This window comes from Chaetodon auriga, chromosome 17 (genome assembly GCF_051107435.1).
Source record: "Chaetodon auriga isolate fChaAug3 chromosome 17, fChaAug3.hap1, whole genome shotgun sequence".
Lineage (NCBI taxonomy): Eukaryota > Metazoa > Chordata > Actinopteri > Chaetodontiformes > Chaetodontidae > Chaetodon > Chaetodon auriga.
In genome coordinates, this window is record NC_135090.1 from 11,497,188 (window position 1) to 11,638,455 (window position 141,268).

The 141,268-nt window shown below is 43.6% G+C and overlaps 10 protein-coding genes across 15 annotated transcripts; 7 read left to right on the forward strand and 3 right to left on the reverse strand.

Annotated features, from left to right (window-relative positions):
• The first annotated feature begins 1,687 nt into the window (after positions 1–1,687).
• Positions 1,688–9,858, forward strand: dync1li1 (dynein, cytoplasmic 1, light intermediate chain 1). Its single transcript, XM_076754506.1, has 13 exons — positions 1,688–2,090; positions 2,338–2,411; positions 3,976–4,092; positions 4,237–4,467; positions 4,742–4,896; positions 5,128–5,221; positions 5,797–5,932; positions 6,015–6,126; positions 6,377–6,436; positions 6,561–6,605; positions 6,705–6,792; positions 6,899–7,021; positions 8,499–9,858. The coding sequence occupies exons 1-13, from the start codon at positions 1,987–1,989 to the stop codon at positions 8,615–8,617; spliced, it is 1,458 nt and encodes a 485-aa protein (XP_076610621.1). The 5' UTR covers positions 1,688–1,986; the 3' UTR covers positions 8,618–9,858.
• A 2,495-nt stretch (positions 9,859–12,353) lies between these two features.
• On the forward strand, positions 12,354–21,676 carry LOC143335132 (catenin beta-1-like). Of its 2 annotated transcripts, none has more exons than XM_076754317.1 (17): positions 12,354–12,761; positions 13,762–13,811; positions 14,396–14,605; positions 14,710–14,960; positions 15,113–15,351; positions 17,330–17,531; positions 17,658–17,802; positions 18,011–18,114; positions 18,425–18,559; positions 18,718–18,921; positions 19,046–19,204; positions 19,308–19,427; positions 19,536–19,686; positions 19,776–19,897; positions 20,041–20,101; positions 20,443–20,638; positions 20,738–21,676. In XM_076754317.1, exons 2-16 carry the CDS (start codon positions 13,799–13,801, stop codon positions 20,631–20,633), a joined length of 2,307 nt encoding a protein of 768 aa, XP_076610432.1. In that variant the 5' UTR covers positions 12,354–12,761; positions 13,762–13,798; the 3' UTR covers positions 20,634–20,638; positions 20,738–21,676. The 2 variants fall into 2 exon arrangements, with proteins under 2 accessions (XP_076610432.1, XP_076610433.1); XM_076754318.1 differs by lacking the exon at positions 12,354–12,761 and adding an exon at positions 12,866–13,080.
• Positions 21,677–23,273: 1,597 nt separating this feature from the next.
• LOC143334900 (uncharacterized) lies at positions 23,274–24,336 on the forward strand. The gene is made up of 3 exons (XM_076753892.1): positions 23,274–23,417; positions 23,511–23,606; positions 23,710–24,336. Exons 1-3 carry the CDS (start codon positions 23,274–23,276, stop codon positions 24,334–24,336), a joined length of 867 nt encoding a protein of 288 aa, XP_076610007.1.
• A 1,224-nt stretch (positions 24,337–25,560) lies between these two features.
• LOC143334970 (uncharacterized) lies at positions 25,561–26,656 on the reverse strand. The gene is made up of 3 exons (XM_076754020.1): positions 26,480–26,656; positions 26,291–26,386; positions 25,561–26,187 (listed from the first exon to the last, which is right to left on the reverse strand). Exons 1-3 carry the CDS (start codon positions 26,633–26,635, stop codon positions 25,561–25,563), a joined length of 879 nt encoding a protein of 292 aa, XP_076610135.1. The 5' UTR covers positions 26,636–26,656.
• A 2,946-nt stretch (positions 26,657–29,602) lies between these two features.
• LOC143335273 (uncharacterized) lies at positions 29,603–30,684 on the forward strand. Its single transcript, XM_076754562.1, has 3 exons — positions 29,603–29,746; positions 29,841–29,936; positions 30,040–30,684. Exons 1-3 carry the CDS (start codon positions 29,603–29,605, stop codon positions 30,682–30,684), a joined length of 885 nt encoding a protein of 294 aa, XP_076610677.1.
• A 9,677-nt stretch (positions 30,685–40,361) lies between these two features.
• ndrg1a (N-myc downstream regulated 1a) lies at positions 40,362–53,387 on the forward strand. 3 transcript variants are annotated; one of them, XM_076754535.1, is made up of 16 exons: positions 40,362–40,602; positions 44,450–44,527; positions 45,085–45,120; positions 47,297–47,402; positions 47,613–47,733; positions 48,065–48,127; positions 48,228–48,288; positions 48,852–48,938; positions 49,113–49,169; positions 49,254–49,357; positions 49,527–49,583; positions 49,703–49,754; positions 50,187–50,234; positions 50,735–50,770; positions 51,131–51,182; positions 51,852–53,387. In XM_076754535.1, exons 2-16 carry the CDS (start codon positions 44,471–44,473, stop codon positions 52,109–52,111), a joined length of 1,197 nt encoding a protein of 398 aa, XP_076610650.1. In that variant the 5' UTR covers positions 40,362–40,602; positions 44,450–44,470; the 3' UTR covers positions 52,112–53,387. The 3 variants fall into 3 exon arrangements, with proteins under 3 accessions (XP_076610650.1, XP_076610649.1, XP_076610651.1); XM_076754534.1 differs by having other exon boundaries at positions 40,365–40,602; positions 44,453–44,527; XM_076754536.1 differs by lacking the exons at positions 40,362–40,602; positions 44,450–44,527; positions 45,085–45,120 and adding an exon at positions 46,701–46,868.
• ccn4a (cellular communication network factor 4a) lies at positions 53,328–60,005 on the reverse strand. The gene is made up of 5 exons (XM_076754537.1): positions 59,832–60,005; positions 56,802–57,090; positions 55,681–55,935; positions 54,297–54,490; positions 53,328–54,197 (listed from the first exon to the last, which is right to left on the reverse strand). The coding sequence occupies exons 1-5, from the start codon at positions 59,877–59,879 to the stop codon at positions 53,898–53,900; spliced, it is 1,086 nt and encodes a 361-aa protein (XP_076610652.1). The 5' UTR covers positions 59,880–60,005; the 3' UTR covers positions 53,328–53,897.
• Positions 60,006–76,325: 16,320 nt separating this feature from the next.
• On the forward strand, positions 76,326–81,576 carry sla1a (Src like adaptor 1a). The gene is made up of 8 exons (XM_076753790.1): positions 76,326–76,489; positions 76,988–77,068; positions 77,320–77,419; positions 77,630–77,716; positions 77,951–78,054; positions 78,887–79,018; positions 79,780–79,909; positions 80,400–81,576. The coding sequence occupies exons 2-8, from the start codon at positions 76,996–76,998 to the stop codon at positions 80,590–80,592; spliced, it is 819 nt and encodes a 272-aa protein (XP_076609905.1). The 5' UTR covers positions 76,326–76,489; positions 76,988–76,995; the 3' UTR covers positions 80,593–81,576.
• An 8,886-nt stretch (positions 81,577–90,462) lies between these two features.
• abitram (actin binding transcription modulator) lies at positions 90,463–92,602 on the forward strand. 2 transcript variants are annotated; one of them, XM_076755103.1, is made up of 6 exons: positions 90,463–90,637; positions 90,799–90,850; positions 91,313–91,442; positions 91,557–91,633; positions 91,722–91,791; positions 92,111–92,602. In XM_076755103.1, the coding sequence occupies exons 1-6, from the start codon at positions 90,556–90,558 to the stop codon at positions 92,246–92,248; spliced, it is 549 nt and encodes a 182-aa protein (XP_076611218.1). In that variant the 5' UTR covers positions 90,463–90,555; the 3' UTR covers positions 92,249–92,602. The 2 variants fall into 2 exon arrangements, with proteins under 2 accessions (XP_076611218.1, XP_076611219.1); XM_076755104.1 differs by having other exon boundaries at positions 90,492–90,626; positions 92,111–92,601.
• Positions 92,603–138,257, reverse strand: ctnnal1 (catenin (cadherin-associated protein), alpha-like 1). 2 transcript variants are annotated; one of them, XM_076755102.1, is made up of 19 exons: positions 137,900–138,257; positions 111,101–111,290; positions 107,321–107,508; positions 106,447–106,566; positions 104,927–105,016; positions 104,491–104,661; positions 103,416–103,616; positions 102,181–102,267; positions 101,727–101,885; positions 100,864–100,956; positions 99,548–99,698; positions 98,478–98,515; positions 98,336–98,389; positions 97,893–98,047; positions 97,504–97,552; positions 96,878–96,934; positions 95,326–95,445; positions 94,483–94,566; positions 92,603–94,259 (listed from the first exon to the last, which is right to left on the reverse strand). In XM_076755102.1, exons 1-19 carry the CDS (start codon positions 137,993–137,995, stop codon positions 94,089–94,091), a joined length of 2,274 nt encoding a protein of 757 aa, XP_076611217.1. In that variant the 5' UTR covers positions 137,996–138,257; the 3' UTR covers positions 92,603–94,088. The 2 variants fall into 2 exon arrangements, with proteins under 2 accessions (XP_076611217.1, XP_076611216.1); XM_076755101.1 differs by having other exon boundaries at positions 98,478–98,542.
• Positions 138,258–141,268: the final 3,011 nt, after the last annotated feature.

Consider the following 141,268-nt stretch of genomic DNA (forward strand, 5'->3'; position numbering starts at 1 on the left):
CGAATTTTTCCCAGAATGAAATTGTCCAAATCATGTGTCATCACTAACCCTTTGAATTTAGTGCAGTGTTGATTGTAAAATTGCCATTTTGACATTTCGGTGCAACATTCACTGCATAGCAGTCGTGTGATATATTTACACTGAGTAGCCTAGAATATGCATTCAAGCATTTAGTTCAACTAAACCACACACACACACACACACACACACACCACCACCACCACCACACCACACCAAATCCTAATCTCACCCGGGACACCAAAATGGCTGGAGCCAGCCCTGCATAACGTCCTTCAGTGACTTGCATGGGACATTAAATGGATGATTTTGCCTCACCGTTCCAGAGCTCATCATCATTGATAACCTTGTTCCTGTCATGATCTGTTTGCATAAATTCAGCACATTAAGTGTTCGACGGCCTGGCTGGCAAACAGCCTGTCTCGCTCTCATACCCATCACCATCACAATCACAGAGGACAGCATCTGTCTCGCTTTGAAGGATAACTGCAATGTTGTATATCTTGTCTGGGCCCAAATGCATCCCTCCTCTTCATCCCCTAGTAACAGAGATTTTTTTTTTTTAATTGAACATGTTCATGTAGTCGAGTCAGGTTTGACTCAATGATCCTTTGTGGTTTGTGTAAGTTACTGACCACGGCGCTGACCTATCAGTAGCCTCACTGTGCTGTGTATTCATAAATTCATGATGATGTCTGTGGTGCAGATGAAGTTATAATTGCACCTTTTTCATTCAGTTCTGCCTTCCTGTCAGGTTTGTCTTGGATCTATAATATTCTCTTACCTATATACTATAAATACTCAATTCTATACTATGTTTTAGCCTATATACCCTATGGAGTTGTGTCACCTTCATGATCAGAGTGAAAAGCAGCAACATGTTGTCAGGGAAGAGTAAGAAGATCTCTCACATACAGGATAGAGACACACTGCTGTCTGTAATTTTCCTATAATAATATCCCTATAATATTCCACAGACTCGTTCTATGGCAGCACTGAACAAAGTAATTGCAAATGCATATGCCAATACTTGGCACCTTAAAGATGACATGTGCCAGACATTTTTGTCCTGTCTTTAAGTTAACAAACTTTACTAAACTCTTGTTTAAGAGCTTTGTTCCAGCCACCCACTTCTCATGATGCAACCAGGAAGGAAACAGCTCTGGTCATGTGACAATTTACATTAAACATATGACACTAAGAATGCACTGATACATCATTCTGTAAAATTTTTGGAGATTTTTAAAAGGGCTGCATTACTTTTTGGATTGACTAACTTGTTTCACCTGTCCTAAAATCACTGGTGCTCTTTATCTAAACCTCTACTTTTCAGTAGTCTATGCATAACAGGCTAGTCAGGCAGTTTGAAGTGCATCCAATTCCTACATGGCATTACAGCTTTATCTCTATCCTGTGGGCTTAGGCCTGGTGCCCTATTAGCCACAAATCAAGGCATTGATTCAGCAGGCATACTCAAATTTAAGAGGATATTTTTTGTCTGAAACGGATTTGAATGCCTATTTTAAAAGCCTCTTTATCCTGGTATCTTATTCAGATAACTCCTGCAGGACGAGCTTACACTGTTGCAACATATTAATAATTGTCATTACAGTTTAGTCTTGGTACCACCCGACTATTTCATTATTTCTGTATCAGGTCCATTTCACACATACACGAGGCTTCCTGACGTGCCAGTAAATCAGTGCCCCATCTTTATGACAGGTATATTTTTGAATCGAACAGTAAACTCAGTTGTAGGCTCTCTTTCTGTTCATCACTTGGTGTGTATGCTCAGCCCAGATCTGTCACTTGCGGATGAGATCATTCCATGTCTGTAGCAGGGAGCCCAGCTTTGTGCGGGCGGACCACGCCCCGGCCCCGGCGTGCGGTGCGGTGCGGTGCACCAGGCTAGGTTAGCACACAACTGCTACATCCGGGCGCTCTGCTCGGTTTACAAACGTTGCGAAGATGGCGACTTCAGGGAGGAGTGCATTATTATCCTCCACCTCAACTGGACCTAAGAGTACACTGGAGAACTCCAACCCAGAGGAGGATGACGGACAGGATTTATGGTGGGAGATTTGTTATTTGAGCTGGGTTTCTCTGAGCGGTGTTTGTGGGCGCAGAGGCTCCATTGTGCTGGGAGGAGGATGGTTTGACAGCTAGTTTGCTAACGGGGCTAGCTAGCATCAGCACCAGGCTGACTGGGCACTGGTGACACAGCAGCACTAGCTCGCATTAGCCCTCGCTGTCAGCCGTTTGTTCATGAATGAACAAGCCTTGTTTGGCCGTGTTGTAACGGCGCTGTTCTGTCTGCAGGTCCACCATCCTGAGCGAAGTGTCAACCCATTCAAGATCAAAGCTACCGTCTGGGAAAAATGTCCTGGTCATGGGTGGGTATCTGTGTGACTGCAGTCTCCTGGCTAGCCAATGGGCATCGTTAGCTTGAATAGCCCTGGAGCTGCTGATCATATCATCCTGGCAGACTTAATACTGCTCGATAACTAAGCTAGCTTGCTCTGGACTGATGGTGCTTTTTGTGTTCACGTCTTGGAGCTGGTGCGTCGGCTAGCAGAGAGAGGCAGGTGTATTTTTCTGAGCACCAACACAGACGCACGGGCGCGCGCACACACTCACACACACACAAACGCACACACATAGAGTCTCATCACTTGAGGGAGAATCGGGCCTCTTTGAAACACTGCAAGTCATTCTAGCATCCAGTGATGCTAGCTAGGAGATGATGCTGAGGGGACAGGACAAACCATCAGCCTGTGTTTTTTGAACGGGGCCACGGGGCTTTATGTGGCCGAAGCAGACAGGGTGCCTCCCTGTCTCGCTCGGTCCTCGTGTGCCGCTGCTGGCCACACACACACACGGTCTACACATCCGCCTGAGATAATCCGCAGCTTGCTATCCATCCCAGCTAATCGGCGAGTTGGTTACCGATGGAAATTGTCTGTTGTGGTGTCGATGACAACATCAGCAAGCTCTGCTTTATGATGCGTTGAGTCCCCCTGTCGGTTAGATAATATGGCATGGTGCAAGGATGGGACCAGCCTTGACCTGATCACACACACACACATTAACAATAACAATAGCACGCTGTCAGCTCTGTGGTTAGTAATAATGGCAGGACAAATACAGTGTCAGTAGATGTATATATTGAGGCTGATGATCCTTCATGAAAACTGCCAACTCTATATGAAGCTATATGCTCTAGTCAGGGGGATCGGATTGTTTACAGTGTAGATGTTTACAGCTCTACACGACTAGCTGATTAATTTATGTGATGGACAGGAGCTATATCTGCAGCTATTTTGCTGATCAGTTAATCGTTCAAGTCATTTTTGGGTCAAAAATGTAAAATATTTCCTGGTTCCAGCTTACTAGTTTCTATCTGATGCTTTTCTTTGTCTTGTGTAACAGAAAATTGAATATATTTTGGGTCTGGACAGAACAAGATGTCACCTTGGGCTTAATGAAACCGTGATGGGCAACTGTCTCTATTTTCTGGTACTTTATAGACCAAATGATTAATAAATGAATCAAGGACATAATGTACATGTTAATCAATAATGAAATTAATCATCATATGCCGCCCTGTGTTTGTGTAGCTTTCTGCAATCCTGATTTTGATAGTGAGTGGTGCACGCCATATCCTAGCTATGAACCCCGCAGTGTACAACTAACACAGCTCATAGCATGTCAGAGGACAATAGGCTGCGTGCAGAAATAGTACACCTTCAGCAGTGGTGTGGTGTGTTGGCCGGCCTCAGTTAGTTACTTAACATCCTTTAGCCAAATTTAAATCCTTGCTCACTCTTATTTAAACTGAAAGCATTTATTGTTTAAGCACTAAATTACAATGTCGTTATCATTGTAGCACTGGATGCTGATATGGACGAGTGAACCACCCACAATTCTGTTCTTTACTCGTTATGTGTCTGTGTTTAGGTGAGGTGGGTTCGGGGAAGACCACCTTGGTTGCAAAGCTACAGGGGGTTGAAGAGTACATGAAAGGGCGTGGCCTGGAATACCTTTACTTCAGTGTCCATGATGACGACATCGACGGTAATCAGCAAATACGTGGAGTTGTTTTTTGTATTCACGAATGAGTTCCTCTTGAGTAAATGAGCTGTATGATTGTATGCATCCTAATCTGTGTGTGTGTGTGTGTGTGTGTGTGTGTGTGTGTATATATATGTGTGTGTAAAGACCATGCTAGGTGTAATGCCTGGGTGTTAGACGGAGACCTTTACCACAAAGGTCTGCAGGGAGTAGCAGTGCCAGTAGACTCGATCGGTGACACGTTGCTGCTGATAACGGTTGACATGTCGCGGCCTTGGAACGCTCTGGACTCTCTCCAGAAGTGGGCAGCCGTGGCTAGAGAACACATCGACAAACTCCGGGTCGCTCCGGAAACGCTGCGGGAGCTGGAGCACAGACGTGAGTCACACTGACAGCAGTCAGGCTGGCTTGTAGATAAAGTTGAAAACAAAAGTATTTGTAAGTGTGTCTTCATGGAAAGGCTGTTAGCTGTATGAAAACAGTTCTTAAACAAATAGCGTCTTCATCAAAGCCTTTGTAAAAAGCTTTACACACTCCAGGAGTTTTGTCTACGGAGGCCCAATTGTTAGAATAACGCCACATTTAACTTCTGCCTGTCTTACTATTGGTTTGCCATTGTTTGTGTGTGTTAATGTTGTTTGTGTGTGTGTAGTTGTGAAACAGTTCCAGGAGTACACAGAGCCAGGCAGTGGGGAGGATGGCACCCCGCAGAGGAGGAGTGAAGATGAGGAGAGCGTGCTGCTGCCGTTAGGAGATAACACACTCACACACAATCTGGGAATACCAATGGTTGTGGTCTGCACCAAGGTACACACACACACACACACACACACACACACACACACACACACACACACACACACACTCACTCACTGCTGGCTGATAAACTTATCTTACCTGAAAATCAAAGTCTGCATGGTCCTCTATGTGCTGTCAAAGTCATTATTCTAGGAAAAGTCATCGTTTCATAATTTTTCTTTTTTTTTTTTTGCATTACACACGTTAACACCTGTCTGACACCTACCTGTCTGACCTCAGTGTGACGCCATCAGCACGTTGGAGAAGGAGCACGACTACAGAGACGAACACCTGGACTTCATCCAGTCTCACATCAGACGTTTCTGTCTGCAGTGTATCCTTCACAAAACATTGCTGCTGCCCTTTGCTGCTGTGAGCGAAAATGTGCCCAAAGAACAAATTTACAGTGTCAGAAAACCATGAAACTATTGATCAGTACAGTATGCACAAGGGGTTTTAAAGGGGCTGTTGATCAGTACTATTACAAGGTGTTTAGTTCTCAGACCAAAGGCCACGTTGCCAGCAGTATTGTTATTTCAGTATTTTGGCCACTGTGAGCTGTATCTGAACTGTTGTTGAAGTTGATATTGCTTTGTTGCAAAGAGAGTTCGATAAAAGTCATAGATTACCCGCTACTGCTTGAAATTGTTTGTTTTTCAGAATCTCCAGTCAATGCCGAGTGGAAACAGTATTAAAGTTTCAAAGGTTATTGTGTTTCAAATGAGGCAAGACTGCACACTGCCATTGTTCTTGTCTGTGTACGGGGAGCAATTTGTCAAAGCTAGAAGTTTTTCTGTTGTGCCACCGTTATTGAGAGACAAGGTTTTTTTGCCACTGTGGTGTTAGTTTTATTTTTGCTCTTGTGTTTTGAAAAGGTGGTGTTGAAAATATCCTTAACAGCCGCTTCAGATGGAGCATCTCTGGTTTACACATCAGTGAAGGAGATGAAAAACTTGGACATTCTGTACAAATATCTGGTCCACAGACTCTACGGCTTTCCCTTCCACTGCCCGGCACAAGTGGTGGAAAGAGATGCCGTCTTCATGTAAGCCTGCCTTTGTGTGTGTACGTACCAGGACTATGAGGCCACATGTACCCGGTTTGTAACCCATCCTCTGCTCTATCAGTCCTTCAGGCTGGGACAATGAGAAGAAGATTGCCATTCTCCACGAGAACTTCCAGACAGTAAAAGGAGACGACAGCTTTGAGGACGTAGTAGTCAAACCGCCAGTCAGAAAGGTAGAAGCTCCCACTAAATAAAGTGCTAACATGGAAAGATACTCTTAGGCGAGCTAAGCTTACAGCGCAACAGATTGATTACTGCCATAATATTATGTATCATTACCGTCTAAATCATTTTTCACAGCCAGTGCGCTAAGCTTTACCCAATATCCCCTGCAGAGATCATCAGAGTTTTATCCAATCTAATGTATTAGCTTTTGTGGAGCTGTAATGAAAAAGTGATTTCTTTTCTCTCGCTTGTCACCAGATTGTACATGAAAAGGAGATTCAGGCAGAAGACGACCAAGTGTTTCTGGTAAAACTGCAGGTCAGAAAACATTCCTGTTGTGTTGATGCCAGTTGGTACTCCCAATTAAATCAGACTTGAGGGTCTTGATATGTTAATTAAAGTCTAATTGGAGTGAGTGTGCCTATTGTGCTCTAATTTGCAGTCGCTGCTCGCCAAACAGCCCGCTGTGACAGCAGGGCGGCCAGTGGTGAGTGCTCCTTTTCATTTTTTCTCATTTTGGCTCGTAAGATACAAAGAACCTCCCTCCAGTGTCTGTATGTGTGAAATATACTGCTGTCATTCATAGGACACCACCAGCAGAGCACCCACCGGTTCCCCCAGGACAAGTAATCGCTCCGCAGCGGCCAACGTAGCAAACGCCATGCCACAGTCGGGTACGCCATAGCGTCTCTTCAACACATGCCGCCACCCATGACCTCAGTCAGTGCATGGCTTTGTGTGTGTGTTTGCTTTTGTAACTCTTGTCGCTGTATGCTGCAGGTCAGACCAGTGAGGGTGTGTTGGCCAACTTCTTCAACAGTCTACTGACAAAGAAAGCGGGCACGGGCGGGCCCGGGACGCCAGGTGGCGGTAACAACACTCCAGGAACAGTTCGCAAGTCAGGTGAGAACGCACGTGTTAGAGGTTGTTACAATGCTCTGGGTTTGTCTGATAGTTTGATAATAATTCTTTATTCAGTGGTGTTTTGGGATTGAATGCCGTTTTCAGTCAGTCCTCACCACTCAGCTCCTCCTTTTGGTTTTCACCTCCCAACCTCCATCCTTCGTTTTCTCACCTCTTCACTCTCCTCTACTCCAGACATGAACATAACACATGGTAAAGTGCATGATGAAAGGGTCTGAGTGCATCTATCAACCACACAAACGATCACCCACCATCTTTATGATTATCTATGACATCTTTTCCGTCTTAACTGTGCTCATAGTCTGTTGTGCGGTCTCGCTCTTAACATCACTCACAATGTGTGTGTATGTGTGTATGCACTAGTCAGAGGATGCTGGCCACGTTAAGGTGTGTGTGAGAGAGATACTCCTAATTTATTATTGCTTGTGTATGTCACTGTTCATTCTCAGAAGCATCCTTTGATTTCCTTTGACACCCCCACCCCCTCCCCTGAGCCTCAAACTGTCTCCAGGATTCGATGAGGAGCAATGCCGGGATCAAGCTTCCTGTATCACCCGTTTACTTCTCACACAAACGCGCAAGGACTTAGCTTTGGAATATAAATTGTGCTAATTTGTTTATTTAGACTATTAGATTATGAAAATCAATCTGAGAACTGTAGCTGTGGTTCAGGAGATGATCCCATGGCTGTTGCGTTACTTTTGCTTGCACCTTTTATGTCTCAGGGGTCTCAATCGTGTGAGAAGGAGGTTCCATTGGATCTGTATCAGAATAGGTGTATTGATTTCATGATAGTGGCAACTGCACTGTAAAAATCACCAGCAGAGAGGCTAACATGTCCCAAGGCTTCACTCTTTTCTTATCACATATTTGGTTGGGGAAGAAAGTGTAAGCCATGACGGGATCATTTAATTTGACTCCCATATGATTAAATGATATCTGCTCCCTTAATGTTTCCCCTCCTAACGCCCCGTCTCTTTGCCACTCCTCAACATTTTTTTGGCATGTTGCATTGCATTTGTCATAATTACCATCTTCCACAAACGTTGCACATGATTGGAACTAAGGCTGGACAATATGGGAAAGAAATGCTGCTTTAAACTAGATCACTTAATAAAATGGGTTGCGTTTACTGCTCACGGCCCTGAGTGAAACCTCGTTCCATGCTGATTAAATTGCAGGCCTTTCATTCACTGGTTAACAAACACAACATTTGTCAATTTTACACTAAAGGCATGTTTGACACATTTAGTGCAATAATATGCAAAAAACTGCTTCACCCAGCTCTTGTTTTAACCATGTGTAATTGCCTTTGTGCTTAATGCATTGTGCCTTAGCCGCTCGACGCTGCGAAAATGCACTTATTTATTGCACTGACTGAAATGCTTCTTTGATTATTTGCTTGTTTTCGCTGTGATGTGGTCCTGAATTGTATGCTCGCGTGAATCTAATGCAGGTTCGAAGCTGGGCCTGGGCGATGTACAGGCGGAACTGGACCGCATATCCAGCCGGGAGACTGACTCGGACTTGCCCAATGCCAACGAGACGCCTGCCACTGACGGCCAGGACACATGAAGACCAACACACTTCGCCCTGCTCTCCTTCTCCCCACCCCCCTCCGCCGCTCAGTCATCTTCCACCTCCCTTGTCCTTCCTCCCTCCACTCTCACCCTCCACTCCATCACAGCGATGCAGGGAGAAAGAGGGATGCAGGGGGAAAAGGAGGGGTGGGCACACAGTTTTGCCTCCTGCTCGTCTTATACTCTCTCCTCAAGGAGAAGAACTCACCCTCTCTTCACCTACCCCCCTTTTCCCACACCTCGCTCGCCTCCCTCCCCTTCTCTTCCTGGCTGTTTCGCCAAGGGCGAGTATTTGTCACTGTTACATACAAGACTGTCTGTTACATGAGAGTAAATGGGGATGGGGGAACCACTGGGGGTGTGGAGGTTGGGAAGAGAAGAAGTGAAAGGTGGGTTGAAAAGGATTGATTCCAAGAATGAAAGCGAGGGTGTTTTATCCATCCAGTTGTTGTGATGGTACAGATCATGTTTTTACTGTAGGAACTGCTGAAGGGCGCATGTTGAAGAATCTGCACTTGTGTGTGTGTGTGTGTGTGTGTGTGTGTGTGTGTGTGTGTGTGTGCGAGAGAGAGAGAGAGTGTGTGTGTGTGTTTGTGTGTTTGTGTATGTGATGGAGAGAGAGAGAGAGAGAGTTCGGCAGATGAAGAAAGTTAAGGAAGCTACTTCAACCTTATGTTGAGAGATTTTTGGCTGTTTGCATTTCAACCAAAAGGCAAAAAAAAAAAAAAAATTACTATGCTCTTACACTACAAGCTCTTAAAACAGTGCACACAGCCCTGTCTGCGACACTACACAAACCAAACATGACAAAACATAAATATATATACACACTTCAGAGTCAAAGCTCACACTCGAGCATTAGTCTGGTCTCGAGGGCACCTAAGGTCCATCACAGCACCCAGTTCTACAATTGGCCAAACTGCCCCTCATGGTACGTTCTGCTCAGACCTGTAGATAACAGACGGTGCACTGGAAAGGGAGGGTGGTAGAAGGTAGTAAGGGGTGGGGTAGCTGAGCTTTACTTGTACAGAAAGAAGCACTAGTGATTCAGTTCCATAGTTACTGGGGGCGGGGTGGTGGGTGGGCAAGGGGGTCAGAACAAGGGAGGGTCACACCAAGAATGTACAGTCATTGTCTCGCTGATTGGTCCTGTTATTTCAGAGCTCTGTGTTGGCGTTTGTATAATCAGATCTGTTAATCGGTTAAATAAAAGTTGTATTTGTTCGGATTCATGCAGCTGGCTTCCCTTTGGTTTTTTTTCTTCTCTACACTTAACTGAACCTGCTCACAGTTGAGGTTCCTTCAATTAGCCGGGCTTGAGCCTGTGTTGGTAAGCATCCGCCTCAGGCAGAAACAAAGGGGTAATGGAAGACAAGACACTGAGTATCATTAGTGACACAAAGTAATAAAAATACCTTCTGAAGTTTTCATTTGGACATACTGATTCAATTAAATTGCCATTTTTGGATGCCATCATCTCTTTCAATCAGTGTTGGTGAGGCCCTACTTATTCATCTAAAAATAACTCAAATTTGTGAGCCTCATCACTCAGGTCTTTACTGTCTGGATAAGATAGAACTTCATTTATCTCAAGTGGATTGTGCAGCAGTTTCAGTGCACGGCAGGAAAGAGTGTGCATATACATTCATATACATTGCATGTGGTTTCAGTTATTTTGTCCACCCTGTGAAGGCACTGGGGCTGCTGCTGTCTAATCACTCAAAGGGAGACTGGGCTGATTTATGTACAGCACATTTATCCTCCACTGTCTTCTATCTGAATAGTTTCTCTGCATATCTTCATAAGAATGCCGTGACTTAGGTACTTTAGAGTATGATTCTGGATGCCTTTTCATGAGCTTTGAGCAGATCGATATATTTCAAATCATTATCTTTGAAAGATTGAAATGACATACTCTCAAACCTAGTGTGCACTTGCATGACTGCAAGGCATAAAACAACCAATTTTGCCAAATAAATGAATACACATGCAAGACAGGGTTTGCATTTCTATTCTTTAAATAAACCTGGGTATGCAATTTGCAGGATATCCTGATGGCTAGTATATTTCACTGATGATCCCTTGCAGACATATAGTAGTTGTTCTTTTCATTCTCTTTTCTATTTACCATGCAGTGTTTGTCATTACTCAGGTAAATGAAATACACTCGCTCTCCACTGCAGCTGGAAGCAGCAGATGAGCATCATAGTTTTATTTGAGAGGGTTTGATGTTAGTGCCACATACTGACAGAAAATAAAGCAGAAAATAATGAAAATCTATAAGCAGTCACTGGAGTAGGTGTCATCACCTTATGATAGATTCATTTTAAGCAGCTCATGAGAAAAATATACTGTCACACTTTTTGCTCTGGTAGCATGCGCTCTATCTTCACTCTGATTTTATACACTTTGCAGATATGTGATGAAATACTGTTTTATTAGCCTACTGCACATTTCTGTCACTCTTTGAGAGATGATATAGAAATGTTCCCATTGATAATTGTGGTGTAATAACCCATCATAAGTTCCCTTTGTCTTGCAGTAACACCAACATGCACCCCTGTGACACTTTGGACTTTGACCCTTTCTAGTCAATAGCATGTGTCAGACTCATGAACATGCACTGCTCTGTGTGTGACACTTTCTCTTTTGACAGAGGTTAACTGTTATTAGTGTGATGCTTGTGTGTATGTAATGCTAAGAGGCTGAAGTAGATGCACAAGAAGATCAGATGCATTTAAGTGGATGTCAGATATCAGACTGTTGTCCTGCAGGCATGTGTATTGCAATTTGATTGCAGCCATCCTGTAGTTGTTTGCCCAAAATAGAAAAGCATGTATCAGAATTTGTTGACACGGTGGCACGGTGGCAACACTGTCGCCTCACAGCAAGAAGGTCCCGGGTTCGATTCTCGCTGCGGGCACCGGGATGTGTCCTCCACCATGCCTTCGGTGCCTGCTGCTCGAGGTAAAAAAAAGGGCCTTTCTGTGTGGAGTTTGCATGTTCTCCCCGTGTTCACCTGGGGTATCCTCCGTAAAACATACCCCCACTAAAAACATGCAGAAGATCACCACCTGACCAATGGTGACAAAACTGGAATTGGGAGGATGGGAGAAATGCGGAAGACAAATTTCACCTTCGTGTGCAGTGTCCAGCATGTGCATGTTGTGTGATAATAAAGGGGAATGTCTCCCCCTGATTCTTCTTCTAAAAAAAAAAAAAAAAATTCTTCTTCAAGAATAAAACATTTTTATGCCTTTTAACGACAGAGTATTCTATATGTAACCTAGTGCGTCTGATTATTACTGCCAGCCTTCAATCAGTTACTGATGGATTCATTTCACAGTTGCCTCAAGTTGTGCAGTTCATGTCATGACAAAAATTGAGGTGACAAAAGACCATTTTCACCACAGCACAGTATGTCATTCTAGCCATTTCATGTTTTTTCAGTGTGTGATCAAGTTAGGAATTCTACAGAAATACTGCAGCTTCATATATTCTTTAATTTAATCCTTTCTTCACCTTTTGCTGCTGCAGTTTATCAATTGTAAAATGAGTGTTCAAGTGTGTGAAACATTGATGAGAGAGATGGTTGACAAGCAACCTTCATGTCTGTCACATTATGACTTCAGTGATTGAGACGAATGAATGATATGGCTAGAGCTGTTCAGGGAAATGTTTGTGTCTCTGAGTTAATTGCACGTTAATTAAACCCCTCCATCATAACACAACAGCTCATGAATCACATTCCATTCTAATGAATGCACCTCGCCCTCCCCACCACTACGACAAGTATCACACATCTTACATAGGTGACAAATCTCAGGACTATAAATGGCCGACTGCTCTTAACCTTAAAGGAGATCAATATCTTGCGATAACTGTGAAGTAATAGTTTCGATCCTAAAACTTTATTTAAAACGTCGCCCTATTTTTCCGAGTGCGGCAGAATACTGTATTTTCTCCTTCGCCATCTTGATGTTCGATCGCACAGGCGGAAGCAACATCTTCGGCGGAGCAACAGCGGGTGTGGTTCGGACTTCTACGGGTGGTTCACCTAGCAGCCCTTTTCCTATTTTCAGCCAAGAGAAAGGAGAAAATTTTCCTGGCAGGAACCACGGAGGAGCCGCTCGACTCTGGTAAAGATAGTATGTTTACTACATCTATCATACAACGGATTCGCAGCGCGTCAATGTTTGCTTCACCAAAGAAAATCATCTTTGGCCAGGGAGGGGGCTCCGGTGGGGTTTTCTGATTTGGCTGGCAGCACAGCAGGTTTTGTACGGTGGCGCTTGGATCTACTTTTCATACGTCCTGGTTAGCTAAGCTAATCAAACCAGAATTAAACATTTGGAGGCTTCGCTTGAAAGTCACGATTCCAACAATGAACTGATTTGTAACAATAATGACTTGTAATATTGGTTGCGTGTCAGCAGATGTCTTTATAATTTAGACTTTGTGAGTAAAGCCCTGAACAGTGTTTGTTTATGTTAGCTAGCTAGCTAACTAGCGGAGGGGTTAGCTAGGCACGTTAGCTTAGCGAGCTTTCAAGGTAAGCTAGCCAACCTGTTAGCTAGCAGTGGCGGCTAATACACGTTAGCGCTTCGGTCTTGAATTATATAGCTATAAATATGTTTGGTGGTTGATCCTAACGTATACAGTTATCTGGGGCTTTTGGTCTTGATTAGATAAGCTGTTACGCTCGTACTTAGACCCACCATGAGAGGAGGAGTCATGGAAGTAATTGCGGGGCGGAGGGGGTAGTTTCTCTCATTGGAAACCCAAGCTGCGAGGTCGGAACTTGGCCGTGGTAGGGGGAGGGGGAGAAATATGCCTTTGATGTTCTTTGCCGCTGAATGGTGAATTGTGTTCATGCTGGCCTGGAAATACCCACCGCTTTGCTCTCTCGGCTGGAGGTGGAGGCTCGGCATTTCCCCTCATAGCTGCGTTAGCAAGCCAAACAAGTATTTGAATCGGGGGAGCTGGCACAGGTAGTGCAAGAGACAGCGGTTTTATTATTGAGACCACGTAGGAGAAACGCATAAACATTACGATTAGGTTTAGCTTTGGCAAACAAGAGCTCCAGGCTGAGTGTGAGTTGTCTCATTTTCCCTTGTGTACTTTTTTCCTTTTATACAGACATATCTGCTGTGCGGGCTGAGGGCAGGCAAGAACAATGGCTACCCAGTGTAAGTATGAAAAACTTTAATAGAAAATAGTTTTTAAGTTGATATGAACATGACTGTTCATAATTTGACTTTCTCTTTATGTGTAAGAGTTTCTCTGTACATAAAAACACGATTTTCTGAAAGCCTTGAGGCACTGTGGAAAGGAAAAATGGGAGCTAGGTGAGCACATGTCACACTATCCCAAGTAATTATGGTTCCTCTTTTGTTACATCTGAGTTTCTTCTTCAGAAAAAAAGTGTCTGTGGATTTAACAACGAATTTGATGTTTACCTGACCCAATTATTGATCTGTTCTCGAGGGTATCAGGTACAAAAGAATACCAGTTTTTCTTTGCTTTTTGTTCAGTTTACCTCAGTTTGCTCAAACAGGATGGAATTTTTTGTCACTCTCATTTTACATGCCCCTTATTATTTTCCTGACAACTTTTTAATTTATACATCTTCTGTTTGCTTTGACTCAAGATTAAAGATGTCATAGTGAGAGTTATAAGTGGGCTAAAGCTAAGATAAAGTAAAGATTACTGTTGTCCTGTCTGAGAATCTTATCAATTCTTATGTTTCACCTTTTGTGCCTTTTTTGTGTAGCTGATTTGATGGAGTTGGACATGGCAATGGGAGACAGCAAGGCTGCAGTGAGCCAGTGGCAGCAGCAGTCCTACCTGGATTCAGGGATCCAGTCTGGAGTCACCACCACAGCACCATCTCTGAGTGGCAAGGGAAACCCTGATGCTGAGGAGGATGATCCAACCCTCTATGACTGGGAGTTCAACCAGCCCTTCACTCCTGAAGCTACAGGTATATGAGATCGTGATTGATATCATGTTACCACAGCATAAATGGTGTGCCAAATCTCCAAAGATTTGTTGAATCTCATGATCGTCATATTGCTTTACTTTCAGACATTGAGGGATATGCTATGACCCGGGCCCAGCGGGTGCGTGCTGCCATGTTCCCAGAGACCCTGGAGGAGGGCATCCAGATCCCACCTACCCAACTGGACGCTGCCCACCCAACAGCAGTGCAGCGCCTGGCAGAGCCCTCTCAGATGCTGAAGCATGCTGTGGTCAACCTCATTAACTATCAAGATGATGCTGAGCTGGCCACTCGTGCCATCCCTGAGCTTACCAAACTGCTCAATGATGAGGACCAAGTACGTGTACAATTGAGTGGATTATCACATGAACATACTCAAACACCAAAATTATGCCTGCTGTGTAACATGGTACAATGTAAGTTTTTAGCAGTGCAGTTTACATCCCTTCCTAAATGATGCACCCCTAATATACACCATCTCTGTCCCAGGTTGTTGTGAATAAAGCAGCTGTAATGGTGCATCAGTTGTCAAAGAAGGAGGCATCACGCCACGCCCTGATGCGCTCTCCACAAATGGTTTCGGCCGTTGTTCGTGCCATGCAGAACACTGGTGATGTGGAGACAGCTCGCTGCTCTGCTGGCACCTTGCACAACCTTTCCCACCATCGTGAGGGGCTCCTTGCAATCTTCAAATCTGGAGGCATCCCTGCCCTGGTCAAGATGTTGGGGTAGGAAACTAGAAGAATTGTTCTTTGCTGCCTATGTGATAGTGTACACACATCCAAATGGCTCCGAGCTAGCAACAAGAATGCAGACATCTTGGAGTGTTTTTGTTGAGGGTTGTGTTGTTTTGATGGCAGAGAGTGATTTTGACAAGTTTTTTAAGATTTCCTTGTAGCTCAAATTTGTGTCATTGAATGGCAGCTCAAAAGGCAGACCCTGTCCTATTTCACAGATTTGACTATTTATTACATTCCATTGGCCACTAATCGGCAAGGCATGTTCATGATGTTCTTTTAATCATAGAGGCTTCCCAGACAATGACTCAAATGAACTGAAATGTATTCACATTTGTGTGCTTCAAACAGTCCTGCTCTCCCCCATTTCTCTTTCTGTCAGTCTACACTACAGGTGAACACTGGACAGTTTAAAAAGCAGGACTTTATCATAGTGCTTTTCTCACATCAAAGCAAACTGTGGCTATATTCTCAAATAACCAACTTCAGATCTTCACCAACCAGCTACATTCGGAAAGTCGGGAATGCCCCTCAATTAGACAAATTTGAAACTATTAAAATGTCTTCCTTCCTCACTTTACTCTTTGTGTTCTCCATGAAAAGCCAAAGCACACAGCCAAAACAGTTACCTGGCTGGCAAGTTGTGACCTGTTGGATGTCACATGGTGTGTGTTTGAATTTGCACCTGGAATCATGTTACCACATTTTAAAGGCAGAATGGAATTGTAGCATGATCTAACCACCCTGAGTCAAAATGGTCATCTTTTTAAATGAAGTCACATTTTATATATTTATAAAGACACTTTAAAATTTCAGTGATTTGAGTGTTTTTGTTGTGCTCTTAAAAACTTGTGTTGACATCTGCCTTAATCCAAGATTCAAAGAGCCGTTAACACACTGACTAAGCATGGCAGACTGTGTTCTACTGGTACTGGTGCTCCAAGGTACTTGTAATTTGCAGATGTCTGGACAGTGGTTATGAGTAACGGATCAGATCAGGAAGCCATTCTTTGTGGACAACATACTTTTCTGCAGTGACGTGTTGCCAGGTGTCATTGTTGGTCTTGAACATCACTTCACAGTTTTTTCGATAATCCCTGATGGGATAATGGTCTCTGACTTGTGATTCTAAAAATATTTGTTTTGTTGTTGTTTTTCTTTTTTTTGGGGTTTGTTTTGTCCAGACTAGGAATGTCAGTTTCGGTTAACTTTGCTTTCAGTGGCCCAGCGGCCATTAACTGGTAACTAGTCAGTTAATTTTGTGCTGAGGAGCACGCTGGACTCATCTTGCCCTAGAAGAATTCATTATCCCTCACAAATGGACAAGTTTTGGTTCCCAAAATTTTGTGTCTGAGTGACTAATGGCACATCTTACTCTGATTATCATCTTCAGTGGACATCATGACTAGAGATTTGTCAGACTTCAGCTGATTTTCTCTGTAAAAAATGGTAATTATCAGATACTGGAAACCCTGCTCCCAGTCAGCATTGATGAAGTGACAGGTCGTTGAGATGTAGCTTTCGTTAGTCAGAGCTGTCAAGCAGTCAGTGGTCAGAGCTAGCTTGTCTGCCCAGGCTAGCAGTGCGTTTTAATCACAGTTGATGGCATAATGTTCTCTGGCTCGAAGTACCAAGCTAGTTCATTGAATCCCTCGTCATCTACCAGTCACACAGCACACCAAGTGGGTGGTGGCCTCAGACCAGAGTGCATCACAGTGTGTTTTTGTGTGCAATTTGACCTGTAAACTATATGTGTAACTGATCACTGTCAACTGCTGAATACTGATTGTGACTTGTCATTATACTTGATGAAGGAAAGACCTGTCACTGTGTGTGTGATTTTCTGAGATAATCATGTGTATTTATATCCAAAGTGCTAGCTTTAAATGGTGGTTTTGGCTGTTAAAAGTGGTCTGGTCATTTATTTGTTTGTTGTTTATTTATTGATTGATTTTATGTATTTTTCCAGCTCGCCAGTGGACAGTGTCTTGTTCTACGCAATCACCACTCTCCACAACCTGCTGTTGCATCAGGAAGGGGCAAAGATGGCGGTGCGCCTGGCTGGAGGACTGCAGAAGATGGTGGCCCTGTTGTCTAACACCAATGTCAAGTTCCTGGCAATCACTACTGACTGCCTGCAGATCCTGGCATATGGAAACCAGGAAAGCAAGGTATTGGAACGTCAACTTATTTATGCATGCATTTACCTTAATTTGTTCATAAAGCCCCTCTTGTGGTTCCTCACCACATGGCTGACAGCAGTTTGTACCGTGTCTAAACCTAAACCTTTGTTTCAGCTGATCATTCTGGCCAGCGGTGGTCCCCAGGCCCTGGTCAACATCATGAGGACCTTCACATATGAGAAACTGCTGTGGACCACAAGCAGAGTGCTCAAGGTGCTCTCTGTTTGCTCAAGCAACAAGCCTGCCATCGTAGAGGCTGGTACGTACATACTCCCTGTACTGAAATGGAATAGAAACACAGCACAGTGAAAAATACATAAATAGAAATGTTCTGTTTCACTCATTGCAGTACAGCTGTGGGCATTATTAGAGGTCTTGGATACATTTTGTAGTTGTGATTTGCTTCCAAGGTGAAAGCCTTTTGATATCATGAATTTGTTTTTTTGTACTTTGGCTTGTGTGTGTAGGAGGCATGCAGGCCTTGGGGCTTCATCTGACAGACCCCAGCCAGCGTCTGGTGCAGAACTGCCTCTGGACTCTGAGGAATCTTTCAGATGCTGCCACTAAACAGGTACAACACACACACACTCAATAATGTAATGTTTAGAATGGCTGCTCAAAGTCCGTGTGCTAAATATCCAAATATCCATATTGTGAAGCAAAAATACACATATTCTATAATATGAGGCGATTTATTTTTTTTTTTTAAACAATCTAACAACTACATACAGCCTCCAGTTATGTTTGGACAGTTAAACTTCTTGCCCATTCATTGAAACCCATTTAATTATTAGCTAAAACAAAATACTAAGTGTTTTTGAGCACATGCATTCCTCTCTGCTCATTTTTTTTTCTTCTGTCCCGTCCTCTGCTCTCTCCAGGAGGGAATGGAGGGTCTCCTGGGGACCCTGGTCCAGCTGCTGGGCAGTGATGACATTAATGTAGTGACATGTGCCGCTGGCATCCTCTCCAACCTGACCTGCAACAACTACAGTAACAAACTCATGGTCTGCCAGGTATGTATTCAACACACAGCTTTTTGGACATGTGTTTTTGTGTACCATAAACCAAGACACTTGACATTATCCACTTTTGAACATTGCTATGTATCTCTGTTGAATGTAGATTGTGGCGTATCATGCGGTGTACTGACTGAATGATCTCATCATGTTAGGTTGGAGGCATTGAGGCTCTGGTGCGAACAGTGCTCAGAGCTGGAGACAGAGAGGACATCACAGAGCCGGCAGTCTGTGCTCTGCGTCACCTGACCTCGCGCCACCAGGATGCTGAGATGGCCCAGAATGCTGTGCGCCTTCATTATGGCCTGCCTGTGGTGGTCAAACTACTGCACCCTCCGTCCCACTGGCCACTAATCAAGGTCATTAAGATTTCAATTTCTCTGTACCTGCACACTTTCCCAGACTACCATTTTGGATCGACCTTGCATATAGTGACATCACCGATTAACTAACTCAAATATTCTTAATTTGCGTCCTGTTTAGGCCACAGTTGGTCTGATCCGCAACCTGGCCCTTTGCCCAGCCAACCACAGTGCTCTGCGGGAGCAGGGAGCCATCCCCCGCCTGGTCCAGCTGCTCGTCAGGGCTCACCAGGACACCCAGAGGCGCACCAGCATGGGAGGCAACCAGCAGCAGTTTGTGGTGTGTAACCAAGCCAAGAACCCCTCAAACTTTCTTTACTTGAGCATTTAGATTTTTTTTTGTATTTGATTTCTTTTGTTTCCCTCCACTCAAACACATCCAGGAGGGTGTGCGCATGGAGGAAATAGTGGAAGGCTGCACAGGAGCTCTGCACATCCTGGCCCGGGACGTCCACAACAGAATTGTCATCAGAGGGCTCAACACCATTCCACTCTTTGTCCAGGTAAAACTAAACCCCCAAACTATGGAGACAAACTTCTACAGTCACAAATCAGCTACATGTGAATGTGTTTTTTAAAATCTTATCTTTCTCTCTGCTCACTGTCTCCAGTTGCTGTATTCTCCAGTGGAGAATATCCAGCGTGTGGCAGCAGGTGTGCTGTGTGAACTGGCTCAGGACAAGGAAGCCGCAGAGGCAATCGAAGCTGAAGGAGCCACTGCTCCCCTCACTGAGCTCCTGCATTCCCGTAATGAGGGCGTTGGTGAGTATATACATTTACAAATGGACGCTGCACACATTTCTGATTGTCAGTGTGTTTGACTACGTGTTCCCATGCATTGTGTCCTGTAGCAACCTACGCTGCAGCCGTCCTGTTCCGCATGTCTGAGGACAAACCCCAGGACTACAAGAAACGTCTGTCGGTGGAGCTGACCAGCTCTTTGTTCAGAACTGAGCCTATGGCCTGGAATGAGGTACATGCACATACACAATACGCACAGTTATTGCACTTCTGGACACAGTTAGTAATTTGTGACGGAATTAGGACACAGACATCCGCTCCTTCTCGTAGGCTGGCTTGTCAGGTTTTACTCATTGCTGTTGTGCCTTTTTGTAGACTGGAGACCTGGGACTGGATATGGGAGCTCAGGGAGACCCTCTGGCGTACAGGCAGGATGGTTCGTGTCTGCTTTTATCTCAAATGAAATCCCTTCTCCATTTCTCACCTCATTTCATCATCTTTTGGTTTATGGAATCTGATCTGATTTTTGTGGTTTCTATTGATATTGATGGAAAAATAAATTGTAACTGATTGAATGTTGTGCGACAAAATGTTTTTCTGCATAGAGGCTTTTGACTATTTTCAGTGAGAATTGAATATCATGAATTCATAAAAAATCTCAGATAGGATGATGCTAATGTCATCCTATATCTTTCTTCCTCTGTCATCCAGTGCTACTCAGCAGTGACAGCTGATGACTGTACATGTACATCTTTTTCCTTTTCTTTTGCCTCTCAGATGGAGCCTACCGGGCCTACCCAACAGCCTACGGCCAGGACTCCCTTTTGGACCCCATGATGGAAGGCGCAGACTACCATGCTGACACTCTGCCCGACCTGGGCCACCACACTGATCCATTGCCAGACCTTGGCCACACCCAGGACCTGATGGACAGCAACCAGCTGGCCTGGTTTGACACCGACCTGTAGGATTGGTAAGACAGACAGAAAAAGCGCAAGTTCACAGTGAAAGCAATATTTTTCTACATGGCATCACATCGATTGAAACTGTTCTCTTGTGCTCTTTTTTGCAGTTGTATTCTAGAACCTGCATTGTGATCGGCCTGTATTGTCTGAATCAGGATTATGATTGGCCTGTAGAGTTGTTGAAGGTAAAGAGAGGAATAAGGGGTCTTGGAAAGTGCCTGACACAAGAAAACAAAGATGGTTGCCACGGGAAAGTTTAAGCAAGTCGAAGCGGGGGGAGGGGGGGTTAAAGTATCAGAGAGACACAGTGGAGGTCTTGGAGCAGGTTATCTAAATGGATGAGTGCACATGAGGTGGATCTTAAAAGTTTGAAACACATAATGTTTTAGCCTTGCCTGTATTCTTATCAGTTTTTTGTTTCTATTTTTCTTATTCTATTTTTTTATTTCTTTTTGTATTACTCCTTCTCTGTTATGGTACTGACCCAGCTTGCCTTCGCACTAGCCATCTTCATTTTCTCTTCAATGCTAATCATTTGTAATTTTTTTTTTTTTTAAACGTATATTACATGTAGTGTTAAGTTATAGTGATATTATACAATGTTCCTTTGGTTTATGGCCGAATGTGTAGAACACTAATAATCAGTTGAATTGTACTCTGACTTAAAGTGTAACATTGTGTAGTTTTTTTTATAATCTCAAAAATGGAGAATTATGCATTCTTAATATGTGCTTGTTTAAGCATAAAATATGTCAGTGTCACAAATGTTCTAAAGAGGGGTATGGGTGAAATTGAGGGTGGGTCTGGGATAAATCTAGAGACAAGTGTTTTATATACAGTATCACTGGTAGGTTAACAACTATTTTGTATGCTATCATTGGATGTCTGATAGAAAAGTCTTTAACGCTATCATTGGTGGTCTAATAAAACCCAGTTTTATGTGCTATCAAAGGTAGCTAGGTTGATGAACCAGTTGTAGTCCTGCTGTGCTTATTTTGGAGACGAGGTTATGACACGGCTGAACAATAAAATGGCATTTTATTTCATTTAGTCTCTCCTGTGTCTTCTGTCCGCCCATGGGATGTGGTGGTTGTTTAATGCTTTGATAGACGGGCCTGTGTTTTCAAGCTTCACATTTCAAATGCAACATTCGTCATCACTGCGCCTCCAGTTGTTGCATTGACGGTTCTGCCTGTGAAGTGTGGACAACATTGTAAGCCAGGAGAAGAGCTCAGTATGATGGTGTCCGTGTGGTCAAAGTTCCTGTGGTTTTTGATGCTGTTGTGTACTTCAGAAACATTTAAGCACCACGTGATGGAGACAAGCAGTCTGAAGGTGTTTGACTTGTTCAGTGGATGGAATACATTCCTTTAAAAAAAAAAAAAAAAAAGCACTTATCAAAGGCAGACTCAAAGCTTTTCCATCCTCTAAAGGAGCTTTCACCTTTATTAACCTCCGACTTTCACTTTCAGCTGACTCTCTTGTGTAAGTTCAGATGAGTCCAATAGAGAAAAAAACACCCAGATTTGTAAATCCCCAAACAGGAGCAAGAGTCATGGCTACAGAGTTTCACTAATGTTTCAGTGCTTGCGTAAGAGTGATCTGTGACAGAGAGGTGCTCAAGAGAAAGTTTGAAGTGGTTTATGAGAGCCGGAAAGGATAGAAGTTCACGTTTCAATAAGATTTTCACAGCATGACTAGATATAAAAGCAAGTGACACAAGAAAATAAAGATATTAAATTTAACTAGGAGAAGAGCTTTCCTTGAAAATCTTATTAGATGTAAAGTAAGACTGAAACAATGCAGAATTCAGGATTGGAGAGGTCCACAGTTTTCTCAATAAACAAAATCTAACACGATAAACATTCCACAATTTATCTCCCTGCTTCAGAGGAACGTCTGTAGTTGTTGAAGAGTAAATCTCTGATGCATTTGTGCCTTCAGAGATGTGTGAAAAGGTGTAGACAGTGACAGTATCATTGGAACTGATCTATCATCACAGGCCTATAAGAGTGCAAGTGAGTGTAAATGAGGACCTTTTCATGAGAGAAGGAGGTCTGAATGCTCTGGAGGGCTCATGCATATGACAATAGATCTTGATCGTGTTCATGGTGTTGTGAATGTGTCTGATCCATAGATTTACAGAGTTAAATGATAAGCCTAAAACACTAATGTTTCTTTTATTTTGTTGTTGAAGTCTGATCTGCCACATAAACTCAAGTGTGAGTGTGAGTATGTAAACACTCACTTATGGTCAGGGGTTACGTAAACTATCAGCAGAAAGGAACATATCAGTTATCTGTTCTTTTGACACATATTTGTTTTAATGTGCTGAGATTAAATGAATTATTTTGTTAATAACAATAAAGGATCTGGAATTTATGCAGAAATGCATTTCTTTTTTTCTACAAAAAACTGTTAACTTAGATGCAAAAAAGGGAGTTATTCTTGTTGAAGGCCCCACCCCGCTATATCCACCTCATTAAGGGAACAAAAGGTCCTCATTAAGCTGCAGTGCACACCCTCTGATGTCCTATTGTCCCAGCAGGACTTATATCCACAGGTGACCCCTTCAGGTCCACATCACGCTGCTCTGTGTGTGGACTCCACTGATTCTCTCCAACGAACAAGATGAAGAACAAGATGGAGAAGCATGGAGCTCAGCTGCCTCTCTTTGCTCCAGCCAGCAGCTCTCAGCAGCGTCTGTTCAGGAAGAGCACCACCTACCTGGCTAAGATCGCTGTCGTCCTCCAAGACGCTCCACACAAGATGCTCACTTTCACTCAGGTAAGAAAGAGTCAATGGGCATCTGTAAGAAAGTGTCCCATGAAACACAGAGTGTCATTTTCAAACCTTTCTTTTTCAACTTGATGTTTTCAGCTGATGGACAAGCTGGCGCCACTCATTTGTGAGGACAGAAAATCTGTTGAGAACAACATCAGAGTGTGTTTATCAGCCAACAAATGTTTTGTCAAGGTAAGTCTTTATTCCAAAGCTTTTCATATTTCAAATGATTGTATCATTTCATCAAAGGAGAATCTGAGCCTCCGTCTCTAAAAGCCTGCATTGTGTTTTTCAGGTTCCAGTGGTTCCAGATTCACTGGACAGTAAGAAAAACTACTGGAAACTGGAGCCCAGTCAGATCACAGCAAAGATGGTGCGTCGTCACTTCAAAGGGATCCTGCAGCTCTTCCCTGAGTTGGCCTCCAAGGTGGAAACGGAGAACATGAGCAGAGCATCAGAGTGCCGCTCAGCTCTCCACTCCGCTGAGGCTGCAGCCTGCAGAGCTGTTCACATCAGGTGTGAGGTGAAGTTCAGCGGTCCTTTCTCCATCGAGTCCCTCCTGAAGAGAGACAGTCCCTCCGCTCGGGCCTCCGCAGCCTCTCCTCTGTCCGCTGTGCCGCTCGGAGCGGAGCTGCAGCCTCGGTCCACAAAGAGGAGCTTCAGCTGGGACCCTGAGGAGCCTCTCCTCCTTCAAGCTGCAGCTGGAAGTTCCTCCATCTGCTCAGCAGGGGGCAGCACACACCGTGGACTCACTGCTAATGGAGCCGCTCAGCCCGTCAAGAGGATGCTTGTGTGCACTGAGGCCTCATTCCCCGTCTACAGCAGAGCCAGCCCTGCTCCTTATTACAGCAGCCCACACAGCAGTTACATCACTTACTCTGAACCCACATTTACCCACAATGCTTTCCGTTTCTGGCTGTAATGTGTGTTGCACCTGACATACCAGCTTTCTGGAGCACTTTATATTTTCAATAAAATGGAAAAAAAAAAGAACTGTTGTGTTTTGTTTTCTGCAAGGAAGCTGCAAACAAAATCCACACTTCCCTGACAGACTGACAGAGGAAAGACACAGTAAAATGCAAACATCCATGAAATGTTTCATTGTCTTACCAAGTGTGAAAAATCACAACTACTACAACTAAATGAATAAAAACTAGTAAGTCTTATCTAACAACAGTGCAGACAGCTCTTTGGTAAATATTTCAGGGAAGTTTGATAAATAACACATTACCTTTCCTGTTATATAAAAAACATTTGATATTGTTCAAGTATATCATAAGATACTACAAGAGATTTAGATCTGTTGAAATTATTGTATTGATTTTATGTTAAAGAGAAAAAGAACACTAAGAATTATCATGCGGAGGCCTTATTTGTGTTCTTTTCAGGAAGCCAAAGCAAGTATTTCTGATTAATCACCAATTTCATTAAAATAGATCTAAGTGGAAATGTTTGCACTTCACTACATCCCAGTTTATTTTTGCTTCAGAGGAAACTTCATACATATTAAGCAGATGCAAAAGAACACTTTGTCCTTCCACAAAGAGATCACCCTCAGAGGCAGCAGCTGTAATACATGAGGTGGCAAACACTGGAATGTGGGTGATTAAACAAGAACAATGCTGTTAGTTGAAGTTTCTAAGTTGAAACCTTTTGGCAACATTCCAGTGATTTTCACCTCGTCCGAGCTCAGCGGGAGCATTTCGCTGACGTGCAGTGAACATGTATGGACGATGCTGTGCGGATTCTTAAATAATATTGTCTCATCTCAGTGTGCGCTGTGTCATTTGGGATGAAGTCCTGCAGACAGACACAGGGACGTCTCACACTGCTGGAGACTAAATATGAGTGCAGGGACAAATCTTCATCCTGGTATTGTGTATGCTGCCTCATTGTCATGATTTACAGGGAAAACTTGAATACAACAGAGCCATCATTAAAGTTATTATGGCACACAAGTTATATGCACATTATGGAAAATGTTTGACTATCAACATTTAATGATGTCAGTGACTTCTGGTGTGGAGAAAAAAATATATATACATATTTTGACCTCTTATTAAACAACTAAAAGCTTTGTTTGTTTTTCCATTTTATTGAAAATATAAAGTGCTCCAGAAAGCTGGTATGTCAGGTGCAACACACATTACAGCCAGAAACGGAAAGCATTATGGGTAAATGTGGGTTCAGAGTAAGTGATGTAACTGCTGTGTGGGCTGCTGTAATAAGGAGCAGGGCTGGCTCTGCTGTAGACGGGGAATGAGGCCTCAGTACACACAAGCATCCTCTTGATGGGCTGAGCAGCTCCATTAGCAGTGAGTCCACGGTGTGTGCTGCCCCCTGCTGAGCAGATGGAGGAACTTCCAGCTGCAGCTTGACGGAGGAGAGGCTCCTCAGGGTCCCAGCTGAAGCTCCTCTTTGTGGACCGAGGCTGCAGCTCCGCTCCCAGCGGCACACCGGACAGAGGAGAGGCTGCGGAGACCCGAGCGGAGGGACTGTCTCTCTTCAGGAGGGACTCGATGGAGAAAGGACCGCTGAACTTCACCTCACACCTGATGTGAACAGCTCTGCAGGCTGCAGCCTCAGCGGAGTGGAGAGCTGAGCGGCACTCCGATGCTCTGCTCATGTTCTCCGTTTCCACCTTGGAGGCCAACTCAGGGAAGAGCTGCAGGATCCCTTTGAAGTGACGACGCACCATCTTTGCTGTGATCTGACTGGGCTCCAGTTTCCAGTAGTTTTTCTTACTGTCCAGTGAATCTGGAACCACTGGAACCTGAAAAACACAACGCAGGCTTTTAGAGACGCAGGCTCAGATTCTCCTTTGATGAAATGATACAATCATTTGAAATATGAAAAGCTTTGGAATAAAGACTTACCTTGACAAAACATTTGTTGGCTGATAAACACACTCTGATGTTGTTCTCAACAGATTTTCTGTCCTCACAAATGAGTGGTGCCAGCTTGTCCATCAGCTGAAAACATCAAGTTGAAAAGAAAGGTTTGAAAATGACACTCTGTGTTTCATGGGACACTTTTCTTACAGATGCCCATTGACTCTTTCTTACCTGAGTGAAAGTGAGCATCTTGTGTGGAGCGTCTTGGAGGATGACAGCGATCTTAGCCAGGTAGGTGGTGCTCTTCCTGAACAGACGCTGCTGAGAGCTGCTGGCTGGAGCAAAGAGAGGCAGCTGAGCTCCACGCTTCTCCATCTTGTTCTGCATCTTGTTTGTTGGAGAGAATCAGTGGAGTCCACACACAGAGCAGCGTGATGTGGACCTGCAGGGGTCACCTGTGGATATAAGTCCTGCTGGGACAATAGGACATCAGAGGGTGTTCACTGCAGCTTAATGAGGACCTTTTGATAAGTAGATGAGCCATTCCTGCTGGAGGTGGAGCCAGCCATCAAAGTAATGGTGCAGTTCCAAAAGTTCATCAGCCCATGTGTCTATGTGGATGTTCAGAGACTGATCTGCCTGTTTATTCACATTAGCAGTCTAAGTTGTTCAGAATTAAAACTTTAAATAAGACAACAGATCAACAAACTACACAAATCTACAAAAATATACAAGGTTTTGTGAACATCTGAAGCTATAATTTGATTATAATTTAAACAAAGCCAATACATCTTTCAAAACAGTCATCAGTTTTAGAATAAATCATTCACTTTAAATGTTAACCTTAAAAGAAAACTGAAGTTTTTTGGTTGAAATGCATCCATCTCAGAGCAGTACTCACGTGAAGCTGTTCACAGCAGACAGACTTCAGCTCATTCTCAGCAATCTGCAGGTGTGTGTTGTTCCTGCTTCGGTCTGTGGGACTGTGAACATTTTAGTTTGAAGCATAAGTTTTCCATCGTACAGCCTGTACAACATTATTTCTTAAGTTGTTAAAAGACACAAAGTAAACAAGCTGTTTTCAGCCTCTCAAATGCTGCTCTGCTAATACACAAATGATATGTATGTATTATATATATTGTAAATTACCATAGGGTATATAACACTTGTGCAATATTTTTTTGTCTTCTTGTCCTCTGACTTCTTGCACTCTGTCTTGTTGCTGCTGTAACATGTGAATTTCCCCCATTGTGGGATAAATCAAAAAGACAGGAACTAGCTAACATTAGCTAGCCCTCTCAATAAATAGATAGAGATAAAAGATTGTGACGATAAAATCAATTATCCACCAATTTTGTAACTTACCAAGAAGACGAAATTCAAAATGTTGAGGGCGTACTTTGCGTGCCTCTCCCTCCTTCTCATCATGGCTGCTTTTTTTTTGTTGTTGTTGTTGTTTTTTTTTTACAGTTTTTCCCCATTGGTTTGGCTCATTTCTTGAAACAGAAATTACATTCTCAAAACTCTAAGATCATTTGGCAAAACAGTCTTACAGTTCAGCACAACACCATAGCTCACTTGCAAAAGCTCATATCTCCCCCAAAACTGTTCACTCATGCTTCAAAACTAAATTCCTTTCCCATATAAACAGTCAGTGCCACCAAAACTGCCTGTGTGTTAGTGAAATACCTAAGTTCTCAGAATATGAGTGAAGTTCTCATGTGTCTAAAGACTTTTCCAGTGACGTTCCAGTCAAAACCTTTGTGTCTGCTGTAATCACCCATTTCAACAGTTACATTCCAGCGATTATCACCTCTTTCGTTACAGCCTTTGTCTGTGAGGGTGATTTACCTGTTTGTGGTGGACCACACTTTAATCTGCTAAATATTCATTAGACGTTCTTTCAACCATCTCTGTCCAAAATATTAGAGAAAGTCAAAATAGTACTTGATAAATACAAGTACCCATAAATAATATCTTAAATGGATCTGAGTGTTCTGTTGTCGATTAAAAAGAACAATATTAGACTGTGTAAGTGGCCAATATTTGATGAAGAGAGACAAGCATCTTGCCAGTACCTTCGGTCATCTTAACTTGACAAATTGTACAATAAATGATTTCAGTGGAAATTTATATGTAAACCCTGTCAGTCTTTTTTTATAAGTGTTTGAAGCTTCCTTTTGCCCATTTCTTTTTAAAGTGACCCGTCCAGCAAAGGACAAACGCACCCTTCCACTGACATGTAAAATTACTTTTGCCTATTTAGTTCACCCAAAAATGTGCCTTCTGATTTTGCTTCCTTCTCTCATGTCTTTCGTTATTTTCTCCCTGAACTGTAAACTTCAAGTGTAAACTGTAACACTTCTTGCAACAGACCCCAGAGCAGCTGACTTGCACAGCTTCAATCAAAGACAAGTGAAATCAGCTGGCTTGGTCAACGTGGAAAGTTCTAAACTTGTTTTTGCACAGAGCACTCAGTCCAGGTAATGTGTTGATGCATCTGATGAGGATCACTGATGTAAATGACCTTTGTCATTATGTGGGACAAAAAGGCAATAAGTCTGACTTTGAAGGAGTGACGTGCAAACGGCTGGAATGTGATTGATTGCTCATTGGAATGTCAGTGTGTATTAGCAGAGCAGCCTTTGAGAGGCTGAAAACAGCTTGTTTACTTTGTGTCTTTTAACAACTAAAGAAATAATGTTGTACAGGCTGTACGATGGAAAACTTATGCTTCAAACTAAAATGTCCACAGTCCCACAGACCGAAGCAGGAACAACACACACCTACAGATTGCTGAGAATGAGCTGAAGTCTGTCTGCTGTGAACAGCTTCACGTGAGTACTGCTCTGAGATGGATGCATTTCAGCCAAAAAACCTTCAGTTTTCTTTTGAGGTTAACATTTAAAGTGAATGATTTATTCTAAAACTGATGACTGTTTTGAAAGATGTATTGGCTTTGTTTACATTATAATCAAATTATAGCTTCAGATGTTCACTAAACCTTGTATATTTGTGTAGTTTGTTGATCTGTTGCCTTATTTAAAGTTTTAATTCTGAACAACTTAGACTGCTAATGTGAATAAACAGGCAGATCAGTCTCTGAACATCCACATAGACACATGGGCTGATGAACTTTTGGAAGTGCACCATTACGTTGATGGCTCGCTCCACCTCCAGCAGGAATGGCTCATCTACTTATCAAAAGGTCCTCATTAAGCTGCAGTGCACACCCTCTGATGTCCTATTGTCCCAGCAGGACTTATATCCACAGGTGACCCCTGCAGGTCCACATCACGCTGCTCTGTGTGTGGACTCCACTGATTCTCTCCAACGAACAAGATGCAGAACAAGATGGAGAAGCGTGGAGCTCAGCTGCCTCTCTTTGCTCCAGCCAGCAGCTCTCAGCAGCGTCTGTTCAGGAAGAGCACCACCTACCTGGCTAAGATCGCTGTCATCCTCCAAGATGCTCCACACAAGATGCTCACTTTCACTCAGGTAAGAAAGAGTCAATGGGCATCTGTAAGAAAAGTGTCCCATGAAACACAGAGTGTCATTTTCAAACCTTTCTTTTTCAACTTGATGTTTTCAGCTGATGGACAAGCTGGCACCACTCATTTGTGAGGACAGAAAATCTGTTGAGAACAACATCAGAGTGTGTTTATCAGCCAACAAATGTTTTGTCAAGGTAAGTCTTTATTCCAAAGCTTTTCATATTTCAAATGATTGTATTATCTTATCAAAGGGGAAACTGAGCCTGCGTCTCTAAAAGCCAGCGTTGTGTTTTTCAGGTTCCAGTGGTTCCAGATTCACTGGACAGTAAGAAAAACTACTGGAAACTGGAGCCCAGTCAGATCACAGCAAAGATGGTGCGTCGTCACTTCAAAGGGATCCTGCAGCTCTTCCCTGAGTTGGCCTCCAAGGTGGAAACGGAGAACATGAGCAGAGCATCGGAGTGCCGCTCAGCTCTCCACTCCACTGAGGCTGCAGCCTGCAGAGCTGTTCACATCAGGTGTGAGGTGAAGTTCAGCGGTCCTTTCTCCATCGAGTCCCTCCTGAAGAGAGACAGTCCCTCCGCTCGGGCCTCCGCAGCCTCTCCTCTGTCCGGTGTGCCGCTGGGAGCGGAGCCGCAGCCTCGGTCCACAAAGAGGAGCTTCAGCTGGGACCCTGAGGAGCCTCTCCTCCTTCAAGCTGCAGCTGGAAGTTCCTCCATCTGCTCAGCAGGGGGCAGCACACACCGTGGACTCACTGCTAATGGAGCTGCTCAGCCCATCAAGAGGATGCTTGTGTGCACTGAGGCCTCATTCCCCATCTACAGCAGAGCCAGCCCTGCTCCTTATTACAGCAGCCCACACAGCAGTTACATCACTTACTCTGAACCCACATTTGCCCATAATGCTTTCCGTGTCTCCTATCTCCAAACTGCACTTATATGATTTTTTTTTATTATTATTTTTTTTAGTGGAGTGAACACCTCAGATTTTTTTCTTCAGAAACCACACAAGGCCCCTAACTGGTCTCATGTGTGTCTCAAATATTTCCTTTGTGTGGCTTTGTGTTGTCGGTGGATAACTCCAGGAAGATGCTTAAACTTTTTTTTTTTTCTTTGTGTGTGTGTGTGTGTGTGTGTGTGTGTGTGTGTGTGTGTGTGTTTGAGGTCAGCATCTGACCATAAGAGGGCAGCATCGTATTTCAAAGTTTACCATGAAATCAAATAATTGTCAACATGCTTCCTTGTCTCAAATGATTAAAGATGTTCCGTCTGCATCCTGGTACTTTTGTGCAGCATTTTATGTGACGTTGCTGTTGATCATTATCAATATTACATTGTCTATTCATAGTCACACCTGTCTTCCTAATCTCACCTGTAAATCTAGGTCATGTCATGTTTTAGGGTGTGAGGAGACTAACCACAACATCTGATGATGCCTGCAGTGATTTCATGCACCAGAAACTGCAAACCATTCGATAGCATTAACCAGACCACTTGGTTGAAATTTGACCCATCAAACCTTCAGTTTGAAGGCTGCAGTCCCCTTATTCAGTGGGTGACATAATGCTGAGTTGACTGACCATGGTGGCATGGTTTAGTTGAGCAAATAGTTAGTAGATGAAATCTGTTTGCGTTTGTATTTGCAGCACATCTGTGACACAAGGTACATTGCGTGAGCGATGACCCACTTAGTCCACCTGAACCTGGACGAGAGAATGGGAGGCCGAGCAGAAGAGTGTCGCTGTCCACTACATCTTGCTGTTAGGTCACAAGACGGTGCTGAATTATGATCACTCAACACAAGACATTTCCACCTCACAAACAGGCTTGGTAGCGAGTGGTAAATAGTGTACATGTAAACACCTGAGATGGACTGAAAAAGGACTGAAAATTGCATGTTTGCACAGTTTTTAGCCCTATATGCAGTTTTGTTTTTAAAGTTTTGTATGTATCTCAAGTTATGTTGTCCAGCAAGTAAAACCATGGGTTAACAGTAAAGTTTTACCAAATGTTTGTCTTCCAGCATTTCATTTAAAACAAGAGTTTGAGTCTCAACAACTCAACAGGTCAGAGGAGATTGAGTTTTGTTCAGCACTTTTGAGTTACGGAGCAAATAACTGAGTAGATCGTGTGGCTTAATGTCATGTTTAGATATTGATTCTCATTCATTTTATCCCCCAGCTTGACAGGCCTTATCAAGGTCAAGAATTTCTCATTGATAACGTCAGAGCATGTGAGTGTTTCAGTTGAAGGCACACCAGGGGAGGTCTGTCATGAGCCAAGAACTTGGCTTGGCTTGACTTGACGAGGGCAAGGAAGAGGAGTTGGGTGAGCTCAGCATTTGGCACTGTATGCCCACGGCATACTTCCACACTGCAGGATTAGTGGTGGACGACCTAGATTGCGGCGCAGCCCTCCTGCCCTCCATCTTTTTTTTCCCCCTCCCTCCCCGACTGGTCAACAGAGATTACACTCAGAGAGCAGAGCCTGGCAGTCAGACAGGACGACTGAGCATGTGACTGAGTGACACACTGAGGGACAAAAAACCACTTCTCTTCCCTTTCCTTCTCTGCTTCTCATTCTCCTCTCCTCTACTGTATTCCTTATACTTTTGTGTAATTTACACAGACCGCTTTATCTTCCTCCAGAGCAGCTTCTTTGGGGATATTACATTAAGTACTACCCTGGGATGAAGAAGGCCTTAGTCAAGCATAGGAAGTGCTTTGTTTTCAATGTTTGTGTGTGTCACAGTCAAGGATTTGACTGTGACACACAGAATTTCATGAAAGCGTTGGAAAAATGATACCAGGAGACTGAGCTGACAAGTTTTCCTTTAACTGCATGATCAAAGGAAACTGGAGCTTCTCTGTCTGTCTGTCTGTCTGTCTGTCTGTCTGTCTGTCTGTCTGTCTGCCGTTAAGGATTAACTTCACTTGCTGGTTTACAAACTGGTTCAAGCATTAATCCCTTGAATGCTGTATTGTACAGAGAAGACTGACTGTATCTCTGAATGCCATCATGCGGCTTCTCTGTATGTATGCATGTTTAGCTCTGATGTTAGTCTTTCTCCATCTGAACCAAACTATGCCCCTCCTCTCCCTTCAAATAAGACCAAACTGTGTCTGGGGTCAATGACACAAGCACAATGACAGTTAAATGCTCTGCAGCTGATATTGTGATGATTTGTTATAGGTAATATAGTTTTTGTTCCACCAGGAATGGCCTGATTGCCCTTGGCCCTGTGTGTGTGTGTGTGTGTGTGTGTGTGTGTGTGTGTGTGTGTGTGTGTGTGTGTGTGTGTGCATGTTGCAGGCTAATCTGAGACAGTTGCTCTGCAGCTTGTTTACATGAAGGCCACCATGGAAGCACTAATATTAGCCCTCAATCTACCATTTCCTCCCAGTTGACAGTGGCGTCTCTAGAGTGCTGAAAATATCTTACTGTCACTATGAGTTATTGTCTCATGCTCCACACTATTATAGCAAATACTTGAAGAATACTAAAATGTAAACATCTGTCTTACTGTAAAATGTAAGCAAGATTATACACATCTGTGAATACAGTAATGCCAAGTAGTGAACAAAGTATTCAAACCTTTAAGTAATATTAGCAATACCACAACATAAAGATAGACATGCAAAGTAACTGTAGTAACTATACCTATATAGAAGAAGAATATTTTACTTAGAATGTAGAATTTACTTAAATAAGTAAGTTACACATAGAAAAAACATTTACCACGAAGTACGTTTATATAAAACCAGGTAACCACAGGAGTAAACTACAGGTGTGTTGTGTTTCTTAAAGATAAGCTCCAGCAGATTACAAATTCCATCACATCATCTCACTGAACTCCCTGTTCTCATGTAATGTCCTGAGTAAATAACGGAGGTGTCCCGAACGTAACGGACGTAAGAGGATAAACAAGCACCACGTTGACATCCGCTCACAACAAACAACAATGAGGGCAGTCACGTCGCGCTCGTCTTCCTCGTCCCGGTCCCGCCCTGCACCGCCCACAGCTGCTGCTGTCATCCTGAGAGCAGTGTATCATCATTCCAGCCTGTCCATTCAGCCTGCTCGGCCGTGCTGCGTTCAAGGGCTGCACATAAACATAATCTGTTGTTGTTGTTGTTGTTGTGGCTGCTGTTGTTTTGTTTTGAAAGCCGCACGATGCAGGTTTGCGCTGCAGTAACTTCACAGTGACGAAATAGTTGCGGAAAGAAGTTAAGCAAAGTGAAAGCAATCTACATTCAGTGAATGAAAATATAAAATACGTATAAAAACTAAGTCCTGTGAGAGTATGTAATTCATGATGTTTAGTATTATAACATATGTCCCCTTCATTATGTCTGGCACATCAACATCACATCAGAAATGTCCTAATTTTTCAGTGGTGAAATGTAACTAAGTACTTCAACTCAACTCAGTTACATTTTCCTGACAGCTATAATTGTAATTATTAATTTTGCAAATTAAGATTTTACACACACACACACACACACACACACACACACGCACACACACACACACACACACACACACACACACACACACACACACACACAAAACAAAACAAAACAAAACACACATGATGTATTGTCATATCTTTAAATACCTGCTGACACTATAAGGTACTATTGATCTATCACAAGGGACATCCCAGTAGAAACCGGGCCTTGAGGGCCCCTTTAAATTGGCTAATAATGATTTACAGCATTTTCACTTTCAGCGCTTTTTTAAAATTACTTTTATTAACAGCACCAGTGTTTTTTCCTGTGTAGGAGTGACCTTTGATTTACAGGAGTGATACTGTGGGATTACAGCCTGCCTCTGAAGAGCGTGCTGTTTGTTTATCCTTGCCATAAGGTTAATAAGGAATAATTAACGGCCAGGATATCTGGGTCACAAACTAATTCTTCACTAACTATTAACAACACTGCAGACACTGAAGGAAGCTGTATCACAGTGCTCCAATTATGTGTCCAAAACAAACTGTCAATCATTGAATATATGGCACAGTATTCACTCCTCCCAGCAGTGCAGTGTGTTTTGTCCTGCACTGAGTTAATTAGCTGTGAGTTTTCCTTGGCTGTGACTGAATCTCTAACTTTGAGGACACGCGGTCTGTCAAACATCCTTCACGCGCTCACAGTCTTGCGACCGTCTCCTTCTGAAGCTCCACCTGCCCTCTGTTACACCTCTCAGATACTTTTTAATTCAATAGTTAAAGATTTGGGGAAATAAGAAGAACCTGGACAATACTCTCATAGTTGTGTGCTGGATCTCCTGAATGGGTAGAGGTTATCTTCACTTAAAGACTTGAAATAGGGGGGAACAGTTAGCTCTCTTCTTGGCTGTGCGGTAATAAAATCTGCCTACCAGCACCTTTCAAGTGCACGAATTAGCGGGTTATATCTCTAATTTCTTTAGTACAAAAGATGATGTAGTGTAAAAACAACTCAATTTTGCAGGGGTTTAGGTGCTGCTGCTGCTTGTCAAACCCACAGTGACAGCAAAACTAGATCAGTGAACACTGAAGGTGCTAATAGGTGGATTTTGTTCAGACAGAGCCAAACAAGCCATTTCCTGTTTCCAGTCTTTGTGCTAAGCTATGCTAACAGGGCTTCATAATCACCATACAACCGCAAGAGTGTTATCCATCTTCTCAGTTAAGTACCAGCAATGATGCACATTTCCCCAAATACTACACATCCCCATTTGTATTTCCACTGATGTCCTCTCTGCCCTCATCAACAACATACCACCATCACTCATATCTATTTCATTTTTCAGACACCCCACCCCCCCACCCCACTCCAATGATCCAAACAGCTGTATCCACTGTTTATATAAACCCTATTGTTCTGCTGTGCATCAACTAAATTTTCTGTGTGGAGGATGTTGTAAACAGTGTCCCACTTGTGACACAGCAGGGGCTGCAATCACAGTTTTCCCTCTGTATGTCACAGGACACGGACCTCCTCCCCTTTAATACATCCAGGAAGGAAGCCCGTGACGAGGATCGGGCTTTTAATTTCACTATTAGGCTCCAGTAATTCCAATCAACATGATAGGAACTCGCTGAAGCTGTGGGTTGAATATCTACTTGATATTCCACTGTAGTTAAGTCTGAATCTAGCACTGTGCAGCCTTACCCACCAGCTGAACTGCTGTCATCCTGACCTCAAATATTTTCCTCAGGAATCAAAACAGAGGATGGTTAGGTGCAGTTTCCACTGTAGCCACCGGTCCAACTCCAACAGCAGGCTGACCTGCTGCTGCTGGAATGTGTTGCTCCTGCCAGAAATAACTTCATGATTTGGTGGAATTTCCACGTGCATGAAAAACTAACATATGGAAGTGTATTCAACATCACAGGCCCAGCAAAACAACTGTTTTCCAGTGTAATCAAATTTTCATCTCATCAAAGCGATTCCTGGGGAACACCAGTGCGAGTACAGTAGCACAGATTTACACATGGCACAGTGTAAAAACCCTCTGAGAGTGCTACTCCAGCGTTGTTCCAGGGTGTCGTCAGTACCCACTGTGCCTTGGCATGTTTACTGTGTCTAAAATTGGTGCCGGTGATAAAGACATTAGCGCTACTGTGGATAATTTGACCAACAGTGACAGCGGCTCTAGTGGGATTAGCTAAAGTCCACTCGCTGTTTATCTTTTCTTATGCAACACAGAATGCGCTCAGTCAGATGCATGCTGTTCATTCATACAACCAACACCCCCTTTGTATTCAGCTGTGTAGCCTGATAACTCTTCCCTTTTGGCACAAAAGGGCAACTATCCATATCAGGTTGTCACTTGACTGCATATAATAATTTGTTCTCATTCAGTCACAGTGTGAATACATGCATGAACACACTTTAATGTGTTACTAGTCTTGTGCCTTTGCTTTTCCTAGAAAAGACAGAAGGTTGTTCATGCTTTTTTAAGACACGGCCCTTTAATAATTACACAGACCTATTTGTCTCACTGCTTTGAGAATGTTTCAGCTGACTGCCAGCATGGTTATGTGACTTTAAACAATCCAATAAATATTTTTGATAGCAATTAAGAAGATGTACTTATCATGTTGTCATATTTTATGGATTACGCCGTCTGCATTAGACAGGGAAGAAATTCAGTCAACGGTGAAGACTTCAGGAGTGTGTTCACATTTTGTATTTGCCCAGTTAGTTTAACCTTTGCCCCCAGGGGCCCACGGACCAAGCAAACACTGTTATTAAGGCTTTACTGTTTAATGATGACTGTTATACAGCAGGAACATTAACCCAGCCTGGTTAGTCACTCAGTAACAGCCTTATCAGCATCAAGAGAAGCGAGGACAGTCTTATCATAGCAGTTACTGTACCTTATTGAGATAATCATAACTGAATATAGGTCGGGCTGAGGAAAACGTCCCATCAGAACCACGCAGGCGCAGAAAGCACCACTGCTGGTTAAGTCCCTCTGTAAAAATCCACTGTTTGTTTGTCTGTTGACCTGCGGTAAGGTTCATACACGCACGCTGTAAAAGGGCTCTTTCTATGGTTAAAACCACAAAGTAAAATAACAAAGTGGTTTACAATAACAACGTGGGAAGGGAACAAGATATGTCTGTTAAACCAAGCAAGAAGAAATTAGACGTGATAGAAAACATGTGAAGTATTTTTCACATGGTACCTCACAAGAAACAGGAGAAACTAAAACTGGGCCACAGACTGCTTGTAATAATCGATCTGAACACCACAGCTAACCTCAGAGAGCAAGTGATCAACCTCTTTGTTAGTTTTACAAAAACATTTCCCAGTAACTGTCATGCAGCATTCATGCTGTTTTGCTTTTCACTGAAAGTACAATGCAGGCAAACCCACTCATTACTCCACATTACATGCCTTTTACTACGTGACTCGACACACATTTCGCCTCATGTGCGTCTGAATCACCCATTCTTCTTACAAGTATGTTGCATCACTGTGGGAGTCATAACTGCTTGAATCCACCTCAGGGGAGGGCCATACAAAGACTCTGGGATGGGCATGTATGGAGTAAAGGTGAGGAGCGAGCAGGTGTCAGGAAACATAATCATACTATATTTAATGTGAGTGCAGTTGCTGTACAGGACTGAGCAGTGGTGGAAGAATATTCAGATCCTTCACTACAGTAAAAGTACTAATACCATACTGTGAAAATACTCCGCTACAAGAAAAAAATCCTGCAATCAAACCTTACTTAATTAAAAGTATGCATTACCAGCAGAATATACTTAAAATACTCATTTTGGAGTAAAATTGTCCCTGTCAGCCTACTTTTAACCACTTTATATACTCTTGGCTGGTTTAATCTACAGCACTGCATCATATTCTATAAGATGATCATGTGTTTGTAGCGGCGTGTATACATTATCTGCCTCTGAGATTTAGAGACATTAAGTTGCACAAAATGGAAATAATCAAGTAGAGTAGTACAGTACATTCCCCCACTGGGATTCAGCATTAGTAAGTGGAATGGACGAGCTTTGACGGTCAGTGTTACATTTTCTGTCTCTTATTATCTGCTCTGTTTGCAGTGAACAGCAGTTCATTGTGGACATGAACTGAGAGATCAAACACACTTGGACTGGATGACCCCTGACTGCCATACAGCACAGAGAAGATCCAGAGGCCAGGACAAAGTTTCAGCCAGTGCTACTACTGCATGTGCACTCGTGGAAGAAAGAGAAGAAGGAAAGAGGAACAAGACCAATGAATTACACAAAAAAAACAACATCTAAGTCCAATGTTCCTTGAATGTTCAAATATTCAAAAGTTTTCCAGTGTATTCCCTTCCTGTCTGCATGCTGTGTCCTTACACCACCTCATCACATCATCGATTTATATGTCTTTACTTCACACTAAGCTCCCTGAAATCACTCTACAGAATGTTACCAAGAGTAATGATAGCTTTATTTGTATAGCACTGTAAAAAAAGAAAGAAAGAAAGAAAGAAAGAAAGAAAGAAAGAAAGAAAGAAAGAAAGTGTCTCACAGGCTGATTCTCTTTTTTTCACAGGTTGAAAATCACAGATTCACAGATGAAATCACAAAGACATTACAGTAGACATAAAGGGTGAAGGCCACACCTGAGGACTGGAGGAGCTCTGGCCTTGTTTTGCCTTGTAAAGTCTGCCAGCTGCTCGTATGAACACGGCAATCAGCAAGGTGAAAGTCCACTACCTTTATCAAGCATTGAGACACTGCGACCCACATATTCTGCACTAAACCTCTCACAATCTTTGTTTCACAATTGTGGCTGGACAGGACCTATGCAGTCAGATGCATGAACACACATGCTTGGGGATGCTCGCATTTTTATTAATGGCCAGATGTGTAAGATTTTGCCTGACATCCGTCCATTTTGCAATGTATGACTGACCTGAAATTAGCATAGTGGTTATATTTTCCCCTCCAATGCGCCTATTGTCCAGTGCGTTCCTATCGAGGGCCTCACATTACAAGCCCACAGTGCGGCTATTGTATCTTGACAAGGACCTTTCACACACTCATTGCCAATACTAGCACTTATTGGCAGATTCACAGTGTTAACAGCCAGATTCTTGCAGGTGTGGAAATTTCCATGGAGAACCCTGCACTGTAGTACATGCTTAGGACGTGGATGGATCTGGAATCACAAACCAAGAGGATGCTGAGCGATGCATTCATACACACAAACCTAAGCACTCAGATTATTTGTACTGTGTGCACGCTAAGAGGTGTCATGGCACAAAGAGGCCTTTCAACACAGGGCATTATTTCAGATTAGCTATCTGTTTGAAGCCACTTGTTGAGGGGATTGTTGCAGATAACACGTCTTGCATGTTTTCCCTCAGAGTAACATTTGTACAGCAGCTCACACGGGAGCAAACTGTCTCTGTTGTGGTATTGATTATTGCATGTGTGGGACAAGCTAACTTTGATTAGACAATAGCAGAGGCTATCAAGGAAAGATGGTATGATCCAAGGAGAGGGAAGGGCTTCCCTTCGTACACACTTATCTCCTCTTGGCCTCAAATCAAGGTTGCTGGCTGCCTTCCTCGTTCTTCAGCTTCGCTCAACCACAGCTGACAGCGGCTCAAACACTTCTTTATAAAATGTCAGCTGCTGGGATTGTGAGAGACTGTGAAACAAAAAGAGGCGTTCGGACCTTGACTGCTGCCGTTGGAGTGAGATGAATTATAGTTTGCAGCGGACTGGTGTCCAAAATGACAAGCAGCCGTGCCAAGATCCACACCCTGTCTGGAGAGGAGCAGCTCTTATGCCAAAGTGATTACCACCTGACCCAGGTGTGATGATGACACAGTGACAATACACACAAAGGGGTGTAACAGATTAATTTCACTTCCAGTTAAAGTGTGGCTGAAAAAACCACACCCCATAACAAACAGGCGTATTACTAGAAAACAGAGACGCAGAAGTGAGTTCTTAACAGGAGATAAAAAGAAATGGAAGAATCCACAACTAAGTATCACACCAGCCACTGCTGGTATTTCATATTTAGAGGAGGGGGCCTGACTTTCTTTGCCCCATGAGTCGCTGTCACCAGCTTCCTCGTCATGCAACCGCTGGAAACAGGCTGCGTTATCAGTCCCACAGCTGCTGTTGCCCAATGAAGAGCGCAGTGGGGAAAGTGGGCCGGCCTGCACGCCCCCAAGCCTTTATAAAATTCCCTCATACATCCGCCTTTCGCCGCACGTTATAAACAAAGCAACGCGTCTGTCACTGCAGCAATCTGCGCCGTTTCTTAGAGAGGAAGGGACAAAAAAGTTTTTGTGGACTTTTTGTGTGGGGGAGCGTTCGTCTCAGGACAATCAGAAGTTAAACCGACAGGTAGGTTTGCCGCTTCAGATGACTAACTTGCGTTCTTGTTTTTATGGTTTTGGAAGGTTTTGACTCGCAGCATGTCTGAGCGCGTTGATGTTCCTGTTTTGCGGCGCAACTCCGCTGAAATGCAACCTTCAAAAAAGGCGTTATTACATGCATACATACTTTCCTCGGGAGGGGGTTTTGCATACTACTGTCATGAGGTGCCTTTTAAAGTAGGGTAGGGCACTCCTGTGTGAAGCAAGGAAACAGGTAGAGGATCATATCAACATGCTTTTTACACGTGACACTTGAAGCACACACACGCGCATACACGCGCACAAGCTTTTCTGGAAAATGTTGTAAATATTATGGGAGCAATAACAAATCCTCTTTGCTTTCTAGCATTAAGAAAACAAATAAGCATGCATTAGGGTGAGGGTTGGGGGTGGTGCTTGTGTCTAGCTAAATCAAAATATGAAAAATATTGATATTTAACTTCAGGAATTAGTGGCAGTCTGCCAAAATATAAAGCACATCATCCATTGGCTGCAGCCAAAATGACACAGCATCCTCAAGCGTTCAGTCCTAAAAGATCATGCACCTGATCTCCTGACCTCAGCTGTGGTGACACAGGAGGCTCCATCTCCCAATAATGGTGTATTTCCTGAAACCACCCCTGACCCCTACTCACAAACTTCCTGCAGCAATGGAGACCCCCACGTTTTGCTATCTTTTACACTCTGAAAATGTAGGTCTTTGTCAGCTTAGTCCAGCAGGCCTGCTGCCGCTGCTGCGCTGATATTTCAGAACCAGGGATTTGACAGATTAAGCGAGTTCCCAAAGATTAGAGAAGCAATCATTGTTTCTGCAGATGGATGCCGCGGGCTTGTGGATTTAAAACTATATGGAGGCGATGGAGCAAGGATGGCCTGGCCTTGATTCTGCCTCCCAAAATTGAGGCTCTCTGTCCAAATCTAATCAGTACATATGCTCCTCTCCCTCAGCGAACAGAGGCAGAGTTTGAGCTCCTGCTGTTTTGTAACCGTGATGTTCTGGCTTAGAGTAGTGTTTCATATCTCTGGATTTACTGTGGAAAAACAAGCACTTATGTGTCACGTAGGCCTGCATCAGTGTTGTTGTTGTTGTTGTTTTCCCTCAAAGCTCATACCACCAGAAGTGAAAACACAGGCTTTTCAAAAAGTCAGCTTTTGAGGAATCAGCAATTGAAACCTAATCGTGAGAATTATGCTTATTGTCAAAGGTTAAAAGAGCGATGGATCATCAATTGGATGACGAGCAGAATAATATGGTCTTATAAAAGCTTTCAGTCAACGAACTCTGGTTGAAAAAGTGAAACTGTACATAGTGTGTATACTCTATGCAGCTGATTTGGGCTACACATCTCAGATCATCCAAACCCTATATCCTCCCCCTGCTTCCTGTTCATGATTGCATAACACACTCTCACTTCTGCCAGGCCAAAGCTGCTTCACTGAATAGTTTGTTTTCTTCTCCCACAGCCTGACACACACACACACACACACACACACACACACAAAAAGACAAAAAAACAAAACACACACACACATCTCAGTAGGGAATAAGCATGTAGGAACTGGTTCAACATGGTTAAAGACAGTGTACGACTGTTGCCTGTGACACCAAACCAGTTTGGAGTGAGGCCAGCTTAAAGAAAACCCCCTGCTGCTGCGGCAACAGAAAATCCCTGTGAGAAAAAGATGTGCCGCAAAAACATCACTTCCCCTTTAATATGTTCTTTCAGGCATTTGACAGCTTACTGAAACTCTACAGATTTCATTAATATGGAAATTTTTAATTTTTTCCATGCCAGTCATTTGACGTGCAACTCTCTATCTGTGAAATGAATTTGACTGATCGTTACATCAGAAATGTCAAGACAGCTGTGCTCATATCTCACGGCTTGGAATTAGGGTCCTGTGAGGCTAAACTAACACCCCCCCCCCCCCCGTCCCCTCCCTCTTGGCCAGGTGAAACATTAGCTCAGCAAGGCGAACAGTACAAAGCACACCGCTGGTGGAAACAGCAGGTGACCTAGTTGCCTCTCTCTCTCTCTGTCTCTGTCTCTCTCTCTCTCTCTCTCTCTCTGTCTCTCTCTCTGTCTCTCTCTCCCTCGCTGCTGCCAGATGCTAACAGGTGGTGATGGTGGCCAAGTAGAGGAAGTCTGCACTGTGTGTGTTTGTTAATGATCTCTCTGGATTGTTTTTATTTTATTTTGTTTGCAAATAGGCTCAAAAATAGTCTTAGAGGACCCCCCACACACACACACCCACACACACACACCCACACACACACACACACACACACACGTCCATACATGAACTGATGTTCCCCCTTTTTCTAATCTGAAACGCCCTGAGCTGTTTCACTCTCCAGCATCATGAATGTGCCCTCTCTCACATGGCTGTGGAATCTCAACGGGGGCTGATTTCTTGTCCACTCCAACAAAGCTCCTGCAGTGTGTTGGCGGCCATGTTTTTGAAGGCCTCGGCAGAAAAATGAACCTGTTGTTTGATACTCCTCTTCCTCTGTGCTATTGTGAGATCCGGCTGGCTCCGGTCTCTGTTCTCCCAGACAGAGGAGCATGTGTGTGTATGTGTGTGTGTTGTTGTCCAGGGCGTATTCTGCCGGACAGCCGTCATCTCCACATTTGAAATGTAATGAATCACTTCCTCGAAATAGACCGCGTCGCTCTGACGGCCACTCTGCTGTCCTGTAGATTGATTCATCTTCTGCTGATGGCTGTACACAAAGACACACAGAGAGCCGGAGGGCACAAAACAGATGGAAGGAGTCTGGAAAGCGCAAACACAGCGACTGTAACCAAGCTGAAACCAAGACAAACAGAGAAAAGTGGCAGAACTCGCAGGGCCTGAACGCCAGCAAAGGGATGAAAAGAGGCTGGGGGGTGCGTTGATGGGAACCATGGGTGCCCGCTGCTCCTTATGCATGTTTGTGTGTGCGGGTCAGTGAAGGCCTTCTTCAGCAGGGGGAGACATGGGGGCAGGGTCCTGGCTCTCAGGAGCCACCGGTGCCAGTGGACAAAGGGCCCTCTTAACTGGCTAATTTGATTTGCATGCAGAGCTGCAGCCTGCCCGCTCTCCATCATGATCCACAGCACAAGCTGACGCCTGGCTTCTCCTCACCCCCCCCCCGTTCCTCTCTTCTTTTTTTCTCCCAGTTTCCCGCACTCCCTCTCTCTGTCTATCCCTCTCTTGTTCCTCTTGAGTTTTTCTCGTCGAACAGGGCGTTAGTGTTCTTTCTTTGAATTATGTTCCCAATCGTGAAGCTATCATCAGGGAGGGAGCGCTTCAGTTTTCACTTCTGTGGGTAGTCAGCGCAGGCTGTCTATGAGACTTCAGTTCGCCTGTGAGTATCAAGGTGTGGCCCTTTATGTTGTCCACATGTTAGCGCAGATCACAGCGCCAGTCACTGCATGCTCCCGTCTCTGTACACCTCTCTGTGCGTGTGTGCGTCAGGTCTCCAGTTCACGTCTCTTTTTATTAGCTTTTCATGGATAAGAAACACTCCCACGCCAATGTTCAAACAATATATCATTTTATTGTCTGCAAGCCGGCCACCTATAGCCTGCCAACCTTTGCCACACCTGTTTTAAAAGAGGTTTGAGCTTCAGGGAGTAAAACAATACCAACTCAGTCATTTAAAAGGACGTGCTTAATTATTCTGAGGAACTCTGAGGAAAGCCTTGAACAAACTTTTTTCCCACATCTTATTCAAACTTCCTTTTGGATAACCGGAAGCATCTGAAAGGCTCAGAACCACTGCAACACAGGTTGAACAGGTCACTAACTCCTATGACTTCTCTTACCAGCAGGTTCTGCAGCTCTTTGAAATGGATGACATCCAGGTCGTTGAGTCCAAACCCCTGCTCGTTGACAGGGAACTGCCGGTATGTGTTCTGAACCGCGACAAGTCAAACAGTGTTTGAAAAGACTTGTCAGAAATGTGTTCTGACCTGCTCCAGTATTGTGATGCTCAGCATTACACGATTAATACCTGACATGTTGCTTGTGTGGTTTTTCAGTACATCTGTGGTTTAATCCAGTTGCTGCATGCAGTGTAAGAATGAATGAATGAAGAAATCCGACCCATCAAGGCCACATAAAACATATTTTAGGATCAATTATTTTGGTAATTCTTCAAAGGAAGAACATAACATATGGCCTATATGAGTCTCACAGTGGATATATGAATTTATGAGTCATACCTCTGTTGTTCTTCCATAATGTTAGGTCAAAAATGTCCTAATTCTACAAAGAACATAGTTCAATAATTTGTCCAAAACTACAAAGCGGTGCAGTTGAAGCGACACTCACATGACAGAGGTCATATAGCCATGAACATACAATCAGCAACAGGCTGACGCCCTCAGGATATTAGATTATAGCATGTTACACTGTAATTGCATTCGTTTTATGTTTTCATCACTCTATTCTTTCCTTGCAGGGCTTGAGAGAGGCTGTGCAGCAGCTTGTTATCAAGGTATGTTTGCACACACGCGAAATAACATCCAGCATTTATTGCTCCTGCCAGCTGTAAACCCACTTTTATAATTTGAAGCTCGTGTTGGCAAATGATGCCAGTTCCCGGTTTGTGCACACAGTCAGTTTTATTCTATATCTTCTTATTCTAGCTTGTCTGGTACCATCTAGTGGTTGATGAAAAGAAATACTCTAATCAACATAGCTGTCGACTCCTTTATCTTAGTGATGACCTTTCATCCGCTGTGATTTTATTAGAGCTGGAATCTAATTGGGCCTCCACTAATTCAGTCAGCTGCAGAAAGTGATGAAACACACTTTGGGCAGGATTTGTATGATAACACAGCCACAAAATATCAGCTTTTTCACTCTCCTCTCGAGCACTTTGACATGCACAGTTGTGGTCAGTGCATGGGTGCTGCTGAGGCTGGGGGCCTCTCAGCACCCTGGACAGCGCTCAGACTCTTGATCTTAAAGGTACAGTGTCAGTATGAAGTACACGTTCTCCCATCCTCAGAAATGTGTTGACCTTTACCTCAAACATAACGACTCTGGTCTGCGAGGTTTTTTTTTGCCCATAGTGCTCTCCTGACTGACTTTGATGTTACACTGAAGTATCCAGATAGTTAATGCATATGCACAAACATCGCTTTTCTAGGAGTTTCCTGCGTGCAAATACTTACATTCACAAATACAAGTGTGCACTTCCACACGGGCACGCTGCAGGATTATCTTGCCTGTGTAGCTTAGGCGCTGTAGAGGCGGAGGGTGGGTGGAGTGCGGTGAAACCTAAGATGTTTACGTGTGCATTGCATCCAGTAAATAGGCTATATGCCATCCTGGATGTTCCTCCAGAGAAGATCCCATGCAGTCAGAGCTGATTTGGAAACTACCCAATAGGACATGTTGAAGTGTGCCAGACCTGCAGGTCAGGTCACTATGGGGCAGATTTGTGTTGTTTTTTCAATCTACAGACAAACATTATTTTGGTGAGAGTATAAACATTTATGGCTGTATACAAGCATGTTTATTCTATGGCAACACTGTTCTGACATCTGCACCAGTATGTTTTCATAAGAGCAATATTTTCAGACAGGAAGTTGCACTCAAGAATGTCTGTCTTATTTTAGAATAAAAGTCCTCAAATACACACATCCACCTGTAAATGAACATTATTTGTGTAGTTTGGGGATAAAAGGATTTTCGGAAATTGTTTCTGATTTTCAAAAGTCTCTCTTTGCCTCTTTCTAGCCACGGGAGACAGTTTACTGGTGTGTTAAATAAAAAAAATATAGTTTCAGCCATTAATTTGAAAACATTTCCTTGAAACACTGCTGAATAATGACTGCTGCCCCCCCCCCCCCCCCCCTCATTCATTCAGATGTTTTCCCATTGATCACACACCCATACCTAGTCATCATCTCAGCTCAGTTGCCAATGCCCCCTCTGTCTGACATTGGCTGATCCAATTTAGGGATCTCTTCATCTAGAGTTAGCTTGTTTTGACCAGCCCGCAGGCACCATGGGAGGCCAGGAGCTTAGGCCAACTGGTAAGCAGCAGGGGTATAAAACGCAGCTCTCAGAGCAGAGCTAAACAACTTCAGAGGCTTACCAGCATTCGGATCTATAGCTCAGGGAGCCACTGCGACTGCACTTTTTCAGTAGCGAGCAGCATTGGACTCCTCTCCTGCAAACATGGTTCTGGAGGATTCTGATGTGGAAATGATTGTTGCTGAGATTGAAGTCAGCGTGAGTAGACTAATATTCCAATGTTCGTGAGTAGTTTCTAGTGGATTTGTTGGATTATGCCGCTGCTGTCGGAGCTCTGAATAGAGAATCGTTTTTCTATTTTTGTTTTGTGGCTTATTGGAAGGAATGGACTGGATTTAAATAAGTGGATGATCTTTTAAATGGTTTTACTGTTTTCTAGTTTGGTTGGAAAGTAGTTCATCATTGCAAAGTGAAATGCATGAATGAAGATCCTGTGTGGTTATTTGTAATGGCAGTGGTTGTAAATGTTCAGGTTTGACATATCACTCTGTTGCTGTAGTGCTGAGCTGCATCTTTTTGAGCTTTAAAAGTGAACTCCTTGTTATGTTTATTTTATTTTACTTTATTTTTTTCAATTTTTTATTTACCTGTTATATGCTAAGCCTGGCCCTTTTTTGCACCTGTAGGAGCATGATGTGGAGACTCCTTATGGAAGAATCCACTGTACGATGAAGGGGGTCCCCAAGGCTGACAGACCAGTCATCCTCACCTTCCATGACATTGGACTGAACCGTAAGCCTGTCTCCTTATTCAGCTCTGCCTCGGTGAAACATGTGTTGTTGTGCCCAAAGCCTGGGCTGTATTGCTAAATCTGTTACACTACGGTACTCACAGATTTTTATCACAGCGTCAGACCTTGCAAGGCCTGATGAGGCACGACATCTGAATGTCCCACTTATCAGCCAAGGATCACTTATCCACCTCCACCTCCTCTTTTTCTAGACAAAACCTGCTGGAGCACGCTCTTCAACCATGAGGACATGTCAGAGATCATGCAGCACTTTGCCGTGTGTCACGTTGATGCCCTCGGGCAGCATGAGGGAGCTAACACCTTTTCCACTGGGTGAGCCAGACACACAAACACACAAACAGGCAATGTATGTCAAGCAGTCTGTGACCTTTGACTCGGCCGGTAGATCACTGCGGATGTACTTAAGACGACCTAATTTGACAAGAGTGTTGTTGGGACAGGTGTTATCGGCCTAATCGCTGCTTTGATGGTGGGACTTTGCCTCATGTTAATGCTGCCTGAACTGAACATGATATGGAAACACATATAGCTGTTACAGGCTGATATGAACAATAGGGAACAATACAAAGCAGTGATTAGATGGTGTTTATTATTATTATTCTTATTCAGTTGTTAACTAAACAATATGTTTTTTGCTTCCCAGATATGAGTACCCTTCTATGGACCAGCTCTCAGAGACCCTCCCCCTGGTGCTGAAGCACTTTGGGTAAGTCGAGCTGCAGTTTTCACACTCACTCTTCACACTCAAATTCAAGATATTTTTCTAACCTGTTGTTCTAACAGTATCCGTGTATGTTTGACTGCAGGCTGAAGAGTATTATTGGAATGGGCATTGGAGCCGGGGCCTACATACTGACCAGATTCGCTGTAAGTTTCCCCTCTCAATCAGGCTTAATAGTTATGAGTTTTAATCATTTTCGGATTAGCAGAGCCAGCTAATGTGTTTCTTCTTTTTGCTGATTTTGGCAATATAATGCTGCTTGAGCCTGCTGAGCCAGAAAAGCCTCAGGAATGTTCCAGATCAGCTCAACACTAACACTGTGCTCAGTGGGAAGTCTCACTCTGTTGACACAAGGCTGACAGAGATACAACTATTAACTCCTTGCTGCAGCCTTCTCTGGAACTGAATTAATTGTGCATAGCTGCACAAAATTGTTTTCTTCTTTAAAATGTACTTAGCCAGGAAATCCTCTTTGACATTTAAATTTATATCCATCCTGGCTAAGATAAGCAGCAATACCAACGAGTTACAGCCACACAGAATATGCCACAAAATCAGAGCAGCATTAAGCAGAAAGTACCCTGAAACACTGCTGACCTGAATGCAGTTTTTGCACATATATTTAGATTAATGCAGCATTTTGTATTTCGCTCAGTTGAATTGAATTTTTCAGTAACAAGTAACGAATTTGATGTTGTGTGTGTTTTAGCTGGACTACCCGAACATGGTGGAGGGACTGATGCTCATCAACATCAACCCGTGTGCTGAGGGATGGATGGACTGGGCTGCACACAAGGTAACACACACACACACACACACACACACACACACACATAAATAGCTCAAACATACACTCGTACAGTAAAAAATTGTCTGAAAAACAGCACCAGAAGCTTGCTGGAAACAGAACTTTATCCTGCCAACAAAAATGCTGTTTGAAAGCTAAATGTAGATTTCTGTCTGATTTCAGATCAGCGGCTGGACTCATGCCATGCCGGACATGATCATCTCCCACCTCTTTGGAAAGGTACAGATTCTCTCTTTGGATGTTTACCTTAATCTCACTCCTCTGGTACAGCAGATTAACAGATTTTGTGTTTGGTCGCCACAGGAGGAGATCCACCACAACCAGGACCTGATCGGAACGTACCGCCACCATATCCTCAACGACATGAACCAGTTCAACCTGCAACTCTTTGTCAAGTCCTATGAAAGGTAAGGAAAACACATAAAAGTCAGCTCACTTGTCGCTTTCACGGATAGTAGAATGAATTTTTTACTTGGAAGTAAAACTGAAGATGCAACAAGTTGTATAATCTTCACTTTTAATTAGCAAAAATTGGAATTTGTTTGAGATTTACTATAACATGTTTCTCCTCTACAGTCGGAGGGATCTGGAAATTGAGAGGCCGGTCCCCGGCAGCAACGTCAGAACTCTCAAGTGAGTTGTCATCAAGCAACAATCAAGCATCACCTGCTTCGCCATTTATTTAAATCACAGTATCTTTTGTGATACATCACCGTGGCTGCTCTGTAACTGAATGTGTTTCCCTCGTCCAGGTGCCCTTCTCTGCTGGTGGTTGGCGACAGCTCCCCTGCTGTGGAGGCTGTGGTGAGTTGAGACACGATCTCTCGACGTTCACACAGCCATTAAAAACAAGGCTCTGATGCTAATGATTAGACTTCCCACCGCCGTTAACCCAGCTAACGTGTGCCGGACGTGTTTTCCGTTCACTTCAGTCACCTGTTTAAACCCAAGAGATATGCCAGATTAAAACACCTGAAGAGGGCAGTTTGACATGATTTAGCAGAGAAGAAAGTTGGGAACTGAAGGTGATTCAGAGTAGATTTAATCTGCTGTTACTATTTTCAGCTCAGGGAGGCCAAACAGCATTACCGATTTGTTAGCATTTATTAGCCACAGCCAGCGATAAGAAGTGGTACATTAAACAGTTATTTCATTTCAATTTATAGATTCAATCAGCTAAATATGATCACTAATCATTTAAGATATGTTACTGACTGGTTTTATTTGCACCCACAGGTTGAGTGCAACACCAAGCTGGACCCAACAAAGACTACCCTGCTGAAGGTAAAGGCCTGCTTTTCTCCCTCCATCCTGCCCTCCCTCCACCTCCTGTCTCATACCCTTGTTGAGATTATAATAGCCTTGATGGAAACACATCGGCTGATAAGATTCCACTGGCTCAGCATTTACTCGGTGACATATTAACCAAGGGTTAAGACAGCTGAATGAGTCCTCAGAGGCAACGTGCGTATGCATGTCGCCTCTGAGGACGCAATCTGCTGCAGTTGACCTACTTGTGCTGGCCTATGGCAACCTTTTATGATCCACAAGTGAAACCAAATGGCTGCTGGAGCTAAAATGGGTGACATTTATTGGGGTTAACTGTTCGGGGTCTGGAGGAACACTGAGTGGAGGCAGCAGGGGACAGGGTGTTCGGCATGTTCAGGTGGGACATGTGGAGCGTAATGGGGGTTAATGGCGTGTGTCCACTGCTGTGCAAATGTACATGCACCAAACATGCTAAATGCTAATGCCCTCTTTTGCGTTTTCCCTCCTCTCTCCAGATGGCAGACTGCGGAGGCATGCCCCAGGTGGACCAGGTGTGTACGTCTGTGTTTGTGTGACCGAAACAGAAAAACAGAAAGCTTTGCGAGACACCGTTAATGTTGTAGAGCCGGCTGCACAGGGCTGGATAATCGGCGCAGAGGGTCAGGTGGACGGGTGGATGGCATAAGAAGGTTACGCTTAAGAGCATTAACAAGTGGCAGACATGAACCACAGTTGTCAGGTTGTAATCCTCCACCCTGCGCAGCACCTGCTCATAGCAGCTGTCATATCGCAGACCCTGCGCCGTGAGCTGCTGGATGAGAGATTGAGTCTGCCAATGTTATGTAAACAAGTCTAATAATTAATGACAAGAGGACTAATCATCTCCCTCCTTGTGGTTTCCTTCTCTGCAGCCTGGCAAACTGACAGAAGCTTTCAAGTACTTCATTCAGGGCATGGGATACAGTAAGTATTTGAGACATGCTGTACTTTTGACTTTGGCAACATCTCAGGAGTGGTGAGGTTAAATTCGCCACTACAAATATATACTGTGCAATTATAACCAGCACTCTGCAAAAGATGAGTTTTCTGCCACCTTGTGGTGAGATGAAGATCTTTGGCCTCGCGGTCTGCACTCCCCTCCTCGCCACCTTAGTGTTGGTTAATAAATGACTCATGGACTCGCTGGGGTGTGACTTGATGTTGGACTGAAAGTCAACTGAAGATGTTTATTGCAGTACAGAGTCTACAGCAGTGGATTAATTACCACCACTCAAATACAATTCTTGCATTCAAAACTGTACTTAAAAAAAGCATCTCAGTATTATCAGTAAAGTTAACCTAAATTATGAAAGTAAAAATACCTTCTACTCAGGTAAAGTTATATATTATAACACTGGATATCCACTAATGATGCATAAGCATGTAAACAGCTCTTGAACAGCTATTTTATAATCTGTTAGATGGTTTTAATTGTATTCATGATGCGCTTTATAGGTTTTTTAAATCTTTATCTGCAAATGTTATGGAGTAGAGGTACAGAGTAACATGAAAAGTACCTTGAACAAGCACTTCAATAATCTTTATGTAAAACAGTGCATTCACAATATCCTCCTCCTCCTCCTCTCTCCTCAGTGCCCTCTGCCAGCATGACCCGCCTGGTCCGTTCCCGCACCGCCTCCGGCTCCAGCGTCACCTCTTTCGACGGCAACCGCTCCCGCTCCCACACCAGCGAGGGAAACCGCTCCCGCTCGCACACCAACGAGGGCAGCCGCAGCCGCAGCCACACGGCCGAGAACCAGCGCGGCCGCTCCCACACGGAAGGCTCCATGGACGGCACAGCCAACAGCAATGTGGACCAAGCTGTGCCCAAGTCCGCCGAAGTGTCCTGCTAAGTGAGCCTCCACCCTCGTAACACCGAAACCTTTCAAGGTGCTTTCGGTCTGTGCTGCGCTGCCTCTAACTGACACACGCATTCCTACGCACGTACACAGCGATGTGTAGAGGGAAATAAGATAGCATACCTGGAATTGAAAAAAAAAAAAATAAAACGCACAACGGACACTCAGCTGCAGACTGTTCGGAGCAGCTGAGATTCTCCAATTTGAAAATATGTCTTTTCAGGGAGAGGTCAGGATCAACTCTTTGTCAGTCTGAGCTCGTTGGTCAGGTGAGTGTGGAGTCAGGGGCAACGCAGCATCTGGGGACACCGAGGCGCAGAATGTCGGAGAAAGCTGTGGCAACGAGTACACCAGCTTGTACATGTATCTCTCATAATCTCTCATACATATAAAAAAATGTTTTAATTTCCATTTCTGCATTCCCTCGCCCTGTTTTTATCCATTTTTACCACATTGACACAGCTTTCTCAAATACACCTGACTGTAAATGACTGTTTTCTGTTCCCACTGTAATTGTTTGATCATTTATTCTTTACTCTCCATGTCTGAAGTGTTGTCGTTTGTACGTAGGAGCAGATTCGTGAATGTGGATAGAGAGCGCGGAGGCACTTGGATAAATAAAAATGGGAGTTTGCCTCACAAATTGCTACGTAACTTTGAAAATTAAGGGACAGACTTCAAGTATATCATGTATATACAGCAAACGCTATTGTTTCTTCTTGCCAGTATCCATTATCCTCAAGTTTTTCAAAACATTCCCTGTTATTTGAACAATTAGACAGGCTCACTGGTGAACTTTAATCTTTTCGGGAATCAAATGATCATTTTGAATCCACTACAGTGAGACTGCGCGCTTTGTCATTAATTCTGAAACACAAATTCATAAGCTTTTACATCATATGCTTTATTAATGGATCATGGCTTTTTTTCTTCTTTTTTTTACGATGATTTCTATGCAATCAAGCACAATGGAACAAAGATGTGCCATGGAATTGTTCACTGTTTAGACGTGATGCTCCTATGTGGTTGTGGATTTTTGGGTGAGTGAAGTGATAGGTCCACATGTTAACATGAGGATAGCCATAGAACTTACCTGACCCCTTCTACTCCTGTATTTTACTTGCACTACAGCAACATTTTGCTTTGTAGAACACATACACCGCTTTGTAAAGATGCAATGCACAACTGTCTAATGCTGTAGAAAAGCATTAAAATGACATAACAGTTTGTATTTATTAAAAAAATGACAATAAAAAAACTTGTAACTGATCATCCCTGATCCTGTCATTATTGCATGTTTAAACCTAAAAGGCTTTGTCTTTGGCATCTCAGTCCATTTCTGCCTTTTCATTAACATTCATCATAAAGTTAATTTCATGAAATATAAAGGAAAATATATACACTTATTATCTAAGCTGACGTGAGTTTAAAGACAGACAATGACTGGCTGTTCTTGAAAGCATCTCAAGAACATTGCATGAGTTATTACATATGCAAAAAGCGACATAAATAAATAAAGCCTTTAATATTTCACACACTGGATTTTTTTTTCGTTTGCCAGGCATTTCTTCAAATGTTCCTCAAAGGCACATCATGCTTCATGAATCCATTCTGGAGACACATTTCATATTTACAGATTTTTCCAATAGGAAAAAAAAAAAAACATGAGAAAATCCCTTGTACATTGTCATACACATTACAGACACAAAACATTGCAGAAGAAAAGAAGTCAGAAGAAAGATGGGATGCTCCCGCAGGCCGACAGCGTGATCGACAACTCTTAGTTCATGACTTCTGGGTAACCATAGTAACTCTCCAGATCGGCAAAGATGTCATTGGGGTTTTTGCAGCTGAGGTTGCAGAAGCAGGCCTGGACCCACATCATCTTCCAAGTGAACCCCGTCCCATTCGGACACTCGAACTCTACGTCGATGGTTTTGGACTTGTAGGGGATGCAGCAGCGCTCGTCCGTGCAGACGCCGCAGTATTTGGGCCTGTACGGCTTTTTGCTGGTGCAGCCAGAGATGGTGAGGTTTGCAGGCAGTTCTTCTCTGTAGATGTTCAGACATTTCTTTCCGGGCTGATGGAGGAAGGGAGTAGGGAGATGTTAAGTCTGGGAACCTTTTAAACCTCCAGTTTTTATCGTATGACTGCTTAAGACATAGAACAGATTTGCCACCTTGATGTGTTTGGTGATGTCGACCTCGCAGGGCCGCAGGTTGCAAAGGCGAGACTCTTTGACCAGCTCACACTGCTCGTTGGCGTTAGAGATCCTCAGGGACAGGCCGCGGCCGCAGGTCTTTGAGCAGGGGCTCCATGAGGTAGTCTGGGTAATGCAGTTCTTGTGCCAGCTCCTGGTCTCAGCTGGGGGAGCTGGATCAACATAGAGAAGTTAATTAAAGACATCGTGCCACGTCACTGTTCATTTTTGATGGTTCCAACAAAATAAAGAAGTAATGCATAAAATGAAGAAAACATCAACATTATGATTTAAACTGACGACAAAGGAAAGACAAAAGCCCTAAAAACTGATGAAAATGTTCTGAGAGGAAGGTGCAGGGTAGCAGATTTGGTAAAGGAAACAAACTATCCTAAATGGGCAAAGGTTTTTTAACATTACCTATTAACAAGCTTAGGTTTGGGAACTGTAATCCAGTGGTGCTGGAGCCATTTTGTCTTCAGCGGCCTGCCTTGGTTTCATTTTAAACATTTTTATTGAGGACCAGTTGAAGAGAGTTCCTCTGTTTGTAATAATTTATCCTGAGAAACAGAGGATCACTGCGCCCCCGTCCACTCTCTCTGCTTTTAATCTAAAGCCTTATGTTGTGCCTTCTAATCTGGACCTGATTAGTTTTCTTATGCAACACAAAGAAATCTTCGTTCACATCATTCCCTCTGCAGCACTGCTGCACTTATTGACCAGAAACTGGACATGACCCAAAAACAGTGTGCGGGCTTCCACAGAAAAAGGATTGGTCTGTCCCTGCACACACCCACACACACACCCAAACATCAGGATTCTCCCTGAGCTGCAGATGTTTGACTGCCAGTCTTGAACACAGCTGCAGCTACATTTATCAAATCCAATCATAACCATCCACTACTGAAAAACATTACATACATTTTCTTTCTTTTATGAAAATAAAAGATCATCTACTCGTGAACAAAATTAGTCATATCCTCCAGATCACAGGGATCCTTTGAAAGGCCTCCTGAAACCAGGGATCAGTTTACATAACCATGCTTATAAAGCAATGAGACAGAATAATGAAGAGTCCCTAAAAGCCCAGTAATGACAAAAAATAAGCCCTAGTTTATTCCCTAGCATTACCTACTTTTTGTGCCCTCTTACAATACTTGAAGCGCTCCCTTTGATTTCGCTTGCCTTGATGTTTTCAGACTCAACTATGAACTGTATTCAGTGAGCTTGAAGGGGATTTGGCTTTTCTATTAGGAATTGAAAAAAGTCAAGAAGAGTTTGCGAGATAAAGCCCAACTTCACCAAGCATTAGAATATACTACCCCATCCTAATATATATACATGTATCTCCAAGGCATCCTACCCTCTACTGCGTGTCGTGGCGCTGTCTTGCGCCCTCTTTTGGGTTCATCACAGATCCATTTCTCACAGCACTCTCCCCGGACTTTGACCCGGCGTGGGGTTTGGCACCACACCCGCGGAGGCTGAGACTCTGTGCACAGCGCCACACAGCCGATGGCACCGTTCACGCACACACACTGGTATTTACAGCTGGGCTTGAAGCTCTGCCCATTACGGTAGATCACGCCATCGTGCTCGCAGCCTGTTCCCACCATATCTGGCAGAGAGGAATGACAAGCAGTCACATAATAGACAGACTCAGAGGCTATATCAACGTTTTTGCATTTATAACGCAAAGAGTTATGAATTAAAAAATATGCAACATTGTAGGATAAATGACATTGTGGTTTGACTCTTCCTGTTACAGGCAATGACTCTGGCCTGCGGTCACATGGGTCTTGGAGTCTTGTCAAAGCTGGATCCAGCACACCAGAAGGTTTTTACACCTTTGCCTGGCAAGAGAGAGCACTGCCTGTGATGCAGACAAAGTCCTCTGGTCCAGCACAAAAGCATGATGCTGAGACAGAGTGAATCCCTCGTCTGTATTACTATATCACTTGTAGAAAGGACAGCGCACAATACGACCTGTGCGCTGCCAATATACATTTTAATATGTAATATTAAATAAATGCAATGTTTGTTATACACATCAGAAATATTTTTCTGTAGCTACGTGCCCTGAACACTGAGTGTTTGGATTCTTTGATGTTGTGTGCAATGACTGCTCAGAAGTGTTAAGATGATGACTGCAGGCTGTCTGTATGATTTGAGAGCACTGTTTGATAGTGAGCACAGATAAAACAGGTTTGAGTGCTTGATTTTCCCTGAAGAGTCAGAGGTTTTGTGAATGTAGCTTGCAGATTTGGTTTTAGTGTTTAGAGTTTTGAGAAACGTGTGGAAGGTTTAAAGAAATGTGCCTTCGCAACTGAGAAAAACGGTTAAGTCAGTGTTGATATGGCAGTGAGTACCTGATCTGCTCAAATCCAACCCAGTGAGTGAAGGTAAAAAACCACATCAGGAAATAAACAGAAACATTTGCTGCTGTGTGAGTTTGTTTTGTAGGTTTTGGTGAGTGACACTTACATGCACACACTCCTTTTTCGTACCTCGGCTTGTCCGAGCTGTAGTCACAGTACAGTCCCTTATGGTAGTCGCATGTGTCTGCCTCATTGCACACCTCGCCCACCTGCCGGGCGCAGGCCTTGCAGCAGTCACAGCCGTCCATGAGGAGGCTCACACCCGGCGGACAGCTCGGGGTGACCTCGGGACACTCGCAGGGCCACTTGCAGTACTGCGTCCGGTTGTACAGGTCCACAGCTGGGGATGTGACAGCTGTGGCAGGCGGCATGGCAGTGGAATTCTGGGAGTAGGCCTGAAGAGAAGAAAGCGGATGAATTTAGCCTGAAACACAGGCTCAACAACAGCTCTCTTGCAAATAAAGGCAGCATGATGTATACGTAATTAAAATATTGTGTTTTTCTTCACAGTATGATCAATTCCCTTCTCATCTTTGCACCATCATGAATAAAGCTTTGTTGCAAAAAGTCACACGCTTACAAAAAAGGTACTCTTTCTCTGTGTTTGAGCAAAAAATCAAAATGCCATCTTTTATTACAGGAAAGGTATTTGACCTCCTGTAGCGGGGCAATATTCTCAATATCCTTAATCCCAAATTCTTTCATATCCAGCCCTCTTTGGTCTCAGAAACTAGCTGATCCCAACACTTCTGCTTGACTAGCTTCATGCATGGACTACATGGCAGCCTGTTAACGTCTGGCCATGCTGTGCAATAAATCAAATAAGACTCTAAAAATGAATTAAACACCCAGCGGATGTAATCTCATTTAATCAACAACAACATCTGGTCTTGTATGTGCTTAACAGTCTGGAAGCGCTCCATCATCGTGTTTAAATCCACACCTGTGCCAAACAGTTACGAAAATCCTGCCAATGAGACTTAATCAATGTCTCCCCCTCAGTGTACAAGCTGCTCCATGAAGCCAAGATCACACAGTAGAGCGCTCGTAAAGGCAGATGTTCTCACTGAAACAGGCCACATGAGCCACATTAACAACTTAGTGCGTGGAGGTTCGTGTTGGACAGTGGATACGTGCAGCAGAGGGAACTCTCTCACAACAAATAACATTTTCAGAGGCCATATTCAATTCTGCTTGTTTTGAGAACACTGTGTGCTTGAGAAAAAGCCAGATGATTGTCTCTGGGTCGTCGTTTAGTGAGCGAGATGCTGAGCTTGGCTGCTTAGGCAAAGAAAAGTTACATCCTGTTTGTGCCACAACAAACTAATACAGATTAAAGTCAATTTTCATGCAGCTCACATCAAGTAATGATAAAATCATGGAGGAGCTTTATGATTAAGACACACTGCAGCTGTAGTGGACACCATGTCCATCATAGTTACTAGACTCGTCTGGACAGGGAGGTCCAATATTGCTGTATACTAATAAATCATAATTTGATCCATATGTTTGGACAGCAGAGCGCTGCACTTTAGTGAGGAGCTTCTGATCCATGCAAAACACACACTCACACATGCATACGCACACAAACGTCCGCGCACACACAATGTGCAATTAATTGTGAGGAAACATGGTTAATCATCTTATGCAAACCTTACCCCTATGTCACATCCCTGAGCTCTTTTTCCGCACTTCAATGGAATTATGGTGATATTAATAACTGCTGTGCACCATGTTGAAAGCTAATGCAGATAAATGAGTTTTAATCACGGCTGTGCCACTAAGCCATTCCTCAGAAGAGTTAATTTAGCCCGCAGCTATCAGGCTAATTTACAGGGAAGAAGAAAAAACGGCAAACACAGCTAAAAAAAAATAAAACCTGTCCATCACCCTGACAAGGAAAGGAGGGTATTATTCCATAAGTTAATTATGAAAACACGGGGTAAGCCTAATGCAATTATCATCGTGGAAGCATTCATCTATGCTAACAAAATTTAGCCTGATTTTATTTGAAAGGTATTTCATCATCATCAGGAAAGGGGCAGAAGGACAGAGCACCTAATGAATTAGAGAAATGTTTAAGAAAACCTGAGCATGAGAGATTAATCAGATGACCTCAAAACATTCGGACTTTCATAAATGTAGGCTTAGGTATTTGTGACACACCCTTCAATACAATCATCTTTGTGAATGTCTTCCACTGTGACCTCAAATAGCTGTCATGTTTTGATGACAGACAGTTACTGAAAATGTTTTTTCTCTCCGTTGTGAAAAGGGCTGATGAGCCTCCTTGCTTCCCTTCTGATTTGATTTTTTTCTGGTCACATGCGATGACCCCTGATCTGTGCACAGGCATGGACAGCGAAGTGGGAAAACGTTTCAAAATACCCCCACAGTACAGCCACAAAAAGGCTGTTCAACATCTAACCACGAGGTGGCACTAAAACATAAGAAAAGATGGAGAGTGACGCTCCAGCGAGGCAGCTGCAGCATCTCACTGCAAGCTTAACCCCGAGGTGAATGAAGGCTGCAAAATGACTTCTCATCAGAGATATCAGACATATTTAGATGGAATAAAGGGAGTCAGGCCAAGCAAGCTTGACCTGCCTCAAGTGAAGACAACCTTCCATACAGTAGGCCAACTTTGAATGATCTTTTTGGGGCCACATCCACAGATAAGATTGAAAACTGCGTGTCTGTTTGCAGGGTGTACCATCAGGAGGATGATATCTGTTAGGCTACAGCAGGCAATCAAAACAAGTTCATGATAAGGTCACTTTAATAATTAAACATTAAGCATCCGTCCCTTTTATGAGGAACTAACTCATTTTTGATGTCTTCGTGAACTTCATTGCCCTACAGTCCCTACAGAGATAGAGGCTAAACAAACACTCTATAGTCTTAGAGTAAGAGTTAAAAAGTCATATAAGGAAGTAGAGGTATATGAAAGTTATCTAAAGGAAGTTTTATAGTAGCTTCTCATTGTGTACGAAGCGGCATTGACTTTTAAATACATGCTTCCAGGATAACACTCTTTCACCTCACTGCTCCTTTGCACCCTGAAAATGAGATACGCATGCAGCCTGAAGATTGAAAAGATTTTTATTTTAAATAAATATCTATCCCTCCATCCCACCTGTTGAATCCCGGCTGCTGTTAGAATCCACAACAGGAGCCAACTCATCACTGATGAGGAACCGCAAATGCATTGAATCCAGAATTAGTCCCGTTCCAAACGCTCGACGCGCCGCTCTGCGCAGGTGTGCCGCATCCTCGTCCCGTCGCTGCCAGCTGCGCGCACCTCTGTCTCTGAGTCCGGATCGCCACTGACAGCCTGTTAAAGAGTCCGGGCTGACGTAAGGTCTGAAAGGACGAGCCCCGCATACTTCTGACAGGGGACGGATTTTTTCCCCCCTTCTCTTTCTCCTCCGCTCCACTTTCACTCGATCCTCCTCCTCGGAGCACTGGTAACCCCGGTGGTTAGGGCGTGTCTGGAAAGCCAGAGACACTAAGGGCCAGGCAGAGGTCCCTGTGACACTTCAGTCAATGCTGCTCGTTTAAGATTAAAAGACAGGCACGCATGCACGTGTATGTGCATTAGAGCTTTATTAGTTGCTTTAATTTCCATGTTGAGAGACCCTTTCCTGATGCTGTCCCTGTGAGTGATTACAAAATCCAGCCAAAGCTCACATGAGAGTTCAGCAAATCAAGTGAATGTGAAGTGTTTTAAGTGTGAAATTCCACCTTCCCTCTGATTACAGTGAGCAAGTGATGGGATGACTCAAGTACTGTACTTAAGTTCAAGTTTGAGGTACTTGAGGTACTACTGTACTTGAGTATTTCCATTTTCTTCTGCTTTATACTTCCACTGCACAGCAGTTCAGAGAGAAATATTGCACTCTTTTCTCGGCTACATTTAGCCGTTGCTTTGCAGTGCAAAACATATGAACTTGTAAAGCAATGCATCATGTATCATCATATGTCTTGAATACAGTAAACTACCCAACGGTATAAAAACAGTTCAAATTAGCTCCACCTCAACCAACTAAAACAGGAAAATGTTAACTACACATGAATGCATCAGTAATAATAATAGTAATGGATACTCTTACATGATCACAGTAGGCTCGATTGTGCACTGATGGTCTTGCACATGTTGATTTAGATGTCCCTATTCATGATAAAACTGTAAAATCTGAGCCAAAGGCACCACTTGTTGAACTTTGAGTCGCTGATGTTTCACTTCGCAGCATCTCATCGTATCCCACCTCCTCTGATCTAAGCTCGTCTTTTAACACCTTAAGGCCGCACTGTACCTCTACCTCAGATGACTCAGCCGTGGCTCTTCCATGAGTGATCTGAACCTGCACACAAACTGTTGAAACAAGCATTTGCTTTTGAAAGGCGTGAATAAATATACCCTACAGGTTACCTACCTCCTACCTACAGTATCTATTTTAAGGCTGGGGCTGTGTCTGGCCCACAGATGTGCAGTTTAAATCAATGATGTCATCTATCTCAAAGCCTGCTACTTTGTTTTCCTCTCATTTTCCTGGAAATTTGAATGTTTTTCTTTGAGATGACGCAGCCAGAAGGCAAAAGAATTCCACTTTACACTGCTGTTTAACCATATGGAACATTTCTTTTCTTCCAGTTTTGCTGGACCTCTCATGTCACTGCTCTAATCACTGAAAACATCAGTGAAAACAACCTGAACTCTGTGAGAATTAGGCACCGCAGGCAACAGAGAGAGAGAGAGAGAGAGAGAGAGAGAGAGAGAGACAGAGAGGGAAAGAGAGATAGATGAGACGTGAGCACTTTGTCAAGGAGCAAGGTGCCCCAGGTCTGAACCCCTATTATTTACAGGCAGTCCTCTTATCCCTGTCAGAGAGCTGTCAGCCTCTGAGCTGATCTGAGCAGTGATTCCCTCTCTGCTGTGACCGGGACGACCCGACCCCTCCACAGCACAATGTACCCAGTCTCTCTGTCTCTGTTGCTCTCTTTCTTTCTCCCACATCCATCTATCTCCATCCACCTCACTTCAGTTCACCAGAAGATCTGTTCAGTCCTGCTCTGTGCCATCTAAGATTTAGTATCTTTTAACTATGTCAGATTTTTCCCTTTGCTTAGTGATGTCGGGCTTTGAAATTAGTCTTGAATTCCTGAAGTAAATGTTCTTTTTGTGGTGGTTTTTATGATGTACGTAAGCAAACTAGGAGCCCCTTGGGGCTAATTGTGGAAACCTCACATAAACCCTTTGTGTAGTGGAGTGAAGACAGCATCAGCTTTTCAGTGTTATCCTATTCTGTGTTGTCTAAGGATTTCATTAACCTTGTTTGATTCCTTTCTCCATAGTTAAGTGACTTCTTTAGTGATCTCCTGTGTATACAGTATTAATTTGTGATGTACTACTAATACAGTGTAATCTTAACTCAGCTTGTGTGTATCCAGTTGAAGTCGATTTTCTCACTGACACACCTGAGTTTGTTTGAGTCATCTGTAGCTGACGAAGCCAAACTGGGCTCAGACCAATGACAATATGGGCAATGTTTCAGCCACCTAACGTATTGTGTGTATTGTATTACTCACACAGTCACATTGTGGGGAGTTGCCTTCCTTATGGGGACAATAAAAGCAAGTCCCCATAATTTAATCATTGAATTTTAGAGTGAAGACTTGGGTTAAGGTTTGAGTAAGGTTAGGTTTAGGTTAGGGTTAAGCAAGTAGTGGCTATGGGTATGGTTAGGGTAAGTCTCCAGGAAATGAATGTAAGTGTGCCGGAAACACAACTCTCTCTCTCTCTCTCTCTCTCTCTCTCTCTCTCTCTGTGTGTGTGTGTGTGTGTGTGTGTGTGTGTGAAAATGACTAAAACCAGTAAAATGTCTTTTTTATTTAAAGTTGCAAGTTGCTAAGATGCGAAACAAACAAATTAAGCCAGACAGATGTTTAACTATCATATCATAAAGCTCATTTCAAGACAACCAGAGATGAAAAAAAAAAAAAAAAACACTGAAAAGGTGCTCTTCTGTCATACATTTATGGAGATTTTTTGATAAATCTTCATTCAACATTGAGAGATTGTCTGGGCATCACTTGCTCAGTCCGTTTCATTCCTCCTCTCTTTAATCCTCTAACCTTCCTCTACTCGTCTGCCACAAACTGGCTCTCTCACACGCCAAGGGCTTTGACATCCTCCTCTGAAACAACACGGAGACAGGAAAGAAAAGTCTGAAACCACAGGTGGTATCATTCACGCTCATGTCAGCATCTGTCCTCCATTTTCATGCCTGATGCTATAGCAGTAACTGCAGAGCTACATGCACCAACAGTATGCATCATTAGGTGATGTCAGCCAAAGCGCCGCAGCGTGCCAACTCGTCTGTGATCTTCATGCGTCTGTTGTGGTACATTTGGCAAAAATATCTCACAATGAAAGCCAGGGCTGAGGCGACTGCTGCTCTGCTCGCACATGAAGCGAATCTGGGGTTCAGCTTGTCAGCTGACTTGAGTTCAGGGTGTTTTATGATTCAGTCTAAAGCTGAAGGTTAAGGGAAAGGCTTAACAGCAGAAACAAAGAGTGTGTGAATTTATTTATTGCCAATAGTTTGACATAATATGCTAATAGCTGTTTTTCAAGCCTTTCTGCTAAGCTTAGCTAATCGCCTGCTAGCTTTAGCTTCATATTTAGTGGATAGACATGAGAGCATTATTAATCTTTTCATCTGGAAAGCTTATTTTCCAAAATGTCAAACTGTTCCTTTCATCCTCTTGAAGATATCCCAGCGTGCATTGGGTGGCGATCTGGGAACACTGTAGACACGTTTCCATCATCCATTTATTCATATTAATGGTGAGGTAAAGGGCTCCACTTGATTTGCATTAAGTTAAAAGCCTGGGCAGAAGCATGCAATCTGCACACATACAGGGGATCAAACGTGCAAATCGCTGATCCACTGTGTCACCCCATATTAGCATGTGCACCCGCAGACTCTTTGGGTGCATGAAATTCCTGTATGTGAGGCAGAATTAAACACAGCACCGCCTGAGCACTGTGCAGTACCAGTCCTATGGGAGTGAAGGAGCCAGTAAAGCACTCCAGGTATAAAAGTGTGATAGATGGCCTGATTACAGGAGCTGACCATCTATGACTCAAGTCTTGCATAGCTGGTCAAACTGAAAATCCCCTCATTAAAATCCCCTCAACTCGCAGAGGAGCCTTGAAGTCAAACCATGTTTTGGAAATCTTCGAGCTTCAAAGTCAAGTGGAGTCGGTAATCCTCCTTAGAATGGGAGAATGAATTTACAACACCTTGAGGCGACCAAAAACTGCTGAGGTGATACATGAAAAAAAGCTCCTTCGCAGTACACCACTAGTGTGGGAACATTTTCTGAACATCACATCACTGCTTTGCAGTCAGTGGCCTCATAATAGGCTGTAAACTTTGTAAAACAGCAGAGTTTCCTCTTCAGTTTTAAGCTCCAGATCAGAACAATTAGTTACTGCAAAAACATACTGTGTGTATTTACCGTTCAAGGGAAGATTGAAAGTTGACTGAAGTGTTGTGATTGATTAATAATTAAAACAAAACCAACAGTAAAATGTCCATATTAGACAGCAACTGTGACACAGTCATTTAAAAAGATTAGATTGAGTTATTGGGAAATACACTAATTTGTTTTCTTCCACAGTAAGCTCGAGCCAGCAGTCGGTTAGCTTAGCTTAGCATAAACTGGAAACAGCTAGCTCTGTTTGATGCTAGCAAAAACTGCCTGTGTCTCTAAAGCTCAGTAATTAACAAGTTATATCTCCTTTGTTGCAAGTGTTAACACAACATATTGTGGTTTTACAGGGGGGGTTGTCCAGGAAGTGACTGTGCAACGCTAAAAACAGTCCCTTTAAACCACAATGTGTTGTTTTTATACTTCAGTTTTTGCACAGATTAAACAAATGAGACATGTTAATTACTGAGCTTCAGAGGTGCTGGTAGGCAAACAGGCCAGGCTAACTGTTTCCCTGTTTCCAGTCTGCATGTTAAGCTAAGCTAACCAGCTGATGGTTAGCTTCAGATTTACTGCACACACAAGCACAGCAACCTTCTCATCTAGCTCTCAGCGACGTGACTGACCTTCATGAGCCATATGTAGGCCTTCATGCTTTGACTACATGAGCAGCTTGTTTGTTTGTGTGCATGTGTGTGTGCGTTTGTGTATGTGTGTGTGTGTGTGTGTGTGTGTGTGACAGAAAGGGTATGGCAGGCTGTGCTCAGACCAGTCCAGTAATTATGCCGTCTTTATATAGCTGTGGTCTGAGACTCATGGACTGAGGAAAACATCTGCTGGGCTCCAGAAGAAACCTACATGAACTCAAAGCAGTTTAATAGTGAGCGATTCCTCGTGTAGCTCTCTAGACTACACGAGGAATCGCATTTGTTAACGCCGTTAATGCTGTATCACTGATGGATATAACCCTTGGTAAAGCAAACAGCACACATTACAATTCAAACACAGTTCAAATAGGGTATTTTACTAACTTTTGATTTGTTAGCTGAAGTGCTCTCAGCATGTTTTATAGGTTGGGCGTACAATACATGCCAGATGAAAATATATACTAATCATTGATGTATTATTCCTCTGACACATTGCACAACTTTGTAAATGATCCTCCACCTTCAGTGACTTACAGTTCTTGAAGGGAGATGTTTATATAAAAAACAAGTTTCCATGCACGCCTGTGGTTTAGCTGTTAAGTGGAAAATCTTAACAAATTATGCAAACATTTGTTAAGTCAAAGCGCTGCCACAAACAATTTTAGCTTTAGGGCCAATGCTGTCGGCTCCACTCGGCTTTGTGTGAAAAGCGGTGCGTTACACACGTAGTGCACACTCAATTACTGCATGTGCAAAAGCACACACACACTGCCACACACAAGTACACACACACACACACACACACACACACACACACACACACACACACACACAGGGCTAAAAGCTGAACAATAATTTGCTTTTGATTAAAATGATTTATACCAAAGGCTTTTAATGTCTATGATTATCCTCTCCCAGCAGCTTGTTTCCATTGGCTGACCCAACAAGGTTAGATTTACAACTTTTGTGAGGCATTTTTGTCTGACATTTCCTTTTCCTATCAAAGACCTGCTTTAATGTCACCTATTTAACTGTCTGCAGCTACCCACCTACACAATAACAGATCAGTCTGGGTAGTACTGGTTATATTAAATGGAAATAAGAAGTTTAAGATTGCAATCTTTAATCCGCGCCCTATTTGTAAAGCACATTTTGTTGTAGTTTGAATCTGGTTTGTGTCAGCTTTTGGTTTGCTCAAAAGCTGCTTGTATCACGGTTAAAGGCTCACTATAGTAGAAATTAGCATGAAACTAGTTACAGTCCAAATTTTGTTTTTCAGTTTTTAAACTTGAACTTTTGGTCCTTTTTTCTTGATCATTTCACCTGAAACCTAAGAAAGAGATTAAAGAATTCAACCACCAACACAGGGCAACAAAGGGCCTCTACAAGGTAGACACATGGTTTGCCAACAGGATGGAGTTTAGAATCAGAATCAGAATCAGAATCAGAATCAGAATCAGAAAAAGCTTTATTGCCAAGAATGCTTTTACACATACGAGGAATTTTTTCTGGTGAAATTGGTGCATGACACATCTACTAAAGTATGACACATCTACTAAAATAAGAGCATAAAAAAATAACAATTTAAATATATATACATATTTAAAGGAATATTTCAGTGTTGTGCTGAGTTTCATGTTACCAAAAATCCAGCATCTATGTAAATATAGCTTTGGTGTTCAGGTAACTTTCGTTGAAATTCCTCACCTCATGTCAGCCTTGTCCTGTGATTTAAGCCCAGGCTCAGACATGCCTCAGGTGTATGTATTTCACATGTTGGCACCGTGCCAGCCTACAAACATTATACAGGTTTACAGTGTATGTGTGTTTTTGAGTGATCGTATGAGAGAAGATGTGTGATAGGACGCCAGTGTCTGTGTGTATGTATGAACACACGCTTCTCCAGAGGTTGCGGTTCACATCTCGTGAATCAAGGGGCCTCCAGCACACCACGTCTCCATCGAGCTTTCGTGCTGCTTTGTTCATTTGTTTAGCTTTTGGCAGGCGAGAGGTGACATGTAGACAAAGCAAGGGATTTAGGATGCTGCGCGATCCCAACTGCTCTCAAGATCACGACTTTTAACAAAAGCTGCCTTTTAGAGCATCTGTGTGTGGTTCAACAATAAGCAGCCTAGTGAGGCGTATATGTTTCAGGTCTCTATGTAATTCAAACCAAACGCTGGCTCAGGCACCTTTTAGTGCAGCTTGTGCGTTTCAAAAGCACAAACATGCAACTGTTTTTGGGTATGTTTTGGTTATAAATGACTGATTTGTTGAGGTCTTGGCATTTCTTGACTGCCTGAGTCCAGCCCTCTGGAGGAATGCTTTGTCTCACTGTGTTTATCCTGGCTGACCTGCTATCTCTACAGGCCTAGCCTCAGGATACGTGATTTTGAAAAGCTTCCATTTGCAGCCAAGAACCACCACAAGGTGCCATCTGACTCTCTGGTATCTGCACAGACTTTTCAGCAGCTGTTTATCACAATCCCTCTGGATCCTGTGCATATCCAAATGACTGACAGGTCTAAATGACTTTGAGGCATTCTCAGATTTAATGCCAGATCGCTTACATCGGCAGCTAATCCCCTCAGCATTCATGGAATCAGCCACTGACGCTTCGCAGGTATTTGCTTTCATTCTGATATGATCAGGCCGATGGTTTGAAACGACAAATTTCCAAAATAACCCAAGATTGGATGGATTTAGATGTAAAGCTGCTGTGCATTTCCTAATTTTTGATAGGGCTGAATGGCTGGAAGACGCAGCTGCTCCATCAGTAGCACAGGGAACACTAGAGGAGGGAAAAACAATTATAAGGCAGCCTTATCTGCTCCATCTGTTGAGAAATTCAGAAGGATAGGGGGAATCTTGGGGCCGTGGTGGCTCAAAGTGGAGTGAGGCCGTTAACGGGATTTAGGGCTGAGCACATCCCTGGAGAAGCCGCCACAGCAGAAAACCACACTTTAAACGTCTGTCTGGTTTACGCAATCACAACTCCCAACCTGCAGGGACCAGTTGAAAGTGAGACAGTGTGACGGGGTTCCTTCTATGCCTTGCTCCATCCTCGCAGATGTAGGCCTATATACATAAGAGGACTGCAAAGCTGTCAGCAATCATCCCAGATAGTTTCAGTATTTTTCCTTTGACCTTTCCTGCTCTGTGAAGTTGGTAATGGGAGAGAATGAGGGCCAATTACACACTGGAATGAAACAACCTGTGCACATTGGGCATCTCTCGCTCTCTCAATAGACCATGAAATACGTTCCTATGCAGCAGTTTAATAGCTAGACATTAAGTATATTGTTTTGACCTGAGATCAACTTCTCCTCAGTGGGTGCCGACAGGTGAAGCATAGCCTCAAGTCTTTCCTGTTTTATCAGTAGAAATTGCTCCAGTCATGGACAAAGTCTTTGCAACCATAAACATCTCATAGTTTGTGCCTGTTTAAACTTAAAAAACAAAAACAAAAAAAAGATTTAATTAGTTTTTTGATGCATCACCTTCGAGATGAAATAAACCACTTCAGTGAAAAGGAATCAAAACAAATACAAGGCTTTCTGATAGCAGACATGATGATCATCGTGCTGGTCAGTTCTGGCTCGATAGCTTGAACACAGATGACAAGGTGAATTCCAAAGTTAAAAACACCAGGCAGGAATGTCAGGAACGAGGGAAATGACAGGAATCACGTTACATGTTTTCAGTGACGGTTACATTAGTGGAACGAACACGAGGAAGCATCTCCCCCCTTAAAGAAAACACAGAAATAGAATACGGTTTTGCTGTGTTATTATGAGTTAAATCAACTGTAAAAGCTATCAAGCTTCAGTCTTTTGGTGAATAGACGAAATGTAAAACTATCCAGTTTTTAAAGGTGTCTGTCAGCAGAGTAAGCCAAAGGTCATGAAGAAAATAATACGAGTGAGGAAGGCTGGTCCTTGCCTGAGTTTCTTCCTGCACGTTAAAGCTGCATTATGAACCTCAGATTTCACAGTTTTTCCATTGCTGTTGGAAAAGGAAAATGAGGTATGTTTTGAAGGATATTTTCAAGAGATATTTAGACAACTACTATTAGTTGCTGATGCCAACTAATAGTCGCTTATGTAACTTTTACTAAACAGCGCCCCCTGTGGCCAGAGGGACAATTACAGGATAACAGAAAGTGCTAAAACTTGGAATAATGACAGCACAAGAAGACCAGAGTCATAACGTCCACGAACAGCTCAGTCATGTGAGTTAGATAGCAATATCTATCAAAAGCTTGCTAGCATTAGCTGACATTAGCCTCCATAGCAGACTAAGTAATGGTATAGCAGTCAAACTCTTGAGTGTGTTATTGAACAAGGGTGTGTTTTATTGCTTAGGAATCCAACTTTTCATTCGTAAGAGGAGGACTGTGTTATTCATTCTTTCAAAAGTTACACAAGTCTCAGTTTAAACACAGGGAGAAATATGCTTTGACTGTCAAGTTATGCCTACAAACTCTATAAAAGTCATTTATTTCACGCATAAAGGACATTTGAGTGTTACCAGCCGTACACTCAGGATCATAATCTGCATTTCAATCTGTTCTGTTTCACATCAAACACGTCACACTGTGCGCTTAGCTTTTCTCTGCACACATCCTGCATCCATGACAGGATCTATATATTCCAGTAAGGCAGCAGGCTTAGACAGCCACGGTTACACAGTGGACTGTAAATTTAAGAATGGCTGGCAATTAATTTTCACAGCTCCACAGTGGATTGTTTCTTAGAAAAGCAATAAAGCAGAGAATGATTTGCCTGAAGTGCCAGCAGGAGCTGAATGATTTGGAAAACCAGGCAGTGGAAAAATAAGTTCAGAGTGTTTCCTTTATTATGTAACAGATGCTTGGATCGGCTTTTCCTGAAAAGGTACCATGACGAGCAAGACGGGGCCCAGCTAATATCACTTCAGTGTGTTTATGTCACATCTTCACTTTCACTCAGCTGAATGGTTAAAATAATATTGGATGTCAGTTTTTTATTCAAGTAAACACACCGAACATTGGGAAAATTCATACAAACATCAGCCCTGAAAATATAAACTACTGAAGTGAGCTAACATGTATGTCTACATGACATTATCTGCAGGACTGTGAATTATTACATTCCACACAGTTATACATCATTCATTACATGTTCCCAGTGAGCAAACACATGCTTACACCACAGTTGATGACAGCATTAAAGTCTTCATCAGACCTGGCTCTGGGGCCTTTTTTTGGGATTTACATGTATTAAAAACAGCAGTGTTCCTGTATGTTTGTAGGGGGGTGGATGTACTTTCACAGGTGCACAGTGAAAACACGTATCATGAAAATAGCTCGTTGGCCTGTAATGACTGGGTAATAGCTGATGACGCAGCGGTAAATGGTAAACTCCCATCTGGAGCGCTGAAGAGAGCGATTGCGTCCACTGATGCAGACTCTCATTATGGGCTTGGCAGGGCTGTCTGGCAAAGTAACCGATAGTTACCCTGCTCTGGATGTGAAGGCTGGCATTATCCTTGATGTGTGCGTGTGTAAGCGTGCATGTGGAGGTGGAGGTAGAGGGTGGGGCGGCCAGAATACACAGGTGGGCCTCAGGGTATCACTGATAACAGCGCTTGAGTGACACCCTGACATTAGGATGGCTTTCCCTCGTTGCAGAGCTCACCTGTGGGCATTCCACAGCAGGGAGAAGTGTTAGTTTAATGGCTCAATTAATGCAAGACTGCACCTCATCCACTAATGGATGCACGATGTCAACTCTGTGCTGGAGTAACCTTAGGCAACCTGACTGACTTGTAGAATTAAAGGGGCTCGCCAATGATTTCACACATCAGAGTCAATTTACTCAACACGGGGAGGACTGTTCAGCCAGTGAAAACAGTTGTACGATGTCTCCTGTGGCTCGGGAGGGAGCTGTCTCAAGTCTGAGAAAATAACCCAGACAAAGTTATCCGGGTTATCTTGGGTTGGGCTTGGAGACTACAAATTCATAACCGAAAGCCTGGATGTGTGGAGTTTGAAAGACCTACAGCAAAGACTCCCTGAGCAACTGCTTTGTTCGAATTACAATAGAAGAGCGGCTGGCGTATCTGTTTACAGTCAAACCAAACAAACTCATGTTTTTCTAATAGTTATTAGCTTTTCCGGCTTTAGCACGATGAAAACATTGTGTTTCTTGAAACTGCTTCACAACATAAGCCACACAGTATTGTGCCAGTCGCTTTTAATGCTGGGTTTGCATTAGCAGTGAGTGAATACAACTCAGACAGGGCTGTGGGAGAGTGAAGAGCAAACAGTAAGACTAATATCAGCGAGAGAGAATTAAAAACAGCAACATGCTGCATCATTTCCTGTGAATCCCTTGTGCATGTAAAGGCAACTTCAGGCGGAATGGCAGACTCTGCCACAAACAATGAAAACTACTATATAGTGAGTTAATTACAGGCTATAAACACATGAAATGGCTTCAGCTGAAAACAGGTTGACCATAAATAGTATGAAAGACGGGTTCGATTTCAGTGATTTCAGACCAGCATATGAATGAGAAGGAAGAGCAGCATCACAGGGTCTTATTCATGACTTCAGCTTTTCTACATGTGAGCTATTTAGCCAAGAGGGTGCAGCAACAGTTCTCCTAAGTGCCTCCACTTAAGTAAGTGCCATCAGATGGCCCAGTGCTGCATTTTTTTTAATGGTGATCGCGGTTCACAGTAATGTTAGTGAAGTAATTCTTTTGAGTAATATTTTCCGATGCACAGCTGAAAAAAAAAAAAGCCATTAAGTCAGGTCTCATTATTGTAGCAGACTGGAATGAATGTTTGGTCTGGAAAGGTTTTTCGAGTCTAAAAGCTGTTGTTGTTGATCCAGTGAGGAACTGTGCTTTCGCTTCCCTGCCAGAAAAGACTAAACGGAGGACAACTTCAACAAACGCAGCCCTGTGCTCCCTCGCCTCATAAACTCCGCTATAATGATGCAGCGGTTTGCAAGTACAGGCTCGGCTGTCTTAATGCAATCTCATCCAATTATGTTACCATTAAAATCAGCAAAATGATTCTGCCGAAGTGTGCTCGGGGATAATATGCTCTGTTATTACAGTTATTTTAAATCACTAAACAAGCAAATAGAAACAACGCTGCTGCCAAAATTCATCAGATTATTCCCGAGGAATATTTGTGAAAGCTCGGGGGAATGCATTAATGGACGTGAGAAGCAGGGAGGGCTGATTGCTTGGGCAGATGGTTTGGTGGATAAGATGGTCCAGATGCCTGAATGACCCACATACAGTGACCACGTTACATTAATGATTACAGGCTAACTGGTGGATGATTTGAGGTCCTTTACATTAAGTATTTTTGCCTCTATGTGTTCCAAACCTACAAAGTCTGTGGATAAGACCGCAGCTCAGAAATCTGCAGAAACATACACATGCACATACAGCAAACGCACGCCCCGTTCCTGTCAAGCCTGTGGTTTCGAGTCCAGTGGGGTCAGCCTTGCTTCTGTATTTAGATACTGCTCATTACAGTGAGAGAACACAACAACCACATGAGGACTAACAACCGGTGTCCAAGCATGTGGAATGTGTATTGTTTTTTGGCAAAGGGGAACCGTGGAAAGCTTTATTATAACAACGCTCACCTCTTGCTTCCACTCCCTGCCAAAGAGCCTTAAAGCCATATGAGCGCTTCTTGATTTAGACTTCTAGAAAAAATAAATTATGATGGGAATTCCTAGCAGTCAGTAATTTTGTAATTTTAGACGGAGGGCGTGGAAGTCTCTTCTCCTTGAAATGTTCAAACGCTTCCAGTCTCCTGCTCAGCAGCCACTGGCAACTGTGGCCAACGTCAGCCACAGACAGAGAGCGTCTGCCTTTCGAGTGTGTTGCCCAGAAAAAGTGCTTACAAGTCACCGTCCGTCTTCAAAGTAGGAGCCTAACTTCCCCAGCGTGTTATAAACAGGCAATGCGACATCAATCACGCAGACCTCTTTAGCAATTATCCACGTGAGGAAAGTCTCTGACAGCTAAATGTCAGCTTTACAGCCGGAATAACACCTGCCAACACCTGCTGCACTGCCTTTATGAGCATTTTATGAATAGAATTTTTTACAAGTGTCTTAACATGGACCTTAATCTCTAAAAAAAAAAAAAAAAAGATCAAGTCTGAATTCATGGTTTTACCAGTAATGGTAATGGAGTGTGGCAGCTTAATGCCTGTTTTCTTAACTGCACTAGCCTATAAAATGTTTTTCAAGCAATCTGACAAATAAACACCTGTCTAATCCAACTTCAGACAACACTAACGAACAGAGGCACTTCAGATGGGAAGGAGTCTTGATTAATTACCTCAACTGCTTTCTCATCCTGGTGCAACAAAGAGTCCATTGAGCCGGAGGCCGACGTGGACGGCCCCACTGGTCGAGTCTCACCTGTGTTATGTCTGCTGGTGACTCACTGAAAGGCACACATGGCCCTGACACAGGCAGCGAGAGGAGCCAGGACCTGAACAGAAAAACAGAACGAAAAAAGCTGCGCAGTCAAGGAGCAAAATGTTCCCGAGTGAAGGAACAGCCTTGAAGGCCTAAATACTGCATCTGTCAAATAGCTTTAAGTCTTTTACCTTTTTTTCTATATGCGCCTCCATTGTTTATCATTTAACAGTGAAATATAACTCAAATACAATTCTGTTACATATATTTACCTGAATATTTCTATATTTTGCTGCTCAATACATCCATGCCACTACATTTATCTACAGTTACTAGTTGTTTTTTCTATTAAAATTTCATACATAAAACATGATCAGCTTCTGATGTGTTGCTAAACTTAAACTATACAACAAAAGTAGTTTAAATTAGCTCCACCTCTACAAAACAAAAGGGTTAAATTCTGGTTACGCATGAGTGCATCTCCAGTAATCAATGCAGTAATATTATTTCTTATCGTATTAATTCAAATATTACATTGAAAGGTGCCATTCTCTCGCTTGTATCAAGAAAATTGTTTAATCAAAAACCATCTGCACAGTAACCACTATGATAAGAAAGAAAATACATTTATTTTTGTTTGTTTCTATATTTTGTAAAGCAGCTGAAACAACCCTTTCACACAGGATCTCTGCCTGTAACATGTCCACCAACAAATGCAAGAATCTACTTGAAAACGTTCTGAAAATGAATAAAACTGGCCACAGGAAACGTTGCAAAATCTATTCTGAACATGAAACTGAGCTCTTTACACCGTCACCACACAAGCTACATGTTGACCTTGTATTTATTTTCATCTAAAGCCGATGAAGACTTCCTTCCTTCTTCGCAGCCACAACAGTTAGAGTCCTGGCATTTGTCACCAGCTACCACCCACCAAGCCACAGCTACTGCTTTTTTTCTACATCCAGCAGAGGAACTGTTCAGTTCAGCCTAAAACGCAGCTTAAATGCAGTTCAGTTAAGACGTGATGTGACGTGCGATTCCTTTGTGTTTCCTCTGAGGAATATTTATGTCTCCTCCTCACACACATACAGCAGGAAGCCAGCAAAACGAACTGCCAGCTCAGAGTTTTCTGCCTCCAACTACTATCTGCCACGACTTTAAAAACTCCACCGTGACACAGACATGAAAAAGGTTTTATGTGACAGCCCTACTTATCTAATTCTGAAACCCCCAAAGGGTTTACAGATTCCTTCACTTGAACAATGAGTCTGTTCTCTTGCTCTGTCTCTGTTTTTTGTTTTTACTGCATCACTGTCCCGCGTTCAGAAAGGAAAGGTGGCAGAGGAGAGAGGCCTAATGGTCTGCAGCAGTCTAATCCAGATTTTAATATGGAAAATACAGCTAAGTTGTCTTGAGAATAATAAAGCGTGGCACAGAGGAATATTCTTATGTAACCAGTGATCTGAGGCTTCAGATAGACTCAATCTATCTTTGTATATGGGTTGACTTGATGAATGGTAAGCATGGTGTTATATTTGATTTCAGGGAGTTACATTTTATAGCTTAGCTTTGGCTTCAGAAAAAAAGTGCAAAAAAAATGTGATTTCAATACAAGAACAACATATTTGTCGGGCAAATACGAGAAATAAATGGGGCTTATTTAGATCCCTATCTTCAGGACAATTTAAAGGTAAAAAAAAACATGGAAATGAGTGAGAGATTGTGAATGTCAGGGCAAGCAGGGGTGAGACAGGGAGGGACAGGGTTTGTCATTCATGGGAGAAAGAGGAAGAAAAGTCTGGATGAAAGTTGAAACAGGTTTTTTAATGACACGTGTGCCGCCCCACGCAAAATCACCACAGAACACTTTCATCCCGACGACACAACGTTGAACATCTAAAGATAGAAATTTGATACAGACTGTGATGTACTCTTCTCAGAAGGTCATGTGTCTAAAACTGAATGATTTATGGGTGTCTTAATTAGAACCTTCTGCAGCGTCATTCTGGGATGCATTCAGATAGCAGACAAACACAAAGGCTAAAGACACTTCCACTACGGCTGGGCCAAACCAGCTACTTCTCTGACCACAACTTGAACAAGACTTGAAACATGAGACGACAGTTCCAATAAATCAAAAGGGGATTTTGAGAATCATTTCTATTTTTAATCTTTCAGTCTTTGTTTCTGAAAAAAGCGGAAAACTGTTTTGTTTATACCGCATAACACCAGGGGTTTAAATGCTTATGCACAACCACTAATTAGTGGTGTGAAGGACAGTTCTCAAATCATCATCAAATGGACAGTGATTCCATTTGCATATTTCAGTTTATACTGCAGTGACAACATGGGAACAGTGTCCTTATAATTCCATTTTAATTAATGATAGGGCAGCAACTAATTATTTTCACTTTAGGTTAATCTGTTGATTAATGCCTGGCTCAATAAATTAAGAAAAATTGAATAAACTTTTGTACCAAGACTTAAATGATAAGATCAGACATCACTGTCACATCTATACAGTTAGCTTAGCTTAGCACAAAAACAGTAACTTCATGCAGGTAGCCTCAGTAGGATGTTACTATCTTGCAGGGGGCCAACCACAGGTGTGGGTAACAGATGTGCTCCACCTGCCAGGCACCAGTAACGTCCTGCAGGACTAGCCTGACCTTAACCCACGACTGTCAATCAATGAATCTTTTCCACTCTTTTAAAATACATTCCACATATTTCATAGGAGGAAACTACTGGCAGCAAAGCAGGCTATTGGACAGTCATAAAACTATGGTGATCTCTGCTGGAACATTACAGACAAAGCACTTTGACGTACTTCACAGTCTAAAAAAAACATCTAAACTTGTTATAAATGTTGACAAAAAAAAACCCAAACCCATTAGCCTATATTGGCACTTTCAGTTACTCTAAATAAGCACATCTAGAGCACTGTGTGTCCTCTCCTCTTTCATGCGCCTGTGTCTCAACAGCACTTTTGCTGGCCCTCTTCCTCATTTCATTACAGGAAGTGAGTTTGATATGTGATGCAGTGCTGTCGCCACAGTCTGTGGCAGGTCATTGCTCTAAACTCTTGCGAACATGGTACTTCTTTAGTGCCAAGTTCTGCTGCTGCAACCATGCCGCGCTTGGGCCGTCATCTCTCTCAGCACAGTTGATGCCATCACAGCAGGCGAACTACAAGTCCCACAGGTATCTGTCTCCATTTTACCACATCAACTGCCTCTGCTACGTACCGCTCATTGTTTCTGCATCGAAGGAACTGTTATTGCTCCACACTGGTCAACTGAGCACAGTGTGTCGTAACTTAAGAAAACGTAACACATCGGTCAGACGTGTTGAAATGCATGTACTTTTGATTCATCATACTGTAAATTATGTAAGGTGACTTTGAAATCTGGGAAGAGGATTTTTGCAATATAAGAATTCAATATCATTAATCAGTTAGCTGTGGGTAAACAGCACAAGGTGCAGCAATGGAAAATTGAGTCCGATTGCATCTAACCTCAGCTTCCCCATTTCTGCAAAGAGCCTCTCAGTTGATGTTGTTCAATGGTCAGCTTATAGGAAGTTACGAACTTCACATGGTGCAGCAGCAGAGAGAGAGAAGCTTCGTGGTATAAAAATATTCAAGTACATGAGTGGAAAATTGGAGAGTACGTTCACAGTGTCTCTCTGCCTTGACTTCAGGCTGGAGGATGGGGAATATGATGCGAGGTGTGAGTGCCAAGGACAAGGTCAACACAGATGACTGTGACAGCTCTCCAAAGGGTAAGATTTTTAAAATAACATCATTGTTTTGTAATGACAGTTTGTTTGTTTTTTTTTTGTTTTTTTTTGGAGTGCAGACTGAAAGCTTTCTATATCAGAGGTATCATGATATGATAAGTTAGAGTCAAAACACAGTGAAAAGTATTTGCAATAATTTCTGAGGTTTGGACGTCTTAAGACCTTACCAAAATATGACGTCTGTGTATCAGCATTTGTCTGTTGGTAAATGCTGTAAATGTTGTTCCTGGCAGGTTTGGAAGACGATGTGGTGGTGGTGCTTCAGGACTACCCATCGGCTGAAATAAGCAAGCCCATCTACAGGATCGGGGAGAAGCTCAGAGTCATCGCTCAGTACGATCACTTTTTTTTACGTTCTTGATTAAAAGCAAAATTTCCAATCCAGAAGCACATTCGGTTGACAGAAGCTCCCAAGTAACTATGAGGAAACAAAATCTAGCAAAAAATGAAAGTAACTCGATGTTGCTCTGACTTCGTAGTATAAAGAAGTCGTCAGAGAAAAGGTCAGTGGTTGATTCCTCTTTGCTTGTTTGTGGTGATCAGGGAGGCCTACTGGTGGAGAGTCCGCTCTATCCAAACGGGAAAAGAGAACTACATACCCAACAGCCATGTGGCTAAAGTGTACCACGGGTAAGTAAAAATATACTGACGCTATCCTCTGCTCTTTGAACATAACAGCAAAAAATATCAAATTCCAGCCTTTTTCCACTACTTTATCTAAGATTCCCCTCGCGTGTTAGGGAGGTAACAAACACAAGATATCAGCCATGTGTTGTATGTTACAGCTGCGTGTGTTGATTCCAGGATTTTACTGCTGTGGTATTTGATCTGATGTTTTTCTTTTTGTTGTTGATGTTTCATCAGTTGGTTGTTTGAGGGGGTGGAGAGGCAGAAGGCCGAGGAGCTGCTCTGTCTACCTGGGAACAGAGTGGGCTCCTTTCTGGTGCGGGAGAGTGCCAGGGAGAGAGGTGAGTACGTCTGGGCCCAAGGCCTCGAGAAAATACAACAACGACCGAAAACAAGACAAAAGGACCGTTTCACAAAATAGATACCCCTCTCCCATCGGTGCAGGAAATATGAAGCCAAAGCCAGCAGGCGGTTAGCTTAGCTTAGCACAAAGACTGAGTGCACGGGGTGAGCTGACTTGGTTTTGTGCAAAGATAACAAAATCCATCTCCCAGCACCTCTGAAGCTCACAAATTAACATGTCATATGATCGAGTTCTGTCATATCATCTGTTTAATCTGACTATTTCCTGGCCGGGAACGCTGACTCCAGGAGTCTGGCACACAACTCCTTGCAAAACCAGAAATTGTCATTTTTTACACTTCAGGTTTTTAACCTTTGGGCTGAACCAAATGGGCTTTTCCCCCCTGTTTCCAGTATTTATGCTAAGCTAAGGTAACTGGCTGAAACTTTACATTTCATGGACAGATATGAGAGTGGTTTCTAAAGTCAATAAGCATATTTCTCAAACTTGTGCAAATTGTAAGTGGATTCTCCCCTGACAGATTCTCTGTGGTCATATTTTAATCTGAAACTTTTCTTTCCTCATGACACAAAAAAGTATAGTGACAAAGCATCCAAGGAGGTAGACATTACAGTTTAGGACTGACCTTTCAGTTTCTTCTGCTTTTACATTTAAAACATTAATTTTTTTTGAGTAGCTCAATAGCTATTGATGTTCTTGCAACATTACAGTGACCTGATCCCAATATGTGCTTGTTTTCTACAACAGAGCAGCTTGGTGTCGTGACTGAAAGCTTCTTGTTGTGTGTATGGTGTGTGTCGTACCCTCAGGTCTGTATTCGCTCTCCGTGAAGCACATGATCATAAAGCACTATCGCATCTTCAGACTGGACAACAGCTGGTACTACATCTCACCTCGCCTAACGTTCCAGTGCCTTGAAGATATGATCAACCACTACTCTGGTAGGTAGACACGAAAACATCGCATGCTGTGGAGAGAGCTGCTTTGGAACATTATCAGGAGGTCACGCACCAGTGTGCCAACTCTGCCACTTCACACACATTCATTCATTTTGGATTCTTTCTGTAATTAAGTTGAGAAAATAAGCATGTGGTTCTCGGACATTTCACATTGACTCATCTGGAGGCACGTGTGGTTTTGCATGTTTCACTTGGTTTTTGGACATTTCTCATGTGAAGTCGCAACATCACATGTGAAATGTTTCAGTTCTCAGGCAAAATTATTGCATACGAGCTTTTTCTCATAAGCAAGAGACGCATAGAAATGCACAGGTCTGAAAACAAAAAGGAAACAAGCATCACATCATGCAGAGCCATTACGCACATGCACAAAAACAGGCATACTGAAAATAATTTCTCATGTTCTTAATATAGAACCATTTCTTATCAGTGGTCGACTCTTTACATATTTCCTGCTCTAACAGAACAATTTTGAAACAAAACAGGAAATGAGATACAATATGTGTTCTTGATAATGACCACTGGTGCGTTCACAGTGAGAAGTCTTAGCGTTACTTGCTGTAATAGTGCAGTTATTCTGGGCCAGTATGGATTCCCAAACCACCCCACACAAGTCTGGCTTGTGTGTTTGCCTGAGCAGTAGAGTGTGAGAGCGGTGGTTTATGGAAATTAGGCAGCAATGTTATGTGTTTGTTTATAAGCCTGTGAGTAACATTCTACCTCCCCTACCTTCATATCTTCAGACTTTGCAGATGGCCTGTGTTGTGTGTTAACCTCCCCCTGTCTGTCGGCCACGACCCCGCCATCAGATGCAACCTCTGTAGCTCCACCTGTAGTCATGAGACGCAACTTTGACTGGAAGAAAGTGGACAGGTAAAATAAAGGCTTGGCGGTGAAATTTACCGATTTTGATCTGTCAGCATGACCGTGCATAATGACTGTGGCAGATGGTAGCTCATTTGGTGTCACCTGATCCCTGCTGTATGTCCAAATAGCAAAGATTAAGTGTAAGAATATAGATTAGAGCTGCAGCTAATGATTCCTTTTCTTCACTGATTAATCTGTTGATTACTTTCTCAATTAATGAATTATTTTTTTGTGTATGAAATGTTCTGAAACTGCCCATTATAATTTCCCAGAGCCCAACATGACTTCTTCAAATTGCTTGTTTTATCTGACCAACACTAAAAAATTCAAAGAAATTGAATTTACTTTCATATATGAGAAAGAAAAGCAGCAAATCCTCAAACTAGAAGCTGATATGTGTGTATGTAATTATCAAAATAGCTGCATTTGAAAGAAAATGAAAAAGTCAAGAAGAAAATTCCAATACTAAGCTCTGTTCTCATTTATTTTTTAACAGGAGACAGCTGGTCAGCACAGATTGCTGCAGTGACAACATGGTGAGCTATGGAGTCAGGAACAGCATCGCTGCCTACCTGTCCTTTCAAAACCCTGCACAGATGCGAGCAGAGAGCAGGAAGAAGAAGAGCAAATCTGTTTATGTGCTCCCTGACAGCAGCCTCGCAAACACTGACTATGATGACGACTTCTAGAGAAGCAGAGGGATTTAAAAGACTGGAATACCTTTGAGTGGAGGGCAGTAGAGGGCATCCTTCTCTGAAATCCAGCACATTTCTAATGCAGGCAGTGGACTGCACGTTTGTGTCGACGTTTGTGTTCAGCATCCCAAACATCGAAGTGTGTTATGCTTTCTAACACGAGCACTTTCAAGTACTTTAACAATAATGCAAATCGCATGACGAGTTAGAAGTTGACTCATCTGATAAGACAGGACTATATGGAGCGGAAGTGGACAATGGTGCAATTGAACTGTGACATGTATTCTGCACATGAGCCGGAAAAACATGCAGCCCGGCATGATGATAGTAAAACAGAGACTTGAATGCTGTGGGTATTTTAAGGTAGTAATAATGAGCATTAGTGGCTTTCAAACTATTTTCTTGTGTTCTTAATGAATATTATATGGTAAAACACATTTTGAAATGACTTAAACATGCATTTATTGATTTTTTTGTGGGGATGGATATGAAAAACGCGTTGTAAAGGTACAAATCCAGCAGATATGAAGCCACATAAGCAAAAATTTGGAGTCATGTTCGCGTCCATCTGGTAAGTCCAATGTTCACTCAATTTTTAGCTGTGTTTTGGTCTCCAGCAGCTCCTCAGGTAAAAAATTTGACCCTTCCAGTTTACCAGCTAGTCATTAAATGCGTCTGTTCGACGTTTAGTGCTGGGAAGGTAGCGTACAGGGTTTATCAGGGCCTTTTCATCAAAAACAGATCCCTGCTGCAGCTGAGACGTCATGTAGAGCAGTGGCAGTGAACCAGAACAATTAGTTAAAATGACGCTAAAATGCTTCATAGCATCACTGGGATTTTATCAATAGTTTCTACAGAAATACTGATTAGAGTGGCTTAACTCTTAAACATTTGGTGTTGAAGAAGTAGAGTAAGTCATAGCACGATGTGTTCAATTCTATTATACATATTTTTGATAAAAGTACTGAAGCCGACATGAATATTTGTGCTTGATGGTTGTGTTGTATTGTATCAGTCTCCAAATCTGAATCCATGGTCATGATCTAGTGTTGCTCAGCCCGTCCGTGTGATTTGTCGACTTGTGCCATGGCATGTCAGTAATTTTAAGCATTTGAGAGCCGTTTGTGTTCTTTGAACAGACTCCAGAGTTAAAGGCTCCAGTGATGGGCAGAAGTTCTGAGAGTTCCTAACTTCAAATTTCCTCACAAACATCCGGCCAAACCGTTCATATTTATTGAACTTCCTCTCTTGAGCTGTGGCTATTCTTGCCAGTGCGACAGTCTCACTAATTTCACATGTTTACCATATGACAGGCTGACGTGGTAACTGCAATTTAATCAGATGATCACAGCATATCTTTAACAAGTGTGTGCCAGCAATAAACATTTTTCACCACGACGACAAGTGTCACTGCAAAAAAAACCTAAAACCAGACTCCCCTCTAACATTTTCATATTTGTGCTTGAGCAACTTCCTCTTCTGTTTTTCAGCGCTTGACCTGAACATTTTTAACCACTAACCCCAAAAAAACAGGGTGTACGTGAAAACATACGCTTCAGGCTACACAAAGAGAGCAGCATGAATCATTATCTATGGCTCTCTGCTCCTTGCTGGTGCATCTGAGTCAGAAAGTAAAGAGTGATAAATATGTCCAAGAATGTGAGAAGAAGCATAGCAGAGACAGTCGGTGAGAGGAAAAGCTGAGGTTGACTGCTGCATGTTAGGCCTTGCACTGGGAGGTCTCTCTAAAGTTTAAAACAGCGGTAGTGCTTTAAACAACCTGAGACACTTTCCTCACCACCACTGGATGTTAAACTTCACAGCTGTTGCGTTTACTTGCCTGGGAAAACGTACAGCATAAACTTTACTGTCTAAGAGCAGTTTCAGGAAGTTGATGCATGTCCCAAAAGCTGGTGGCAACTAAGCCAATCTAATTAATTAGATTTCATTAAACTCAAGAGCCAACTGTGTGTGACCAGTTAAGACGAGGTCAGCACTTTCTTCTCAGTTAAAGAGCAGGATCAAATACTTGCGTTTCCTGGTTTTAAAGTCTCGTAAAATACCTGCAAGTAACCAACTGGGAGAGAGGGCGAGCAATGTGTGTGTCTGTGTTGAGTGGAACAATCAGTGATGCAGACACACACACATCTGGTAGTCTACTGCTGCACCACGCAGAGACAGCTGTCCAGTCAGCATTACTCACGCCTCACGTCAGGCTGTGTCTACAGACCATGAGGAACCAGTCTAGAAAAGACCGGAGACCAAACCGGTGGAAGGCTGATTAATGACAATATGGTGTGATTAAATGACAAGAGTGAATCACAGGGTGAAGTTCAAGAGTTCAACCCTAAATCAGAATAAAGTCATCAAAGGTCACCCAGCTATTCATCCATATTCACATCAGTGAACATTCAACAAAAACAGCTCTTCCCTGAAGGCATGCGAGCCTTTACTGGAACACCAATGCAGATAAGAAAGACAATACTCCGTCACCCTGCCAATCATCACACATGTGTGTGTGTACATGGTGAAAACAGAGGCTCTCAGTGGGATGAAGAGCGGAAGAATTACAGTTCAAACTTAAAAAAAAACAGCAGACACCCGCACGGCGCATGTTGTCTTACGAGAAAACTCTCGGTTCAGCATGACTTTATGATGAGACAAAAGGGATCCTTGAGTCCCTTCTCCATCTGAAGCCTGTTTGATGTTACAGTGGATGGAAGCACCAAGGAAAACACTCCGACAACACACTCTGGACTGGAGTTTTTTCCTCCCCCTGAACAAAAACAAGAAGAGGAAGGCGAGTCGAGGGCCGTCCATGTCTCCGTCTCTAGGAATGGGATGAAGGCGTGTAGAGAAAAGTGGGATAAGTAAAGGAGATTCCTCTTCCTCCAGCCTGTTTTCTGTTAATCAGCCTCTTCTAATCTCGCCACATCCTCCCCTGGCCTCGACCCCGCGGCCCAGCTGTCCAAACCTCTGACTTCACCACTCGTGCACTGGATGCTCGCTGCTGAGCTGCGGAAAATCCAGAGAAAATATTTGCTTTGCTCAATTAAAAACGCTTTCTGTGCTTTCTCCCTTGTTAATTAAAACTGCTGTTTGCCTGCTCCTTTCTGCTGCTGCTTCATCACATGAAACTGTGGCTGATTCTTGAAGAGGAGACGTCTTGGAGATCATGTTGAATAGCAGCTTTTTTTGGAGGTTTTTTCAGAAATAAATCGGATATAAAATTAGTTAATATTTGTTTTTCAGTGGAATCGCATATATAGGTCTGCTGCTCACTTCCTGTCCTCACACCATGAACTGTTGCTACTTTCATCTTAATTTAACACACACACACACACACACAAAAAATGATGTTCCACTCTAACTTTAACTCTGACCACTTCCTCCAGGTGTGAAGAACAGAAATGAGACTAGATTTGTACATTGCTCTCACGGCGAGATGGACACAAATATAGCAGGTGCAGATTGAAAGATAATGAAGACATATTTACTGAGAAGCGCAGAACTCTTTCAGTAGAGCCAAACTGAGAGTGACGTTAAAATGGTCTTCACATTTATGTATCAGAAATGTTGTCATTGTAATCTGTATACACTGGATAAAGTACGCACAATATCTGTTACATGTATGTGTGTCGTAGCAGAGGGATCCCTCCTCTGCGGCTCTTGCTGTGGTTTCTGGCTTTATGTACGGGGATTTTTCCCGAACCTGAATGGAAGGTCTGAAGACGGAGGCCGTCATAAACTGTACAGACTGCAAAGCTCCCTAAGGCAAAGTGAGATTTTGGGTAATGTGAATAAAATTTGAGTTGACTTGACAAATGAACTGACGCAAGGCGAGGCTGCTTCTCACCATTTTCACCAAACCTGTGAAATAACCTCCTTTTAAGAGCAGCGAAGTGCAGTGTTTCCCTCAGAAACAGCACATGAGAACATGTCCCTCAGTGCTGAACCAAGGACCTCAGCCAATACACACATATTCAAGGCTGTCCAGAGAGCTGCAGGAAAACAAACAAAAACCAAACTCGACAAAAAAAAAAAAGCTCCAAATGTCTCCGTCTTTGCCAGGGAATGGAGTGTTCTGTGACCTGCCAGGAATCTGTGCTCTCATTCCTTGAAGCATTTTCTCGTATGTAATACTGGCCAGTGAGGCAGTGCCGTTCATTGTGCTATAAAATAAAAGCTCAAAGGAAAAGAGTGACATGCTACAAAAGTGTAGTATGAGTAGGCGGTGCTGTGCTCTGTGTGCTTTCATTGGCATGTTACTGTGTAGTGGACAGGTTTGTACAATGACCTTTCTAATCTTTGCACGAGGAAATTTTTACTTTGCTTACAACAGCTGCTTTATTAGCTGGACTTGAGTGATCTTGTTAATGGTTAGGTGTGCCTGGCATGTTCCATCAGGAATGAACTATAACACCACAGAAAAGCTGAACAATTCAGGAACATTTCAACACCTCGGTGAACTGCTGGGAAGCCTGTCTGCCTGAGCTGGAAGGGGTATTTTTGAAGAAAACAAGCGTTTAGATCTGGAACGCTTCAGTCTGGGAGAGGCATAAATGAGTTTTTCTGGGACGCACTTGAAGGGTGCATATTTGGAGAAAAAGGAACGACCTGGCTCCGCTGTCATTCAGTCGCCAGCTGAGCTCGAGCTTGGAGCATCCTGCCTGCCGCGGCGCTACAAGCAAACACGAGAGGAGGAGAGTTCCTGTAGGAGGAAGAGGGAGTTTTCAAGCTGTTTGCCACGTGGCTTCCTACAAATAATTAACACAAGCACTGCGCAGGCACTTTCTAATTAGAAATGCAATTGTTGGTAAACCTACATAAGCGCAGTTGGTGACTTAATATATATTCATGTATCCCTTTCAATGTCTCATAAAAAGGCCTTGTTAAATTTTACTGCTTTGGCAAGAGAAAGCATGTGGTAAGGATCCAAAGCTGAAACCTCTTAATACCTGTAAATTATTCCTCGTGTGTGCATGTGGATTCTTGGAGTCTTACCTGGCAGTGTGCATTTTCTTTCCATTGCCCTCAGCTCCTGTTGAACCCCATTCGTCTCCTGGAGGATGACAAGCGGGACGACAGCTCTGAACAAATCAGCGTCAGGAATGAGTCTGAAGCACTTCGAAGACAGTGAAATTAAAAAGGGAAGGAGGATGATAAAGATGGATGGCACCAGGTTAAGCTGCGGTTAAAAGATGGATGTGTCACAATAAGACAGAACTAACATGTGATTGATGGAACCAGGTCTGCTAGAGACTCGCAATTAGTGGAACATTTTTCAGCTAGCTTGTGATTCCTCAGACTGGACATTTAGATGATCTAAAAACACTGTTTGTATTTAATCCTGTAAAATACAGATTGTCTTTAGCAAGTGTGAGATGAAAGTAGTTTCCCAAAAGTGACAGAGTGACTGACTGACTTGAAACAGACCAGTTTCGACCACTTCCTCTTGTTTTCACGCTTCAGAGGTCAAAGTGAACTGACATCATCGTTGGGTGAGAGCCTCGAGCCTCTAAAATGATAACTGTGAAGGAACCAAAAGAGGCTTGTTTGGCCACCGTGCATTATAATTTCATACTGTTGTCACACACCACACAAGTGATACATGACTATTTGGGCTCCTAAGACCTAATCCCTTTCTCTCACACACATACAGTAGACACACAGTTTTGAATCTTTTTTCCCCTCTTTCAGAAGCAGACATATTAACTGTTCATGCTCTCTGTCAGTCATATCTGTACAGAATTTGGCCTGAGATCTAACACATATGAGAGTAACATCAATCTGTAAATACGATCTACAATTTCTTACAATTTTTTTACAATTTCTTTCTTTTTATTTTTATTTAAATCCTCACTCTTTTGTATATACTGTTCTGTTTCTAATCTGCATTGCACTTCTTATATTAATCTTTACTGATGCTGCTGTATTCTGAAATTTCCCCTCGCGGGACAAATAAAGGAATATTGATCTTGATCTTGATCAAACTTCTCATCTAACTCTCTTGAGAGAAAAAGAGCACATTCCCCAAAATGTCAAACCTTTATGTGTGGCATCTCCACTTGCTTCCAAAAAAGTTGGGGCGCTGTGACAACAATTTAACAGTGTCCCTGAGTCCATGTAGTAATGTCCTTTATACAATCATGTGTTCACAAAGTGGTGAACTTCGCTCCATCCTCGCTTGTGAACAACTGAGTCTTTCCAGGATGCCCCTTTCATACCCAATCATGATACTATCACCTGTTACCAATGAACCTGTTTACCTGTGGAATGTTCCAAACAGGTGTTTTTGGAGCATTAGGCAACTTTCCCAGTTTTAGTTGCTCCTGTCTCAACTTGTTTGAAACATATCGCTGCATCAAACTCAGAATAAGCAGATATTTACAAAAATCAATGAAGCTGATGAGGTAAAACTTTAAACATATTGTCTTTGTGCTGTTTTCAATTGAGTGTCTGTCAAAAGGGATTACACATGATCACATTCTGTTTTATTTCTTTTACACAGTGTTCCAGCTTTTATTGGAATCAGGGTTATAACAATAAAATTCACTACTAAAATAAACAAGGCAGAGTGAAATGTTACATGTGATCACTTGCTCAACATCCACTGTGTTTTCGACTGTAATTTAATTAGTTGTATCCTGTTGAATTTATTGCTACCACCGTGAAGGGGGGCTGCACCCGTTGATGCAAATAGTTCTCTGATGAAATATGTTTCACCTAAAGGGACCGATCATAAAGCTGACGGGTACGCACACACATTTTTCAGAGCCCCAGGCCGCGCTGCCTGTGGAGAGAGGCCAGAAATAACAGAGAAGCTCTGACGTGATTGATTGCTCTTTTGGCCCATGATCACCACAGAGAAAACTAATAATAACTTGACGTGGGACCAGCTGATCAGAGTGATACCACTCATGTGCAGACATGGCATTTGTAGAGGAGATTCGGGCTCCGGGGTTTCTGCGCTGCTGCATGTTAGCACACTGACAGCAGACTGACATCTTCATGAATGCCCATCTCCGCTTTTCAGGGAGTTTCACTTTGTAAACTATGGCTGTGGCACTGTAATTGTTGATCAGTCCACTGGGATATTAATTACACCCTAGAGTCAAATTCTTGTCCTGTGACACAAATGCACATTTGACAGCCCTTCAAAAAAAGACAAGCTTTACCCTCAAAGGGTACAGCTCTTTTTACTGAAAGCCACAGTGCATACCAGTGAATCAAGAAGCTTTTTAATGTGCATTCTGGCAGCATATGACTGGATCTGTTAAATTGCAAAAGCAGGTGTGTATGCGCCTCCATGCTATCCAGGAAAAAGATGGGCTGTATTTCTGACTGCAGCATGCCTCCCCTTTTTTCCTTGACATTTATTAAAAGAGATAGTGAGGGTGGGCCTGGATCGCATGCAATTCCCCTCTTTACCAATGAATTGCTGAGAGTGTTACTGATAGCTTGTCTGTGTGAACCGCTTAGGAGAAAGAAAACTCTTTCCTGGCAACAATTCTCTCAATCTGCATCACAACACAGACATATTTCATCTGTCATCTAACTGTGTGCCACGAACCAGGAAATCCTCAATTCTCTGGTCTGCTGCTTCACTTAGGTGAGTCTACAGTCCTAATAATAAGAAGAAGCCACTGTTTTTTTAGAAGCTACACAGGCTTCGGCCCCCTTGGTTAGAGCTTCTCTCTCCCCTTATCGGGCTCTCCTCTGGCACGGAGGACCAGAGCAGAGGACGACTTCCATGTGGAGGGAGAGACTCCTGGAGCCAAAGAGACCGAAAACAGGCCAGCGAAGAAGTGCTGCTCGCTGTTGCAGTAGCTGACGTGGAGCTACGCGTTCATCACACACACACACACATAAACACAGAAGCACTGTGCAGCTGGAGACACTCGAGATGCCTGTCTGACAGCCAGCGAGGGACTGTGGACTCTTGAAGAGAGGGAGAGGGAGCGATGTTTCATTCCAACAATAAGTCGTAAATGGCTGGGAATGTACACAGTGTGACAGATACATATAGGCAATGAACAGACTCATAAACACACGCACACACACACACACTGCTAGTTGACAGGACACAAAGGCCCTTTTCCCTCTGACACCACAATCTGAAATGAGAAGCAGCCTTTTGAGGTGGGATGACAAACCCTGTCTCATAGCAGCTGTATAGTCTGCTACGGGGCATTGTTGGAAAAAGATCACAGGTAAAGCTGCTGATTCATATCAAAGATAGCCTGTTTATTGGAAGTGTCTGATGCAAGATGGCATATCTATGGGATACTCCCTTTGTGTCCACTGTTTCCACAATGGTTTTGTGTTTCATCTCTGAATTAATTGCAGACCATGGCCTACCACAGACGGAGGAGTAATGGAAAACTCATTACGATGGGTTTTGACAGCTAAACTTTCCAAGTCTTGGTAGTGGTGAGCAGATACATGGAAAACTCATTGTGCCCCCAAAAACCTTCTGCTGAGTCTCTCTCGCTCCTGCATTCTCCTTCTCTCAATTATGTGACCAAGATGAAGTCATCATTACTTAATTTGCCTCGTGCCGATACCAATCACCGAAAAACGTTCCCTCAGCATTGTGCAAGAGGCACATCGAGCCAGATATGTTTGGTATGTGATTGGTCTAGGTCAGAGAGGGGCTGCTTGCCAAATCCAGGGAAGGGGGAACAGTCCCTCATTCCTGCATCCAGTCTCCCTCTGACCTCCTCATTACATAATTCACCGGGATGCAGGATCAACATACTTATACGTCTATCTGCCATCTGTGAGAATCATTAGAGCCAAATGGGAGGAAAAAAATCCCATAGCTCAACATATGGAAATTGAAGAGATGATGACATACACTGTGTGATGACATAAAACACTTAGACAGGTTTATGCATCATAATTAAATCTGAAATGTTACGCAAGATATAATGTTTTACTTTAAAGATATGGGGATGTACCCGCATCATGCAGAGATTTTGGAATTTGAACAAACCGATGTCGTCTGTGGTTTGTGTGTGCCAAGTCACATTGACCATACAGCATGCTGCAGTTGCTAGAAGTCGTGTGACATCTAGTGGGCAATGTGAGTGATTGCTCTCACAATGAGCCCCAGGAGGTATCACTACAAACTATAGCAGGAGCCAAAAAGATTTACTGTGGGGAAAAAATGCTTTGGCACTTTACTGACCTGTGGTTGTAGTAATTTGTTCAAATACAGATTTGTTTAAAGCAGATTTTATGACATAGGGCTTCACAAGACAGACAGACAAATAATGATGCAACAGCAGCCTTTAGGAACTTATTATTTGAGTTGATAAAAGTTGAAAATTTGACCCTCATCAAATTCCCACAAATCAAGTGACGCACAGTAAATTGGGTCCTGTGGCCCCTGAGGAGCTGGGGTCCTGGTGCAGTTGCAGTGTTAATTCAGCCTTGAGGAGCCTGAGCATTATGGCGTTAAGACTCACGTGGCGTTATCTGTCACTTCACCACTGCTTATAAAACTTTGAAAAAAGGACAGATCAAGGCATGCTTTGGAAATGTTTCCAACGGTGACATCCTGTTAGTCAAATTCAACCCGACGGTGTACTGACCTGAGAGAGTAGCTGCAGTTGGATCAGTCGACTTTTTGAGATGCTATAGATGCCAGTGCATCTATACTGCCATTTTCGAAAATCACCACATAATTTGTCGTCAATTTTTATACCAGATTAAGATTTATTTCGATGTACTGATTTTTTCTTAAAGTGAGAAATTCACGCATTCAATCCCCAAAGAAGCGAAAACAATCTCCGGAACCCTTTAGCTCTTAAAACCTTCGGATTCTTATGAAGGACGGACGCTCAGTGTCACATCATTTTGTGTCCGTCAAGTAAAGTAACTACAGGGAACAAACGAAGTCGTTCGTTTAAATTAGTCTTTTTCTCACAACGTGTGTTGTTCACACTTTTCATGGACTGCCTGGAGCAGAAAGACACAGAAGCAAAGGCGCCTTCAGTTGTCGACCGATATTACACACGATGGTACAGAGCCGGTAAATAAAATGCCTCTCGTGTTAGCTGCAGGGTGGCTAACGTTTAGTCAGCTAATGTTGCTTTAAAACTTGAGACCTCAGGAGGAGGCGAAATATTTTCATAACGCATCTGATTACTTAAAATGTCACGAATACGTTAAAAATGATGTTGTTTTCTTTAGATATGAAGGGGAAACCGTGCGAGGACCACTGCATCCTGCAGCATTCAAACAGGTAACAGTGGTGTGATGGGTAAACAGTGAAATCAAGACCAGGTGGTGATAAGTACAAAACGAAAAGTGATTTTTAGAAACTGTGCGACCAATCAAATATACACTGATTGACCACTGATATAGAACCACGTAGGCTGCAGTATTATTACACATGTTCAGGTTTTGTTGAGACTGCTTCCATAAATATTTAATGCAAACCAGTAACTGTTAAAACAGCGTCACAATAATCACACAGCAGTTGATTGCATATTGCAGGCGTTTCTATTTTTCTGGTCACCCAATATTCGGTTGTTTCACCTCCTGAGCCTTTTCTGAATATGTAAAGTTTGATGCTCCCTGTTCAGAAATGGAGATTTGTGCCACGCTGTTTTTAGCCTGATGTTTTCCTGACTCCACACTGATGTTGTTAACTGCTGGTATTCCTTTTTAAAGGCACACCTGAATTTGTGTTTGTTTTGTGCAGACTGTGCGTTGTCACGTTAGCAGACACTCACCCGATCCTTCAGAATGGGCGGACAATCAAAAGCATCAATTACCAGATCAGTAACGGCTGCAGTCGGCTGAACAATAAAGTTTCTGGGAAATCCAAGCGGGTAAATTCATAATTAGTTCATTGTTCAAAATGATTTTGGTCTGAGTGCATGAACTTGAACTTCACGTTTTTAAGCTCGGCCTTAAATTCCTGTCAATCATTTTGTCCATTATAGGGCGGTCAGTTCCTCACTGATTACGCACCTCTCTGCAGGATAACATGCACAGATGAATCTGAATACACCATCTACAGGTGAGACAGTAGTTTGCTTTTGAGACATTCATCCCATATGCTTCTATGTCAAGATCAGTCACACGTACTCTATCTATCATGTCTTTAGCTGCATCCGGGGCCGGCTCATCGAGGTCAATGAGAACATTTTAGAAACACCCAGCCTCTTGCTGCAAAAGGTAAGTGTTCATTTACTCTGTAATGTTGTCACAGTCATGTGCACACCTGGATACCAGGTATATGTTGATCCAGGTGTGAATTTTGATCATTTTTATTTCTAATAATTCATATTTGTGCACCTGTGTGTAAATAGTCAGTGTTGCACATTTGCATACACCATCTATACTGTTTGTTCGTGCACTATTCCGCTATTCCACTATAGTTTTTTTGTCTTGAGAAAAGTGTAAGTGTCTCTACCCCATCATTAAAGCCACCTAATCTGATCAAAACAAGTTTTTAAGATGTTTTAACAGCGCTCTGTCCGTCAAATCTGAACAGCCATCCACTGAAGGATACATCGCTGTCATCCTGCCAAAGTTTGAGGAGAGCAAGAGCATAACAGAGAATCTTCTGAGCAGAGAGGAGTTCGAGAGTGTTGTCTCCAAACGTGCTGGCGCCCAATCACAACCCTTGTGACGGAGCTCTGTGTTCTTGCCTGAGGTCAGAACTGCTCAAAGAGAGCTTCCCTTCATCCCACTGGTTGAGTGAAGGCTGAGGACATTATCCTGGAAAGAGACATTTACCTTTTCATCACTTCAAAGGGACTATTGCATATAATGCAAGCACTGCGCTGTGCCTCTGGACTATCACACGTTGTTTTCCACCGTTTCAGAAGAAGGAAGGTTTCAGGAAGCATTCAAGTTCTTAATTTATTGTTTGGTTTTTCTGAGGAAAGCACGACAAGTTACTTCAAGGCTGTTTGTGAAAGACTCAACGAATATTCAGTTTGAATTATTTTTGTACTCCAATAAATACAAACAACAGTGATTTAAGAAAAAATATTGTTTATTTTTTTTACGTGTCACTTTTATTAACTTTTGAATTGTCAAAAGAATAGATGGTCCAAAACTAGATCTATGATTTCTTCACATCTGTAGTGCCACTACAATACCCAGCATCCTTAGCTGCTCTCGCACTGTACAAAGCAACACTAAAGCTTAATGTTTATTCATTTCAGTCATCATCACACCCTCACCTTGTACCAAAGACATTACTTTCGGATACTCACTGTATACATATATATATATATACTGTATATATATCTATGCTTCAAGTACCATATTATACATACCATATACTATGTAATACATACTGGCCTACTAGGCAGCTTCACAATGATTGAGTCTTCATAACAAGTACACTTCAAGGCTCCATCTGACACAGGTGCAAGTTCAGAATTATCTTTCTTTTGTGAGGAAAAAGTACAACAGTATACACAGAACATGATTGAATAATACTAAGGACAGTATAAAGTAAGGTTCTGACATCCCAGAAGCATCTTGGTTGATGAGCTTATCTTTATCATCTGACTTTTTGGAGAAACCAAATAAAGATCTCCAGTGATGTCCACCAGAGGACTAAGAGCTTTATATTTCATACGAGCAAGCTGAAGACCGCGGCGTCTTCATGAAGACAGTCATATTTGGCATTAAATTGAGATTTTTGCATTTTGTTACTAACATGGCACGTGGGGATCATTCCATTGCAAACTGTGTGGAAATCAGACATTAATCATATGGTGTGGTTGACTTTTGAGAGACTTATTTATCCAAGTGAGATGCTGCTGATGCAGTGAACAAGGACAGAATGTACCACTGTGGCTAATATTAGAGAACAAGTGTTAACATTACAAACCTATGACACATCGACCATAAACAAACACAAGGGTTTGGTGATGATGGCATCATGCATGGTGGGTTTTCAGCCATTTCACTGAGGGTTTTTTTTTTTCTCATTTGGCTAACATGTGCAACACGTTTACAGTACACCACAAAGCAAAGAGGCTTGTTACACAGAGGCACATAGTGAAGACAGATGTATGGCTGAGCTGAGCATCAAGAGATCTTTCCTGATTTCTGATCAGTTTATTAACTCTTTATGAAACTCTCGCTCTCTTTAGTGGCTCACTGCAAATGGCAAAGTCATAGTGTTAGCTGATTGTCTCCATCTTGTGGACTGGGGTGGAACTGGTTCTTCGGGTAGCAAGCTACCCCGGGGTAAAGCAGCACCTGGGCACACAGAGCTTGGATCTTTTTCCACTGTAAACATTACAATTCATCATCCAGACAGCACATACAAACTCTGACTGACCCAGGCAGCCATCTTCACCCCACGGCTCCAGCCCGCTCTCTGGTGGGTGCATGAGGATGAGGGGTGTGTAGTATTTCCTGGCTTACATGTCCTCCAGAAAAAGTGAGGTTGGCTATGTGCTGCTCCGAGGGAGAAAAGTGGACAAGGGAGGCGACTGTTTCCTGGATTATTTGCTCTCCAGGAGGTTGAGGCCGGCCATGTGCTGCTCCAAAGATTTGACACCAAAGCCGTTGCTGTTCTTGCTGTTGAGGGCTCCCTCCTCTTTGACAGGTGTGGCTGCATCCTGCCTCTCTCTCCAGTCCTGCGGGGAACCCAGGCTGCTCCTCTCCGACTTGTACTGCAAATGGACACAGCATGGAGGGGAAACGAATGAAGAACTGGTATATGTCGATGTTGTGCTCACAGCTTGATCCCACTGCCACAAACTGCCCAAAGATTTAGTTACTGCGAGTTTGATCATTCTTTCTTGGGCTAAATAAAACCTTTCTGTGCTCTTTTAGTTTAGTTTGACTTGAGCTTGCTTATCTGATACTAATGCCAGTAACTCAGTCATCAGTCACCTTTCTGTTGAGCTTGTTACAGAATGGGAGGAGGGAGAGGACCACAGTCAAGATACCTCTGGTTGTCTGAATGGACAAGTCCACCTAGAGACAAAGAAATAAAAAGATAAATTGGATTGGATATAAATGCACAAGAACATCCAAACACAGCCTAACAAGCACACATGCACATCACCATCTAATCTGTTTTTAGCCTATAGCTCAACATTTCCTGATCAGAGCTCGACTACACAAACCCCTGACAGACACACACACACTCTCCTATTAGTGAGGAATGATAAAGTGAACATCAGGATGGAGGGACAGTGAGATGGGAGCCAATACATATCAAAGAGACACTCATTAATCAGAGGACACTATTCTTCATCCCGTCCTTTTGATTCCAACCTTCGCCTTTATTACAAGGTGACCTAAGACAGTTCGTTCCTGCCCAAGATGCTCATTAATTCCTCACAGACATTCATTAATTTAGCGCCCTGTGTTGGATAATGGTGTTACTAGCAGATCACTCAAAGATAATGCCGAAGCCAGTAATGAAGCCACGCAGTTAGTCATGCTCTATTGTGTGCCCAGCTCCACTGAAGCCCGTCTGTTGCTGGATTCGTAGATTTGATGCTGTCAACGCTAATTAGTGCTTTAAGAAAAAAAAAAAAAAAAAAAAAAACTACAGATAGTCTGCTCTGTGTGATGTTACTAATTTAATGTCTGCCAAACTAAACAGACTTGGGGCAAAAACTAGTCATCCATTCAGTTTTTGTGTACATACACACATACACACACACACACACACACAAACAAACAAACAAACAAAGATACAGAGTCACACAAGCGTAGTATGGGCACCTTCTGGAAGGTGGCAGTCTTGCCCTGTACAGGAGTCTTGGCCCCCATCTGCAGCTGTTGGCATAATGCCACCAGTTTCTCCATCTCTGTCACCACCAAAGACTTTTCCTCATCGACCAGCTGGAACACAGAGAAAGACAGAGAGAGAGAGAGAGAGAGAGAGAGAGAGCGAGAGAGAGAGAGAGAGAGAGAGGGAGAGAGAGAGAGAGAGAGAGAGAGAGAAAGAGAGGGAGATGTCTCTCAGGACAGACGGGAAGGTTTATGATGCTGTTATCCAGGGAGACTGGGTTAATATGTACAGACAATGATAGATTTACAGGTCTGGATTTACAACGGCCACAAATCACAAAAAGGAAAAGGGAGGATGAAATATATTCAGATTCAGTGTTGTTTGATGTAATCCATCAGCAACAACCCGGTCATGATCTACTGCTTAAGTCTGTTATCCAGCTGAGTTAATCCCTGGATCTCAATCACGGGGGCCATCAATCTACTTGAGCTACATGCCACCAATGACCTAAAAACACAAGCTCCTTTATTCGGGCTCCACTCACGACTGACAAAAATACATAAAACCTCTTAAAGCCCAATTAAAAATGCTTGAGCTAATTTGCACGAACAGCCTCGTAATTTTCAATGAGGGCGACACAGGTGTGCGACAAGTGTGCGGTGCCAAAGAACTATGGGAGTGGAGGGTGAGGCAGAGGGACTCCATTAGCACCAGTTTGTTTGATGTAATTAATCAGAGAGCGTGAGGCAAGTTGAAGAGCTGGGCCTCCTGATTATGGATGGGAGGTCGCAGTCAGCTCCCCCACCCTCACCCCCCCTGCACACGCACATGTGCGCAAAACATACACACCTACAGACGCAGCGGTGACAAATGGCAGTCGTTAATAGCTGTCAAAAAGAGCCATTTAATTAAACTTGGAGGACCTGGGGAAGAAGTTGGTGGAGGGCAAGAGGAAGGAAGGCACCGAGGCCGCGTTTGTTTGTTGGATCTCAACTCCGAGAGGAAAGGAGGACGGCGAAAGTGTGTGACAGCCTTAATTTCCTGCTCTCGCTGTGTGATTTATAAGGCAGGCCTGGCACCGTGGCATGCCAGAATGGGTGATATGGGTGTGTATGTGTGTGAGAGGCGTAACGTGGGTGGGGGCACAGGTGCCAGTGTGTGTGTGTGTGTGTGTGTGTCTGCATACAGATGGGTTAGCAGCTCACCCTGTGCAAAAGAAAATGAACCCTCTGCATTCCTCTTTGGCTTAAATTCTTTCTGTTACTTACTTCTACACTGATTTCTTTAGCCTCACATGACGACACTGTAGTCAGATTCCACCAGAGAGGCGAGAACATACCGAGCACAGAAACACACATCTCATGATTTTATTGCCACTTACGCAAAAAGTCGGCTTTGCTTTATATAATACACATTGAGTTTCTTTTTCTAGACTGCTTAGTGTTCAAATATATTTGGCATTATGTGAATGCGTCCTTATTTCGTACCTTAAACTGTGTGTGTGTTCAGGAGGGAGAGAGAGATTTATTTACGAGTTCATACCTGAGTGGAAAAAGTGCGGAGAGACGAGCACAGCTGGAGCCCCTCTTCAGAAAGAACCTGAAGAGTGTCAGAAAAAAAGAGAAAAATCAAAAAACTTGCACAAATACAAGCAAAACTAGAACTTGTAAACTTCCACAGTCACAGCACAGTGAGTAAATATTATGAGAATTTACTTTTCTATGCTCTTCTTATCAGCATGCCTCCCCGTCTCTTCCCCCTATCGTTCCTCTTCCTGTCTTATCTCCCTCGCTCACCCCAAATGGAATAAATCCTGGCTGACATTTTGGGGCCTGATTCTACAAATTACTGCACATTATTGGCAATGATCCCAATTCAATAGGATACACTCCACCATGCAGCCTTGTTTGTTATCACCTCCTGTGTCTGATGCGGCACTATATTTCCATGATAATGATAAGTCCTAGTCACGGCCTATCAGATCTGCGAGCGGGAAGTGAATGAAGGGATGCTGACATTTAGTACTGTAACCTATTGATCTGCCGGCCCCGGTGTGTCTTTGGTTTAATGAAACAACAGATGCATTCATTTACAACTTCGATAAAACAGGAGGGAAACGCAGCGGAAGGTGGAGAGAGGGAGAGATTAGCGGCTATGGATGCACATACCTCAGCTTGATGAAAAAGATCTAGTGTTGTTTTCAGCAGCCCCTCCCCTCTGCAGGATCAATATGGGAAACACAGAAAATGAGGAAGGGAAACACGGGTGAGAAAAATGGATGGGGCCAAAATGCGCCCACCTCAATCAACAAACGCTGCAACTTGGACGAATCGCAATGATTTTATTGTCAGAATGAGTCACAGTCATGTCAACTTTAGCAGTGCCTCAAACTCTACCTGGAGAATATCGATAGCTGCTCATTAACACTAAGCCTCTGAAAAGATTCATGTGGATGCTTAAGAGGCTTTACGGTGCTGAGCTCTGAAATGAAGGTAACACATCAGCGGCTGCACATGTAAAATCGGAGCACGTGCGTGGGCCGTAGCTCTCCAGTCACCTGGTGAACAGGTACATGTTGTAGGCCATGCTGGCCAGGCTCTGGCTCTGTCGCACGATGTCGTGTTCCTGCTCCTCCCATTTCTCCACCTCTGTGTCCACATCCGACGACAGCAGCCGAAGCTCCAGACCCAGCTTGGCCATGCTTGTCTGCTCCTGCGGAGAGACACACGCGCGGGAAAAGACTTAAATATAATGGGTCCGCTTTTAACAAACAGGGTTATTTTAATTTGTTAACAAACTGAGCGGCTCTATAAATCAGCATAATCCTGCTTCCCGTGATAGTGCACCATGTGAAAAACTGGCGGCCGGCAAAAATCGCAGCCTATTACCATACGAACACCATCAATTTTCCTGGAGACGAATGTACTGCTGTCAGAACGCGGTGCGAGAAGTGACATGATGTATTGTGCTGAAACCAGAGAAGTTTACGGCGTGCGCTACCTCTGCGTCCAACTTGACAGCCTTGGCAGTCTTCAAGTTAGTGAGTGAGTGTTTCTGTGGGAAAAGAGAGTGGCATTAATCAGAGGATTACAAACCATTGGATCACTGGAATATTCATGAGGCTGGTGGGTGTGATACTCACCCCGGGTCTGGGAAGTGACAAATAAGGTCTTTTGTCTCCTGGGAGTAGAGAGTTATTGTGATTATCTGAACACAAGTTCACAAAAATAATTAAAATTAAATAATCATGTGCAGATATGCATACTTTTTCAGACAATTAGGGCGGCCATTAAGCTCGTTCAGTAACTATGGTAATGAAACTGGTTTCACTGTCCACCCTCGACACCTTTTCATCCTCCATCATAAACACGAACAGCACGGTTTGTTCCAATCGACTGCAGGGACGATAAACTCTACTTGTCATGTTCGTGTGGGAAGATTAGGAGAAAATAATAAAAGCAAATCTCTCCACAGTGTCCATATTTTTACATTTTAAAAGAGCACTTTGGCTTCATGGGAATATAAATGCGTGATGGATGTGATCCTTTCACCCAGTGAGTAGCAAAATATTTACTGCCTTTTCATGTGAAAGTCGCATTCTTGAGGGCAGCCACGACTTGGAAATGTGCCAAAACAGCTTTCCCCTGTCTTTGAGATTTCTCAGATTTGCAGTGTGCGAAAGCACGGGGTCTATAACACTTAACACTCCCTGACACAAACATGCATCTGTGTGTGCACGGACAAAGATACAAATATACACACTGGGTCTGTACTTTGAGAGTCTGTCAGTGAGGAAACAAACAGCTGCTCTGTAAAAGGGGGGCTGCCCGTGATTTGGACACGTCAGGTATGTGGTGTATTAATGAACAGAGAGAGGGAGTACAGAGGAGGCATGAATGAATGCATGGGTGTTTAATGGCACTGACGTCCCTTTTAAAAAAACGCTTCCCACAGTCTAAGATGATTCACTTTTAATAGATGTGCTCATGCTGTTTGCTTTGCAGTGACTTTAATTTTCATTAAGGCTATTGAGGTGTTCATTGCAAAATTAGCATTTGATTCTCTCAGGCTAAAATGCCATTGACAGCACATTTAGCTTGTGTTCTGCTTCTCTTCCTGAAAGACTTCCTGTACGTGTTACCCCCCCCCCACCACCACCACCCCGACCCGACCAAATGTACACGAGCATCCATTCACTGAACTGAAACGCACCTCGCCTGCCTTCAAAGACGTCATTGATCTCTCTCAGCAGCAGGGCCATGTCGCAGAGCTGCGACTCCCAGGCCTCGCAGAACACCTCCAGGTTCTCCTTAGCGATCTTACTGGACGGGTGGAGGGCCAGTGTCTGGGCAGCTGAGATGATCTGAGGAAGAGTGAGAAGAATTGAGACATGAGACAACCATGTTCCACGGATGAACCTGTCAGTGTCACACTCACAAATGAGACACAAAGGCAGGGAGATGAGTAAGCAGCTCAAATGTTACACACAAACAATGTATTAACAGTGGATTATAATTAAACTATCAGAGTAATAGTAATGAATTGTAACTCTGTGTCTAAAAATAATAGAATAATATTTTTCGACCTAAATATATAGAATTTACTTCAGTATACCACACAGCCAACATGGATAGATATACTTAAGTGAGCAAAGCAGCCCAAAACCTAATCAAGCTTGCAATGAAACACGTCACAATTTATAGAATCTCCAATCAAGTCAGGTATCTGGAGTCAGTGAGTATAAGACAGCAACAATTAGGCACTGCATTTCCAAATCTGAATTAAAAAAACAAAACACACACACAAACGTGTGCCAGCACGAGCACACACGTGCGCGCACACACACACACACACACACACACACACACACACACACACACACACACACACACCCCACGCCCAACCCCTACAGTGTAGTATTTAATAGCCAATTACCCTCTGGGCCACCCCTCTATTACTTTGGGCACACACGGAGACATAACGCCCCACCAACCCCTACAGCAACGTTATTGATTGGTTGACCTTTGAACTTAGGAGCGGAGTCATTACTGCAGAGTCATGCGGGGCCTGACATTAGCACCGCAGGACGGGAACATTCTACATTGCTGGATAATTACTGGCATGGATGGTTTCCAAGAGCAAACATAATTAGATCTGGGATGGGGGGACTAGGTGGACAGCATGTTCTCCGCCATCTTGAATGGACGGCAGGTGTAGGAGGTAGACAGAGGAGACGTGAGGTAATTTGTCTATTTTCCCTCCCCACTGTGTTGAAGAAGAATATTACTCAGGTTTGATTTCACTCCCAGACCACTGCGAGACTGGTTTGACTTTACTGACATACTATAAAAGTGTTGAATGGAATGAAATGGGCCTCAGCTTTAATTAAAAGTAAACCTGCACGTCTTTGCAGACTCATCCCGTCTCCCCTGCTTGCTGCCATTTACACATCAGGTCAGCGGGGTGTGCTTTGACACTAAGCAACCCAAAAATCAATACAGAAAAAAAGTCTGGAGGGTTAAAGTTACCTGTGGACCAATGACATGGAAGGTCTCCTCAGCGTGTATACAGGTGATCTCCAGAGGCTCTGACCCTGACACGTGGCACAGCAGCCGGCACGTCTGAAGACAAAGACACAGGAGGAGAAAATGATTGGCTGGAGACACCTCTGAAAGTTATACTGCAGGACATAAATGGATATATATAAAGGATAAATGTTAAATCTGACTCTATACACCAACATGCTACCTACCAATTTGAACCTTAAAGGCAAAAACTGCATCATAGGTGATCAGCCCTAATTGTCTCACAGTGGACGAATTATATATATTTTAGAGGTTTACACAGCAGCCTTATTAGCATTGATGCTGACTGCACGAAAACCTGCAGAAAGGTATGTTTTTCATTTGTGGTGTCAGCAGGAACTTTAATGCTGTTTTCGCTTGTTTTAGTGTGGGTGGATAATGAGTGAATGTTTAGGCTGCATATTTAAGAAAAGCTCTGTGTACTTTTTGTAAATGACTCTTAAGAATATGTTATTATTTTCCAAAAAGAGCACCTTCACCCTTACGAAGCGTCTTTTCTCAAGCGGCACTTGGAGCTTTGTTTGCCTGCACGGTATTTTTCTGCTCAGTGTTTGCACAACAAAACCACATGTTGACTTTAGTTCGGTTCAGTGTCTAGTCTACATTTTCACTTATCTCAACCTGTATGAGTTTACTTGCTTAAACAAATGCTTGTGGCACGCCAGTTATTTCGCCTAAGATTGATAAGTACCTACAAATAAATGGACAAATCTAAACTTCACTCCAGATTTCTACTGGTGTATTTTCTTTAAACGTTTCTACTAGGTGGCACCACCACCAAAAACCTCTCCCTGCCCCCACCCTACCTCCACCAGCTGCTCCTTCTGCTCGGTGAGTGTGCGTGAATACTCGGCCACCGCCTCCAGGTTCCCCTCGGCGCCGGCAGCTTTGAGGGCCCGTAGAGGCAGCTGTTCCCCGTGAACTTTGAGCAAGTCTGAGGCACGACCGACTGCCACCTTATGGAGCTGCAGGAGGAATCAAAGATTAGATAGCAGAATGGGAAGGGGATGGAGCAGAGGGGAGACGACACGGGGGGAAGACTGATGAGTGAGAGGCATGAATGAGGGAGGGTTTGAGGAGGAACAGCAGAGGTGACACAATGACACGAGGTGACAGGCAAGCTGAAGAGTGATGTGGAAAAGAAAACCAGCGGCAGAGGCAAAGCACCCCGCCAGAGACATCGCGGTCGTGTCTGAAACTGAGCACATCCACTCAGACTCAGAGGGCAGATGGACAGAGCAGAGACAGACTGCTGCTCACCTCACGCCTGAGGTCATTGACGCTCTGGCATGTCTTCAGGATGGCCACCTCCATGTCCTCTGTGGCCTCTTTGGCATGGCCAGACTGCTGCTCCGAGCGAGACAAGAGAGAGGCAGAGGAGAAGAAAGCGTGAGAGGCAGCATGGTTTCACAGGCCCACACACAAAGCTGCATTATTATGTGGAAGAGTATAATAATGCACTTGAAAAAGACTGGATTGCAAAATTAACTTTGGGTCTTAATAGCACGGTTTTTGACTTTCCAATTACATTTGTGTCCTATTATGGTGTGAATACGCAGAGAAAGCCGGGCGTTTCAACACGCAATTTTGTGTAATCACACTAAAACGACTCAAACAAACTATTTCATTTAAATATTGCCCAACAATTTTCTTAATTTCATACTTTGTGACTCATAAAACCGGTTGGAATGAAAACAAATATATATTTTCTCCTAAACATGCCACGATAAGAATGAAGACCACAAATTGGACTGGACAGAACACCCAAGAATATTTGCACATTCAGATGGTTCACTGCAATTTCCCAACATTGCAGCGTTCATCTTTTCAATTCTCCAGATGACCTTCAATTGCAAAGGCTAGATGAGGCGCTACTATACAGTCATGTTGCAGCAGTCTCTCTGTGTACTCTGAGCAAACTGAGAAAGTCTAAGAAGAAAAAGAAACTGCAACATAATGACTTGTGTTTCATAAGTCCATCAATTCTGAAGGCCAAGGAGAATCTGCTGAATGGCAGCACGGCGCCAAACACTACGTGATGTTTCTGTCTTGGCTGAACGAGCCTTGGTTAAAAAAAAAAAAAAAAAAAGTTATTCAAGTGGGTTATTGTGCTCTGTTGTTCTGAGAGCGATGTGTGGAAAAAGAGTCCGTCTGTATGGATTTCTGTCTGTGCAGCACGCTGTGTGTGCAGTACGGATACTGCATGCCACACACACACACGAGAGCGCTCCCACTTGCATTGTAAAAAATATTACATTTTCTTCATAACCTTGCCAATCCCTCATCATTCCCTACACTAACAACCCACCACATCTCTTCCTCTTCGCTTGGATAACTCTGTTTTACATCTTATTATCACACGTTGCTTTTACAAGTGTCTTACAGATGAGGTACTTATTATCGTCCTTCATATGGGAGCATATGTTTTTTTTTTTATGAATATTCCGGCAGGCGTATGTGCATCTGTGCAAGCGTGCCTGCTTCTGCCAACATACCGCCTCAACCCAGGCGTGCACCAGCTGCTGAGTGTCCTGGCGAGCCAGCTGGCACAGACCTAGGATGGCCTGCCGCTGCTCGTGGCTGGTGTAGGCCGAATCAGTGAAGTCCTCTGTCCGCTCCACCAGCGCCTCCAGCTGGCTGCCCACGCTCTGGGGTGATGAGGTGTACAGGTTCTCCCGCAGGCACTCCACGCTGGACTGCAGGAGAGGGGAGGGGGGGGAGTCATTGGAGTTAAAGGAGCATTTGAAGGATTGTTGAGAAGAGAGACACACAAAACTTTTACTAACCAACGTCTTCAGGGAAAAACATGATGTACTAGCTCATTATCAATATGCACTTGACCTCATCATCAAATAGGATTGTGGGATATGGGTTTAGCCTAAGAGTAACCTGGGCCAACAAAGGCAGCGTCTCAAACACAAAAACATAAAAGCTAATGCACTTTCCTGTTTTATCCCTTTTCAAAAATGCTCTGTTTTTAAGAAATAGCCTCTGCTTAGGCGTCCTAAGGTGACATGTTTACATAAGCTTTTAGTTCGACTCTGCCATTAAGAGCTATGAAACCATTCATTAAAAGCAATAAGCATCCGAGAGTCCTTTCATTAAAATACTTTCCCCTTCTTTTCTCTCAATGTAAAAGACCCCTTCAGGACATTTCTGTGTTTTGTTTTCATGTCTTTCATTTCTCAGCGCACAAGGAGGAGAGAGGGGATTAGTCATAGACATGTAAGTTTAATGGTGATTCACGCAACCAAATTATAGAACAGATACAGTAAGTCTGGTCCTCAGTGTCGACTCTCTGAGTTACATTTGAAAATCCTGATTTGAGGATTTTTTGCTTTGGTCTTTCTTCTTGAAATAAACAGATCATGTTATTATACCTTTTTTTTTTTTTTTTTTAACAAAGCTGCACTCCAGTGATTTTTAAACAGCTAAAATTCAGCTGCATCGCCCACAAGAGGATCATGACGTAACTTCACGGGACGACACCTGTCAGACGAGCATCAGTAACTTTAAGCTTTTGCCCTGATATTCATCGTCTCCTTCACTAAGCCTCATTTCTGATCCCACCTTGAAGTCCTTGATGCCGTCGTAGATGCTGGCAGGGAGGACCTTGTTCTCCCCGCAGCTCCGTGCCTCGGTGACTATCTCGATGACCTGCTCCAGGGCGCAGCGCATTCGGTGGAACACGGCGTCTTTGTTGATCCGCGCCGACTCGCAATCTGGGTGCCTCAGGCAAGTCTTAAGAAGAAATTCGATGTGAAATGTCAAAGCTTGCATCCTCCTCAACTCTTTTCAACTTCCATCCTTTTTATAGAGGTATTTCCAGCACGATTATTCACACTTTGTTTCTCTTTTTTATGCTCTTGTGACTTTTAGTTGTGAGCATCACCACTGATTGAGAAACCCAGGAATTAAATAAACTTTAGAGGGCCTTAAATCTTGCAGCTGGACATAATCCATAACCCTCGCCCAGAGGTGCAGCGTTGGTGCGCCAGCTGTTTACCTTGGAGGCTGTGAGGAGCATCATGGTGCATTTCTCCAGCACTGCTCTGGCTGCTGCCATCCGCGCTTTCTTTTTCTCATCCTTCAAGTCCTACAGCACAAACAAGCGCGCGCACACACACACACATAAACACACACACATGCACACACACCATATGGTAATGGATGGCTTTACTTCAGTTGCAACTTCTCAGAACTCTCCGGGTGTCCGAGGGACATGAAGCATCAAACATATGCATCAAATCTCTTTCATGCCGGTTTGAAGGGACACACAAATGTGACACAGATGCCTGTCCAAGTTTACACACGCATGAAACTTCCTAGGTTAATTGTCGTCAATTTAAAAGTGATGCAGCCAGAATAGGAAAGACGAGTGAGTGTGTATGACCTGCAAACAGAAATAGGCTTGAATTGGGTACATACGGGATTTGGAAAAGGCAACTGATTCAACCCCTCTCCCATCATGTCGCCATAGATCACAAAGACGACGTGATTATCTGTCATTATTTTTGCCTCTGTGCTCGCCTGGCTTCAACAGATGAAGATGGTGGATTTTTCTAAAGGGATGCGTGCGTACGTGAGTGCATGAGTGGGAGTGAGTACGACAAAAAAAGAAAAAAAGAAAAAGAAAACAGGTTGGCAAATGAGGAGAGAAAGCATTAGCTGCAATGAGGAGCGTTGGGGAGAGACACGATGTGTGTCAAAACACGAGCCCAGAGGAAACTCAGAAAGAGGGATGGTCGATCCGCTCTCCCTGTCGAGATATCGCAGCCGCTGCACTTTACATCAGCTTCTGCAGGCAAAGCGCTTTAGTTGCAGAGGCTGTATGTATGCATCAAAGTAGGATTAGCAGTCTTTGACAGACCCAAGTTAGAAAAAAAAACTAAGTTAGACTGTTTTTCTAAAGCTTTGAGAAAAAGTTTTGTTTTGCAGATTTGCTGAACTCTTGCACAGAGAACACATCTTAACGAACAGGTCGGTTTATATCAACGGTGAACTGCAGCGTCTGAGGGGTGTGAGTCATAACTGGCCTGTACATTTCTTTTATGGACTAGAAAAATGAACATACACTCAGACACAAATAAAGAAACTGAGCAGAGAAGCCCGAAGAAGCCTTGTTACTGCGTCGTTAGATTTTTTTTTTGGAAAGCATAAATATTTGACGCTGGAATTATTGATCCGAGTATGCCTGCGCATTCATCGAGTAAATACTGCAGGTTTCACAGTCTAAGTTAACCACCTGCTTGCATATTCAGAATACCATGTTTGGAAAACCACCGCTTGTTAGAAGATTACATCTACATGAATAAACAAAACATGCTCGGTGTCGCAGAAACGAGACAAATTACTGCGTGTTCATAAACATCACTCCATCCATATGCAGCTTTTTTTTTTTTTTTTTTTTTTGCCAAGCTAGACCGCATTTGCATTTCATTTATGAGAGAAATCTACAGTGCGCTGATGATTTTGACACTCTTAAAACAGGAAAGCAGAGAGCTGCTTTCTTCACATGCTACTCACGTTCTGTCTGTCTCCGGTGAGGTGGGCAAACTCAACCATCTCATTGCCAAACTGGCTGAAAATCTGTACAAATTCCTGGAAGGTGCTGACTCTTTCCAGATGGTCCAGGGTAACCAGGACCTGAGAGGAGTGAAAACATCAGGGTAGTATGGTGAGTGTCCACAACCTACTTCTGATCTTGCTGGATATCATGTACCATGTTTACAGGCCAAGAGTGAATCCTTACCTCGCAACAGAACCAGGACTCAAAATTACATTTTTCTCATATTTCTGTTACCTCATTGTTCCCTTTTGTAGTAAAAACAGCTCAGTGTGATGCAATTCTATCAGTGATCTCCTAAAATAAAAACCAGCAGATTAAGCAGCTGCTAACCTGCACTTTAGTTAATAGCAGACTACGTAGCTGCTAATTTAGCTGCTGACGGTAGGCTAGCTGGCAGCGCTAACGCAGCAGCTTTTATCCACACCAGACAAAGAGGAGAAAGAGATGTAATTGTGTTTGCCAGTAATGGAGAACAGGGGGCTGTCGACTGTCTGTCCAAACGAGGCTAACCAGTCATGATTAGGCCTCCTGTTTCCATTCTTGGCTCAGTCTACAGCTACATTCATATCACGCAGTCTGGCTAAGAGCATAGCCAGGTACGATGGAGAGAGGGAGGCAGTCTCTCGCTCTGTGTTTTTATGTGGCCGCTAAATGCGCTGCTTCCCTTCAATTACCTCTCGAGTACTCCTTCAGACAGTCAGTGCTTGTCTATAAGGAAATAAAGGACTCGGGATGGTGTGTTTGTGTGTGTGTTTGTGTGCAAGAGAGGCTAAGCAGGAGATTTACTGCATATTCCGAAAGGCTGTGTCATCTTAGGTCTGCACGTCTCACCTTGTTGCGTGATGTGATTATCTGTTTGATGACGATGCGGTCAGCTAAGACCAGGACTTTGGTGACCGAGGAGAGGAGCAAGCGGGCAGCCTTCACCATCCCTGTCCTATCACTGAACACGGTGCCACGTCCTTCTGGCTGAGACGGCAAAGCTGATCCCACATCTGTCAGCTGGGCTATGGCATCACCTGCAAGAGAGGAGAGAAGAGCGCACTTCGGTTCAGCAACAGAGCAACTGCATGTGCCGATATACTGTCTGATATTAGCAATCCGACCTTTTCTTTCCTCCTACCAATTTGTCTACCTAAACTCTGGGTAAACTCTCTCCCAAATTTAAAATCTGTATAAGCCTTCCTCACTGCACGACTGCTCACTGGGATCAAACTTCACAGATGACAGCTAAAACATTAACTGTAAGACATTCATGCATGGCTTATGAGACTGCGTCATTATAATGCATAAATCTCCCTGCATATATCTGACTAGCAGATGATGGATTACCTTTTAAATGATAAGTAACAGGAGCTTGCAGTATAAATCCCGGTCACAGCTCTTTAAGAAATGCACTTTCTTCTTAGCAAAAACAATAAAGAAAACACTAAATTCAGAAAGGCACTTTCGGTCAGACTTGAGGAGTTTCTGGCTAACTGTCAGACCATTCAAGAAAAGTCTCCTGCCAGACCCAGAACATGCTGGAGGGTTTGCATTTCCCATCTGGACTGGGAGTACCCAGGGATTCCCTAAGAGGAGCTGGAAGATGTGGCTGCCCAGAAAGACCTTTAGGCTACTTAGCTCTGCCTCCTGCCACTGAGATCTGGACCCAGAAAAGGAGGCAGAAAATGGAAGGATGGATGGACAGCTGATTATTTCCTACATGTTAGTTCAGATAACACTATGGAGCAATGTACTTCCAATCTGCCACTCATCACCTCGGGGAGAACATATCGTCCTAGACAGGATGAAAAACAACAGCACTATATTCAGCACTGTGGAGCGTCAGCCACGCCAGCCTGACCCAAACACTTCTGGCATGCTTTCTGGATTATGTGAGCAATTTTTTTGGGGTGGACAACTAAGGCCCTCAAAGAGCATAGTCACACACAGAATATATGCAAAGGCGAAAATATTTGTACAGTGTCCAACTTTCCCTTTGTCTCCCTTTCTAACTTGCTCACACGAGCCCCAAAAGAGGGCAGAGCACAGAATACATCACCAAAATAGTACCTATCAAGAGAAAAATGTTCAGAGTTAAGAGCAAGAGGGAGTGGGGGAGAAATGTCAGAGAGAGAGCTCAGTAAGGAGGGGGGAAGGGGAGATGGCTCGGTCTCTATTGGGTCATGCAGCTTGGCCGTCTATTTGGTTTGGCTGGTCCTTTAAAAGAAGCAGCACTGACAAACTGATTGCATCCGACAGGCTGCTTTTCAGTGCCAGCTCCGCTAACCAGTTAAAACATCTCGGCCTGGCTCACAAAGATTGCTGCTCAACCCCCACGACACTAAAGCAGCGCGAGCCAACTGTCCCCTCTGAATCCCAGAGTATGGATGCTGTGGAGTGGAGAATGAGTTTTTCATGACCTTAAAATGTAACGCTGAGCTTTTCCACACGCCCCTTCGTTATTGTACGTACTCGCGACCTTTGCATCTCCGCCGCGAAAAGCAGTTGGGTTCCTACATGGAAAATCACGTATGAGCTGTAATGAATTCTGCTTTTTTTTTCTGTAGGATAAATGTATTATTCATAAGTCAAAACTTGAAAGGGCAAATCCTTGATGTGTTGGTGCAGCGCTCGCAGGCAGTTGATCTCACATGACTCAACGGACGGCAACGTCTGTCTGTCGCTGGATTGCTATGAATTTTGGCGTATACATTCAACTCATTGCCCTCCACCTGCAGCCCACATGCAGTCCCGTATGAAAACACATAGTGTAAGTGCTAGGATTTTGTCTTCATCCTAACTACCATCTTATCTTGAAGCTTCCCGAGGGAGAAGGAGAAAGTGAGAGAATCACGTGAATGTGAGAATGACACTGAGAGACTGAGTGAAAGAGACAGAGACAGAGATCCAACGCAGATTGCCTTCACTGACCTGCCTCATTGGATCTCACCACCGCTCTGATGATGGGTAGCATCTAATTAAACTAGTGCTTTCAGCCTGCCTTTATTTCATTCATTACAGCACACAAGGCTGAAGCCTGCCTGATTAAACTCTGCCTGCAGCTAGGTATTAGAGAAATGTCAATCCTTTACTAACTAGCCCTTCTCTCTGCCGGAGACTTAAAGACTGTCTTTTTCCATGCCTCGAAATGTCTCCATCTTTTTGAAAAGATGGCAAAGAAGACAAAGACGTCTTCTTTTTTTTAATCAGGGAACAGTTGTGCAGTGTCTGTCAGGAGAAGTGCAAGGCAAAACTGTGAAAACACCTCCCGAAGAGGAAAGTGAGAACTGGAATAAATTAGTGACAGTGGGCAACGCACACATATACTTTACTTGGCTTTATGGTTGGACACACACACACACAAACATACACACACGCATTTTCTCATCAGTCTACTCTCCTCCTCCCACCAGCGCTCTCTTTGTCTGAGTTTTAGCCGTCTTTACAAATCAGCACTGTGTGAGGATTAAACGCTTTGCTACACAAGCTGGATCCCCCAACATAAACCTATTATCACAGTGTTGTGTCTAAATTCTTATCCAGTGTGATACTGTTTGCAGTCTGCTCCGTAGGAGGCTATATGAGGTCCTTGTTTTGCCTGATAAGAACCAAGTTTCCAGATAGAAAGAGTTGTTTCTCCAAGCAAGTGGTGACGGCTATCTACACAAAGAACTGCAGGAACGTTGAGATAGACGGGAAGATACGGCTGACGCGTGCGTGAGAGGATTTTGAGACGGCGCTTTAACGGCAAAATGTTAGAAGATAGTGTGGAAACGCTGAGAGAAACAAATTCCTGACAAAACCATCACCTCTTTCTCAGGTTCAATAAAAGCTGAGGAGTGATCCACACGCTCTTGTTTCTTCACACCGGTTGTCACTGCCTCCACCCCTCCTACAACCCTCCGTGTCTCTTTGTCTTTCTCAGTTGCTGCTTTTTACTTGACATGCATCCATCCAAACAGATGAGGCCACTTGCAGCTACACACCGGGCGAGGGGCGGACTACACCCTGGATAGTTCGCAAGTCTATCAACTAACCTGAACGGGAAGGAAGCTGCAGCTGTGAGGAGAAATGTAAACTCCCAGCCGAAGACTGAAAAAATCAAAATAAAACAGGGGTCCTGACCTCAGGTTGAGAAACTTCTTAAGGTAACACAGGAGCAATCTATGTGGCAGTGAATATCAGGAAAACTACACCTTCAATCTTGCCAACAGGCTGACACATAAAGTCTCTGCGAGCCTTCTTTCAGAATCTATTACAGCTGTGCTTTCCAAGCCAGGGCAGACACATTCCTTCCACACAGCACCCTTGGAGTGAAGAAGCACTTTTTTTCAGCCTTTACTTCCAACCTAATAACAACAATGTCTTTAGATCATTCTGGAGGTCTTCTGGTATAATGCTGTTTGACAACCAGGCTGTCCAGACAAATCGAAATGTGCTGAAATCTGATAACCCTGCGACGCCTGCAGGTGATGCCGGGTGCTTAATGAGACTGTCACTGTTTGTCTTAACAAATAAACACTGAAGAGGAGACAGTAAGTCTCATTGGCTGACTGGCTTTAATATCCTCAGTGGCCATTCATGAACGTCACACAGCCATAATACGACGCAGACAAAGATTCGTACCTGCTCTGCGTGCCTCGAAGCAGGCTTGACCCATCTCATCCTTCAGCTCCTGGTTCTCGGTGGCGATGGCCTCCCCGACGGCGACAAAGCGACCCACAGCCACGCTCACTGCCTGGCCCACCCTGTGTATGGCTGCCAGGGTGCGCTCTGACTTCTTTGGCTTGTCTTTATGGTTGATCAGAGTGGTGATCTGCAGGAATGCGTGGAAAAAGAAAAGGCGGACATTATTTATGTGCAGGGAGACTCAGAGTTTACACTTACCAGTTATTTAAGGCTTTGCATTGGTGGATACTTTAGTTACTTTTCCACTGACCAGTCTAAGAGCCTGGAGGAAGATAAATGAATACACAAGTTGCATGGCTGCACCTTGCCAATATAGGATCATAACTTCTTGTTCAACAGTGAAAGTATGCTGTGATAATATGCAACAACATCTCTGACAAGGGAGCATGTTGAGTCTGGAGCACACACTCCATTTGCTTATCAGCGGAGGAGTTTCCTGCCTGTGCAGCTACAGGAGGAGATAACATTTTGGAGGACGGCATGTGGAAAAGCTGCTGTGCGCGTGAGAAGCAGAGAGCGAACTCACGCCCGGTCTCCAACACCCCCAACACAAAATTTCATACAATCTGAAAGCGGAGAAGCGACACACAGCACATGCTCGCACGCCTTCTGTGACAAGACCACTGGGTACACAGGCACACACACACGAAACTCAGGTGGGGCCTCTTAGTGGTATCTGAGTGTATCAATTATGAATGGGAAGCCAATTATCATCAATTATTTATTGATTGCTTCCACTCTCTCCAGCTGTTATCATTGTGGGTGTGAGTGTGTGTATGTGTGTCAAAGCATTTGGGTCAGGGGGGTGGTGGGTGGTGATTTTAATTGGTCCATCAGCTGCAGGTGGTCCACGTGGGGAATCTTTGACGGCGAAGTCTTTGTGGGCCGCAGAGCACACGCTGCTTCTGCTGAGCTCAGGCGGCTGGGTGAGCGGCACAGGAATGGAACGCACCAAAAGACTCTGAGTGAAATGCATTAAAGGAACGTTTGACTGGACTTTGAACAGGACGGTTACAGATCAGCACCTCCCAGGTAGAAGCACGCACGCACACACGCAGACACACACACAGATTGTGCCCAGACGTGACATTAAGTTTTTCGCTTGCTTACTTCACACAATACAGTGAACTTTCTGTCAGTTGACTAGTTGATTAATTGATTGATTTAGATCTACATTCAGCCCAACGGTGTATGCAATGACTGGAAGGACCGCAATTATTTTCTTGATTCATTTTGATCCACTAAAACATCAAAAACATAAATCTGTAATAAACTGTACAGCTGCATTAGGAGTAGTTAAGAGAAAACTCTACACCGAATCATTATCATTACCATTAACTCTATAAAATGTTAGAAAATAGTGAAATTCCCATCACAGTGACTTCAAATATGCCTCCCAGTGGCAGACCACATAAGAGGGACCATAAACTCTGAATGCCACAAACACAGCAAACCTCTTGAGCTGCTGCCCACATCAAAACTGTACATCTCGCATCATCCGCACTGACAGTTTCAGCAAGTATCATGAGTTTCAAAGGTCTATGAGCACTGTTTAACGCTGCTTAAGCTGTTTCACTAAATCAGGAAGCCTCTTCATGCCCATTAGCACTGAGCACAGCACGTCTTTCGTCCCAAGAAATACCTTAACTGTAAATGTGTTTAAAGAGAAAGGAAAGAAATCACTGCTGCCTGGTTTGGCATAAATTCTGCACGGCACAGAAAACTGCACTGCATGCATAAATCCCTGGAACAATGAAGGTCATATCTCTGTACTGCACTGGAGCTGCAACAGCAGTTCTGTTACTCAAAAATCACACTGGCTTTCATCACAGCGCTCATCAAGGATTTTTAACAAACACCAAAGCCCTCCTGTTTTTTTCTATCAAATAACACGAAAGGTCTTGATTGTTAAGAATCTAATTGTGTTATATAACTCATGAAAAAAGAGGGGGAAAAAAAGGATATAAAGAAAAAGATTTGAGTGAACAAAAAACAGAAAATCACTCAAGGGCAGCCTTAACACTGGAGCACCGTGAAGGTGCTCGAAGGCCTAATGAGAGACTGCAGCTCCAACAATGTCTGTGTGTGTGTGTGTGAGTATCACACTGTGAGCTGCTCTGATGAGTAGTTGCTTAAACGGCACAAGCACACAGTTGGAATAAACTTGCTGTAACCACGCTGCTCTCTCTCTCTCCTCCACCCTTTTATCAGTCTCCACCTTTCACCTTTTTATCTTGCTCTCCATTCTCTGAAGGACCATTGTTCGGCGGCAGGATCCTGACCCTCAAAGCGCCCGCGAGGCTTCGGTCAGTCACTTTAAATGTCTCAGCATTAGAGCTTCCCTCGGTGCGAGCCCGGTGTTTTTCACTGACTCACCCATTCAGAGGAGGCTACTCCTCAGAAAACACCAACGCCGGCTGGCTGGACATTATGCAGCCGAACGGAGGGAATTAGGGCGCCGTGACACACGATTCAGACCCACGTCATGAAATAGGCTGTTGTTCAGCGGCAGGTGGCATTCATGGAACAACAGATAGACATTTCTGTGATGTAAAGTGTATGCTTCTGATTGCTGACTCATTTGTCCCTGTCTTTTTCTGTGTGTCTTGTGCACGTCTAAAAAATGTGCGTGGATGGCATTTTTTTCTTTAATGTCTGCAGGGTGCATGTCTGAGTGCAGGGAAAGGCATGATCGTTTCCCCCAGAGGACTTGTACGAGCAAATGGTGACACTCATGAACACTCAGGCCTGGCACTGATCCAGAAAGCAGTGTTTAAGAGGGGAGAGAGAGCACGAGAGAGCGACCTGCGAGTGCGTGTATGTGTGTGAAGGTATATAAACACCAGCACCTGAGGCTCACGGAGAGCGGCGAGGAAGAGGAAGTGACAGAAAGAGATAGAGAGACAGACGGAGGGAAACAACAGAGGGTCAAAATGGCACCAGGAGAAAACCTGATAACAGATCTTCCTGTGTAAAAAAAAAAAAAAAAAAAAAAAAGCTTTTTCCACACTGCAGCCGATGAGCGGAGGGTGAAGTCGGTTTAACAAGATTCAAGTGGAGCATCTGCGAGCGAAAAAACAGTGAAAAAGTCTGTGTGAACTGCACAGAGAGAAGCAGAGAATAACCGCTGCCTGGGATTTCCTCCATCAGGGATTACTAGGTGGGTACGTTTACTGGGCTGTGCAAACAGGAACCGAGCAGGGTGGAGAGAACATAATATTGATACAGTGCCATCGCAGAAGAGAGGCCATTGTGCGTGCGTGCGAATCAAAGTGTCAGTCTCACTGTGCAGAGGTTTGTTAGAGAAACGCCTCAGAAACAGTGAAGTTCACAAAAAGCACAATTCCTCCTGAGTCTCTTCTTACAAAGGGAGCCAAAAATCTTGTTCAAGGTAAAAATCTGATCAGAGACTCAGTAAACAAGGCTACAAATATGACCAGACATCCAATGCCAACTTTCAGGCCTTCACAGAGTTTGATGCTCCATATTCTACGGACGCAATTCGATCGATACCAGAAAAAGTACCAAGGTTCGATTCCCGGCTTCGCTTCTCGCTGGTAGCTGTTGAATCATTAAAGCTGCCTTCAGGCCAAAGGTTAGGGGTGTACTGTATATTTCACCGCAGTCGACTCATTTAAAATGTCTCTTCTCGGTTCATTCTCTCCTTTTCTCACACACACACACACACACACACACACACACACCCCGCTCCATACCATGCTGCTGTGCTCTGCTGCACTCCAGCAGCGTTTGAATGCCAATGAGCACTCCCAACAAAGCAGCATCCGGCCCAAAGCCTCCCAAAACCCGCTGAGGATTTACGCGATATGAAATCTGTGAAATAAGCACAAATGCTGGTTCCGATGCAAAGTCAGACCTCCAGCAGATCTGTTTATTGAACTTCCTCCTGGTTTGGTTGCGTCGACAGGCGTCGCGTCGGCCTGGATAAAGAAGGGTTTGCTGTGGAGGCAAACGGCTTAATCTACTATTTAATGTAATAAATCACATTTTTAGCAGTCTTTCCTTCAATAATGGCTTTTTTTAAGTAGATAAAATGGTATAATTCACACACTGAATGTATTATTTCATTTGAAACAGTTTGGGCCACAAAAGAAGAATAATTAAATGATTAAAATTTTCATTTAGTCCCCTCAGTGCTGCCTGGCAGGGGAGGATACAACCTCAGGTTAAGACCATATTTTCTCCCTTAATACCCTTCAATTTTGAATCCTTTCCAGTCCAGAAAAGACTCAAGATCATCACTGAGCCCCAAACAGGCCTTCTGCAGTCTACTCAGTGCTTAGATTCAATAGATTAAACTGTGATTTGTCGCTCCATTCTACGCTCAGCTGATACTCCAACAGTGTGAACGCTACACTAACCTCCTATTTCTGTTTTGACGTTTTAAGAATAGCTTCGCTAAAGCAACACGCCTGTTAATTCCAGCTTGTTATAGGCATTACTGTGCACTTGACACTGAAAGAGAAAGAGAGAAAACCCTGTAAAAATTTCACATCTCAGGACTTAAAAGAACAGCGTGAGCCCTGCTCCTGCTCCTGCACACACAACTCTGGACATAATCTCTTATAAAGCCTCCCTTTTCCACTCTCACATCAGCACAGCAGAGCCTGTCCGTCATCTTCTTGTTACTTTCTCTGCTAGAATGCAACCAGTCAATTCCCAGTCACCCACCTCTCATCTCTTTGTTGTCCATAATTAGGAGGACAATTACAAGGCCATAAAAGCAACATCAACAGCTTACTCGGAGCAACACAATGCGCCAGCAGAGCTCGCCCATTGGTTCGTGGGAAATCTAGACTAACACCTCAAGGACACACTGACCGACTATAAATCAGAGGGTAACAAAGGCTGGAAACATTTGTGGCTGCCTCCCATGGCTACTGGCTGAGTTTCATTGAATGGCTACGCAGGGAGAAAGTTTGCTGTAATCAGAGTCATTCTTCTCCCTGCTTGTTTTCCGTCTCTGCTCAGATTCTTGGATTGTGCGGCTGTATGAATGAGTAGATAAACGGGTGCGTCTGTGGGAGAAAACTCCAGTTTACTCCAAACAGATCGATTCAAAGCCTCGTTTCCAGTGGTACATCTGCGTCATTCTTGTCATTTAACAACTGCAACAAATCCTTTTGGCAAAAGAAATAATAAAAAGTGAGCGTGAACGAGCTCATCCTGGAGGCCTGACGGGGCTTTTATTAAACACACATTGTGGCCATTCATCACAATAATTGCTTGCTTGGTAAGTGTTATATTGGTGTGTTTATTCGTCTAATTTTTATCGGTGAATCCTTTAAGATTTACTCCGCCTGCTGACGAGACTGAATAAGAACTTTTTTTTTTCCAGTGCAAAAACAAGTTAAGTTTTTAGATTAGGTGAAGGAGCTCATCTGGCATGCAGCTATTAGCAGTCAAGATCAAGGATTTCCACATAGGTGAATGTGGGGGTGTAAACCAGAGGAGGAACATTATCGATCCATCAATAGTGACGTGAAGTTCTTTTTTTTTGTCCACTTCAGCATGTGTGAGTGTGCAGACGAGTATTTGTTTTACTGCAGCACTGCTGTGTGCTTGAATAAGCATGATGTGTGTGTGCAGGCAATGATTGGACAGTAGTTTAAGTGAGGAGAATGTCTGAGTTTTTTAGGTTTGTCCTTGTTAATATGAAAGAATTTCTCCGTTTGTGCTGATATGGTACACGTCTCTACAGCATATGGATCACTTTGTTAAGATCTGCAGGAAAAGGAACACTTCCAGGTCTCATTTGGGCCCATTACAGAACAAAGAGATCATTGTTGCAGGGAGAGCTGCGCCCAAAAGGACACCGAATGTTTGTCCTTTCCATGCTGATTTCTCTTTGAGCTTTACAGGGTTTTTTTTTTGTCTTCCACTGAATCTGAACTGTGAGTTTCTGTTCGGTCTTTATGGATGCAAAGAGAGACGTGGCTGGCTGCTTGCTGGGGACTGCGAGAGAGAGGAAAAAAAAAAAAAATAAGAGGAAAGGGATGAAAGTCGTACTGAACATGCACTTTAATGGGTGAGCAAATTCCTTCCAAATTGGCCACGAGCAGACGGGAGTTCGACGCTGCGCTGGACGAGAGCCAGGCTGGAGAAGAGATACAGGGAGATGAAAAGGGAGACAGGGGAGTTAGGAAGAGAGCGGCTACAGACAGATGGGGAGAGGTGAAGGGAGCGAGAGAATAAAGAGGAGGACATGTCACATCTACATCGTGTCTTGTGTCTTCCTCGCTGTGTATCTGCCACCGCACTCCTCTCTTTCAAAATTCCCTCCCTTGTGACTTCAGCAGCCTCTGTCTTTGCCTCCCCACCTCCATCCGTCCCTCCTTTAGTCATCTTCGGTGTGTGCAGAGCTTCCAGTCTGTCCCTGGAGCCACGCTGCTGCGGTACAGTACAGTGTGATACAGTATAGCAGCAGCTTGTGATGTTTAAGCTGCATCCTTTGGGGTATACTGTAACAGCATGTGCACAGAACAGCAGAAATAACAAAGAGCAGAGCTGCTACACCATCCGACTCTTAAACTTACTACTCAAAAAGCATATGCCCATTCATTCCCCCATGAAATGAGTTCAATTCTAGGGCCCTTATGTTAAGTGCATAATGCACCATACAGCTGGTCCGAATGAATACAGCCAGTTTTCTGGACACAAAGTTGTACACCAGTTGGTCATTACAGAACAAAAACATTAGTAAAACACGCCGGGCCAGCCTCCAATTTACATCCATATTCTGCACCAATGAGTCATGCCCTTATCTAGCAAATGCAAGATGCACTTATTTTATGCTCTTTCAGCTGCCTACAAACACAGTGGAGAATTACATTCGGCTAATGGGAGCGCAAGTTCTCTGGCGTACCTTGTTAAATTAGAACCACAAGGCAGCCGTTCAATTTAGCATAAAGCCTGAGCTGAACCGCATCCATATGTAGTCTTGACTGGTCATGCATTCTTTGGGGATTAGATTGCATATGCAGAGCAATTTTTCACACACACACATACCTGCAGAGGCATTCACACACACTCAAATCTGCTTGAGCTCAGGGGTTCGGGTACAATTGAATCATTATACAGTTTATATAACCCCATAAGCATTCGCCGTGTTTTCATCTAATTGTCAAGCGGATTTGAAGCAAACTTTTGAAAAGTCATAAAGAAAAAAAAAGGATACAAAACTAGAAATTGCAACTGGTTTGGAGCGAAAAACAAGGCGAAGTGTGGTTTTGTCAGAAGGTGGCGGTATAGGCTACACTGCACGTGGCTGTAATAAAGAGAGAAGAAGAAGTAACCAGGAACAAAACCAGTTGCTTCCTCAAAGAAGAAACAAAACCAGCCGCCTTGACCATCTCTGAGAGAATCGTGCTGCCAGCTTCTTCTTCTTCTTCTTCATCTGCTAGAGCAGAAACAGCTGATCAGGAATGTGAGTTAAATGTTCGCTGCAGAACTTATTCAGACAAGGCCTTTCCGTGCCCCATTAATCGCATTAACTCTGTATTGAAAAGGGTGAAAACCACCTCAAGCCAGGAAAAAAACTTTTTTGGTGAAATTAGGGAAGTTCTGTTGTTTCCAAATAGAAAGTGGTAGAAAGAAGCAGAAACTAAAGAATTCTGCAACTTAATCATTGCACACAATCATTCACACGCACACAGCAAGGCCATCAGGCTGCACAGTGAAAAACAGCTGTTTCAACAGAGCAAATACAGGGGGGGGTGATAGAAGACAAGATTAGAAAGCGAAAAGAGAAAGCATGTTTTATTAGCACAGACTATGATTGCTGTAATGAAACTGTGGAGGTCACAGCATTACGCTTCTCTTAATCTTTTCCTGAGACGAACTGACCTCAGATCTGTCTGATTCAGGGACCTAATTTCAGCTCTCCAAACCAGTGATAGCAGCCCAGCATTATAAGGCTGCATCCAACTAATGAAGCTCACTTTTCCTTTCTACCTCTCACACTTTTACACACACACACACACACACATACACACTAGCTGCAGCACCAAACTTCCCAGAGATAAAGATAGAGAGTGCAGTGATTTGGCAGTAGTAGCTGCGACCCTTTAGGGTGATTGAACACAGATGGTTTTACCCAGCAAGACGGATAATTCCAGAGAAAAGATCGCTGTGTGCCTATACGACCACCAGATAACAGGGATAATACCAGCTGATTGCCAAAGAGAGAAGCAGAGAGGGGAGAAGGGAGAAGGGTACGGAGGAGGTGATGGATGTGGGAAGACTACAGAGGCCAACAGACGGGCAGGCTGACAGCCACACAGTGTGGTGGAGCTGCTGCCTACAAACAGATTAGCAGCTCTATGTATTTGTGCCCAAAGGGCAAGCATCCCTATGTGCTTTTGTCTCGTTTGACACTTATTATTGAGCCTTAACTGCAGCAGCATGAGAACACTGCTCAGCATTAGCTTGATATCAATACTTTGTGATATTAGACTCGCCGGTGAACATACTGGAGCAGCTTGAAGAGCCAAATATGGACAAGAGCGGACCTGGAATGACAGTGAATATTTGACTTCCATCCAGGGGAAAACACGACTCTGAATGAACGATGTTCTGTGTAAATGCAAATGTTTGCTGGAGATATGTGAACTTACACTGTGATGATGATTTTGCTCGTCAGTTAAGACGTTTCTTAATGCTTCAGGTCAGTTCAAATGACCTATTACCATTTTGTTGGGAAGAGTAGATCTTGGAACTACTACGTTACTATTGCTCAAGTGAGCTCAATCTTCACGCTGTTATGTTTCCAAGTCGCTCTCAAGGGGCAACCATGTAAGACACTGAGCCAATTTTCACGTTGTCTGGCCTGTGGGTAGACACAGCAAACACAGTGGGGAGAGCAGGTGACAAAGGTTACAGACCAGATGAGGAGCACATGACATGAACACTCGGCTCATGCGTGCCAACAGACACGCAGCCACGGTGACAAGCAGGGGGGCGCTGATGGAGGGAGACACACTAGAAATGGGGGTGCACAGACGAGGGCTGACGAACAGTAAAGGCAGCCTGAATGGCATGCGGGCCAGCAGTTGAATCAGTTTGGATTTTTATCAGATTGTACCCCATTGGAGTTGTATGTGAAAAGGGCACTGTTTGGCCTTCAAGCTTTGGCTCAGCAATCACAGCTGACATTTGAATATGTGGACAGGCAGATTGAATCCACAGCAAACATCAGCAAGAAGGTTAAAGCCGATGAATAATAACTAGCTGCATCCCAGTGTGTATGACCCACTCCTCAAGAAGGCCAATGGCCACCAATTGCGTATCATCATCCTTAGTGGCCCTGAATGACACACGGGCCCACCGTTGAGGCCTTTTATTCAAGAGCTGGAAGACATGACAGTGGGAAATAGTTAATACCAACAAGCATTTACTTGTGCACCAGTTAGAGCTGGGAAGCGTTTGAAATTTTGAGTATGTTTTTCTCACAAAACCCTTTCTGTATTCAACAAAAGAAGCCAATCTCGCAAATGTTGAAGGCTGCGTGAACACAGGCAGCCACACAACAACAGTTCTTACACACAGTAGTCTACAACGGATGTTTTTTTTTGTTTTTTTTTCATTTCAATCAGGATTTATCTGATAAGTAAACAAGATAACAAATCTGTCAAGACATGCAAAGTTTGAGTGCTACAGGCACATTTCTGTCAGCGTTTAATGAGTACAGAGGGTTCAATCCGAAGCTTTAGTTCCAGTACATGCAAATCACATTTCCTGACTAAGAAAAAAAAACTGTTAATTGCACACTACAAGCAGTGAAAGCACGAACCTCGACCTGTTTTATTCCCGTCTATGGGAAACAATAACTTACTTTTTCTTTTTAAATGGCTCAATACAGGGGGTTGAAGAAATATGTCTTCATTCTCACTGTGAACCATCACATGAGAGACGCCAGAAGGAGGCCACACATGGGCAGTTCTGTCTAACTCGTATGTTAGCGGACGCAGTGTTGTGCTCCTGGGCTCTGTTCCAGCCGCTGATACGAGGCAATGTTTTATCTGCACTGCAGTTTAACTAGGATACTTTGCACCACCTGCATTATTCAGTGAATGAAACAAGTTTGTGTACACGTAAAAATGATGTAATGGAACTTCGGTCTTTGGAAAAACAACTTTTTTGTTAGCATCAAATTATGCCGCTGGTGTTACAGAGGCATGCTGTGTGTGTGTGTGTGTGTGTGTGTGTGTGTGTGTGTGTGTGTTGCATGTGACCCTGACATATGGAAAACATGGTGAGTACAATGCCGGTTAAAACATGTTCCTTGCTCCTCTGACCACTGTGGCATGCCAAGGCTGTGATGTCTGCAATAGCTGTGTAGCAGTCGAATCGAGAAAAGACAGACAGTGAAACACACACACACATACATACACACACACACACACACACAGCTTGCAGTCAACAGAGCACAATACCGCTTTTCATTCCTTCTTGCTCACGTAATTCTCTGGATAGAAGGTGGGAGGGGGGGGAGGGAGAGGCAGAGGCAGACAAAGAGAAAGTCAGGAAGGGGGGGGGGGGTCAAGCAAGGAGAGGAGAGATGTGCCCTGAACACAACGTGACTGCTGGGTCAAACTCCCTCTGGCTGTCTCAGCTGTTCACCTGCCCCTTCTCCGCTCTACCTGGGGAAGCATCTAGGAATGTACTGTGGGGGTCAGCATCGGATACAGAGCACCCCGAGGCGCTGGCTCACCTGGGCCTTCAGACCTACATGCACCGAGCTTCCCATGCTGTGACAGTGCCTCCTCTGTGCTGTAACCATTTGCTTTACTGAGGGAAAAAGATAGATGGAGAGGTTTATATAGATTTGCTTTCCTTGCTTTTGCATTTGTCACACTCATGTGAGAGTGGTGTTGCTCCTCTCATCTAACTCTTTCTCTAAAATGAGCAACTTTTGGATGGCAGACATCTGACTGAAGATGTATATCTGATCAGGGCTTCACTCTTCTTTTCATTCTTAATCCCTCTTCTCGGACAGAACTGAGATTTCGGCTGCTTCCACTGTACATTTTCATGGTCAAAGCAATAACATGACTTGCTAACTGTCCCATCTGTCCTCATTGCAGTGGAATCTCTGCAGGCGACCGTGACTTTCCCATTAAAGCTGAGGTGGCATCTAACCCTTGAGTAGTCAACTGAAATGTTAGCTCCGGGCTCTTCTCATGACTCACAGCATGGCCAACGTGTCAAGCGCCGTACTCTTTCCCTCCTGCTCCAGCTTTTGTCGCACCATGGCACAACAGCAAGCGCTGCTGCAGCGTGCATCATCATTTTTTGGGGGGGGTAGGTTTGTAAAGAATTCAAGCTCGGTTAGATTAGCTGACTCACCAAGGAGCCCCTTGAACATAATGAAAAATGCAGATATGTTTCACTGGACAAAGCACTTAAACCAATTTAACAACAAGCATATCAATCAAAACATTTTTAATGCCGACAGTGCAACCTTGCTCTGTAACTTTCTTTTGGCTGAGCCTTCAAAACAACGTCAAAAGTAGTCTTCTTTGAATGGAATAGAAATCAGACAATTCAGCAAGTCCAACGCTGGTTGCATTATTTAAACATATTTTGAACCTGTGCTGCCATCAGTCGCTTCTCCTGCAGCTGCTGTGGTCGTTGAGGGCGCCCGGCTCTGCGTTACGGCGATCTGACAATCAGCTCGGCCTGCCCACGTGCAAGCGGAGAAGCCAAGACAACAGAATAGACTGTGAGGTTGGCACAGGGTAGACAAAACCAATAAACTCAGCTCATATTTTCCAAGGGACCATTCACTGTCAAATAAACGACAAATATAATCCCACTTATTGCCTGGTGTTACAGCTTGGCATCGATCCTTGGTGTTCTGCCACAGTTCAAGCGTTCATAGCCTCTATGAAACCTCTCGGAGACTGATTTCCAAACAAGGGGGGGATGGAAATATGGCCCAGGGTTTCCAGATTACATATTTGTGATTGTTTCCCATGAAGATGAGTATTCATCTCCAGGGCTTGGCAGCAGACTGGCTTACCACTCGTGTGCCATAGCAGGGTAGCGTTGCCGCTCAGGGGAGTGGAAGCGAAAAGGGAAGCAGAACAGGCTGTGTGCTTCCTGGTACTCCATCATGGCTGTCTGAAAATAATGGGAAATCTATCAAGTCTTAAGTGGGCCCACCGAGGGTGCTGAGCAGCAAGCTCTCCGGAGTCACTCTGACCTGAGCCAGTTGTAGTTTATGTGTGACACATTTTGACAAGCAAGTTCAAATCAGTCTCCATTAAAACAGCCATCGATAAAATACACTTTCATTCACATGCTTAGTGCGCATATGCATGAAAGCCGTACTTGACATTTGAGTTGACGTTTTACTTATTCAAGTACAAGAACGTCTTGTGGGGCCTCACTGACCTGGTTTGTTAGTGCACTGACAGTAACACATAATCTACAGTGTAATCAGAAAGGCTGATATGAGGTGCAGGAAGCCTAGAGGGACCAGCAGCAGCTGATAAGACAGAATGATAAACCTGGGAGAGACGGACAGCTGTGATGGGGAGATAGGCGGGAGAGTGGCAGAGGGCATACAGTAAATAAGGAAAGAGGGTGGACAGCTAGGACGGAGAGAAACAGAAGGCTGAGGGGAACCAGAGAGCAAAATGAGTCTTTAAAACTGTAGTGAGCTGGTGAAGAATTTCCTCTCTCGGTGTGGTGGATGGACGAGGGGAGACAGTGCGAGTGAGTGACCTCAACGGTCGTTGCTGAGGAGGCAGACAAACAAAATATGGCCGTGGATCGATTTTTGCTCTGTTAACCACGATCCAAGGTTAACTAAGATGGGAAGGGGAGCAGAGGGAATCGATCTCCTCTGTTTGCAGAACACCGGACCATGACACAAACCACTGTTGTGGTTCACCGACCTTGTTTCTCGTCAAAAACCCTTTACAGATTTTGGGGGGAGGGTAGTGAGTAAAAAAAAAAACTTGATCACAATTAATCTAATGGCAATACGGCATTAAAAACAGCACCAAGAGGCACTCAAAGGCAAAGCCCTGAACACATATTATGAATACAGAAAAGTATGAAAAGTTTATTAAAGGTGTAACCTGAATGTTTGTCTCTTCTTCCAAGAGTGTCTGATTGATTTTTTTTAAAATGTGACCAACTCAATTGTTATTGTTATATTCTAATGATGAATAGTCTATTAATGGGCCAATAGTGATCAAGATTAGCCATTACATAAATGATTGAAAACATTTTTTTTTTGTCTCTTTGGTCTCTTCAGGTCACTAAATACTCTGCAGACAGAAAGAGGAGATATTGTACAGAGAAGTTGTTTCTGGGTGAGTAAATGTTGATGTTACTTCTAAAAGGGAAGCTAAAAGAGGCCAACAGGAATGCTGAGCTTTCAAGTTTCATAATGAGGCATTAATAACACCATCAAGCACATTATGTTTAGGAAAGTAATTTAGAAAACACACACACACACACACACACACACACACAAAGGGCAACCATTTACTGCACGCTGCCATTAGAAACTGACTACAATTAGCTGATAATTACACCATCAGTAATCAATACAAAAACACATCATTAGACTGTAAACCCTTAATCAAACCAACAAATAACTGCTATCAGAGGATGTCTGACAACCTTATCGTACTTTAGCACTTGGCTGGAGTTTCTGTGGTGGCGACAAAACTTTAGGGCACGGCTACCTTGTGACTGACGAGTCGGTACCACGTTGTGTCGTTGGGTTCTCATTCAGACCCAATCAGGACAGAGCAATGGGTATCCTCCCCGGCTCCACCTTCTCTGCAAATATAGTCGCTTCTTTCTACGAAAATCCAAGATGGCAATGGTCATTCAACTCAAGGCTTCCAAACAGGAATCCACGAACCATCAAGGTCAAGCTACCTCTTATGAAGAACCGCTTTAATGTGGTTGTGAATGTTGGTCCAAACATAAACATGTGACGTTTTCTCCCATCTCTACAGCGGGAACGGCAATTTTCCTCTCTCACATTACACATTAGAGTTTGAGAAGTGTGAGAAGTGAAAAAAATTCCACCAAGATAATCTGAGACTCTGCAGCTGAGAGGGATCTTTTCTGTACTTGTTTTGAGCAAAACACAAAACAGAGGAGGCTCTGCTGTCAAATGAATAATATAACAATAAGTCAAACGTGTTTCCCTAGATGTATCATTAATGTAGCCCCAGTCTATATGCTGGGGATGGGCTCAACCCTTTTCTACCAGTGTGTGGGTGATGATACAGTAATAGCAATGCACTTGAATTGGCTGGCATCTGCTGGCAGCTGAACGCCACTAACAACATCTCATTCTAAGGGTGTCACAAACAGATGTAAAACATTGCATAAAACACCTTAAAACCCCCAATTGTTGAAAATAGCCAACAGGCAAATCATAGTCTAGATTGAGAGGGTCCCAGAGTGTGTAGCAAGTCATGTCAGCTTGTAACAAACCAAAAATAGACCAAAAAGAAAAAAGGATGCTGACGACAGGAATTGTCTTGTAGCTTACCGCTCTGGGTGGATTTAACTGTTATCATCCTAAAACCAAGATGGCCAGCCTGACAGCACAGACATCTCTGACCTAAGCAAGTTTTTGCAAAACATCCAAGAACATAATATCAAAGACTTCTCTGGACCAGGCAGAAGGGCAATGCAGATGAGATCCCACCCATTTGGAAATGTACACCGTATGCAGTTACAGATCTCTCCAGGCTACACTGGGCTCTTTGTTCCACAGAAAACCAGGTTATTTCATGGAGACGTCTCCTTCGTACTTTAGCCTGGGAGTAAATCTTTTACAAGGACGTGGCAGTTGTTTAATCTGGCAATGAAACGTAACAAAGGAAGCAAAACGGGGCAGAAAAAAACAGAGACGTCAAATATTACATCTGTATGTGAGGCCTCCGATCTCTGCATCAGCTGGCAACATTCAGGGGAACGCTTCATAACTTGCAAACAGCCTTTGCTTGGATGCTGAAGTCATCTTTGGTTTCACTAATTGAATGAGACTTACAGCTCTGTAATATAATATTCTTCTAATCGTATTAGGCAAGTGGTTACATTCCAGGAAGAGGCAAGAAAGCAAACAAAAAGGTTTCAGTGGAAGGTTTAGATCGCAGACATGGCCTGTTGTGGGCATGCATTAACAGACTAAAATTTCCAATTAATGAATAACCAAAGCCAACGATCTTGATTAAGGTGCGTGGTATTCAAGCTCCACAGAGGCCACGACAAAAACAAGATGAATAATTTAGATCTGACTCACCTTTAGAGATGAGGCACCTTCAGAAGAAACAATACAGAGGTAGGGCCCAATCAAATCCAGTGAAATTTTCCCCAGACATTGCTTTATTCTTCCCAGATTGTGTATTTTCTCTTTCAGTTTCTGTCTAATCATGCGGTGGCTGAATACAATTTCCACAACTCAATGACAAAATATACTAAATGTAATGAATATCGATGATTTTGATGTAACACAACATTGCGCCGTTTTCACCAAACAGACCTTCTGCAGCACAGCCTCCACCGGGCAAGTGAGTCTGACCGAGGCTACTCTCACGTTCGGGCATCACTCTTCCTTGTTTACAATGCTTGACCAGAAACAGGTGTAGCTTTTTCTTTTTTTTTCAACAGGAAATCTGACTCATACAGCCATGAAGTCAAACAAACTCACATCTCGCGTCTGCCAGTGTGGTTGCACTGAGCGTTTGTTGAGTGATGAGCTCTTGCTAGCCCACCACCTCTTCAACATGACTCTGTGTGTGTGTGTGTGTGTGTGTGTGAGAGAGAGAGAGAGAGAGAGACCAACAGCACCGTTTAGGGAAGGGAAAGGGCAGGGAGACACTTATTTATCTAACTTGCATTCACATTTTCACAATTTCTGCAATATTTTGCGTTTCACAGATTCAGATTCCGTCTGTTTTCTGCATCATGGAAATCACAGGGCCCCTCGCGGGCTATAACAAATCTTTATGTGCCGCGCCAAAACACTCTATGGGACCCAGAGCACTATTTCTACTTTGTTCTTGCTATTCGACTCCAAACCTTAATTGTACCCCGCCATGATCTCTTTGTTGTGTTGTTGAAACGTGATATGAAAGCACTTGAAACGGGCATGCTCCAGTTCCTCGTGAAGCTCTACATTCTGCCTTAATTATCTCAGTAAGGATCTCCTGGGCCAACAGTGAAGACTGATGAGTACCTGTGTAACACCCAAAGAGGCGGAACTGTAAATCGACCCAGCCTGTCGGTGAACTATCGCCAGATCCATCGCCCAGCACCATTTAGATGAAACCAATCCAAAGCGATCATGACAATAACAGCCTGCATCTTCATGTCATCGTATCAGATTTGTTCGTGAGGCCTCACAGAGCTTTACCCTGAGAGAAAAATAGCAGCGTTGGACTTTTCAAGCGTTCAGTCAGCTTGGTCTCAATAACACATCAACCACAGCACAAACAACCCAGAGTCACTTTCTCGGGTGCAACATAGCATGACGACAACAGGCTGCTTCCACAGCCCGGAGGTACGAACGTCGCCCCCCTCAGGTTGTCTTCACACTGAGCCGTGTTTAATGACTGGGTAATTATATAAAGTCCTCAACAGGATAATCCTAACTGCTTGCCAACTCAGCCTCGAAAACATTCCATCAGTCATCATGATGGGTAATTACAACTAATGGACAAATAATAGTGTGCAGTGAACAGTGTGTGAAAGGGGCTTAACCAGGCTGTGTGACAGCCTCCCACAGCGATAGCATGTTCTGCAGAAGGAGAACGGCTGCTTTGACCACACTGACCCAGCACACCTGACACAAAGGCACTGGCTCGTTTCTAAAATAATAAGGCTTGTTGTCCTTACATGAAGACGCAAAGTGACAAAGAACAATGGGCTTGTTTCGCCTGTTGAGGCGCAAATCAAATAAAAAGATTTTTTCCCTCCCACTTTTTGAGGGACTGTAATTTTTTCTTGTCTACAGATGAAAGGCAGGTGTGTGAAGATAAGATATCAGGTGTGGAGGAAAATCAACACGACTGCAAACTATCCCCAGAGCCACACAAACCCTCACCTAGAGGGAGAAAAAAGGGGCGTTTCTGAGAACACGGCCTTGAAGGTTTGACATTTGAGAAGAAAGGGACTTGAAAAAGTGAACGACTACATTAATAAATCAATGAAGCGCGTCGAGCCAAACATCAAAACGCTCGATGCAGAGGGATAGCGCCTGAGCAAGAGGATTCGCTGATGAAAGTGGTGAGCGAATGAAGCGAGGCCAAGTTCAGGCCCTTGGGGGTGGGAGAGGCACTAACTCATGCATACCAGCCAGTATGGAGAGCGTAAAGGTCTCATCCTTAGAGACTTTGACTTTTGACCCGAGCCGTGATGCTCCTATAAAGACACAATTTCAGACAGCACTCACACGATGCACATTGCAGGAGCATGAAATGTGAGCCAAGTGAAGGAATGCAGCCCCCCCCAGCTTCAGGCTGCATAATGGCCTGTGTTGTGACACAATGACTCTCTCACACACATTCATGGGGGGCTTAGGGAACATGTTTTCACTACATTATTGTTATTACATATTTGAAGTTCCAGTAAGGCTTACTCAAACCGCAAAAAACCATTTATTTAAGCCAGAGTCAGGAGCAGAGATCCAATGTAAACAGGAAAATAAAGCCCCACCCATAATAAATACTCCTATCAGTAACCCTCATATTCAAACACAAGTAAAGGTTTCATATCATCAGCAGCTCAAAAAGCTCCTTTCAGCCCTTCAGATAACAGACACGCTTGAATGTCCAGAACAAGCGGAACATTATTTATAGAAGGTGAGTGACTTTAACTTATTTATAGGGGTTGGCACTCTGAGTGTGTGTGTGTGTGTGGGTCCACCCACACTGCGCTGTGTTTTACCGGCTGGCTGGCCCCCAGCTGTCACCCACCGGCTCCAGTCACCCAGAAACAGTGACAAGATGAGAACTCCCTCACCATACTGATGGGTATCAGGTACTTTCAGGGTGTCGATGAAGGACGAGCATCACTAAGGTTGGACACATCAGCTGAGTCTGCCCTTCTCTACGTATTTCTGCCTCATCAGCATTCAAACCGTAAAATGTGACGCAAATAATCTCTACAAGCAATCAGGTTTATATAATGGGACGATCTGAGGGGGACGTCTTTTCCTCACAGTCGCTGACCTGTTAAGATCCAGCGCGTCCATGCTGGAAGCTGCCACTTGAAACGGCAACTTCAAAGAGGCCTGTGAAAATCTGGCCGCTTTAAATATCGCTCCGTATTTGAGAAGAAACCCCCGTTTGTTCAGCAACAGCCGAGCACCTCTGTGTTTTCTTCACAGCGTTCAAGATGCTATCTGCCCGCAATTGTGCTTTCAACACTGCGCTGGCTTCCTAAAACATTTCCCCTGAAGATGTGTGACAAAAGCTGGTGAGAATAGCTTCATCCCGATCGCTCTCAAGCGTTCTATGTCAAAGAAAAGGGACGGTCAAATCTGGCCGAGCTGGTTACACGCTGTTCCCGTTACTGTTCTTCAGAATAGGTGCAGGCTTGAGGATTAGGTCTCAGTTTACAGCACAGAAAGAAAAAAAAAAAAAGGTACGAGATCCTATGAGGAACGGTGAGGCTGAACTTTTCAGCTCTGCGCGCCACCTGTAGCCACCGGCTAGGTTTTCAGCAGGCAGCGAAATTAATGAGGTTACGCGGGGACGCCGGACTCTCTGGAGAGATTGAGATTAAAAGTGAGAAAAAAGGGGGCTAAGTGGAAAGAGACGGGGAGACACTGAGCACAAGGCTGAAGGCAGAGAGCGAAAGAGCAAGAGAGTAAGGTGTGTGACAGGAAAACAAAATCAGGAAATTGGGCAGAGCAATGGAGGAAGGGTGGAAGGCATACAAACACGGTGCAATAGCTTCTTACATACTGATGCTTCCTCCTCAAACCAACACCCTGAGCTCACATCGTAAAATGAAGGATTTCGCCGTGCGCTCAGTCTTACTAGACTTCACGTTCTACTCTGCTGGGTTTTATGGCCTCACACTGAGAGCGATACTGCGGCACAAGGTCAAAAGTGACACTTTCTGACGCATTTTACAGAGCAATTTATCAGATAACTGCTAATTAAACATCAGCCAGCATTTGCAATAAAAGTAATATAGAAAAAACACTTTCATATATTTATATTTATATTCTACCATGGGAAGAAGGTTGGAGTGACATGGCATACTTTAAATATTTGAGATTTCTGCCTATTCAGAATGAGCAAAGACAAGGAAACGTTTGGTATTCTGTGTTCTCCATGTCCTTCACACTCTCTTTGTTCTGTCATGTCAAACCTCATCTCTTTAAAAGAACTCATTATCGAGAGGGGAGAAGTTCAAAGACGCTCGAAGAAAGCAATTAACACATACAAGCCAGACTGAAGGATTCCTCTGCGGTACAGTCAGCGATGTTGCTGCTGGAGAGGGAGAGGAGAACAAACACGATGACTACGAGAGCTCTGGGATGTGCGTCAGATATTTCTGTGTTGTATGGCCTTAAAAGGAATGAATCATTAGACAATTACGCTTCAAGAGTTTATGTAACATTCAAAGCAGACAACAGTATTGACGAACAGCAAAGTTTCTTTTTCAGAGGGCCTAATCCGGCAGTTTATCCCCACGTTAGCTACCTATCCTCATAGGATCATGAAACTAAATCGTGAAGTACGGGATTGGCCTTCCTCACAGGGCAGAGGTTTACAGAGACGTGAGGTGTGCAGCGTGAGGGAAAAGGCAAGTACTGTACTTAAAGGTGCTAAAACCCTTAGAGCCAGATTTGCATCAAAATGAAATCATGGAAAAAAAGACAAAACACTGCTTATTAGTGCAGAACTTGCCTGAGAATCATCGCATTTTTAAGTTTTCTTCGGCATCAAAGTATGTAAATCAAAGTAGGACTAAAAATCGAGGCGACAAAATCCATTAATGAACTTTTTTCCTGTTGTACTAAGATGACACATTTTTGCAATTTTGTGCAACATTTTATTCATCTTTATAAGACAACCTCACAAGTTTTCCTACCTTCCCCAGCATTTGCACAGCTTCCCAGCAAGGCCCATACCCCCCACATTGACAACAACTGTCCTAGTCAATGTCATGTGCAGAAGACTGGAATTATCACTCCGCCGAGCCAAGAAACCGCCACCACAAAGACAATGGGATATAAACAGCTGCCTGCCAACTACTGATCTGTTTGCCTGTGGTTGTCCAGGCAGCAGACAATATAGATACGCTGCGTGATATCTCTGGCAATACATGACAAGACGAGTGGGAGGATACATGGTACAAGATTACAGTAAGTGGGCTGTCCTTTCACACACTTCAGTCTCCTCTGTCCTGACAGCATGTACGGTGACACCTCGTGTTTCTGTCTGTCCTTATATCTCTGCCTGTTTTCAGTGCTGCGAGGTGGAGGCCGGGCAACAGTGTTCCTGCTATCTTATCAAACTGGGTGCCTTCTTTAAAATGACGCGTTGATGTTGAAATTTTACCGGCTTGCAACTACAGAAGAACTGGCAGAGAAGCCGATGTGCTGTTTCCCTTAGAGTTCACAGATGGCCTCTGTGCAACCGCACAGTAATTCATGTCAATAAGCATGTCCTTGTCTGTGCTTCTGGGCGTGTGTTTATGCATCTGTTTCAATCCGCAGGGTGCTTCCAGTGAGGCCAGACAACGTAAAACACCACGCTACATTAGGCACCACATCCGCGCTGATAGAGATCTCTTCCTGCATGCTCACCCTCACATGACACGTCTATCTAATGACCATAAACAGAAATGATCATATGCTGTAAATACAGGCTGGTAATTGGCCAGCAAAAATTCAGTATCTACATATTATTACAGATAATATCCTGCATGGTCTTTATAAGAACTCGTTTTCAACAGTTTTCTTAGGGACTATTTCCAAAAATCTCAGCGTCAGACACCTCAAAACGTGGACAAATGAATCCAAACTATCTGCGTGACCAAAAGCCACTGGAGGACCCAACTTTATAGACAACTGGTCCCTGAAATTGCTTTCCACTTTCAGTTGACACTGAAGTCTTAGAGCGATGTGAGCGCAGGTAATGTCACTTTGCGGCTGTCTGATAATGGGAAGGATGGCTAATCAATACTTTATCAAGCTCCCAGCCACAGCAATACATCTTGGTGGGAGGCAGAGGCTTTCCTTGAGACAATTAAAAGCGGTTATCGCCATTAGCCACAGCCTTCAGATAGCTTAAACGGCAGAGGGTGAGATAGCTTTTTTCACCGTTAAGTTAACTCTGCTGCTGGGGTGACCGGTCCCTTCGGGGACACGTGCGATCACTCACACACCTAAACGAAAACGCACTCACAACGATACACAACTTTCTCATCTGGAAGTATATTAGCCAGGGAGAGGTCGATGGATCGACCGCTGACACGGACCCTTTTATCGGCACTTAAAGGGAACAGAGACCTGTAATGACTCCCCTGACAGCAATGGTGAGAAGTGAACGAGGGGGGACAAGGGGGAGGCACTGGCCATGCAAGCCTTGCACATGTGTGTTTACACTTGTGTGTGTGTGTGTCATAGAGAGATACAGGAGAGAGTGAGGGTGGGAAGTTTAAAAAACAATCATCAAGAGAGAATCTGAATTCTCCAAACTGACAGAGTTAGCTGACTAATGCAACCACGTTAATGGAAAACAGGGGGAGCTGAGTGGAATTACATCTCATTTCAATTTGATGACACAGGCGTGTTGACTGCCTGTGTATACTACCTACCACTGAGCAGGAGCTCGCCTCAGATCCTCATTTACACAACAATAACGTGAGTCAGGCTTCACTGTGATTCATATATTTGATGTTTAAACCGGAGGGGATCCGTTGAAACAAAACACTAAACCACACGCTCTGCCAGTCTCAAATTGAAGGAGAGGAATGATAACTATGGACAAATGAATGAGCGTGAGAGTTAGCGTATGCGCCGGCCACTCTTCAAAATCTTCCACTGATGATGGCAAAACAAGAAAAAATGGTGGCGTGTGCTGAAAATGCGTTATCAGACACTTTGCTGCTTTGGATCGAGGCCTTTAAGAAGGCTGATAAAGTGACTCAAAAAACGCAGGCGACGACACATGAAACCCCAAACACCCAGCAACCACAGATTCATTTGGTTTCTGTCGTCCGTGAGCAAACAATCACACATACCAAAGAGTGCAGATACACAGACACACAGACCACACTGGAATCCCCCACCCTTCTTCCACAAACACACACTAATACACACACAAAAAGGTGTATTTTGTCTCATTCCCAGGAGGTTAGTACGTGTCGGTCTGTGAGTGTGTATGCACGCGCATGCATGCTTGTGGCGCACTGTAATCCTCATGTGGTTTCACCTTCATGCCAGGGACGCATTTGTCTTCATTATCATCATACGGCTGGAGGAAGCAGATCTGTTAGGGCTCGTGGCAACAGCAATGCCTCTCTGTCTGGGTATAAGAAACAACTTCACTAGCTGGACGTTTGTCATGTCACCCCACCACAGGGCCAGGGACGCTAAGATGGAAATAGTTCCCCTTACCTCAATAAAACTCCATTTCCAAGATTTCCAGAAAGAGGGCTGAAAATCTGACTGATGGTCGCGCTTACAGGGCCGTTAAATGAGGAGTGTGTTTATGGGGCGCTTTTTTTTTTTTTTTTTTTGGTCAGCGTTTTGTTTAATGTGGAATTTATGTGACAAAATGCTAACACTCTGAGCAAATCACACCGTCAAAACCTGCCACTGAGCTTTTGTTTGGGTGATATATCAATCCAGGTTTGTGCGCAAAACGAACACGGAAAAGCTTTTTCACCCACGGTCCTTTTTTTGGCACATCACAAGACAAAACTGCAAGCACCACAGAACCCCTGGAAGCATGACAAAGTCGACGCTAACAAACTTGGACAGAGAATGGATTTTTCAGGCCCAATTATAGCAGAAAATCTTTTAAGAAACTCCTGGCTTAGCCCTGCAGAAAAATGATGGAGCCAGCGTAGCTCTGCAATCACAAGGCCAGGGTGTCACAAGTGGTAAAAATGTTCACCGATCTGATCAAAGTCTCAGATATTACTCGCTGGCCCTTAGTCGTTCCCACACGTCTTTACCTCAGAACAACAGCCTCACAACTCGTCAGCCTGAGGACCACCATGTCCGCCCCCAGACGGGGCTGGTGTGTTTTTACTAGGAACACACCTCAATTATAAAAAAAAAAAAAAACCCAGGAACAGAACTGTTATTTCACTAATCACCACTTCAAAACAGGAGTCGGATCTCAAGGAAAAAGCAGCCAGATTATCGCTAATTGCCTTCCAGCTGGCTACGGAGCACATCACAGGTAGGACAACAGCAGACACATTCTCTGAGTTTCCCCTCGCTCTGTGTGATGCCCATTACATTTTTGACCACCACCAGAGCAATTCATTACCCTCACCATGCCCCTCACAAAGCAAGTCCATTGGTATGGAGATGGCTGTAGCAGCAAAGGTGGAGTGCAGCACATTAGTGAATTCCTAGCTGAGGAGAGCGCTCGTGTTAAATCAAGTAAGAGCCCCTTCCTTTTCACACAGGGTGAAGTGAATGGTCAAAATGATGGGGGGGCGCAATTAGAAAGCATCCAGGTGGCCACGTTTACGCAAACAGGACTCGTCTCATTCAGACGTAATCTAAATTGCAAAAACTCTGAGTAGTGCGCACGCAAGGGCTAAATGAGACAGGTGAATATACAAGCATGAAAAGAGAAGTGGTGGGTGGGACAGTGTGCGTGTGTCTGGTGTATGTGTGTGTGTGTGCGCACGCGTGTGTGTGTGTATGTACGTACTGCAAGGCCGGGAGACTCCCAGGCCTATAATTACACCCTGGTGGGAGTGAAGCTGATAACAGAGGCCTGAGGATATCAACGTCATAGCGAGAGGAGAGGAGAGGAGAGGATGGGAGGGGAGAGGAGGGGGTGGGGGGGGTGGGGGGGGAGAGTAGAGGAGGGGAGATACATACTGATAAAAGAAGGGGATAGAGCACAACATAATACCTTATCAAACCCCAGCTTTTCTCACTGACACTGCTTTTTCATTTCCTCCTTGATGGTTATCTAATGACCCCGACAACACATGAGCATGCATACACACACATGCACACACACACACACGAAACATGCGTACAAAGCTCCATTAGAGGAAAAGCTGCACAACACAGCCCACACAGTCAGTGCATTTACACTGACTACAATAATTCAATTAGAACTCATGTAAGGCAATACTGATTCTCAGAGGAACCTTCACATAAAGCCCTTAAATGAGTTATCTTACCCACATTCAGGCGTTAATCAGAGTGCCACAGAACATCAGTCTTTCTAAAGACCACTGGCATATGCACAAGTTAGACAGATTTCCTTTGTGGTTCTGATTCTGTGCACATGCCTCGGACAGCCGAGTGATAGGGCTTAAGTTGCTCTGTGAATGCAAATGAATGATGAATAGTAGCATGAAGTCCCTTCATTTTCCTGTTATATTCCTATTTCTTATTAGACAGTAGGTTACCGCACCTACTTCTATACAATAACCCAATGTGTATTATTATCATGTAAAATCCAGAAATTCAGAAAATTGAAAAAGAAATGCCCATTAAAACTTCTCACAGCTCATGGCAACATCTTCAAATGATTTGACCGACTGAGAGATACTCAGTTTAATAACACAGAAGACAAAGAAAACCAGCAAATATTCACATTTGAGAAGCCGGACCCACAAAAAACACAGAATTTTTGGTCGACTTTGCATGACTAAAACGATAACTCATTTGTCATAATTGCAAAGCAAACAGTTTCAGCTCTAGCAACACGTTTTGTGCATATTTGCAACGTGCACAGAGCGAGCGGTTTGTGTGCACGTCGCCGCACTGGATGAAAAGTGCTCACAGCGGGTGAAACTAATGTACCGGTCAGCACCGACCGTCCTTCTGACGACGACAACAACAACAAAACATAACATATGAAGATGACAGTCCTTGGAAATGTTGATTCTTTCAGCATTGCAGAGCTCTGTTGCTATGGGGACATGCCTCACACACTGAGCAAGAAAAAAAAAAAAAAAAAAGTTAGGAAAGATTGTCCTTGAGGCCCACTATTCAGCCGTGGACTGTAATATGCTGAATACTGTTACAGCATACGGCACATTCTTCTGTGCTATAGACTGGAGCTCGGCCAGCCTTCCTCAGAGGGCAGGGGTGCACCATAAGTTTGCTGCAGCGTAAATATTATTAAGATAACGCAGAGTACAGCAGATTTACTGTATGCTTTTGCACAATGTTACAGCAGTGCTTACTATAAGTATTCTCACAGTAGCTGCAGGTATAACCTGACCTGGATTTGATTCATCCTAAACTTTCTTTTTTCGGTGCACTTATAAGCTACTGAAGATTAAAATGACCACAGAACGAACAGCCTACGCAGAAAGCACGTCCCCGAACAGATGTCCTTTTCTGATAACTACCCCCATGTCCATTTAGCACAGGATGGCCTCATATCTTTCAAATGAGCCAGTGCAATGAGAGGGAGGAAGCAGGCTTTCAGCGTGCACGAGGGGGGGGGAGGAGTCAGGGACCTTCCATCATGTTATTGTCCAGTGAGAGGCCCTTCTCTTCCACTGTCTCTCAGTGGAAACAACAGAACATTTACAGGTCTGTGGCTCTTCGACCTCCTGCACGGCAAGAGGATGTCAGCATTCATAAGACTGGCCGGGATGCCCCTGTTCATGAGATGCAACCCACCTCCCGTCCTAAGTGACACGCTGGAAACAACAGTGGAGAAACAGTCACGCAAAAATGAACCATCTGCCGCTGTTCCTCCAGTGGAAAATGAACAGCCTGCTTTGTTGCACTAATACAGTAAACCCCTAAACTCCATGCCTTCACAGCTGGGACTACTGTTTCCAGAGTGCAGGAGAGGAGATGCTGAAAGAGCGCAGTGGCCTTAAGTGGGTCTTTCATCCACTTGTGTTTATTGAAAAACAAAACACGTGCCTCAAAGTGGCCCAATTAGAGAAGTGGGAGTCACAGTGCAGCTCAGACTGGCAGACGGGAGCACGCAACTTCTGGGAAAAACTTTAATGCCCTATTGAGCAATGAGGAGAGTTCATGTGACCTCCAGCAAAACATGAGATTAATATCACAAATATTTCATTGTTTTTTTTAGATGGCGGGCTATTTGTTTCATTGCTCCCATGATTACGTCTCCATTTAGAGAACACTGTAGCCCGTTATGTAATTCTGTAACTTCTGCCTAACAACAACTAAATCTGTGTGTGTTCAGACTCTGTCTTACATGTTAAAAGTTTTGCTAATCTCTCTGCCGTGAGCGGCGTGTAGCGAGTCGGCTTGGTGGGCTGTAATACACTATTTATTGATACCAACAATGGCAGTAATTACACTGTAACAACTTCTAGTAAATTCCCCACGCTTTGAGACAGACTTTAAACACAACACGAGAAGAAAACATGTAGCATCCGTGAGCAAACAGGTAAACACAAAGTTAGCCTCATGTGTCCGAACGCGGCTGCTGCTGTGAAGCCAAAGTGGGTTTTTAAAGTACAGTAGGTTGGGAAATAGCAACATAACAACTTGTTTTGCGTTTGCGGGGTACTCACCTGCGATACTAAAGGAATAAGGGTCTGCTCCACCGAGCGCGTTTTGATTTCCAGACCGGAATCAAAGTTACTGTTGCCGCACGGAGATGAAGCCATTCCCGCCGAGCTCTCCCTGCCTGACACACAATGCACGGCACCGCTGAGTTCACCAAGAGCCTCTGCTCGGCTGGTCCGCGGCTGCAAACTGCTGGAACGGACTTGTTGTTACACACCGGGGTTCCGCAATCGGTTACACGGTCGTTTGTCGAGTGGCTCTCCACACTGCACGCTGTTTTAATCCACTCTGGCTCGTTGGTGGTGCCGCTGCGCCCGCTAATGTCCATGTAGTTTACTCAACAGCGGCGGGGAAGCGGACTGCAGCACACCACTGTGGGCAGCCACACACACGCACACACACACACACACACACACACACACACACACACACACACACACACACACACACCTTCAGGATCCGTTGCTTATAGCAGGTCAGGGCTTTCTGAAGTGCAGCTGCTTTGCACAATCGCGATGATCGCTTTGGTTTTAATCCACCTGTACACTCATCTACAGCACTTCTGCATTCAGTTCAGTATCAGTCAAATTTGGCTGAAAGTATTTGGGATTTAAACATCAGTAGTAGCCTGCATCTGTGTGTTTGGCCAAAGCATGCAGAAAAAGGGAGATTTGATTTAAAATGTCATGCAAACCTTTTGTGCAAATTTCAGAGGAGGATCTATGTGTTTTAGATGTAAACGTTCATAATCAAAGAAAATGCAGATTTCAGAGGAATTTGCATCCAGTCGCCTCTAGAGAGAGGAGCGATGCTTTCCTCGCAGCACAGCTCTGATTTGATCCCTGAGACAAAGAATCCCACATTATCCCCTGGAGTCCGAGAATCCCTTATCATCCTCTCCAAATACGCCAATCAAACGCGGCTGCTGAGCCTCATGGGACAGCTGTGCTGACTGGAATGCAGAGCCTGTCTTAAAGAAGAGAGCTGCCAACTTGACCTGTGGTCTGTCTGGAGAAAGCATTCGTTCTCATGATCTTACCATCCTGGGTGATGTGGGTTACCCAGGGGCCAAATCTGAGCAGGGGGCCCTTAAGGTATCCAGACTGACGTGGTTTTCATGACTTCATGCTGCTCGGGTTTGGGTTGAAATCAGGGAGACTGCAAACAAGCATCAAATATATAACAGAGCAGCTGCTGTTTTGAAACCTAAAACAAACTGGAACACACCGATCTGGCTGGATTTTTTCTGCTCAGACTAAAAGAGAATTATCCTCTGCAGACAGATTTTGAATAGAAGTGCTGAAAATCTGTTTACCAAAGCTTAGCATGAAACCCATCAATAAAACCCATTATTTCCATCAGAGGTGTGTGTGTTTAGAGTTGCAGATCGGTGGACATAAATTACTTTAATTCCCTACACTATTTGATTACTTTTTCATGCTGTTTACAGGTAGATGTGATGCATAAGGTGCACAAACGTTTAAATCCCCCACTCCTCATTTAAAGATTACCAGCTACACACCCCCACATCTCACCCAGTTTCCCCAAACTTCTTTCACAATACAGAGCTCATGGACTCAAAATGAAAAAGAAACTCCTAAGTTGCTGAAGGGATGAAACAAAACAGCAATACAAGAGGCCTACGAGTCTATTTTCATCATTTGATGAATGATGAAGACTCTCTGCATGCAGGTGTGTTCCTGGGAGGAATGGCACAGTGACATTTTAAGAGAAACAAACTGACCGATTTACAGGTTGCAGTGACCCATGTGGATGTTCTTCATGATGGAATAATCCGGGCATGCTCAGTATCTGGCATCGTCAGTATGTGTCATTTGAATGCATCAGAGCTTCTTTAAATCTTGCTGTCACACTCCAGAACGAGGAACATAGCTCTCATCCAAACAATACATGGGCCCTCTTCTTGCTTTGTGACCCACAGATTCGTATCCATAACAGGCCTCAAACTACTTTATTGCCACCTGGAGCCGAGCCTGACCAAACTATTGCCAAATTCTTTGTATCCTCAAGTAGCTCCAGTAGCTATTTCTAACTTTACAAGTGGAGCCACTGGATGACAAGTGGCGAGTAACACTTCATATTACAAACACACCAGATGGCTGAGAGCAGATATGGCTTATAAGCACTGTGGCACTGTTAGTGAGGGCTTTTGCTGCCTGCTTTATCATCAACTATGGTGGCTGGCTAGCACTCTCAGCAGTGGAGACAATGGCTATGTGTGTGTGTGTGTGTGTGTGTGTGTGTGTGTGTGTGTGTGTGTGTGTGTGTGTGTGTGTGTGTGTGTGTGTTCAGGCTGTCTGCTGCTCTCAAGCCCAGCCAGTATTTATTTAAAACCCCAGAGCTATGCTTTAGTGTAACCCTCCCTGTTTACATAGGTTTCACTCCAGACACACACACAAACACACACACACACACACACACACACACACACACACACACACACACACACACACACATACATACATACACACACACATCCTGCATCATTATGAAGGCATGCAAGCAGTTTGGCTGCTATGAGCGGACAGGGCTGTGTACCACTTTGATCAATGGCTCTACTACCAACTAGATAATGTCTGTATGTTTTTTTTTTGTTTTTTTGTTTTTTGTTAATCTGCTCTGAGGCTCTCTTACAAGCGACAAAACGATAACAAGCTCCACTCCGGCTACTTGCATTGCGCTGCATTAACTTGTTCTGGCTTAAATGATTTTGGTCACAGAAGATAAGTTCAAGAGGCACAATAAGATAAGACATGCAATACATCCTGCGACATTTCACTGGAAATAGTTATCATCTAGACAAATTGCCTCCAATCCGCATGCTCAAACAAACACGATCGTGTGCGTATTCTCAATGAGGCTGTCATATATTTCTCGCTGTGAAACAAGCCTGTTTTTCTAAACAGTGTCTCATTTGTTCTGGAATATTCAATATTTGCTCCTCTGCCTCTAATCTCTTTTAGGCACGCCGCATTTTGACAATTTGCCTGAAAAGCCCAAGCAAGCAGGAAGTCCCTTTTGTGTATGCTCATCTGCACAGTCCAAGGGTATTACTCATTAAATAAAAGATTCTTATGCATAGTTTGATTGTGTTGCTAACAGCTGCTACTGTCTCTTTCCGTGCTTTAGAAATGCTGACTTATCCGCTCCCGCTCTCTCTCTGGATCATTCTTTCTGGCTCCACAGCTCCTGGGACAGGAACTGCTGAGCCCAAAGTGATAGTGATTTTGCACTCTGCAAAATGTAAAATGAGTGCACTCAGTCATATTCCCCAGTTGGATAAGTAGATTGAAAATTTGGGAGTCAAAGGAAGGATTGTGGGGGGAATGCTGAAGGATTTTTTCCCCCCCTGC

Bases quoted from the DNA above. Each gene is read 5' to 3' on its own strand.
- LOC143335132 (XM_076754317.1), top strand. The intron at 17,803-18,010 runs GTACGTACATAC...TTGTGTGTGTAG, and splicing joins GCCTGCCATCGTAGAGGCTG to GAGGCATGCAGGCCTTGGGG. The intron at 18,922-19,045 runs GTCATTAAGATT...CGTCCTGTTTAG, and splicing joins CCCACTGGCCACTAATCAAG to GCCACAGTTGGTCTGATCCG.
- LOC143334970 (XM_076754020.1), bottom strand. From the start codon at position 26,635: ATGCAGAACAAGATGGAGAAGCGTGGAGCTCAGCTGCCTCTCTTTGCT. The intron at 26,387-26,479 runs GTAAGAAAGAGT...TGATGTTTTCAG, and splicing joins AGATGCTCACTTTCACTCAG to CTGATGGACAAGCTGGCACC. The intron at 26,188-26,290 runs GTAAGTCTTTAT...TGTGTTTTTCAG, and splicing joins CCAACAAATGTTTTGTCAAG to GTTCCAGTGGTTCCAGATTC.
- LOC143334900 (XM_076753892.1), top strand. From the start codon at position 23,274: ATGGAGAAGCATGGAGCTCAGCTGCCTCTCTTTGCTCCAGCCAGCAGC. The intron at 23,418-23,510 runs GTAAGAAAGAGT...TGATGTTTTCAG, and splicing joins AGATGCTCACTTTCACTCAG to CTGATGGACAAGCTGGCGCC. The intron at 23,607-23,709 runs GTAAGTCTTTAT...TGTGTTTTTCAG, and splicing joins CCAACAAATGTTTTGTCAAG to GTTCCAGTGGTTCCAGATTC.
- abitram (XM_076755103.1), top strand. From the start codon at position 90,556: ATGGACTGCCTGGAGCAGAAAGACACAGAAGCAAAGGCGCCTTCAGTT. The intron at 90,638-90,798 runs GTAAATAAAATG...TGTTTTCTTTAG, and splicing joins CACACGATGGTACAGAGCCG to ATATGAAGGGGAAACCGTGC. The intron at 90,851-91,312 runs GTAACAGTGGTG...TGTTTTGTGCAG, and splicing joins ATCCTGCAGCATTCAAACAG to ACTGTGCGTTGTCACGTTAG.
- ctnnal1 (XM_076755101.1), bottom strand. From the start codon at position 137,995: ATGGCTTCATCTCCGTGCGGCAACAGTAACTTTGATTCCGGTCTGGAA. The intron at 104,662-104,926 runs GTAAACAGCTGG...TTTCTTCTTAAG, and splicing joins TGCTCCTCACAGCCTCCAAG to ACTTGCCTGAGGCACCCAGA. The intron at 101,886-102,180 runs GTGAGCAGCAGT...TTCCTCCTGCAG, and splicing joins TCAATGACCTCAGGCGTGAG to CTCCATAAGGTGGCAGTCGG.
- LOC143335273 (XM_076754562.1), top strand. From the start codon at position 29,603: ATGGAGAAGCGTGGAGCTCAGCTGCCTCTCTTTGCTCCAGCCAGCAGC. The intron at 29,747-29,840 runs GTAAGAAAGAGT...TGATGTTTTCAG, and splicing joins AGATGCTCACTTTCACTCAG to CTGATGGACAAGCTGGCACC. The intron at 29,937-30,039 runs GTAAGTCTTTAT...TGTGTTTTTCAG, and splicing joins CCAACAAATGTTTTGTCAAG to GTTCCAGTGGTTCCAGATTC.
- sla1a (XM_076753790.1), top strand. From the start codon at position 76,996: ATGGGGAATATGATGCGAGGTGTGAGTGCCAAGGACAAGGTCAACACA. The intron at 77,069-77,319 runs GTAAGATTTTTA...TGTTCCTGGCAG, and splicing joins CTGTGACAGCTCTCCAAAGG to GTTTGGAAGACGATGTGGTG. The intron at 77,717-77,950 runs GTAAGTAAAAAT...ATGTTTCATCAG, and splicing joins GTGGCTAAAGTGTACCACGG to TTGGTTGTTTGAGGGGGTGG.
- ndrg1a (XM_076754535.1), top strand. From the start codon at position 44,471: ATGGATGACATCCAGGTCGTTGAGTCCAAACCCCTGCTCGTTGACAGG. The intron at 48,289-48,851 runs GTAAGTTTCCCC...TGTGTGTTTTAG, and splicing joins ACATACTGACCAGATTCGCT to CTGGACTACCCGAACATGGT. The intron at 49,755-50,186 runs GTGAGTTGAGAC...TTGCACCCACAG, and splicing joins CCCCTGCTGTGGAGGCTGTG to GTTGAGTGCAACACCAAGCT.
- ccn4a (XM_076754537.1), bottom strand. From the start codon at position 59,879: ATGAGTTGGCTCCTGTTGTGGATTCTAACAGCAGCCGGGATTCAACAG. The intron at 55,936-56,801 runs GTAAGTGTCACT...CCTCTCTGCCAG, and splicing joins CGAAAAAGGAGTGTGTGCAT to ATATGGTGGGAACAGGCTGC. The intron at 54,198-54,296 runs GTGGCAAATCTG...TTCCTCCATCAG, and splicing joins ACATCACCAAACACATCAAG to CCCGGAAAGAAATGTCTGAA.
- dync1li1 (XM_076754506.1), top strand. From the start codon at position 1,987: ATGGCGACTTCAGGGAGGAGTGCATTATTATCCTCCACCTCAACTGGA. The intron at 4,468-4,741 runs GTGAGTCACACT...GTGTGTGTGTAG, and splicing joins GCGGGAGCTGGAGCACAGAC to TTGTGAAACAGTTCCAGGAG. The intron at 6,606-6,704 runs GTGAGTGCTCCT...TGTCATTCATAG, and splicing joins TGACAGCAGGGCGGCCAGTG to GACACCACCAGCAGAGCACC.